This window comes from Ammospiza caudacuta, chromosome 32 (genome assembly GCF_027887145.1).
Source record: "Ammospiza caudacuta isolate bAmmCau1 chromosome 32, bAmmCau1.pri, whole genome shotgun sequence".
In the NCBI taxonomy this organism is placed as follows: Eukaryota; Metazoa; Chordata; class Aves; order Passeriformes; family Passerellidae; genus Ammospiza; species Ammospiza caudacuta.
Genome location: NC_080624.1, coordinates 2351883 through 2473778, shown reverse-complemented (window position 1 = coordinate 2473778; position 121896 = coordinate 2351883). Strand labels below are relative to the sequence as shown.

The 121896-nt window shown below is 49.9% G+C and overlaps 2 protein-coding genes and 1 pseudogene across 2 annotated transcripts; 1 reads left to right on the top strand and 2 right to left on the bottom strand.

Annotated features, from left to right (window-relative positions):
- Window positions 1–1085: 1085 nt before the first annotated feature.
- On the bottom strand, window positions 1086–4981 carry LOC131569960 (zinc finger protein 239-like). Its single transcript, XM_058822289.1, has 4 exons — window positions 4954–4981; window positions 1997–2075; window positions 1315–1843; window positions 1086–1224 (listed from the first exon to the last, which is right to left on the bottom strand). The coding sequence occupies exons 1-4, from the start codon at window positions 4966–4968 to the stop codon at window positions 1086–1088; spliced, it is 762 nt and encodes a 253-aa protein (XP_058678272.1). The 5' UTR covers window positions 4969–4981.
- Window positions 4982–20219: 15238 nt separating this feature from the next.
- Window positions 20220–110212, top strand: LOC131569959 (zinc finger protein 883-like). Its single transcript, XM_058822288.1, has 2 exons — window positions 20220–21309; window positions 109200–110212. Exons 1-2 carry the CDS (start codon window positions 20220–20222, stop codon window positions 110012–110014), a joined length of 1905 nt encoding a protein of 634 aa, XP_058678271.1. The 3' UTR covers window positions 110015–110212.
- Window positions 82530–101863, bottom strand: LOC131570112 (zinc finger protein 271-like; annotated as a pseudogene).
- Window positions 110213–121896: the final 11684 nt, after the last annotated feature.

The window sequence follows — 121896 nt, the reverse complement described above, 5'->3', positions numbered from 1 at the left end:
TTTATTTGAATAAGTCAAAGGACTCCTCTGTCTCCTTTCTGGACATAAATCTCTGATGTTTGTGGATTAATTTTCCTAACACAACGAACACAGGATGAGGACAGCTGTACAGATCTGCCAACCACTGTCTGAAGGCACTGTGGACTGGGCCCAAAACTGAAGATGATGATAAAAAAAGGACTAAAACCACAAGCCAGGAATACTAATGCTCTAAAATGGCAGATCCAAGGACGAGATATGCTAAGGAGTTCTTGGAACATGTAAACTAGCTTGGGGAAATGTTTACTATGGATAAGGGTCTATAAATATACAAAAGGTTGGTGTAAGGGAAAAGGTATTTAAGGGGCATCCCCAGCTGAGTGCCAAGATGCACCTGGCTGGAATTACCTTTGCTCTATGGTCCTTGTTTCCTATTGCCCTTTATGAAATTTTTAAATTTTTCACAGGAGACTGAAGGTGTTTTTCACACCCCACACCCCCTGCCTGCTGATACATCTTGCCAGCCCAGCCTGGTGCTCCCCAAGTCCTGCTGGGGCACCTGGATCATCCAACCCACCCCTGTGGGTTTGTGCAGCAGAGCCTCTGTCAATGCTGTAGTTGTTTTTCTTTGTTTGCTTTACTATACACACCACTAAAGAACTGTTATTCCTATTCCCATATCTTTGCCTGAGAGCCCTTAATTTCATGATTCTAATTCAGAGGGAGGGGGTTTACATTTTCCATTCCAAGGAGGGCTCCTGCCTTCCTTAGCAGACACCTTAGCAGACACCTGTCTTTCAAACCACGACAAGGTAAAAAATCAGCTCTTCCCAAGGAGTTTCCAATACGGAGCTGAGACCCAATGGATGTTCCTGCCCCAGCATTGAGTCAGGTGCCTACAGGGATCCAGGATGATGTGGAGACCACCAGCCAGGCGTCTTCCCAACTTGGATAATTGGGAATGTGGATCACCAGGGCTTTTCCAACTTGGATTATTGGGAATGTGGGACACCAGGGCTCTCTGCAGCGAGGGTTCTCTGATGGGGGATGGAGTTGGAGCAGTGCATGAAGCTCCTCCTGCAGCTGGGGCACTTGCAGGGCTTCCCTTAGCGGTGCCTCCACTGGTGTTGATTCAAGACTGAGCTGGTCCTGAACCTCTTCCCACACTCCGGGCACTCGTAGGGCCGCTCCCCGGTGTGGATGCGCCGGTGCCTGGTGAGGTGGGAGTTGTGCTTGAAGCCCTTCCTGCAGATGGGGCAGCGGAAGGGCCTCTCCTCAGTGTGAATCCGCTGGTGGGTGAGGAGAAGGGAGCTGGTCGGAAACAATTTCCCACACTCACAACACTCGTAGGGCCTCTCCCCTGTGTGGATCTTCTGGTGGGAGGTCAGGTGGGAGCTCCGGAGGAAGTTCTGGCCACACTCCCAACACTCGTAGGGCCGCTCCCCGGTGTGGATGCGATGGTGGATGGTGAGCTGGGGGCTGTCTCTGAAGCCCTTCCCACACTCAGGACACTCGTAGGGCTTCTCCCCAGTGTGGATCATCTGGTGGCGGAGCAGGCGGGACCTCCAGCTGAAGCTCTTCCCACACTCCAGGCACTTGTGGGGCTTCTCCCCATCATCGAGCTGCTCATGGAGCATCAGCTCTGAGCTCTGGCTGAAGCTCTGTCCACCTTCCTGGCTCAGGCTGGCTCTTTCCTCCGCAGAGCACCCTGGGCTGGGTTTGCAGCCCTTCCTCCTGGGGGATCTCTGGGGCTTTTCCTTCCCATCGGATTCCTGCACTGGGGAGTCACTCAAAACAGCCTCTTCCATGAGGTTCTGCTGCCCTGGAGATTTGTCCTCCCTGCTGTCCATGCTCAGCTCCTGCTCTGGGGGAGGAAGGACAAGGACAGGATGGGATTTGCCTCCATGCCACAGGCAAGGGCAAGGAGATCCCCCCAGGGCTGTGCTGCAGCCGGGGCCATGCTGGGCTGGGAGATGGAGCAGCACAGAGGGGAAAGGGGCACTGACTTCCTCCTCACCTGCCTCAGTGTCCCGGGGCATCTTCCTCTTTCTTGCAGCCTCCTCCTCCATCCAGCCAAGGGTTGAGAATGGGAAATCCTGGTTTGCAGGGAAAACAGGGGATGAGCACACAGAGTTTCAAGGTCCTTCTGCCCAAGTCCATCTCTAGAAGTCACCAGGCATAAAAACATCGCAAACACCAAGATTTAGCACTGAAATTGACTCCCAGGTGTTCTGTCTCTGTAGTCTCTCCGCTTTGGCGTTTGGGTGTTCCCCTTATCCCAGCTGCTTGGGGGCACACTTGCATTGGGGGGTCTCCCATCTACCCAGTCCCTGCCGTCCCCAATCTGCTGGGAGTCGCAGGAATCCAAAAAACAACAATTCCTCCCTTTTCCATCACTCCATCATCTGGGATGATTAGAGTTTTGGGCTCCTGGGGTCCCTACTCCCCTTCATTCTCTGCTTTGGGCTGCAGGGGATCCAAGGAGTCCCCCCTGCCAGAGACTGGTTTGTACTGGGGGAACTAGGAACGACTGAGAATAACTGTGAGCATGCTGAGGGACACTGGGATATACCAGGAGTGTCTGTTAACCATACTCAGGTGACTGGAACCACACTGGGAACAGGTGGGACCATGCTGGTGAGAACTGGAACCTCATTCTGGGGGCAACTGGGAGCAAGTGGGAGTGACTGGGTGTACGCTGGGAGTAACTGGGCATGACTGGGACCACGCTGACAGGAACTGGGCATGACTGGGACCACGCTGACAGGGACTGGGATCATCTATGGATTGGCTGGCACTATACTAGGGACAACTGGGGTCACACTGGGAGGAACAGGGAGTGACTGGAACCGTGCTGGGGGCTACTGGGATCCTACTGGGATGACAGGAGGAGAAGCTGGCCAATGCTGGGAGTCACTGGCATCATACTGGATCATACTGGCAGCCACTGGGACTGCACTGAGGGTGACTGGGAGTGGCTGTGAGCAACTGGCCTCAGGCTGGAAGCAACTCAGGGCAACTGGGAGGGACTGGGAACATGCTGGGAGTAACTGGGATACACTGGGAGAGACTGAAACCACACTGGGGGTAAATGGGAGCAACTGGAACCACACTGGATGATCATGGGAGCAGCTGTGGCCATGCAGGGATCATACTGGGATCCTATGGGAAATGGCTGGGATCATACTGGGAGTGACTGGGAAGGTGCTGGCTCCAACTGGAACCATACTGGAAGCGACTGGGAGCAACTGGGCCCACACTGGGAGTGCCAGGGAGTCACTCTGAGCATGACTGCAATAATACTGGGAGTATCTGGGACTGACTGGGGTCATACTGGGGGTAACTGGAACCATGCTGGGAGTGACTACTGATCCTGCTGGGGTCATCCTGGGAGCCACTGGGATCACACTTCAGGCAACTGCCAGAAACTGGGATCATGCTGGTGGCCACTGGGAGGAACTGGGAAAGACTGAGATCATTCTGAGCTAACTAGAACTGTACTAGGCCAACTGGGATATCCTGGGAGTGTCTGTGACCATACCGGGGGGACTGGAAGCACACTGGGAACAGCTGGGACCATGCTGGGGGCAACTGGGAGTGAGTGGAACGATGCTGAGAGGGACTGGGACTACTCTAGGGACAACTGGGATCATACTGGGAGGAACTGGGAACAATTTGAATTATGTTGGAGGCAACAGGGATCATACTGGGATGACAGTGGCAGTAGCTGGGTCCATGCTGGGTGAGACTGGGATCACACTGAGGGTGGCTGGAATCATACTGGGATTGACTGGGAGTGGCTGTCAGCAACTGCAGTCATGCTGAAAGCAAGTGGGGGGAAGTGGGAGTGACTGGGATCATACTCGGTGTGACTGGGATCATATCAGGAGTGACTGGGATCATACTGGGTGTGACTGGGATCATACTGGGACTGACTGGGATTATACCTGGAGTAGCTACAATCGGACTGGGACTGTAGGGGGTGTGATTGGTCCCTGTCTGGGGGGTGCTGGGAGCTGCCAGGCGCATGCTGGGAGCCGACTGCGCAGCCACTGGGAGGAACTGGGAGCAACTGGGAATGGCAGGATGCAGCTGCAGCAGAGGCAGCTCCCTGGTGGCCCCGTGCCGGTGCCGCTCGTGATGCCGGCTCTGGCTGTGCCGAGATCCCGCTGGAAGGGGATCCCAGCCAGGGACTCCACGGACACCAACTGGGGGAACCCCGGGCCGGGAAAGGGCAGGGAACGCAGGGACAGGAGAACTGGGGGGACACCGAGATTTGGGGGCTGGGGGCCACAGGGGAACCAACGGGGGAACCAAAGGGAGAGCTGGGAGAGCAGGGAATGGGATTTGGGGGTTCCAGGACTGAAAAAAGGGGAGGCTGCGGTGGACAGAGCGGGGACGGGCTAGGCTAAGGGAGTTCCTGCACGCAGGAAAGGGAGCTCCAAGGGTCCCCAGTGTTCCCCACTCCCAGCAAAAGTTGGGAAAAGCCAGGATGGCTGGGAATAGAGGCCCCGGGTGTCCTCGGTGTGGAGGAGATGAGGGGCTGGGGTCTGGGAAAGGCAGGAATAGGGGTCAAGGGGGTCTCTGGGGGAAGGAAAAGGGGGCTCTGGGGGCTGGGAGAGGCGGGATGGCCGGGAAGGGGGTGCAGGGTGGATCCCATGCCCGGGAATGGGAGTGCGGGGGGATCCCGGTGCCCAGGAATGGGGGTTCAGGGGCCCCCCGGTGCTCCAGGATGGGCGATCAGAGAGTCCCGGTGCCAGGGGTCCCCCCTCAGTTCTCGCCGCAATCTCGGGGCCCCAGGAGCGCCCCCAGCCCCAGCGCTGGAGCCATCGCGCTGCTCCTCCTCACTCCCAGTGTGATCCCAGTACGGTCCCAGTAGAACTCAGTCACCCGGGAGCTGCTCCCAGGATGATCCCAGTACAGCCCAGTCACTCCCACTGCTGCCATCCCCCCCACCCCTCTCTCCGTTCCGACCTGGCCCGGCTCCATACCCGCTCCTCCCGCCGGCTGCGAGGGCTCCGGGACCGGGGGAGGAGGAGAAGGGAGAGAGGAAGAGGCGGAGCGGCAGCAGGAAGCTGTGGGAGCACACGACGGCGAGCATCGAGCGGCTCCGGCGCTGCCTGAACTCCGGACCCCGGGAGCATCGCCCCCCATCCCGCAGGTGCCCGGGGAGGTTCCCCCCTGTCCTACCTGCTGGGGTAACGCTTCGACTGAGGGTCCCCCTTCTCCTCGGTGCCCGCCCTCCCCAGGCTGCTGGCAGTCCCAGCAATGCCAAAAGCTCCCCACTCTTGGCTCTCCCCATTTCAGGATGCCGGGGCTCTTTGGGCTCCCAGGCTCCGTCTCCCCTCATTTTCTGCTCGGGGCTGCAGCGGCACCAAGGAGTCCCCCCTGCCCCTCTCCAGGCTCTTGAGGCTCCCGCCAATGGCGGCGCTCCCCCCTCTCTGGGCTCCCCACTTTGGGCTCCTGGGGCACACAGGGCTCTGCTCCTCCAGGCTGTCTGTGCCGGCAGCCGCCACCGGCACCCCCGATGTCCCCCCGAGGGGCCTTTTCCGCTCAGCCTTGGACTGCTTCATTCTCCAAACATCCCCCAAAATAACCCAACTGGGAGTGGCTGGGAACATGCTGGGGGGAACTGGGCTACACTGGGAGATACTGGGAGGGACTGTAAAAAAAGTGAGGGTGAAAGAGAGCAACTGGAACCATGTGGAGCACAACTGGTTCATACTGGCAGGGACTGGGAGCACACTGGGCTCATCTTGGAATCACACTAGGAGGGACTGGACTAATACTGGGAGGATCTGAGAGTGACTGGGAACACACCCTGCCCATCCTCCCTCATACTGGGCCTGACGGGGAGCAAATGGCATCATACTGGGACTGACTGGGTTGATCTAGAAAGCAACTGGAACCATGCTGGAGGCAGCTGGGACCATACTGGGAGAAATTGGAAGCAACTGGGACCACACTGGGAGGGCTGGCATGTGACTGAGATCAAACTGGAGCCTACTGGGATCATATTGAGGTTGAAAGGTAGTGACTGGGATCACAATTTAGGCTACTGGGAGCAGCTGGGAGTATGCATGGAGCAAATGGCATCATACTGGGACTGACTGGATTGATCTAGGAAGCAACTGGAACCATGCTGGAGGCAGCCGGGACCATACTGGGAGAAATTGGAAGCAACTGGGATTATACTGGGACCACACTGGGAGGGCTGGCATGTGACTGGGATCAAACTGGAGCTTACTGGGATCATACTGGGGTCAAAGTGAGTGACTGAGATCACACTTCGGGCTACTGGGAGCAACTGAAAGAAACTGGGATGATGCTGCAAGCAAACTGGAGGAACTGGGAAGGACTGGATGCATGCTGGAGGCAACTGGGATATACTGGGCATGACTGGGGGGACCATACTGGAAGAACTGACACCTTACTGGGGCCACTGGCAGTGTCTGGAAATGACTACAGACATGCTGGGGGCAACTGGGATATACTGGGATTGTCTGTAACCATACTGGGGGGACTGGAACCACACTGGGAACAGCTGGGACCATGCTGGGGAGAACTGGGACCACATTGGGGGCGACTGGGAGTGAGTGGGACCATGCTGGGAGGGACTGGGACTAGAGCAGAGGGAACTGGTTTCAACTGGGACCATACTGGGAGTGTCTGTAACCATAGGGGAGTGATGGAAACACACTGGGAACAGCTGGGCCCATGCTGGGAGCAACTGGGATCACACTGGGGGCACTGGCATCAGACTGGGAATGACTGGGAGCAACTAGGATTAGACTGCAGGTGACTGGAATCCATACTGGAGTGGCTACACTCATACTGGGATTATACTGGGCATGAATGGAACCTGACTGGGGGTTACTGGGAGCTACTGGGCCCATGTTGGGAGGAAAATGGGCATATATTGGGAGAAACTGTGATCGGCTGGAAGGTTCTGGAACCATGCTGAGAAGACTGAGACTATAACTGGGGCAACTGGGAGTTACTGGGAAAGACTGGGATCATTCTGAGGTAACTAGAACCTTACTGGGGTAACTGGGATGTACTGGGAATGCCTGTAACCATACTGGGGCGACTGGAACCACACTGGGAACAGCTGGGGTCTTGCTGGGGACAACTCGGACCACGCTTGGGGCAACTGGGCATGACTGAGACCCTGTTGGGAGGGACTGGGACTAATCTCAGGTTAACTGGCATCATAATGGGAGGAACTGGGAACAACTGGAACTCTGTTGGGGGCAAATGGGATGAAACTTGAATCAGAGTGAGAGCAGCAAGGTCCATGCTGGGTTAGACTGGGATCACACTGACAGAGACTGGAATTGTGCTGGGATTGACTTGGAGTGGCTGTGAGCAACTGGAATTGTGCTGAAAGCAACTGGTAGAAAGTGGGAGTGACTGGGAGCATGCGGGGGGTGACTGGGATATACTGGGAGAGACAGAGAGTCACTGGGATCACACTGGAGGCTCCTGGGGTCATGCTGGCATTGACAGGGGGCAACTGGGATCACACTGGGGGCACTGGTATCAGACTGGCAGTGACTGGGATCATACTGGGCGTGGCTACAATCATACTGGGATTAGAGTGGGTGTGATTGGACCCTGACTGGGGGTTACTGGGAGCTACCAGGCTCATGCTGGGAGCCAACTGGGTCTCCCAGCAGCCTGGGGAGGGCGGGGACCGAGTGGACGGGGCACCCCCAGTCCAAGTGTGACCCCAGCAGCTGGGACAAGGGGGAACCTCCCCGGGCACCTGCGGGATGGGGGGCGATGCTCCCGGGGTCCGGAGTTCAGGCAGCGCCGGAGCCGCTCGATTCCGCCTGCGCTCTGCTCCCGCCGCTTCCTTCTGCCGCTCCGCTTCTTCCTCCCTCCCTCCTCCTCCTCTTCCTCCCCCGGTCCCGGAGCCCTCGCAGCCGGCGGGAGGAGCGGGTATGGAGCCGGGCCAGGTCGGAACGGAGAGAGGGGTGGGGGGGATGGCAGCAGTGGGAGTGACTGGGCTGTACTGGGATCATCCTGGGAGCAGCTCCCGGGTGACTGAGTTCTACTGGGACCGTACTGGGATCACACTGGGAGTGAGGAGGAGCAGCGCGATGGCTCCAGCGCTGGGGCTGGGGGCGCTTCTGGGGCCTGGGGGAGCGGCGAGAACTGAGGGGGACCCCTGGCACCGGGACTCTCTGATCGCCCATCCTGGAGCACCGGGGGGCCCCTGAACCCCCATTCCTGGGCACTGGGATCCGCCCTGCACCCCCTTATCTGGCATGAACAACCCCCGAACCCCCATTCCCGGGCATGGGATCCACCCTGCACCCCCTTCCCGGCCATCCCGCCTCTCCCAGCCCCGAGAGCCCCCTTTTCCTTCCCCCAGGGACCCCCTGGACCCCAATTCCTGCCTTTCCCATTCCCCACCCACTCCTCCATACAGCGGTCACTCGAGATCCCTATTCCCAGCCATCCTGGCTTTTCCCACCTTTTGCTGGGAATGGGGAACATTGGGGACACCGTTGATGTCCGTGGGGTCCCTGGCTGGGATCCCCTTCCAGTGGGATCACGGCACAGCCAGAGCCGGCATCACGAGCGGCACCGGCACAGGGCCACCAGGGAGCTGCCGCTGCTGCAGCTGCATCCTGCCATTCCCAGTTGCTCCCAGTTCCTCCCAGTGGCTGCGCAGTCGGCTCCCAGCATGCGCCTGGCAGCTCCCAGCACCCCCCAGACAGGGACCAATCACACCCCCTGCAATCCCAGTCCAATTGTAGCTACTCCAGGTATGATCCCAGTCAGTCCCAGTATGATCCCAGTCACTTGCAGTGTAACTCCAGTCACTCCCAGTATGATCCTGGTCACTTTTAGTGTAACTCAAATCGCTCGCAGTCACTACAACTCTGATGCCAGTGGCCCCCAGTGTGATCCAAGTTACTTCCTGTCAATGCCAGCATGACCCCAGGAGCCTCCAATATAATCCCAGTGATTCCCAGTCTCTCCCACTCTATCCCAGCCACCCCTAGGTTGCTCCCAGTGACTCCAAATTCTTTCCAGTTGCTCACAGCCACTCCCAGTCAATCCCAGTATGATTCCAGTCACCCTCAGTGTGATCTCAGTCTCACCCAGTATGGATCCAGCTGCTGTCACTGTCATCCCAGTATGGTCCCAGTTGTCTCTAGAATAGTCCCAGTCCCTCTCAGCATGGTCCCACTCACTCCCAGTTGCCCCCAGCATGGTCCCAGTTGTTCCTAGTGTGTTTCCAGTCCCCCCAGTGTGGTCACAGACACCCCCAGCATATTCCAGTGTGCCTAGTACAGTTCTAGTTAGCTCAGAATGATCTCAGTCTTTCCCAGTTCCTCCCAGTTGCCTCCAGCATGATCCCAGTTTCTGGCAGTTGCCCAAAGTGTGATCCCAGTGGCTCCCAGGATGACCCCAGCAGGATCAGTAGTCACTCCCAGCATGGTTCCAGTTACCCCCAGTATGACCCCAGTCAGTCCCAGATACTCCCAGTATTATTGCAGTCATGCTCAGAGTGACTCCCTGGCACTCCCAGTGTGGGCCCAGTTGCTCCCAGTCGCTTTCAGTATGGTTCCAGTTGGAGCCAGCACCTTCCCAGTCACTCCCAGTATGATCCCAGCCATTTCCCATAGGATCCCAGTATGACCCCAGCATGACCCCAGCATGGGCACACTGCTCCCATGATCATCCAGTGTGGTTCCAGTTGCTCCCATTTACCCCCAGTGTGGTTTCAGTCTCTCCCAGTGTATCCCAGTTACTCCCAGCATGTTCCCAGTCCCTCCCAGTTGCCCTGAGTTGCTTCCAGCCTGAGGCCAGTTGCTCACAGCCACTCCCAGTCACCCTCAGTGCAGTCCCAGTGGCTGCCAGTATGATCCAGTATGATGCCAGTGACTCCCAGCATTGGCCAGCTTCTCCTCCTGTCATCCCAGTAGGATCCCAGTAGCCCCCAGCCCAGTTCCAGTCAATCTCTGTTCCTCTCAGTGTGACCCCAGTTGTCCCTAGTATAGTGCCAGCCAATCCATAGATGATCCCAGTTCCTGTCAGCGTGGTCCCAGTCATGCCCAGTTACTCCCAGCGTACACCCAGTCACTCCCACTTGCTCCCAGTTGCCCCCAGAATGAGGTTCCAGTTCTCACCAGCATGGTCCCACCTGTTCCCAGTGTGGTTCCAGTCACCTGAGTATGGTTAACAGACACTCCTGGTATATCCCAGTGTCCCTCAGCATGCTCACAGTTATTCTCAGTCGTTCCTAGTTCCCCCAGTACAAACCAGTCCCTGGCAGGGGGGACTCCTTGGAGAGCCATAAGGGATAGAAGAGGAGAAGGAGGTGGGCTGAGGGAGGAGGAGAAGGAGGGATGGAAGAGGAGGAGTGGGAGGAAGAGGAAGAGGAGGGACAAAGGCAGATCGAGGAAAGTAGAAGGAAGTCCCAGCCCTGAAGCCCTCCCTCAGCCTGGACTGAGTCCCAGTGTGAGCTGCAGAGAAAGGGGGGATTCTTCTCCTCTGCCCCACTCAGGTGAGTCCCCACCTGCAGAGCTGCCCCAGCCCTGGGGGCCAGCACAGGAATGACCTGGAGCTGGTGGAACCAGTCCAGAGGTGTCGACGGAAGGAGACCCAGACATCCGTTGATCATCATAGGCCCAATTTTATTGATCAGTACGGCGGGTTAAATACAGTTAATAATAAGCTTCATACATATTGCAAAAGTTGAGGTCAGGATTGGTCAGCTTACATATCAGCATCTACGCCTACTTCTACATTCCTATGGTTCTACTTTTGATACTTTTCACATATTCTCAGGATATATTCAGGAATATCTCTACTCCCTTTCCTCATGTTGCAGCAAGGTCACTGCTGACCTTTCCTTTTAGCTTGCTGACTGCTGGCTTTTCTCTTTCAGCTTAACCAGCGGCATTATTTCAGCGTGGCCTTTCTCAGCTAACCAATTATTAATAATACTCTCCACATTTCCCCCGTTTTCTTCTTGCGCAAGGAGATTAGTTTGCCATGTTTTTGCTATTGTACGGCTAACCATGTTTTGAATACAGTTAAAGATACAAGGCAAAATAAGCAAAAACAGTAAGATTACACCCAGCAGGCCTATAGCATAGATCACAAGGTTCCTCAGCCACGGTCCAAGTCCTAAGCCTTTAAGCCATTCGTCAATTCCTAAACCGTCTTCTTCCTTAAGTTTGTGAAGTCCCTGTTGCAATTCTTTTATCTTAGAGTGAATGGACACCGAATGATCAGACAGATTCATGCAACACATTCCCTCAAACTCTTCACATCCATGCCCTTGTGCTAAGAGCAAAAAATCTACAGCAGCTCTATTCTGCAAAACAGCATGGTTAACACTTTGCACATCTGCAGTTAACATGTCTAGAATTTGTGATGTCTTGTTCAGCTCATCCCTTGCCCAGCATCCTAATTGTTTTGCTAAATTCATGGCTTTATTGGCAGATCCTCCTGGCAAGATAGTTGAAACCACCACCTGTTTGAATGTGCCCCAAAACCGTGGATCTCCTATCTTGCTGCAGTCTAAGTCATGTATGCTACGTTTTTTCCTGTTTGAATTTTGACTCAGCTGCATTAGCAAGGACACATTAGGGTGAAACAGTGACAATTTTCCCAAATAACAGGGTCCACCCTGTGGTTTAGCTGGTATGCCATTCCACACCCTGTCTCCACAAATCAAAAATATTCCTGTGGGTAATTTCATTGGTGCTGTGATATTTGTGCCATTACATTGATTGTAATGCTGTGGAGAGAATTCACTCACATTCAGGGATGAATCTAGGGTGGCCCATGTTTCTTTAGGTTGGTTTAAATTCTGAGCACCCAAAAGTCTGAAGCTAAACCATCCACCAGCTGTAGTGTTAGATACGCTGGCATTTGTACTTCCAAAAAGATCCAGTTCCTCAGGAGGAGAATGCAAAGAGGTGTTAAGTGATTGGATTAGTAAGCATTGACGATAGCCATCACTCTGACCTGCAGTATACCCTTGTTGCACTGGCAATGTGATGTTTGACATGTTAGACATACATAAGGTTTGGTTGTTTATCAAACTGCAAAATTCTCCAGGAGACCACACCGGAAGTCCCACCAGGCATGTTCGAAATGGGTTAGTGACTCCTCCAAGACTAAGACAAAGTGATGATTGGTTAGTTTGATTAGCAAGTGTCACCCATAAATTTTCCCTTGGTTGACTAAAGTGTGTTATTCCTACTGCTTCACTTGCTACAGCATTGAGCAGTATAACAAGAACAAACCTCATTTTTCTTTCTGCTTGCTTTGCTTCTCCCTTTCTTCCTTCTGCTTGCGTTGTTTTTCCTTTCTTCGCTGTCTTTTCCCTGGTTTGTTAGATTGTCTATTGTAGGGCTGAGTTAATTTTTGAATGTACTGATCTAATTCTAAATCAGCATCCTTGCTCACAAGTATAGCATGAGATAAGTTTAAAGGCAAATCAGCTTTACAGCGAGCTGCTATGATGCGTGAAGCCTTAGTAATTTCAAATACTCTAAGGTTTTCCTGCAACTTCCACCTAAGATATGCTATAATCACTTGTTCTGCACTCTCAAAAAGCTGTAATCCTGTCCGTCCTGGCAGGCCAGTACTTTGTTCAAGAGCTCTAACCCAGAAATAATTTCGAATCCACTTTCCAGAACAAGATTTACACCATAAATAATCTACTGACCTCTGTGAATACCAATAAACCTGATTAAAATCTGCACAATGCAAAGCTACCCATGCATAGCATTTATCATTATCCCTTTTGCAAACATAACAAGGAAGTGAATATAAGTAAGGACCAGTATGAAATTGTGGTTCTTCAATCCAAAGCAACCAATTCAATGGTGGTGATCGCAAAGCCTCTTCTGCCTTTTTACTGTATGAGGCTAACAGCTCAAGGTCTCTCTTTAACACAAGACGTATCTTATTTCGTAATCGTAGTTCTTGTTCGTTATCCTCCTCAACAACTATATCTTCCCGAGGGTCCCACAACTGTAAAAGTGTTCTAATCATAGAAAATTAATTAGCAATCACTGATAACCTTATTCAAATGAGACCCTTCCCCTTTTGCCTTCTTTTTCTTATCTGTCTTTAATCTTGCTGCTCCTGATTTCACTGGTCCTGCCACTTGCAAACTCAATTTTTGCAACTTGTCAATGCAGCAATCTAATGCTCTATCAGGATCCCCTTTGAAGGGTCCTACAATTGAATGCTGTGCTAAAGGCACTAATTTCCTACACCTTATAGAAACTATACGTGATTTACTTTGAACCTTAATTCTATTTACAATACATTGTAGTTCCCATCGATAATAAGCAAGAATTTTCTGTTCAGGAGACTCATAAAGATTTAAAGCTATATATGCATTTTGCCCTGTTTGTCTCCTTAATTCATCTTGCCAACTTTTACCCCACGTGTGCTCTTGTTCACAAGTATGACACCACAAATCCCACAATAGTGATTGTTCTATCCAAAAAGTTCTTTCACAACCCCCACAACGTAGAGCTATCCAGGCAGCACAATGTGGATTGTGACAGTCAAGGCAATGTAGTTTCGCTGGATTCGTTAAATGAAAAGTTGATAATGAGTCAATAAAACCAATCAGCTCCTGGGCTGTCCGATAGTGACGTGTCAGTGTTCTGTCCAACGCTTCCGAGTACCCCTTCAATTGTAACAGTAGTGGTTGTAGGACTAGAAGCAGTTTCTTCCCCAGTCGCTCCCTGTCCTCCTCCGTGAGGCGATCCACCAGAGGCTGCATCAAAAACAGGTTTAGTCCACTTAGCAGGCACCCACAAAGGCCCTGTAGGTGAGGAAACACAAAGATACCCCCGACCCCAATATAATACTTTTGCAGGCTTTTCCCATAATCCTGTACTCGGGTTCTTATACTTAACCCAGACCTCTGTTTCCTTAGTATTTTCCTGACCTGACCTCGGATGATGTTTCATTGCAAGGGGGGTATCATCTTCCCCAAAAATGCATAAATGGTTAATCACATACAAAACCTTAGACAAACATGCCTGTGGATCTGCCAAATCTTGATGTTTTTCAATATACTGCTTAAGGGTACCGTTTGCTCTTTCCACTATTGCCTGTCCAGTAGGAGAGTGTGGAATACCTGTCACGTGCTTAACAGACCACTGATTCAAAAATTTCCGAACCCTAGCACTTACATAAGCTGGACCATTATCGGTTTTAATACTCTTTGGAACTCCCATAACAGCGAAACAACTTAACAGGTGTCTGATAACATGTGTAGCTTTCTCTCCTGCCTGAGCCGTAGCCCATATGTAATGACTATATGTATCTATGGTGACGTGCACATGCTTGACTTTACCAAATCTGGCTATGTGTGTAACATCCATTTGCCATTTCTCATTTATTTCTAAACCTCGAGGATTTACCCCGATGCCTAGACCTATCCCACCATTATGATAACTACATGTTGGACATGCTCTGACAATAGCCTTGGCTTCTGACAAACTCAGCTCAAAGTGTTTTGCTAAACCTCTTGCATTTTGATGATATCTACTATGTGCTTCTCTGGCCAATGTGTGCTTGTCAATAGGACAAGAATTATCAATGGGTAGGGTAACCAATTTATCTGCACGTTCATTCCCTTCTCCTAAACCTTCAGACCATTTATGACTCCTAATATGAATCACAGAATATGCTGCATTTCTTTCTCGTAAAGCCTTCCTTAACTGTATCAGTAACTCATACAATCGTTTATTATTCACTTCCTTAATTGCTGCTTCCTCTATTCGTTTGGCTACTCCTGCAACATACATAGAGTCTGTGACCACATTTAAAGGCTCCTGTAAGTTGGATACCGCCCATACTACTGCTAACAATTCCAAAGTTTGTAAGCTATCTGCAGGGTCTGCTGTGAGGAGTTGATGCTTCCATTGTCCCTTTTCTTGCCAGGTAACAGCAGCACGCCTTGATTTCTTTCCTGCATCTGTAAAAGCTGTAATAGCTCCTTCTATGGGGCGTTCTTCTCTCAAAGGTCGAGTAATCCAGTTCCATTCTGTCATCCATTGCAAAACTCTAGGCACTAATTTACTAGTCTCTACTTTAGCAGGTGACATCAATAATGCTTCTTGTAAATTCTTTGAATTAATCAAGTACCAGTCCAAGGTTTCTTTTTCCATAGGCAATCTAATAGTAGCAGGTTCTCTACCATCCACTTCAAGAATTCTGAGACGCCCCTTTTTGATTAATGCAGCCAATTGTTCAATTTTTGAAGATATTGTTTTCTTATGCTGTAGTGGTGATGATAACCATTCCAACACCCGTATCTCCCCCGTTTTCTTCTGCAACTGAGAGAGGGCACCAAGCAAGTGGCAAGGGCTATTCCAGATAGTAAGGTCAATGGGGTGGTCGAGTTGTCGACGAGACACATACCCTTGCTGTACACAGTTACTAATTTGCTGCAAGGCAAGATGATGCTCCTTTGTCAGGTGTACAGGAGTAGTAGGGTCCACGCCTCTCAACAAAGGCCGTAGGGCTTCTAGTAAATGATTTGGTATTCCCACAATAGGCTTCAGCCACTGTAAGTCTCCCAGCAACTTCTGTGCATCATGTAAAGTTTTAATGTCCAATTGTAATTCCAATTTTTGTGGTATTACTATTTGATCCATCAGAGTCCATCCCAAATATTTCCAGGGCTTTGTGGATAAACGTAGGTGTCCCTTTTGTATATTGTTCCTGTACCAATTCATGGGCATGCATAAGACTCTCCCCTTTTAATGGCCATTGCTTAACCACCACCGGTGTATCTGTTTTCCAGGTGAGTGGAATGGGGAAAGTCCAAGCAATGGCAATTACCCCAAAGGGTGCTGATTAGTTAACACCACTCCCAATTGTGTTAAAATGTCCCTTCCAATTAAACAAGAAACTGTAGGAGGCAGTTGAACAATTGAAAACACAGCAGATATTTGTTGATTCTCAATACACACAGACAAAGACGGCGACCTGCTTGCCAGTGTAAATCCTCCCACTCCTGTGAGCATGTTTGATGAGGGAAATAGAGGCCAGTGTTGTGGCCATGCTTCTGGACAAATGATGCTAGTATCTGCTCCTGTATCCAATAATCCATAAAGGGTAATGCTTTGATGCCCATAAGTAATTCCAACCTTTTGCTTTGGTCTATTTTGTAAATCCACAGTTAAAAGTGTAACACCAGTAGAGCCAAAACCTTTTTCATCCCGTGTTTGTCCAGTAAATGATTGTATTCCTGATGTCATTTGTGACAGTGGTACCAATTGTGCAATGCGTTGTCCTTTTGTAATTTTAATCGGAGGATAAAGGGTGTAAGCCATGATTTGTATTTCCCCAGTAAAGTCTGCATCGATAACACCAGGCAAAACAAATAATCCCAACATAGTTGTAGAAGAACGTCCCAGCAATAATGCTCCACATGTTTGTCCATTTAATATAAGAGGGCCCTTTACTCCAGTGGGTATCCTCTCAGGCCGGTTCGTCCTTAGTGTGACGTCTACTGATGCTGATAAGTCCAAGCCGAGGCTCCCTGTTGTTGCGGGTTGCAGACAGGAGGTAGCAGCGATGTTACGGCAGCAGCTGGTGTCTCCGATGACACGGCGGCAACTTGCGTCTGTCCCTCATTGCCGCATCGGTAACACTTGATGAATGGTCTCGAGCCTCCTTACGTGACCACCAGTGAGCCGCTTCGGAGAGGAGCAAGAGCAGCTAACACCTGATTTTGAGTAGACTATGCTTTTGCAACCCTAATCCTAATTCCTTTTTAAGGCTTCTACTATAAATGCCTGTGAAGCTGTTGGCATTAATGCCATTCACTCTAATGCTTCCTCAATAGCCCAATTTGCCCCTAAAGCAGCTAACACTCTTTGGGTTGCTGGATTACTATTTTGCAAGGCACACTACTTCAATAGGGCCCTGCAACACCAGCCCGATCTATAGCAGTAGCTGCTCTATCGATAAAATTTCCAAATGATTCTTCTCTACCTTGTTTAATGCCCATATAAACCGGTAACCCTCCTGGCTCTTTAACCATGTCAATTGCAGCACTCACTAACCACATAGACTCCCTAAGTTTATCTTCTCCCGTTATCATCTGTGCCTCTGTACGTAAAAATGCCTCTAAGCCCATCATCTCCTTTACTGTTACTCCATGTAATGGGTCATGTGCATTAAACAACAACTGCTGATGCTGAGTAAATATCAACCGAACTATTCCTCTTAAATCATTAGGACATAAAACCTGAGTATTAAAAAGATAATCTAGCATTTGCTTAACAGGTTCACTTTTTACTCCAAACTGACTAACCGTAGAACATAGCTGAGTTAACAGCTTCCAATCTAAGGGAGTATATTCTGCTATATTATGCGTAAGGTTCCCCTGTGCATCATAGTGTGGTGTGTATGTAACTGGGCATGCAAGACTAGAAGCTATTTCCACCGCCTCACCATCCCCCATTTGCATTACTTCTTTCGCCAAAGCAGCCCAAGCTTCCCTCCTCTGTTTAGCCATCTCCCCCCATGGATCACGGTGTGCCCCTGGGATGGGATCTGGCTCTTTAAGGGTGCTATGCTGCTGGCGCTTCGGTGCAGACACCGAGTTTTCGCACGGGGAAGGCAGTGAAGCAGAGGCTGGCTCACGCGGGGGAAGTGACCCCCCCGCTAGAGCTGACAGTGAAACCGGAGCCGGCTCATTGAGGGGAAGCGGCGGAGGCAAAGCTGGCGGCGGAGGCGAAGCTGGCTTGCTCCCACTCCCACCGTCCGACCCGCCCGAAGCCGGTGGCGGAGGCAAAGCTGGTTTGCTCTTACCCCCACCATCCGACTCGCCCGAAGCCGGTAGCGGAGGCAAAGCTGGTTTGCTCTTACCCCCACCATCCGACTCGCCCTCCCCCTCAGACAGGAAAGGTGCAGACGGTTCCACTGCGCCTATAGGAAAATCTTCCACACTACTTTCCTGGGGACCCTTAGGCATAAGTATCTTAGTTACAGAAGGTGCCAGGGGATCATCCTCACGACCATACCCTATATTCCTCTTATGAGCTTCTGTTGCCCTTTCTGCTGCCTTTCTCTCAGAGACCTGCTGCAGTAACGTGTTATACACCACCCGCCATAACTTCCCGAATTTCTTTGCTGACTTATCATCATCCAACACTGTATCCCACAATATTTCCCCAAACTTCTTCCACTCTGCTAGCTCATGAACTGTATGAGGGTTAGAAAAAATACCCTTAGCATGGCCATAGGCTAATAACCCTGGTAACTCCTTTTTTAAATCTATCCCTTTTATCCCACGCCGCTCTAAATAGGCGGTAAATAAATCATATGCCGCTTGCCTATCCATACCTATTAATCAGCGCGCGCTGTTGCAGCTCTCCAGGCTCCGGCGGCACGTATTGGCTTAAGTCCACCGTTGTGAACCTTAAGGGTGCTTCAAATTCCGGCACCGTCCCTGCTGCCGGGACCCAAACCCAACTTCCCGACCGTGGCGTAATCCCTTTTTCTTTTAATCGAGAAAAAGGGCAGAGATTCGGTTATGCCCGCATTCTCCACCATTTGTCGACGGAAGGAGACCCAGACATCCGTTGATCATCATAGGCCCAATTTTATTGATCAGTACAGCGGGTTAAATACAGTTAATAATAAGCTTCATACATATTGCAAAAGTTGAGCTCAGGATTGGTCAGCTTACATATCAGCATCTACGCCTACTTCTACATTCCTATGGTTCTACTTTTGATACTTTCTACGTATTCTCAGGATATATTCAGGAATATCTCTACTCCCTTTCCTCATGTTGCAGCAAGGTCACTGCTGACCTTTCCTTTTAGCTTGCTGACTGCTGGCTTTTCTCTTTCAGCTTAACCAGCGGCATTATTTCAGCGTGGCCTTTCTCAGCTAACCAATTATTAATAATACTCTCCACACAGAGGAGGCACCAGAGATGCTCCAAGAGCTGGAGTCCCTCTGATCTGGAGCTAGGCTGGGAGAGCTGGGGGTGCTCACCTGGAGAAGAGAAGGATCCAGGGAGAGCTGAGATGTCCTGCAGCTCCCTCTGTGCTCTCAGGCAGGGAGAAGCAGGCTCTGGATTCAGCCCTGGAGCAGGGCAGGTGTTGGGGGTGTGACATGGAGCTGCTCTCCTGTGGGATATCCCCTCCAGGTTGCAAGCTCCTTGGTGGAGGAGTGAATCCAGGAATGTGGCTGTGGTAGTCCTTCCTTGTGGCTTGCCCCCAGCCCTGCTGTTCCCTTGGCCACTCCTGTGGGAAACAGTGCAGGTTTAGGTGCCTCAGCACCACCAAACCCTCCCTGAATTCGCAGCCCCCACCCATGAGATGGTTACTGGGGAGTGGGAGCTCGGCCCAGATATCCTGGGGGGTCTCTGCATTGGGTTTTTTTGGGGGATGTTTGGAGAATGAAGCAGTTCAAGGCTGAGTGGGAAAGCCCCTTGGGGGGACATCAGGGGTGGCAGTGGCGGCTGCCAGCAGAGGCAGCCTGGAGGAGTAGAGCCCTGTGTCCCCCAGGAGCCCAAAGTGGGGAGCCCAGAGAGGGGGGAGCGCCGCCATTGGCGGGAGCCTCAAGAGCCTGGAGAGGGGCAGGGGGGACTCCTTGGAGCCGCTGCAGCCCCGAGCAGAAAATGAGGGGAGAAGGGAGCCCAGGAGCCCAAGAGCCCCGGCATCCCGAAATGGGGAGAGCCAAGAGTGGGGAGCTTTTGGCCTTGCTGGGACTGCCAGCAGCCTGGGCAGGGTGGGCACCAAGGAGAATGGGGACCCTCAATCCAAGTGTGACCCCAACCGCTGGGACGGGGGGAACCCCTGAAGAGCAGAGGGGAGGGACCAGGGACGGGGAACTCCTGGGAGGCCTTTTCAGGGCTGAATCTTGGTGTTTGGGAAGTTTTTCTGGAGCCCCGGTGTCCAGTGACTTGTAGAGATGGACTTGGGCAGAGGGACCTTCAAACTCAATGTGCTCATCCCTTGTTTTCACCAAACCAGGATTTCCCATTCCCGACCTCTGACAGGCTGTCAAGAAAGAGGAAGATGCCCCAAGACACTGAGGCGGGTGAGGAGGAAGTCAGTGCCCCTTTCCCCTCTGTGCTGCTCCATCTCCCAGCCCAGCACAGCCCCGGCTGCAGCACAGCCCTGGGGGGATCTCCTTGCCCTTGCCTGTGGCACGGAGGCAAATCCCATCCTGTCCTTGTCCTTCCTCCCCCAGAGCAGGAGCTGAGCATGGAGAGCAGGGAGGACAAATGCCCGCGGCAGAACCTGGTGGAAGAGGCTGTTTTGAGCGGCTCCACGGCGCAGGAATCCAATGGGGAGGAAAAGCCCTGGAGATGCCGCACGAGGAGGGGCTGCAAACGCAGCTGGCTGGGATCTGAGGGGGAAAGAGCCAGCCTGGGCCGGGAAGGCAGGCAGAAATCGAGCCAGAGCTCGGACCTGTTGCTCCATGATGGGGAGAAGCCCCACACGTGCGTTGAATGTGGGATGAGCTTCAGGTGGCGGTCCAGCCTGAATCGCCACAAGAGGACCCACAGTGGAGAGAGGCCCCACGTGTGTGGGGAATGTGGAAAGACCTTTAAACTCAGGTCCTACCTGAGCAGCCACCAGATGATCCACACTGGGGAACAGCCCTACGAGTGTGGGGAGTGTGGAAAGAGGTTCAGATCCAGCTCTGACCGGATCCGCCACCAAATGATTCACACTGGGGAACGGCCCTACAAGTGTGGGCAATGTGGGAAGAGCTTCATGACGAGCTTCAGTCTGATCCAGCACCAGGTGATCCACACTGGGGAACAAGCCTATGTGTGTGGGGAATGTGGGAAGAGATTCAATTGGAGCTCTGGCCTGATCAGGCACCAGAGGACCCACACTGGGGAAAGGCCCTACGAGTGTGATCAATGCAGGAAGAGGTTTCCGACCAGCTCCAATCTTCTCCTGCACCAGCGCACGCACACAGAGGAGAGGCCGTTCCGCTGCCCCGACTGCGGGCAGGGCTTCAGGCAGAACATCAGTCTTGTCAGGCACCGACGCATCCACACTGGGGAGAGACCACACGAGTGTGAGGAATGTGGGAAGAGCTTCAGCCGGAGCTCCCACTTGATCAGGCACCAGAGGACCCACACTGGGGAACGGCCCCATGAGTGTGGGGAGTGTGGGAAGAGCTTCACCTTGCGCTCTAGCCTGATCTGTCACCAGCGCATACACACTGGGGAGCGGCCCTACAAGTGTGAGGAGTGTGGGAAGGACTTCACCCAGCACTCTAACCTGATCTACCACCAGCGCAGCCACACTGGTGAGAGGCCCTACGAGTGTCCCAAGTGTGGGAAGAGCTTCTCACAGCGCTCTAACTTGAACCAACACCAACGGAGGCACCGGTAAGGGAAGCCCTGCGAGTGCCCCGAGTGCGGGAAGAGCTTTGTGTGCTGCTCCAGCTCCATCCCCCACTGGAGGAGGCACTTTGGGCATAGCCCTGGTCACTCACATTCCCTGTGATACATGTTGGGAATCTACCTGTGGTAGATAGGGTCAGGCACTTGGAAAATCTCTCGATGTCACGGAAAGCAGCAGGATTCCTCTCCCCCTAATGCCTAGTGATAAGGGATCACCCAAGAATGTAGTTCCCCCTAACACTAATAACTTTTGACTCCTTATTAACCAATTACAGTAAGGCAAGACCCCCTGACGTAGAGAAAAAACTTTCCCAGTATAAAACCCGACGAGATGGGACAATAAAAGTCTTGAACCGTCCACCATACTGGTGTCTGCGTGTGTTCTTGGCCCGAGTGACCCTGGAGAGTTTGGGTCGCTGTGCTGTTTCCTCAGAACCAGGTCGCCTTGCCTTGCATCAGAAGGCAACAAGTGGTGCCAAAACCCGGGATCGAACCAGTGCCCGGGGAACAGGGATCGCCTGGACAGAGGACGGCGGCTGTTGCGGCGGGTCCGACTACAGTGGAGGGGACGCCCTCGAATCATGGAAGCTATAGTAAAGGTCGTAAGTGAGGCTCATGAGCAATGGGGAATTAAAGGTGAGCTCAGGAATTCTAATCTTGCTATTGCAAGGCTCCTAGAGCTCGGGACGATCGAACGTCCGGTAAATATATTATATTGGGAAGCGCGGGAGAAGTGCACTGCCGCCTCAGCAGAGGACTCTAAGTCCGCAGGCAGTGGTAAAAACCTCCAAGCGTGGGGGAAAGTAGAAGAGGCCCTACACAAGACGTTAGAAGAACAGGGGACGCGGAAAGCTGTGTGTACACTGCTGAAGTGAGGGGAGAACGACCATCCTATAATGCATCGAACTCCAATTTATTGATTGATCAGTCACTTTAAATAACAGTGTTAATTAACTTCATGCATATTCCAAAATCCAGGTTTACGATAGGCTAACAGAGAAAACTCTAACCACTCCTTTTGTTTTACAATACCGTTGATTGTTTACACAAAACAAAACCAGTGTTCCCACTGTGATATGAAAGGTTCCCAAAACTTCCACATCTGTTCCCAGGGTGCCATCTTTTCCCAGAGAGGGTGTTTCACTTGTTATGGGAAGACTGTCTGAGAACCTTATTGTTTATAGAGTGATGCCTGAGAGAGTCTAATTGTTTATAGTAATCAGGCTGGGAACTGCTTTTGGAACTGCTTCGCAACTACCTTTTACTTTTCTCTCAATTGCAAGGCTTCATGGCCTTTTTCTTTAAGCCATGCTTGAACTAAACTCCCGACATTTCCCCCGTCTTTTTCTTTAAAAGAAAGGAGGTTAGTTTGCCACATTTTCTCTATCATCCTACTAACCATCTTTTGGATACAGCTACAGAAACAAGGTGAGATAAGTAAAAGCAATAAGAGTACACCTAATATCCCTATAGCATATTTTACAAGGTTTCTTAGCCATGGTCCCAATCCTAAACTTTTAAGCCACTCATCAATTCCCAATCCTTCTTCTTTTTTAAGGCTATTAAGCCCTAGCCGTAGCTCTTTTAACTTAGCATGAATAGATACAGAATGATCAGATAAGTTCATGCAACACATCCCATCAAACTCTTCACACCCATGGCCTTGAGCACACACCATGGCCTTCATAAGAAATCTATGGCAGCTCTATTTTGTAAAACAGCGTGATTAACACTTTGTACATCTGAAGTTAGCATATCTAATATCTGTGAAGTTTTATTTAATTCACCCTTAGCCCAACACCCTATTTGTTTTGCTAGAGTCATTGCTTTGCTTGCAGCACCCCATGGTACGAAAGCTGAAACCATCACTTGTTTAAATTTACTCCAGAACCATGGATCTCCTATTTGACTACAGTCTAAATTATGTAAGCTACGCTTTTGCCTGTTTATCTTATGACTTAATTGCATTAACAGATATATATATATCTGGAATAGTGATAACTTGCCTAAATAACAAGGTCCACCCTGAGGTTGGGCTGGTATTCCATTCCAGGCTCTATCTCCACAAATTAGAAATATTCCTGTAGGTAATTTCTTAGGTGTCATGATATTAGAGCCTTTACATTGATTATAAAGCTGTTTGGACACTATGTCTGGGCTTAGAGATGAATCTAGAGTAGCCCATGTTTGTTTATGCTGACTCATCTTTTGAGAATTAGAGTAATCAAAGCTGAACCATCCACTGTTGGAAGTGCTGGTCATACTAGCATTTGCACTTCCAAAAAGCTCCAACTCCTCAGGTGGAGAATGCAAAGGAGTATTAAGTGATTGAATTAGCAGACATTGGCGGTAGCCATCACTCTGACTGGCAGTATACCCTTTTTAGTGCAGGCAATTTAATATTTACCATATTGTGCATACATAAGGCACGATTATTAATAAGACTGCAGAATTCTTGAGGAGACCATACTGGCAATGCTGAGACAAAGCGACGACTGATTATTCTGTCTAGCAAGTGTTATTCATACATTATCTCTAGGTTGATTAAAATGTGTTACCCTTAATTCTTCAGCTACTACTACACCTAGCAATATAACAAAAGTAAACCTCATTTTTCTGTTTTTACTTTGACCTTCTTTTTCTTATCAGTTTTTAACCTTACTGTTCCCGATACCTGAAGACCACACCTTTGTAACCTTCTAATGCAGATATCTAATGCTTGATTGGGATCTCCTTTTATAGGCCCTACAACAGAAAACTGGTTAAAGGCACCAGTTTTCTACACCTTACAGAGGTTATATATGATGCACTTTGAGCTTTAACCCTTTTCAAAATACACTGTACCTCCCACCGATAATAAGCCAAGATTTTCTGCTCATGTGATTCATAAAGATCTAAAGCTGAGGCAGTGTTTAGTCCTGTTTCATTTTGCAGTGCCCACTCCCAATTATGTTCTCAGGTATGTCTATAATTACAGGTGTTACACCATAAATGAAAAAGTGACAACTGATCCAACCAAAAGGTCTCATCACAACCTCCACAACACAGTGCAACCCAAGCAGCACAATTTGGGCTGTGACATTCAAGGCAGCTCTCTTTTGCCGGTCCTTTTATATGGAAAGATGATAATGATTCAATAATGTCAATCAGTTCCCTGGTCGTCCGGCAACGGCGTTTTATCCCAAAGGGTTAAAACCACCCCCAGCTAAGCCACAATGTCCGGCCTTATCAGGCATTGCACGGTAGGTGGTAATTGGACTAAGAAAAGAAAGCTTTTAGCTGTTTTCATTCATGTGAACCTGGAGAGGAGGCAAAGAACGGCAAGTCTGAAAACGATCCTTTCTGTCCTTGAGATTTTCACATCCACCTCTTCCCTGGGCCTCCCAGAAAAGTTCAAAATCAGTTTTACAGTCTGTAATCCCTTAGTCATTTGGCTGAAATGGCATCAGCTGGGCGATTCTCAGTCCTTTGTTGATTTGGAGTGGTGAGAAAGTAGTATGCACTTGAAGCACTTAAAATATTTAACTTAGCAGACTTATTTTCAAATTAACAGAACTTAATTGGCTTCAAAATTCTATGGGCTAACTGTGCAACACTCTTTGCAACATAAGAATAGGCAATTCTAATAATTTTCAGCTAGCAAGGTTTCTCTGATGTTCACAACAACACTTTGAACACAAGTCATAAAACAAACACCTATCCTAAAAGCATAAATCTATCTAACATCACTTAAACTTAATAGCACTTATACTTAAAACACTTAAACTTAAAATATTTAAACTTAATAGAACTTAACATTACTTAAACTTATCTTTACTTAAACTTAATAGAATTTTAAATCAACAGAACTTACATGTAAAATCTCTTAATTCTAACAAAACTTAACTATACCAAAATTTAACTGATTTTAAATAACAGACTTATTTGTAAATAATGTAAGATCAAACTTAACAGAATCTAACTTATCTTAAACCTAATATGATTTAACCTTAACAGACCTCGAACTTAACAGAAAGTAAACTTAACAAACTTAACCTTAATAGTATTTAGCATTTACTATAACTTAAACTACTTAATAACAGATAAAACTTACTATAGACATAAAATATAGCATTTACTATAACTTGCTTACAGGCCTGATTCTAAAATATTAAGCTAAAATAACTTTGTTCACGTGTTTGCTATAGCATTTCTATATCAAAAAGCACACTCACAACATCTCACTCATACAATCAGTCTAACATATCTTAAAATTTTTAAACTTTTCAAAATATAATTCTAGAGTCTGATGTTCCACTGACTGAGCCATCTGGGCTTCTGATGTTAAAGTGTCTGCCAATACAGGCGACTTCAAGACAGCACAACCAATGCCGAGCCAAACCGGCCGAAATTTGACCCATGCATACAGTACGCTGATTCCTGTTTCAGTCTCTGCCAGGAGGAACAAAAGTGCCTTTAACTTTCCTTGTTTACCATCACTTGTTTCTTAATTTCAACAGGGATCTTTTCCTTTTGTTGACAAAAGTGTGGAGAGATTTATTAATAATTGGTTAGCTGAGAAAGGCCACGCTGAAATAATGCCGCTGGTTAAGCTGAAAGAGAAAAGCCAGCAGTCAGCAAGCTAAAAGGAAAGGTCAGCAGTGACCTTGCTGCAACATGAGGAAAGGGAGTAGAGATATTCCTGAATATATCCTGAGAATATGTGAAAAGTATCAAAAGTAGAACCATAGGAATGTAGAAGTAGGCGTAGATGCTGATATGTAAGCTGACCAATCCTGAGCTCAACTTTTGCAATATGTATGAAGCTTATTATTAACTGTATTTAACCCGCCGTACTGATCAATAAAATTGGGCCTATGATGATCAACGGATGTCTGGGTCTCTTTCCTTCGACAAATGGTGGAGAATGCGGGCATAACCGAATCTCTACCCTTTTTCTCGGATTAAAAGAAAAAGGGATTACGCCACGGTCGGGAAGTTGGGTTTGGGTCCCGGCAGCAGGGACGGTGCCGGAATTTGAAGCACCCTTAAGGTTCACAACGGTGGACTTAAGCCAATACGTGCCGCCGGAGCCTGGAGAGCTGCAACAGCGCTGATTAATAGGTATGGATAGGCAAGCGGCATATGATTTATTTACCGCCTATTTAGAGCGGCGTGGGATAAAGGGGATAGATTTAAAAAAGGAGTTACCAGGGTTATTAGCCTATGGCCATGCTAAGGGTATTTTTTCTAACCCTCATACAGTTCATGAGCTAGCAGAGTGGAAGAAGTTTGGGGAAATATTGTGGGATACAGTGTTGGATGATGATAAGTCAGCAAAGAAATTCGGGAAGTTATGGCGGGTGGTGTATAACACGTTACTGCAGCAGGTCTCTGAGAGAAAGGCAGCAGAAAGGGCAACAGAAGCTCATAAGAGGAATATAGGGTATGGTCGTGAGGATGATCCCCTGGCACCTTCTGTAACTAAGATACTTATGCCTAAGGGTCCCCAGGAAAGTAGTGTGGAAGATTTTCCTATAGGCGCAGTGGAACCGTCTGCACCTTTCCTGTCTGAGGGGGAGGGCGAGTCGGATGGTGGGGGTAATAGCAAACCAGCTTTGCCTCCGCTACCGGCTTTGGGCGGGTCGGATGGTGGGGGTGTGAGCAAGCCAGCTTTGCCTCCGCTACCGGCTTCGGGCGGGTCGGACGGTGGGAGTGGGAGCAAGCCAGCTTCGCCTCCGCCGTCAGCCTTGCCTCCGCCGCTTCCCCTCAATGAGCCTGCTCCGATTACAGCTTCGGCGGGGGGGCTGCATACCCCGCGCGAGCCGGCTCCAGCGGGAGGGCTGATTGCCCCCCGCGGGCCGTCTCAGCTTGAGCCGGCTCCGGTTTCACTGTCAGCTCCAGCGGGGGGGCTGCTTCCCCTGCTTCCCCCGCGCGAGCCAGCCTCTGCTTCACTGCCTTCCCCGTGCGAAAACTCGGTGTCTGCACCGAAGCGCCAGCAGCATAGCACCCTTAAAGAGCCAGATGCCATCCCAGGGGCACACCGTGATCCATGGGGGGAGATGGCTAAACAGAGGAGGGAAGCTTGGGCTGCTTTGGCGAAAGAAGTAATGCAAATGGGGGATGGTGAGGCGGTGGAAATAGCTTCTAGTCTTGCATGCCCAGTTACATACACACCACACTATGATGCACAGGGGAACCTTACGCATAATATAGCAGAATATACTCCCTTAGATTGGAAGCTGTTAACTCAGCTATGTTCTACGGTTAGTCAGTTTGGAGTAAAAAGTGAACCTGTTAAGCAAATGCTAGATTATCTTTTTAATACTCAGGTTTTATGTCCTAATGATTTAAGAGGAATAGTTCGGTTGATATTTACTCAGCATCAGCAGTTACTATTTAACGCCCATTGGCAAGCGTTGGTGAATGAATCGGTTGCTGTACAACGAGCCCAGGGAGACCCACTACAGGGGGTGACAGTAAAGGAGCTGATGGGCTTAGAGGCATTTTTACGTACAGAGGCACAGATGATATCGGGAGAAGATAAACTTAGGGAGTCTATGTGGTTAGTGAGTGCTGCAATTGAGATGGTTAAAGAGCCAGGAGGGTTACCGGTTTATATGGGCATTAAACAAGGTAGAGAAGAATCATTTGGAAATTTTATCGATAGAGCAGCTACTGCTATAGATCGGGCTGGTGTTGCAGGGCCCTATTGAAGTAGTGTGCCTTGCAAAATAGCAATCCAGCAACCCAAAGAGTGCTAGCTACTTTAGGGGCAAATTGGGCTATTGAGGAAGCATTAGAGTGAATGGCATTAATGCCAACAGCTTCACAGGCATTTATAGTAGAAGCCTTAAAGGAATTAGGATTAGGGTTGCAAAAGCATAGTCTACTCAAAATCAGGTGTTAGCTGCTCTTGCTCCTCTCCGAAGCGGCTCACTGGTGGTCACGTAAGGAGGCTCGAGACCATTCATCAAGTGTTACCGATGCGGCAATGAGGGACAGACGCAAGTTGCCGCCGTGTCATCGGAGACACCAGCTGCTGCCATAACATCGCTGCTACCTCCTGCCTGCAACCCGCAACAACAGGGAGCCTCGGCTTGGACTTAGCAGCAGCAGTAGACGTCACACTAATGACGAATCGGCCTGAGAGGATACCCACTGGAGTAAAGGGCCCTCTTATATTAAATGGACAAACATGTGGAGCATTATTGCTGGAACGTTCTTCTACAACTATGTTGGGATTATTTGTTTTGCCTGGTGTTATCGATGCAGACTTTACTGGGGAAATACAAATCATGGCTTACACCCTTTATCCTCCGATTAAAATTACAAAAGGACAACGCATTGCACAATTGGTACCACTGTCACAAATGACATCAGGAATACAATCATTTACTGGACAAACACGGGATGAAAAAGGTTTTGGCTCTACTGGTGTTACACTTTTAACTGTGGATTTACAAAATAGACCAAAGCAAAAGGTTGGAATTACTTATGGGCATCAAAGCATTACCCTTTATGGATTATTGGATACAGGAGCAGATACTAGCATCATTTCTCCAGAAGCATGGCCACAACACTGGCCTCTATTTCCCTCATCAAACATGCTCACAGGAGTGGGAGGATTTACACTGGCAAGCAGGTCGCCGTCTTTGTCTGTGTGTATTGAGAATCAACAAATATCTGCTGTGTTTTCAATTGTTCAACTGCCTCCTACAGTTTCTTGTTTAATTGGAAGGGACATTTTAACACAATTGGGAGTGGTGTTAACTAATCAACACCCTTTGGGGTAATTGCCATTGCTTGGACTTTCCCCATTCCACTCACCTGGAAAACAGATACACCGGTGGTGGTTAAGCAATGGCCATTAAAAGGGGAGAGTCTTATGCATGCCCATGAATGGTACAGGAACAATATACAAAAGGGCACCTACGACTATCTACAAGCCCTTGGAATACACCTATTTTTGTAATCAAAAAGAAATCAGGGAAATATCGTTTGATACACGATTTGAGGGCTGTGAATGACCAAATGGAACCAATGGGAGCTTTACAGCCTGGTCTTCCAAATCCAGCTATGATTCCAGAACACTGGCCACTTTTAATTATTGACCTAAAGGATTGTTTTTTCACTATTGGCCTACATCCTGATGACATGAAGAGATTTGCTTTCACTTTACCAGCAATAAATCGTGGAGAACCGGATAAAAGATTTGAATGGATGTCTCTTCCGCAGGGCATGCGCAACTCTCCCACTTTATGTCAGCTTTATGTTGATGCTGCATTACAGCCACTACGTCGCAAATGGCCAGCAACTATAATATATCATTACATGGACGATATTTTGTTTGCACAGCAACAGCCATTCTCCTCTTTACAGATTGAAACCATTAAAAATACTCTTGCTGCATATTCACTTGTTATTGCTACAGAGAAAATTCAGGCTACAAAGCCCTGGAAATATTTGGGATGGACTCTGATGGATCAAATAGTAATACCACAAAAATTGGAATTACAATTGGACATTAAAACTTTACATGATGCACAGAAGTTGCTGGGAGACTTACAGTGGCTGAAGCCTATTGTGGGAATACCAAATCATTTACTAGAAGCCCTACGGCCTTTGTTGAGAGGCGTGGACCCTACTACTCCTGTACACCTGACAAAGGAGCATCATCTTGCTTTGCAGCAAATTAGTAACTGTGTACAGCAAGGGTATGTGTCTCGTCGACAACTCGACCACTCCATTGACCTTACTATCTGGAATAGCCCTTGCCACTTGCTTGGTGCTCTCTCTCAGTTGCAAAAGAAAACGGGGGAGATACGGGTGTTGGAATGGTTATCACCACCACTACAGCATAAGAAAACAATATCTTCAAAAATTGAACAATTGGCTGCATTAATCAAAAAGGGGCGTCTCAGAATTCTTGAAGTGGATGGTAGAGAACCTGCTACTATTAGATTGCCTATGGAAAAAGAAACCTTGGACTGGTACTTGATTAATTCAAAGAATTTACAAGAAGCATTATTGATGTCACCTGCTAAAGTAGAGACTAGTAAATTAGTGCCTAGAGTTTTGCAATGGATGACAGAATGGAACTGGATTACTCGACCTTTGAGAGAAGAACGCCCCATAGAAGGAGCTATTACAGCTTTTACAGATGCAGGAAAGAAATCAAGGCGTGCTGCTGTTACCTGGCAAGAAAAGGGACAATGGAAGCATCAACTCCTCACAGCAGACCCTGCAGATAGCTTACAAACTTTGGAATTGTTAGCAGTAGTATGGGCGGTATCCAACTTACAGGAGCCTTTAAATGTGGTCACAGACTCTATGTATGTTGCAGGAGTAGCCAAACGAATAGAGGAAGCAGCAATTAAGGAAGTGAATAATAAACGATTGTATGAGTTACTGATACAGTTAAGGAAGGCTTTACGAGAAAGAAATGCAGCATATTCTGTGATTCATATTAGGAGTCATAAATGGTCTGAAGGTTTAGGAGAAGGGAATGAACGTGCAGATAAATTGGTTACCCTACCCATTGATAATTCTTGTCCTATTGACAAGCACACATTGGCCAGAGAAGCACATAGTAGATATCATCAAAATGCAAGAGGTTTAGCAAAACACTTTGAGCTGAGTTTGTCAGAAGCCAAGGCCATTGTCAGAGCATGTCCAACATGTAGTTATCATAATGGTGGGATAGGTCTAGGCATCGGGGTAAATCCTCGAGGTTTAGAAATAAATGAGAAATGGCAAATGGATGTTACACACATAGCCAGATTTGGTAAAGTCAAGCATGTGCACGTCACCATAGATACATATAGTCATTACATATGGGCTACGGCTCAGGCAGGAGAGAAAGCTACACATGTTATCAGACACCTGTTAAGTTGTTTCGCTGTTATGGGAGTTCCAAAGAGTATTAAAACCGATAATGGTCCAGCTTATGTAAGTGCTAGGGTTCGGAAATTTTTGAATCAGTGGTCTGTTAAGCACGTGACAGGTATTCCACACTCTCCTACTGGACAGGCAATAGTGGAAAGAGCAAACGGTACCCTTAAGCAGTATATTGAAAAACATCAAGATTTGGCAGATCCACAGGCATGTTTGTCTAAGGTTTTGTATGTGATTAACCATTTATGCATTTTTGGGGAAGATGATACCCCCCCTGCAATGAAACATCATCCGAGGTCAGGTCAGGAAAATACTAAGGAAACAGAGGTCTGGGTTAAGTATAAGAACCCGAGTACAGGATTATGGGAAAAGCCTGCAAAAGTATTATATTGGGGTCGGGGGTATCTTTGTGTTTCCTCACCTACAGGGCCTTTGTGGGTGCCTGCTAAGTGGACTAAACCTGTTTTTGATGCAGCCTCTGGTGGATCGCCTCACGGAGGAGGACAGGGAGCGACTGGGGAAGAAACTGTTTCTAGTCCTACAACCACTACTGATACAATTGAAGGGGTACTCGGAAGCGTTGGACAGAGCACTGACACGTCACTATCGGACAGCCCAGGAGCTGATTGGTTTTATTGACTCATTATCAACTTTTCATTTAATGAATCCAGCGAAACTACATTGTCTTGACTGTTACAATCCACATTGTGCTGCCTGGATAGCTCTACGTTGTGGGGGTTGTGAAAGAACTTTTTGGATAGAACAATCACTATTGTGGGATTTGTGGTGTCATACTTGTGAACAAGAGCACACGTGGGGTAAAAGTTGGCAAGATGAATTAAGGAGACAAACAGGGCAAAATGCATATATAGCTTTAAATCTTTATGAGTCTCCTGAACAGAAAATTCTTGCTTATTATCGATGGGAACTACAATGTATTGTAAATAGAATTAAGGTTCAAAGTAAATCACGTATAGTTTCTATAAGGTGTAGGAAATTAGTGCCTTTAGCACAGCATTCAATTGTAGGACCCTTCAAAGGGGATCCTGATAGAGCATTAGATTGCTGCATTGACAAATTGCAAAAATTGAGTTTGCAAGTGGCAGGACCAGTGAAATCAGGAGCAGCAAGATTAAAGACAGATAAGAAAAAGAGGGCAAAAGGGGAAGGGTCTCATTTGAATAAGGGTATCAGTGATTGCTAATTAATTTTCTATGATTAGAACACTTCTACAGTTGTGGGACCCTCGGGAAGATATAGTTGTTGAGGAGGATAACGAACAAGAACTACGATTACGAAATAAGATACGACTTGTGTTAAAGAGAGACCTTGAGCTGTTAGCCTCATACAGCAAAAAGGCAGAAGAGGCTTTGCGATCACCACCATTGAATTGGTTGCTTTGGATTGAAGAACCACAATTTCATACTGGTCCTTACTTATATTCACTTCCTTGTTATGTTTGCAAAAGGGATAATGATAAATGCTATGCATGGGTAGCTTTGCATTGTGCAGATTTTAATCAGGTTTATTGGTATTCACAGAGGTCAGTAGATTATTTATGGTGTAAACCTTGTTCTGGAAAGTGGATTCGAAATTATTTCTGGGTTAGAGCTCTTGAACAAAGTACTGGCCTGCCAGGACGGACAGGATTACAGCTTTTTGAGAGCACAGAACAAGTGATTATAGCATATCTTAGGTGGAAGTTGCAGGAAAACCTTAGAGTATTTGAAATTACTAAAGCCTCACGCATCATAGCAGCTCGCTGTAAAGCTGATTTGCCTTCAAACTTATCTCATGCTATACTTGTGAGCAAGGATGCTGATTTAGAATTAGATCAGTATATTCAAAAATTAACTCAGCCTTACAATAGACAATCTAACAAACCAGGGAAAAGACAGCGAAGAAAGGAAAAACAACGCAAGCAGAAGGAAGAAAGGGAGAAGCAAAGCAAGCAGAAAGAAAAATGAGGTTTGTTCTTGTTATACTGCTCAATGCTGTAGCAAGTGAAGCAGTAGGAATAACACACTTTAGTCAACCAAGGGAAAATTTATGGGTGACACTTGCTAATCAAACTAACCAATCATCACTTTGTCTTAGTCTTGGAGGAGTCACTAACCCATTTCGAACATGCCTGGTGGGACTTCCGGTGTGGTCTCCTGGAGAATTTTGCAGTTTGATAAACAACCAAACCTTATGTATGTCTAACATGTCAAACATCACATTGCCAGTGCAACAAGGGTATACTGCAGGTCAGAGTGATGGCTATCGTCAATGCTTACTAATCCAATCACTTAACACCTCTTTGCATTCTCCTCCTGAGGAACTGGATCTTTTTGGAAGTACAAATGCCAGCGTATCTAACACTACAGCTGGTGGATGGTTTAGCTTCAGACTTTTGGGTGCTCAGAATTTAAACCAACCTAAAGAAACATGGGCCACCCTAGATTCATCCCTGAATGTGAGTGAATTCTCTCCACAGCATTACAATCAATATAACGGCACAAATATCACAGCACCAATGAAATTACCCACAGGAATATTTTTGATTTGTGGAGACAGGGCATGGAATGGCATACCAGCTAAACCACAGGGTGGACCCTGTTATTTGGGAAAATTGTCACTGTTTCACCCTAATGTGTCCTTGCTAATGCAGCTGAGTCAAAATTCAAACAGGAAAAAACGTAGCATACATGACTTAGACTGCAGCAAGATAGGAGATCCACGGTTTTGGGGCACATTCAAACAGGTGGTGGTTTCAACTATCTTGCCAGGAGGATCTGCCAATAAAGCCATGAATTTAGCAAAACAATTAGGATGCTGGGCAAGGGATGAGCTGAACAAGACATCACAAATTCTAGACATGTTAACTGCAGATGTGCAAAGTGTTAACCATGCTGTTTTGCAGAATAGAGCTGCTGTAGATTTTTTGCTCTTAGCACAAGGGCATGGATGTGAAGAGTTTGAGGGAATGTGTTGCATGAATCTGTCTGATCATTCGGTGTCCATTCACACTAAGATAAAAGAATTGCAACAGGGACTTCACAAACTTAAGGAAGAAGACGGTTTAGGAATTGACGAATGGCTTAAAGGCTTAGGACTTGGACCGTGGCTGAGGAACCTTGTGATCTATGCTATAGGCCTGCTGGGTGTAATCTTACTGTTTTTGCTTATTTTGCCTTGTATCTTTAACTGTATTCAAAACATGGTTAGCCGTACAATAGCAAAAACATGGCAAACTAATCTCCTTGCGCAAGAAGAAAACGGGGGAAATGTGGAGAGTATTATTAATAATTGGTTAGCTGAGAAAGGCCACGCTGAAATAATGCCGCTGGTTAAGCTGAAAGAGAAAAGCCAGCAGTCAGCAAGCTAAAAGGAAAGGTCAGCAGTGACCTTGCTGCAACATGAGGAAAGGGAGTAGAGATATTCCTGAATATATCCTGAGAATATGTGAAAAGTATCAAAAGTAGAACCATAGGAATGTAGAAGTAGGCGTAGATGCTGATATGTAAGCTGACCAATCCTGAGCTCAACTTTTGCAATATGTATGAAGCTTATTATTAACTGTATTTAACCCGCCGTACTGATCAATAAAATTGGGCCTATGATGATCAACGGATGTCTGGGTCTCCTTCCTTCGACACAAAAGTTACATCCATTAGGCTGTTAGGTCCTAAACTGAAGCTTTTGCCGGCTGTGGGGGGAGGGAGAAACGCTCCTGCTGCAAAAAGCGCTCCATTCCCACGACGCGTATGTCGGAGCGGGCGAAAACCCCCCCCTGCGCTGGGCTCTTTGTTTACTCGCCGGCAGGCTGACTCCGCTGCAGGCACCGCTGCACCCGTGGTGGCTCCCCCCGCGGCGGCTTCGCTCTCCCCCCGCGGCGGCTTCGCTCTCTCCCGGGGCGGCGCGGCTCGGCTCCTGCGTGGCGGCTCCGCTCTCCCCGCCGCTGCAGCGCAGCATTTTAGGCGGTCGCTCACCGCGGCTGCTCCCCATGGCGGAGCGCCCGTGCCGAGTTCTGAGTAGCAAAGACTCGGAAGCGCCACAAGCTGCGGCCGCTGTCTTGCACTCAGAGAGATAGTAAAATACTGCACCATATATCACTCGCCATTGCCCGCTTAGCTTCTTGGCAGTTTTACCACTCTCTAAAGCAGCCTCTGACAATAAATCACCGAATTCACGCAATTCCGTTAACTCGTAAACTGTGTGGGGATTCACAAAGATTCCCCGTTCCAGACCATAAGCCTTGCAATTCCTTCCTTAAGTCTATTCCCTTAATTTGCCTTTTTTGCAAAAACGTAATAAAAAGTTCATATGCGGCTTGCCTTTCCATACCTCTTTTTAAGTGCGCACTTTCACCTAGCAGCGTTTTCCCAGACTTCGGCCGCACGTATCGGCTGGACCCATCTAATATGGTCGCCAGGGCACGGCGCGTATCGGCGGGTTTTTTTTTCCTCCGCTTTGATTTCGCGCTTATTTGCCGCTCCCGCTGCTTCGGAGCCCGAACCAGTCCTCACTTCCCGTGGTGTTCGCAATCCCCGTGGTGTTCGCGATCATCGTGGTGTCCGCGATCATCGTGGTGTCCGCTATCACATCCGGGTGTCACCATTTTGTTGAAGTGAGGGGAGAACGACCATCCTATAATGCATCGAACTCCAATTTATTGATTGATCAGTCACTTTAAATAACAGTGTTAATTAACTTCATGCATATTCCAAAATCCAGGTTTACGATAGGCTAACAGAGAAAACTCTAACCACTCCTTTTGTTTTACAATACCGTTGATTGTTTACACAAAACAAAACCAGTGTTCCCACTGTGATATGAAAGGTTCCCAAAACTTCCACATCTGTTCCCAGGGTGCCATCTTTTCCCAGAGAGGGTGTTTCACTTGTTATGGGAAGACTGTCTGAGAACCTTATTGTTTATAGAGTGATGCCTGAGAGAGTCTAATTGTTTATAGTAATCAGGCTGGGAACTGCTTTTGGAACTGCTTCGCAACTACCTTTTACTTTTCTCTCAATTGCAAGGCTTCATGGCCTTTTTCTTTAAGCCATGCTTGAACTAAACTCCCGACAGTACACGTTTATTAGCTACACCAAAGCTGGGGGTGGGGGCCGCGACACAAACCGCCTCTGAGAGCGATCGGATTGAAGGCGGGAACATGCAGGGGCCGGGCACGTTCCACCCCTTCCCAAGCCCGAGCCCAGACCCCCCAGAACACCCAGGGGACCCCCCGACCCTCCCACAGAGCCCGCCGGGTCCCGGCCCCCCCGCAGAGCCATCCAAAAAATCCGCGGTTTCTCTATCCGTCCCTTCCCCGCTGGTCGCCGATCCGGTGCAGGAGGCAGAGCAGCGTGCGCGATGCTGCTGGCAGGGACTTGCGGAGAAGGTGCGGAACGCCACTGGATTGTCGGACCCTGCCGGGATCGGTAAAAACTCGCCCCCGCCATGTGTGTTTAATGGCGCCGAACCGCATGGCGAGGGCGGAAGAGAAGAGGGGGAAAAGGGCGGAAACACAGTCAGCCCGCTTAACATCGCATGCGCGGGTGAGCGGGGAGGGGGGGCGGTCCCTGCGGTAGAGTGCAAAATCAATCAGAGCGCTCTATTCAAATTAGGTCCTTATAGGGCAAGGACCTCCCCCAGCAGGAGGCGGGGGGACCTCAGGGGGAGGGAGCGGCACCACCCCCGAAGGGAGGAGCGAGGTCGAAGGCGAACAAAAAGGCACAGAGCGCCGGAAGTGTACCGGCAGTCAGCTTCCGGCTTAGAGTCAAGTAACAGCTGCTCAGACAGCTCGGAAGAGCCAACCGAGTCCAGCTGGGACTCGGAAACCGAGAGAGCAGAATTAATGCAGTTTCAAGCGAAACCGAATAAAGCTTTAAACAATATCGGGAAACAATTGCAACACAAACTCACCGATTAGGGAAAAATAAAAGCAGCCTGTGGGGACCGGGCACCGGCAGCCTCCATGCATGCTTTCCCGGTGGGGGTTGCCAGAGCGCGGGGGAACCAACAAAGGGCATATACCCCAGTTAACCCAAAAGAAGCCAAAGCAATTTCAGAAAAAGGGGTCAACTCAGCTGTAGTACCCACTCTTGAGGATGACCTTTCTAGCAATAACGATCTGCTCACTTTTGATATTACACAAATAAGCTGCATGCTTTTTGATGGGGCGGGGCAGATTGTATCTAAGCAGGAGTGGCAGGACGACTGCGTTAGCCCAGGCTTCTGGGGAAGGGCAGCAACTCAGCGAGCTGTCCCCAGCTGGCACAGCTTTCCCTGGCAGCACCCGCACTCCAAGCATGCCCGAAAGGGATCTGTAGGAGCTGCGGGAAGACGCCTCGCTAGGGACTGTAGATCCCGGCCCCGGGGAAACGGGGAGGGAGGGGGCGTGCGGGCCGTTCTCAGCCTCCTCCGGCTGCGAATGCGAGACGGCCCATCTATGCCATCCCCTAGTGGGGCAGGGGACCCTCATACCCCATGCCCCGACAGGGAGCAGTCAATTTCGCATCCCCGCCATCAGCACAATGGCAGAGCTAAGCAGCACCCTCAGTACCCTCGCGCCCCCCACCGCCGCAAGCTGCGCCGGTGTCACAGGGCCAGCGGGGGATGCCTCAGAGCGGGATCCCTGGGTGGCCCTGGCCGTGAGAATAGGGAAGGAGCCCCTGATGGTGTGGGGGACATGCCGCCTTTATGGCAGTCAGGATCCCCGCGTTGTAGGGCTCCAGTTTTGGATGGACACGGGATCAGACTGCACGATTTTTCCCCAAGCACATTGGCCCGGACATTGGCAATTCACAGAAGTCCCTCCAATGAACGGAGTGGGAGGGCAGTCCTGAGCGTGGAAAAGCACCCAGCTGGTGGCTTTACACTTCGCACAAAAAAGGGACCAGGAGTGTCAACACCAGCAACAGCCCTAATGCTGGAAGAAGCACTCTCCTCGCAACAGGGCACCGTGTCAGTCATTCACATCAACAGCCACGACCCAGTCAAAGGCTACTTCCAAATCAGCAACGACAAAGCAGACGCCGCAGCGAAAGGCGTCTGGACATTGCAGGAAGCCCAGAAAAAAGCCCAGATCGAGGAGCAGAGAAAGGCATAGCTGGAGGATGAGAGGGACCACGAGAGAGATGTGGATGAGGAGCTGCAGCAGGGGAAGCAGAAGCTGCCGCAGCAAGCGACCAGGAGGAGCAGGAGTGCCAGAGGAAGCGAGAGCTGATGAGAGCCTGGCAGGGCATTGTGAAACAGATGGAGCAGAATGCAGAGGAGCGGGTATTGAGGGCTGAGGAGCTGTACCAGGAGGGCCAGAGGCAGCTGGAGCAACTGGAGCAGATGAAAAGGGAGGATCGGAAGACCCGGGAGCAGAAAAAGGAGCAGGGGGCTCACAGGTGGTAATTAGAAACGAGCTAGGCGAATGGGAATGGGGCTGGAGGCTGATGCTCACAGGGCGAGGGTACGCAGCTGTCAAAAAGGACGGCAAATTAGGTGGTGTCCACTTAAGTCAATTAAGCTGGACCTCCATAGCGAGCAGAATGAGACTGATGAGAGTTGTGAGTTTCTGTTTACAGGACCTGCTCGTGGGGCGTCCTCGTGATGTGTACATCCCCGTTCCAGAGGAAAGCGACAGACCACCAAGCCGCCAGACAGCGCCCGAGAGACCCACACGGGTGGAACCCAAGTGTCAACGGTGTTTCTGTGGGATTTTGCTGTCGGGGCTTGTTGCCAGAGGGCAAGCCAGCCCAGACCACTACCCCCATCGGCCATTCAGGTGGGTCATGTGACACCTTAGTAGTGACAAGGTGCTCAGAGAAATCACCACACCAAACACCCCATCCTTCGTGCTCCGCATTACCGACCTGTTTCCAGGACAACCAAAGGTAGACCCCCATTCCCCACACGCCACACACATGTACCTATCCTACTGGTGCCCAGCTTCAAACCCTGGGAAAAGCTACTGCAATCACCCAGGGTGGGGATATTGTGGGCACTGGGGCTGCGAAACCATAGTTACAGATGCCAGACCATCGGGGCCTGGGTGGGATCCACAAGAGCCCGACAAATTCTTACAGTTCACCTGGGCACCCACCAGTTGTAAAACACCCCTCTTCCTCCACGGAAACTTTTATTGAAACCACCATAAAATCCCCAAATTTCGAAAATGTACAGGCTACAACATGGCAGTTTTGCAGCCACATCACCCTAGTTGGGCCATAGGCAGAACGTGGACAGTGGTCCTTCAAGGGTCAAAAGAGAGGGTGAATGTGCAAATTATTAGGCTCCAACCGTCGGCACCCCGAGCGGTCGGACCCAACAAAGTGATTAAAAGCGCGCAGAAAGGGAGAAACGCGACCCACCCCAAAGCCTTTCCTACAAGGGTTGCTGATATCCTGACCGGCCATGTAGAAGCTTTTCAGATAGACCGTTTAGCTGAGTCAGATTTAGACCCAATCCTTCGTATGTTAGAAGCTACCTTCCTATCCCTGAACGAAACCTAACCTAACCGAATCCTGCTGGCTTTGTTACGATGTTGAACCTCCCTTTTACAAAGGAGTCGCTTTAAACACTCCTTTCAGTTACTCCACAGCAGATGCACCAAACCAATGTAGATGGGACAACCCCCGCAAAGGAATCACCCTGAGTCAAGTCACAGGCCAGGGCAGATGCTTTGGCAATGCAACCCTAGCTAGGCGGAAAGGCAACGTCTGCACCGAAATTGTCAAACCCAACGGGAAAAACAATAAGTGGGTAGTCCCATCTGCATCTGGGATGTGGGTTTGCCAGTGATCTGGAGTGAGTCCCTGTGTGTTCCTTGCCAAATTCAATGACTCTAACGACTTTTGTGTCCAAGTTCTGATTGTTCCTAGGGTCCTGTACCACGCAGATGAAGAAGTGTATCACCTTTTTGAGGAACCCAGCCGGCTCCACAAAAGAGAAAGAGTAACAGGTATAACTATCGCAATGCTGCTGGGCCTAGGAGCAGCTCGAACGGCCACAGGAGTCTCAGCTTTGGTGACCCAGCACCGAGGACTGTCACAGCTGCAGGCAACAATTGACAAGGACCTGCAGAGGATCGAGAAATCCATCTCCTTTCTAGAGAAGTCAGTCTCCTCACTCTCAGAAGTGGTCTTGCAGAACAGGCGAGGACTAGACCTCCTGTTCATGCAGCAAGGGGAACCTGTGTGCCGCCTTGAAGGAGGAGTGCTGCTTCTATGCAGACCACATGGGAGTCGTGAGAGACTCCATGGCAGAACTCCGGAACAGACTGGCTCAGAGACAGAAAGACAGGGAAGCCCAACAGGGTTGGTTCGAGTCCTGGTTCAATCGATCACCATGGCTAACCACCCTAATTTCTACCCTAATAGGTCCATTGGCAATGCTACTTTTAGCTGTCACCTTCGGACCATGCCTGCTGAACAAGCTAGTCTCATTCATTCAGACCCGCCTAGAACGGGCCAACATCCTGTTCATAGGCCAGCAACAACTGCTGTGAATTCGACCAGGGAACACTGCCAGTCACAAGATTTTCTACCCAGGTTTACCAAACCCCTTTCTTTGTCAACAACCTCATGCCTCATCTCAGTACCTATGTATATGACTACTTCGTTCATTTGTGAAAAAGGGGGGGGAGATGTGGTAGATAGGGTCAGGCGCTCAGAAAATCTTGCGATGTCACAGAAAGCAGCAGGATTCCTTTCCCCCTAACGCCTAGTGATAAGGGATCACCCAAGAATGTAGTCCCCCCTAACATTAATAACTTTCAACTCCTTATTAACCAATTACAGTAAGGCAAGACCCCCTGACGTAGAGAAAAAACTTTCCCAGTATAAAACCCAACGAGACAGGACAATAAATGTCTTGAACCGTCCACCATACTGGTGTCTGCGTGTGTTCTTGGCCCGAGTGACCCTGGAGAGTTTGGGTCACTGTGCCGTTTCCTCAGAACCAGGTCGCCTTGCCTTGCATCAGAAGGCAACACCCACCTAGCTGCTTCTCCTTTTGGTAGGGCCTTAATTTTCTTCTGATTTCATCTTGTGGAAAATGCCAATCACTTGTTTTAAAATTTTAAAAGTTTAATAGTAATGAAATACTTTTAAAAGTCATAATTAAAATTAGAGCTATAAGGATTTGGACAGTGTTAGGACAATAAAGGACAATAAATAGCAAAGAATTACTGACATCTTGAGTGTGTTTTGCTCTCTGCCACACAAAAGCACACCTCTCTAACAAAGGATTAACCCTTAAAAGCAATAGCCTGTTGCATGTTCACATATCTCATACATGATTCAAAAGTTCTTTTCAAACACAGGGTGTTTTCTGGTTATTGTTAACTTCCTCCCTCATCTTGTAAATCAGTGTTTTGGCTCCTCAAATTCTGGTTATTCCTAGTAAGGAGGCAATAATTCTTCTCTTGAGATTTTGCTGTCTTGTTGCTGTTATCTCTGTGCAAAGAATTTCTTGATTATCTTATCCATTTCTTGTGCTAGTTAGAAAAAGTATCTTACATTACATAGTTTCTATTTTAATATTATGTTATAGCCTAAAACTATATTTACCACACTGTTTCAGAATGAGCCATTTGTCGGGCATGAGCCATTTGTCGGGTGCAGGGAAAACTTCGGACCTCAATATGAGATCAGCAAGCTCCGTTTATTGAAGAGAGCATCAGACACTTATACAGCAAGTAATAAGCTCATGAATATTCTGTAATTTACACTGTCCATTGGCTACACCACAACATCAGCTTTTCCCCATTCCTTAGGGGTTACTTCTCTCTTTTCTCACGTCTCTTTCACTATTTGTTATCATACTCCAGCTAGGCCCAAGGACACGCTATCTTGCAGATGCAGGACTTGGAATTAGCCACGGCTTTGTACTTTTCCAATTCTTAGCTACTCTCCCAACACCACACTACTTACAAAGGATTAATGCAGTACTACAAATTAATGGAACATAACTTTCCAACATAACACATGTAGTATTCCTTTTAATTGCAAAGAGCCCATCATATAATGTGCATTTTTCACAATCCTCCCTCTTTCTTTTTATAAATCATTTGGCTTGAGCAATATTCCTTGTTTTCTAGCCTTCATTTTTTTGCTCATTTTTTCACAAATCTATCTCGCTTCTTCGAAGGGGTCTTCTATATTATTTTGTTTCTTTAACACCATAATCCTTTGCGCCATTTTAGATGGACTCAACTCTTGGTCCATGGGCATGGTCACTACTTGCATGCCTTGGACTACACTGGTGATGAGCCGCATGAGACAGGGGATCAAACAAGGAAAAAATACTAGACCAGGCGTAGGGCATAAAAGGAAGAAGCCTAACTTATTCTGAATCATGATTTTAAAGGGTAAAGATATCAGTTGAGGGTTAGAACCAGTTCATATCGAAGTTAGATACACCAGCGATAGGTTAATGATTATTAGATGCTAATTAGCTAAAGCTAATTGTTATATTATGAACTCATTTGTAGAAGGAAGTGGAGCAAGTGAACCATTATAGGAACATATTGAAACCAGTAGAACAATGCCCAGCGCCTGGACTCTGTGTCAATCCATCATGAAGCAGGGGGCCTTGGATCGTGCCAGAGGGTCACAGAGACCTGATGGAGACATTCCTGACTTCATTCCTGTGAACCACTGGCCCAATCTGAGACTACCGAATTGGAGTTCTTCAAGAGAAGAATTGCGCCCACGTAAAAGACTAATGACCTCATTTAATACACAGCAGGGATGGGAGGTGCTGGGGTTGTGCATATGTATTATTTTGGGAAATAAATAGAAGGCAAAAATCCTTGTACTGCACAGTCACACATTTCGGGAACGACCCCCATGCTGCCCACCGGCGTAATAAACATACTGCTTTCTAACTTTGACCAGTTAGAGAGTCTTTGTCCGCGATTTTCAGTTTTAACAATTCACCATGATGCCCCTTGATTCCACAAGGCCCTGCCATTCTATCATGGCCCCTTGGTTCCCTTGGTTCCCAAAATGTCAGAAGAGTCTCCATTGTTCCATGAGGCCCCCAAAGTCATTGTGCTCCCCTTGGATTCACAGGGCCCCACAGAGTAACAATGGACTATTGGCTCTGTGAGGTTCCTCAGTCACAATGGTCTCCTTGGATCCGCAGTATCACCATGGTCCCTTTGTTCCATGAGGTTCTGCAGTGTCACCTTGGTTCTGTGAGGTTCTGCATTGTCACCATGGTCCATTTGTTCCATGAGGTTTAATAAAGCCTTAATTGGCCTTATTATAGAGTAGAGCCTTGGGGCTCAGGATCTCAATCCCCGAGGAGGGACCGGGTGCCCGAAACCAGCTCAGGCCAATGCCGTGGGGCTACCATCTAGCTAGCATGGTGATTTTCAGCTCTATAGTGATTTGCAAGCTCTCAGTATTCAGCTGTGTTTGTTAGGTAGCGGTGCCCCAGGCTTGAGGCTGTAGCAGATGGAGAGAGGAGAAGGAGAAGGCATAAGCTGTTCCACGGAGAGGACTTTATCTGGGGGTCTGTGAAGGGTCTCAGCTCTTCTTCTTCTGAGCTAGTAGGGTACAGTATGCTACTTTTATAGGCTTGGCAAGTATCCAAACTTGACCAATGGTAAGGAGTTAGGGGGACCATAAATGACCAATGGCTAAAGGTTATAATGACATTGCCTTATAAGGGTACAAAGATAGGTTGTGAGTCAGGGGGTCAGGGAGACAGGAGCTTATCTGCTGCTGTGTCAGCATTGTTCAGATTCTCCATGGTGCCTTTGCTAAATCTATGGGGTTTACTACAACTCCACTTTCTGGTTTTATAAAAAAGGCGTTCACTATAGTTCTTTTGAAACAGTGAACAAGGCACGAGAACATAGCTAACACAATAACTACAAGGAGAATCAACAACATTCTCTTAACCAAAGATGCACCCCATCTTGTTAATCCCCATTGCCCGAAAAGTTCATTGATCCAGTCTGGGATTCTTTCTACTTTCAAGTCCTTCACGAGATGTTTCAGTTTCTGGATGTTCGCATGGATGGACTCCAAATGCGAAGAGAGGTTGAAGCAGCACATTCCTTCCAAGTCCTCACAGCCATGTCTGTGGGCAAGCAGCAGGAAGTCGATTGCTGCTCGGTTTTGGAGTGAAGCCTGTCTTGTAGTTTCTTCTTCCTTTAAGAATCACTCAGGGCTGCAGATGTAGCATTAACTTGTTTACTGAGCCAGCACCCAAGGTGGTTGATTTCACTGGGGGCTTTAGCTGCAGCTACCCAGGGTAAAAACAGGGAGACAGCAATCTTTTTTGGTTTGTTCCAATCATATAATTTAGGATCACAATTTTCATCAAATTCAGTGTAGGACCTTTTTTGGCATTTTGATTCACTTTCTTTTGTCCAATTATGTAACAGGGTGATGTTTGGAGTAAGGGTAGAAAGTTTTCCAAGGGTACAGGGACCTCCCTGGAGTCAGGAGGGGATCCCAGCCCATACTCTGTCACCACAGATGAGAAACATTCTCTTGGGTAATGCTTTGGGTTGGAGAGAGGACACAGAAATCACACGAGCCGTGTAATTGCACCAATAATGAGAGTTATAGGCTTTGTTAACTGGTGATACATCTTTTTGATATGTGTTTTTGTTCTGGTCAATTTCTGGCCAATTGTTTTTTGGACGTCTAAAGTAAAATTTGACACAATATGTGACCTTGGAGGACCCCAACAGATCCAATTCTTAGGGTTCCTCTAGAGCATCGGGCAGAATTTTTGTCCACTCGTCCCAAGTATCAGCCCCATTGGGTATCTTACCTGTGGTGCGGAGAACCTCAGAGTTATGGACAGGCCAGTCATCTGCTACAAAGGGAATTCCTACTAGACATGTAGAAAGTGGATTATCAATGCTTCCCATGGACAAGCACATGTTGTCTTGTTTTAGTGTTTTTGCTAAGGTTACCCAAACATTATGGCTGGGCTGAGGGCTAATCCAGCCAAAGGCAGGCAGTACGGTGTAGAGCATCCAGGCAGTGGTGAGGACAGCACCGACGGAGATATTTTTCATCTTTGGGCAGGAATAGGGCTTCTGATAGGGAATATAAGCAGTTATCCTTATGATGAGAGGGATTTCTGCCTTGTTCTTTTCTGTGTTCCCCTCCTCCGCCCCTTTTTCTTTAAATTTCTAAGATACACTACGGGAGGAGGAGTGGGTAGAAGGTTAAGGGGTTTTAAAATGTTAGGAGGAGGGAATAACAGAATTTGGGTTTTTTAATACAAAAAAAATCAGTGTAACAACACCTAGTTCCAAGAACACTTTCATGTTAAGGCTAGCTATGGCCTGATACAGCAGACTGTTATTTAACTTTCTGTTTTGTCTGCTGTCTTATAATGGGGTGGTCTGTTCTTGTATTTGTGGGTATTCAGCAATGTCTTCGTCTCCAGGCAGAGCTGGTTTGGTTTTGAGGTGGTCTTCTGTTTGCCTCAGGAGAGTTCTTGTCCCCATCTGCAGGAGTAGTGTTTGCAGTGCCTAACTATGGTTTTACGTATTTTCCTGGGTACCACCTTGGACCAGATGGTAGTAGCACGCACGCACGCATACCCTCTACTCCAAGTAATCAACTGGTGTGGCCCAGAAATTTGGTGTGTTTCAGGGTCCTTCACGAGCACAGGTGGCTTCCCTGTGAGCTTTGCTTGGGTGGTATTTGCAAAGTGGCAAAGTATTGGTGGATCAGGCTCTGATGCTGTGCAGTTCAGGAAGCTGATGACATAGAGAGCCTTGCAAAGTCTTTCCACTGGAGATGTGATTCTCGTGTCCCTGTTCTGTTGATCAAGGACTCTTTTGAGGGTTTGATGTGCCCTTTCCACAATGGATTGTCCTGTGGGGTTTACAGGTATGCCAGTCTTGTGTGCTATGCCCCATTCATTGAAGAACTCCTTTAACTTGTTGGAGGTATAGGCTAGTGCATTATCTGTTTTAATCTCCTTTGGTACACCCAGGGTGGCAAAAGTGGAGAGGAAGTGTTTTATTGGTGCATGATCTTTTCTCCTGCATGTGATGATGCAAATACTGCTCCTGAGAACGTGTCGACCGAAACATGCATGTACTTTGACCTTCCAAAAGGTGCATAGTGAGTTACATCTGTCTGCCACCGCTGGCAGCTATTCAGACCTCGGGGATTGACTCCCGTACCCATAGATGGTATCTGGTAGTTTTGACAGTTCGGACATGTAGCCACAATAGCTTTTGCCTGATCCTTTGAGAGCTTAAACATTCTCATAAGGAAGGTATATTTTGATAGAAAAACGTGTGTGACAACTTTGTCTGGGCAAAGATGTTAGGAGCATTAGCAGTTTCTGCTGCCATTGCTAATGCATCCGCTTTCCTGTTGCCTTCTGCAACAAAACCTGGGAGGTCCATGTGAGACCTCACATGCATTATATGGTAAGGTTGCTTTCTGTGGGAGAGCAGGTGTATTAATTTAGAGAGCAGTTGGTATAACTTTGGATAGAAACCTCTTTGAGAAGAGCATGTTCTGCTCTCATAGCTATACCAGCAACATAGCTGAATCTGTGACCAGATTGAATGGCTCGTTTTTAAATTTTTCAAAGGCTCTGACAACTGCTGCTAATTCTACAATTTGTGGCGATCCTTCCACTATTTGTACATGAGATTGCCAATCTTGTGTTTGGGGGTGTCTCCAAGTAATCACCGACTTGTGGTAAGACCCTAAGCCATCTGTAAATAGGGTTAGAGCCTTAAGAGGTTTTCTACTTTGGATTTGTTTTGGAACCAAATGGAAAGTTTCATTCTGGTTAAAAAGATCATGTTGTGGGATCTCTGATGAAGTTTGGCCCTTATAACTGTCCAGAGCAAACTGAAGGCTCGCTTTGGTCTTGATCAAATCCTCCAAGTCTTTAAGGGTTATTGGCAAATATATGCATTCAAAATCACAACCTGAAAGAGAGCAAAGGCGAGTCCTAGCCTTTTTTATTAAGTGTGCTATAATCTCCTGGTAGGTGTCAAGTGTCTTTGTAGGCTGGCTACTTGTAAAACCCATTCCAGTATCAACAAAGGATCTCGCAGCTGAGTGTCCCATTGGAAGATCAGTCCATGGAATCGAGGTGCTTTTCCCAGGATGATGAACTGGAAAGGCAGACTGGGCTTCCTGGACTTTGATGATGGCACCTCTGGCTTCCTCTGTGAGAGTGCAGGGAGAGTCCAGTTCCTTGGGTCCACGAAGAAGATTGAACAAGGGAGCAAGGTGCTCTGATGTAATTCCTAGCAGTGGATGTACCCAGTTGATGGATCCGCACAGGCTGTGTAAGTCCCTGAGGGTTTTTGGGTTGTCGTTGATGGCGATCTGCTGAGGTACAATGGTTCTTTCCTGGATCTGGACTCCAAGGTAAGTCCATGGCTCAGTGTACTGGATTTTATCCTCACAAATTTCCATTCCTGCCTTTTCAATGGCTTCAATAGTCTTTTTAACTGTTTTGTCCAAGTAAGCTTTGTCTGAAGCACACACCAGAATGTCATCCATATAGTGATAGATGATAGCGTCTGGAAATGATTTCCAAATGGGAGACAGGATGTGAGACAAGTACCACTGGCAGATACTAGGGCTGTTTTTTAGGCCCTGAGGAAGAAAACGCCAATGACATCTTTTGAGCAGAGCCTCTTTGTTAATAGAGGGAACGGAGAAAGCAAACCATGGAGCATCCTCAGGGTGCAGTAGAATGCTGAAGAAACAGTCCTTAATGTCTATGACAGCAAGTGTCCTGTCTCTAGGCAGCATTGGTGGGGAGGGCAGGCCAGGCTGAAGAGGGCCCATGTCCTCGATGACCTCGTTGATTCTTCGAAGGTCATGGAGAAGCCTCCACTTGTTTGTCCCAGGTTTTGGTAGAACGAATACTGGAGAGTTCCAAGGGCTGTCAGACTCCACTATGTGGCCTTTTTTGAGCTGTTCTTCCACAAGGGCGTTTACGGCGCGCAGCTTGGCTTTCTTTAGGGGCCACTGCTCGGTCCAGATTGGCTCGTGGCTTTTCCAGGTGAGACGGGGTGTTTCTGGCAGTGCGCTCAACTCAGTGGCCCCAGTCAGAAATCCTGAATGGGAATACGTAGGCAAGCAACCCACTGGGATAAAACGTCTCTGCCCCAAAGGGTGATGGGGGCCCTTACCACAAATGGACGGATGGTTGCCAGCTTGCCTTCAGGCCCTTCAATGATGACAGTGTTCTTGCTCCTCATGGATACTGTAGCTCCACCAATCCCGGAAATCGTGCCTGCAACAGGTTGTAGATCCCAGTGTGCTGGCCAATCTGAACAGGCAATGATGGTCTCATCTGCACCGGTGTCCAGCATCCCTGGCAGGTGGGTCTTCTCTCCTTTGCAGGAGAGGCTGCACTCGATGGTAGGCTTGGATGGTCCCATGACTTGTGCCCACATAGCTGTAGGGTTGAGAGGGATCTGTTCCCTGTGATTCTTTGGGAGTAAGAAGGCTTGAGCTATTGGAGTTCCCTTAGAAAGAAAAAATGGTAAGTCTATGCAGTATACCTGCAGGAGGATCTCTTGTCCCAGCTGCACTGTCAGCACTTCCTGAACAATGAAGATTTCCTTTGGAGTATTAAGAGAGTCACCTGTAATTAAAATGTCTGAAGGACTCCCTTTAGGTCCATATTTTCCTGTGGGAACACAGTGAACATTCTTATCATTAAAGTCAATGGACAAAGCAGTTACCAGTTGCCACGGGTACCCCTCTGGGCTGTTCCATGGGTTGGGGCTTCTTCTTTGGGTCTGGAGCAGCCTGGGTTTGTGCGTGATTGGTTCTTGGTGGCCTTTGATTTGTATTCTGCACCTGAAGGTCGAACAGGCAGCTCAAGGAGTTTAAAGGACGCGGCTGATGGCATTGCTGATTTTGGGGTTTTTGATAATAACTACAATGGTATCGGTGGGGTGATGTCTCTGGGCAGTCCTTTATATAATGTCCAAGCTCCCCACAGTGAAAGCATTTAGCTTGTTCTTTAGAGGTTATGACTGCATATGCACCAGAAACTCCTTCAGCAATACCCTTAGCAACTGCTTGGGCCACTGTATTTTCAGTGGACATGTGACGTGTACAGCATTCTAGCATTTTCTCTATAGTAGGGTTTGAATCCGCAGGTAGAGACCTCAAAATGGCCTTACATTTCTCATCTGAGTTGCTGAAAGCAAGCTTACATAAGAGTTCCTTCCTTGCCTCTGCGCTCTCTATCTGTTTTTCCAGAGCATCTCTAAGTCTGTCCACAAATTTTATAAAGCTTTCTTCAATGCTTTGTTTAATGGTAGAAAAATGCATTGTTGGCATTGACCCATCCTACATAAGAAGCAAGGAGGTTTTAGCTGCGATTGTGACATCTTGCAGCGCTTCTTTATTCAGAGTTTCTCTTTGTTCAGCTGGCTTTTATAAGTCTCCTTCGCCGGCCAGCTGTTCTACCATAAAATTAGTCTTAGTAGCATTGACAGTATATGAATCTGATAACGTTTTTAAGTGTTTCTTCCAATGCCTGTGCCATAACAAATATTCTGCCGGGGACAGGAGGCATTGTGAAATATTTTTTACATCGTGGGGAAGCAAGACATGTGCAGAGAACATGGCTTCTAAGAAATTTCTAAAGATATGTGAACTACATCCATATTTTTTGGCTGTGTTTCTCAATTGCATTAGTTCCTTATTTGAAATTGGTTTCCATGTCTTAATATTAGATTCCCCACCGTTCCTGCTTTGCCTGTATTCAACTGGGAAAGCTGTGATTTTCTGCGCTAGGTCCCAGTTCCCTGACTTCGTAGCTTCTATCTTAATAAGATCCCATGGGTCTATGTTAATCGTATCAAAATCAGATTCATTGGAAGAGCTCTCATCGTCTGAGGAAAGCTGTGAGGGATTTGCTACCCCTGAATTCCGTTCTTTTCGTTTTTCAAGGTTTTCAATGACTGGCAAGGAGGCGGCGCTATTGGATCAGGGATAGCAGCACAGCTGGGCCCGGATTGGGTGGGGGGGGTGATGCCACGGGGGGTCTCTGATCTGTTCGGGTGGCAGGAGGGTTGGGCGGGCTGGGGATGCGCGCCTGGGGGGTTTGGGGGTGCACAAGCAGTGCTGCTGGTTTGGGGTACTACAGGTATTGGGAGAGCTGGTGTTACCGCGCATGTGTGAGGCTCGGTGCAGGGGGGCAGGGTGTGGGCATGGCTCGGGAAAGCGCCGGGAGGGGCCGGCCTGCTCTCAGCTGGGGCCGGGAGGGCCGGGGCGGTCTTGGGGGGGGGCGGTCTCGGGGGCGGTGACGGCGGGGAGGGCGGCTGCGGGGGGTAGCAGCGCGGGGTTGGGGGGGACGGCGATAACAGGGCTGGGGGGCATGGCGGGTGCGACGGGGGAAGCGGGGGGCAGGGTGGGGACAGCAGCAGGAGCGGGGGATACGGCGACGAAGGAAGCGGGGGCGGGGAACGGCGGCGCGGGGGTAGGGGGGACCGGGATCGCGGTGACTGGAGGCGGCAAAGGCAGCACGGGGGCGGGGGGAGCGAGGAGGGAGTAGACCGGTGCAGGGGGAGAGGTGGCTGCAGTGGGGATACGGTGGCAGAGGCAGGGAACGGGGCCCCCGGGGCCAGAAGCGGGAAGGAAGCGGAGCCAGGGGGAGGGGGGGCTGCAGTGAGCGCCTCCGGCTCTGAAAGGAAGGGGAGAAAGACTGTAGCCGGTGGGGGAAGTGAACCTCATTCCTGAGAGATCTTATCAGGGTAATCAATGTCTGCTACTGGCTCCGGGAGTTTTTGGGTGTTACATTTTTCAACAGTCTTAGTTATAACATGAAATAAAGGTAAGAAGTTAGTAACAGAAAAGTCCTGTTTGGTTTGAGAAATATAAATAGTGTTTCCAACCCTATCCTAGAAAGAATTTTCATTAATCGTCGTCTTATTAGTTTCAGGAAATTGCGCCACAATCCAAGTTACAAATTTTTTAAGATTCTTTTTTGACAGACTATCTTTAGAAAAAGAGAAATTATTAACAGATAACGTTTCTGCAATGGTTAAATATAACTCTCTTTCAAGTGTGGTTAGTTTTAGGGTGCTTAAACAAGTACCCTTTTTTTCAGACCCTTTCCACAGAAAAATGAGAGAAAAAAAGAAAAATGAAAAAGGTTTTTGAGAGCTCCCAAAAATATGCGCACAACACTTACGTCCTTCGGGGTCAGGGGTCTATGGAAGGGGGTGTGCTGCTCAATTCTCCTCGAACGTTATCTCGTCCAGATGTATGTGTTGAAGGTCGAATTGAGCCTTCTGCACGGAGGATTTTCTAAAATGAAAAGTCCTTGTGCAGAAGGAGCGGCTTCCTGAACAGGCAATAACAGGTGACCCCGAGAAGGCTCTGATGCTCCTGCGACGTTTCGCCCCTGGGGGGGAAGGTCTGACGACATGTTGGGCGGCCGCTTAATGAGCCTTAATTGGTCTTATCCTGGGGCAAGCTATTACAGCTCCAGAGCTCAGCTCCCAGGGGGACTGAGTGCCAGAGGGCAGCTTGCTCTCAGACCAAGGCTGCGGGTCAGCCCCTAGCAAGCAGGGGGATATTCAGCTCTTAGTGATTAGCCAGCTCTTATGATTTCAGCTTTGCTTGCTAGGTAGTTTGCCCTTGGCTTGAGGCTTCAGCAGACGGCGAGAGAGAGGAGAAGGAAAAGATGCCGGATGTTCCATGTTATGAACAAAAATTTTTTCTGTGAGAAAAAAGCTACGACTATTGCTGGGCTGCTGCTTGTGTTATGGTAATTACAGGTCGTTGTTGTTAATGATTGTTTTTGTCTTAGTAAAAGCCCTGGCTGGGGCGAGGTAATGGCCCTTCTCCAAGACAGTAAGGGGTGGGGACCTTCCCGAAAAGTGAGGAGAAGATACCTGGAGGGGGGAGTTATGCAAAGTGACTCCAGGACCAGCATGCTGTGGGGGACTACGGCTCCAAACACATGGAGAAAACCCCAAAATCAAGGAGCCAAATAAGAGTTGAGAGATTGGAGTGATGTCTGGACGTGAGGAGCCGAGTGCTGAGCCTGCAGAGATGCTGAACACCTTCGGAGCCCCTCTCGCCCTGAGCACGGGAGCCGTCCCGAAACCGGGAGTGGGCAGGAAGGAACAGAGAAAATGAACAATGAAGGGATCACCATGCCCTAAAGGCTCCCACAAAAACCTGATTCCCCAGCTCTGCCCCTGGTGGACAGAGCTGCGCATATTCACCTCCTCTGAGTCGCCCTGGGAGAGATGATGGGAGACTGCAGCCCCGCTGAGCTGCCCAATCTTGAGCTGATCACTTTTAATAAAGGCATTAAAAAGGAGAAGAAGTCTCCTGGCCCTGTTTATTTCAGCCAGGGCGCTCGTCCGGAATAGCCACGCCGAGAGAGGACTCAGGACTGGCCATCTTGGACCCTCAGGACAGCTGGCTACCAGGACCAGAGGGATTGGCTCAGGACCAGCGACGCAGAGGAGCACCGGAGCACTGGATTGGTGAGAAATCCGGTGGCGGGAGTGGGAGACAAGCGTGTGTGTGTGTGAATGAGACGAGGGCCGGCAGCTGGACCTTCGAAGTGAGAGCGGACCCCTTAGTACTGCGTTTCCGGCCTTTCGCGAGAAAAGCGGCCAGGAACAGGGGGCGGTGCTTGTAATTAGTGTGAGTGAGTCGTCTCCCAAGGGGGAATAAAGGGCCCTCCCCAACCGGGCGTGCGGAGGGAATATTTGTGTATGAGTGGCACACACCCAAAGTAAGTCCTGACAGAGGGAAGTCAGGCAGATTTGTAAGTCGCGAGAAGGATTCGGGTAGCATTTGTCAGTCCCGAGAAGGATTCGGGTAGTTCACAAGCCCTGCAGGCAAAGTAAGTCCTGACAAAGGAGTCAGGCACAAACCCCAGCAAAGGAGGCTGTGGTTTGCTTTTAAGTCCTGATACGGTGAAACCTAAAAATTGGCAGGTTAGGCGAACTAAAAATCAGGCAGTTGTTTTTCCTGACTGAGGGAGTCAGGCACGACCCGGATTCTTAGGCCGAGGCTTTGTGTGTTCAAGTCCTGATAGATGTAAGACCTGACATAGGGAAAGTTGGGCAATCAAGAGATCGGGCAGTTGTTTCAGTATAAAGTCCTGAGCATCAGGCAGAAATTTGAAGTTCAGTGGAGGAGGCTGAAGCTCCTCAAACAAGTTTTTTTTGAAATTACTGGTCAGTAAAGGCACCTTTAGGATTTTTTTTACTGTTGAGACCTGAAAAATGGGAGGGTGTAATAGTAAAAAGACTGGCAAGAGACTGAGGGATATACGTCCCAGTAGTCCCTTAGGAGAACTGTTAGTAAAATGAGATTCTATAGAGGCCACGGAGGGATTAGATAAAGTGAAAATGATCCATTATTGTGTAGAAGTCTGGCCAGAATTAGAGTTGCAAGGAGGATGGCCTTGGTGTGGGACAAAGGATAAGTGGATGTGCCAACAATTAAATAATTATCTGACAGCTCGAGGAGATACTGATCCTGAGCAATTATTGTATGTAGCTTGCTGGGTAAAGAACGCTGTTGAGGATGAAGGGGTGCGAATTTGTAAGGTACAGAGGAAGAAAGAGGGGAATGAAGGAGTGGATGATGGAACCAGTAAAAGATGGGACCCCCTGGATTATTTGCCTCCTTCTGCCCCTCCACCTTATAATCCTCTTCTTCGAGCACCTCAAATGGCAGGTCTGGTTCTTCCCCCGGCTGCCATCTCATTACCACCTGCTCAAACTCCAACTCCTACCTCTTCAGCATCCCCTATGATAAACCCAGTATCTCCTCCAGTAACCACTCCCTCACAACCCCCTCCAGCTCCTCCAGTTCCTTCTGCATCACCACAAGCGCCTACTCCACCTGCTGCATTCTCCATCCCTTCTCCAGCTCCACTTAATATCCACTCAGGCTCTTCTCCCCCTCCTGTTGCTGTCCCTTTACCTCCTCCTAGTTGGGACACAAATGCCTCCTCGCCCAGTAAACAGCTATCAGCAAATACACCTGCTGATGGGCAGAATGTTAAGGGTAACCCAGATATCCCTCAAAGTAGTTTGGCATCTGTTGCCTTCTGGTATAAGGCAAGGCGACCTGGTTCTGAGGAAATGGCACGGTGACCCACTCTTCAGGGTCGCTCGGGCCAAGAACACATGCTAACACCAATGTGGTGGACGGTCCAAAGGCCTTTATTATCTCATTTCTTGGGGTTTTATAATCTTGGGGGTCTTCTACGTCACAGTGGGTCTGTCTTTACCATCTATGGTTAGTAAGGGATGGAAAGTTACTGGTATTTGGTTAAGGGAGGCTACATTCCTATGTTAATTTCTTATCTATGGGGAACAGAGGGTCTTATCTAAGGGGAACAGAGGGTCCTGCCTTTCCATCACATCGCGAGGTCTTCCGATTGCCTGTCCCTGTCTACCACAGGCATCTGAAGATGGGCCATACTGTAGCACCAGATCCAAGACCTCCAAGGCGGAGAGACTCTTTCTCCTCAGAGAGGTTCCTATGGGAGGAGTAGCGGGAGGTGTTGGCTTTGTGAATGCTCCCCTAACTGCTTCTGAGGTGAGAGGATTCAAGAAAGATTTGGGGCATTTAGTTGAGGACCCAGTGGGCATAGCCAACCAAGTGGATCAATTTCTAGGTCCAAATATCCACACTTGGGGGGAGATGAATTCCATCCTGAGTATATTATTTTCCCCAGAAGAGGTCCAGATGATTAGGGTGGCTGGCATAAGAATTTGGGAGAAAGATAACCATCCAGGACCCCAGGTGCCATCAGGTGAACAGAAATTGCCACTAACGGATCCCAGCTGGAACCCTAACCAGGAGGAGGGGAGGAAGGCCATGAGGGCCATAGGTCTTTGATAATATGGGGGATCAAAGAGTCAGTTCCCAAAGGAACTAACACCCAATTGGCATTTGAGGGTACACAGGAGAAAGATGAAGCTCCTGCTGCCTGGCTTAATCGCCTAAGGCGGAACTTCCAGTTGTACTCTAGAATAGACCCAGACACCCTAGAGGGTCAAATACTACTAAAAGTCAAATTTGTTACCAAATCTTGGCCTGATATAAGGAGAAAATTGGAAAAGATGGAAGATTGGCAAGAGAAGGACATTAATGAGTTATTAAGAGAGGCATTGAAGGTGTATTTAAGGAGGGAGGAAGATAAAGCAAAGGCCAAAGCTAGGATCATGGTTGCTGTAGCTAGAGAAAGTGCAGGGTGGGCGGGTCCACCACCAGGAGGAGGCAAGGATAGGCCAGTACTGTCAGGTGCAAGAGGGATGGAGAGACCTCAAGTCCCTTTGAGAGAACGACATTGCTATTACTATGGAGAGCCAGGACACGTCAGGAGGTTTTGTAGAAAGCTCAGTCTAGATGAGGCAATAGCCAGGGAACAAGATAATTTAGGGAAGATCCTTAGAGGTGACGAGTAGAGGGTCAGGGGCTTTACACTTTAGGGGACCCGATGCAACATCTAAAAGAGCCCTTGGTAAACTTTGAGGTGGGACCCCTTGTGAGAGTCTGTCCTAATTTTCCTTCATCTGCCTCACGATCGTCCTTGGGAGACCATTGAAGAGAAGACCCCCCCCGTCTATATCTGGCTCTGAAGGAGAAAAGTCACACGCCATGGGCCCTGAGACTTGAAAGCTCAGTGTTGTGTTTGCTGTATGCTAAGAAGAGGGCACCATGCCCCGTTTGCAACAATAGCAGCTTTGGAAGCTGTCCCACCTCTCGGCCTGGCTGGACTTCTCCTGAGTTCCAGGTGGTCTCCCACAGAAGACCCTCATCTGTTTTACAACCACCGTGACAGACAGACAGACGGAGATGTGAGAAGCTTTTCCATCAAGGACTGAGACATGAAACTCCTAACAGGCCCCTCTGCTCCTTCCAAGGACTGGGACTGAAACCCCCAGCCTGGGGGAGGTGTGTGGGGGAGGCAAGCTGACCAAAGCGAGATGTTTGCCTGCAGGTTGTGACCACTGGAGCAAGAAAATAATGGCTCTCATTTACTGCTAAGAACGCAGACTACCTGTTACATCTATCAAGCTCATTTACTGCTGGGAACATACACTACCTGTTACATCTGTTCCCTATTGTATCTGTTTCCCCCCCCCCTCACAATTTTCAGTAATAAAAACCTCTGAGTTAGCTAGAGCCTTTGAGATCTCCCCAGCATAGCAGGTGGACCCTTGGCTGGACTGGACCAAAGGACTTCGTCTCTGCGTTGGTAGCTATATCCCCCCTCTCTCTCTCTCTCTCTCTTTCTCTCTCTTTTTCTCTCTCTTAATCCCTCTATTGCATTTTTTGCTGTAGTTATTTCAATAAAACTGCATTTGATTTGATCATCACTGCAAACCCCCTTGTACCGTGTTGGTTTTTGCACTCTGAGATCATTCCTACGAACCATCAGGTCATCTGTCCACTTCGGACGGATCCTGACACCCCTAAATGAAGAATTTGAATTTTTTTGTTGATACAGCAGCAGATAAGTCCTGTCTCAACAAAGTAACATTTGAAGTTAGACAAAAACAGCTAGGTAGAAAAGATACCTAATAGCACCAAAACTGGCCAGTAATACTTAACTTATAATAAATGATGTGAAAGTAAAAGGTACCTTATTGTTGTCTTGTTGTGTGTGTGAGAGTGAGTCACAAAGTCAGCCTCAACTTCCCAGGCAGGTGGGAAGGGGGGGCTGTGGCCAAAGAGTGTGTGTGACCTGCAAATGAGATTAGTGCTTCCCAGATGTGTGAGGGAGCCGTAGCTGTAAGAGCGTGAGTGACACGCAGACAGCCTCACAGGTGAATGTGCACCAGAGGCAACTAGAGTCAGGGCCCTTCCAAGAGGCCCAGGGATACTGAGACCTGTGGGCCAACCCCAGCGTGAGGGGAGCCACAGTGATTATCTAGCAATAATGATCCAGTTTGTGTCTTGAGGGTGTGAAAGAATGTGTGAGAGTGAATATAGACAAATTAGAATAAGGGTAATGTAGATTGTGCATTACAAGTTTTACCACATCTCCTTAGAGGGAACTGTATTGTGTAGAAGAATGCTGTAAAAAAAAAATATAAAAAAATTAAGTGTAAGGGGTTGAAAGAAGTATTTAAGCTGTAAGTGAAAGTAAGAAAGAGAAGCAAGAGATAAATAGATAAGATCTTGAAAAATAGAACAGAAAACCAGTAAATTAAATACACAGAAAAATAGGAGAATGAAAGTACTTCGGGAGTTAAGTTAGCTGAGAAATACAACTCCTTGCAAAATACAGAGTATGTAGAAGTTGATGAGAGAAACATACAAGCTATGGAAAAAGAGAAATTACCAATAACATTAAACAGAGAAACTGAGTTTTGATAAAATCATTAAATAGCAGACCATTAATGCCTGTGTTTGAAAGCCCATTTCAGGTACTCTTCATTACTAATTTGACTGTGCAGACCAAAAGAAAAATGTTGGACTCACATCGCTTTCACCCCCTGGCATTGGACCAGGATTCAACATCAGGTTTTATTTCCCTCTGGCATTCTGGCATTGGACTGGACTGCACCCCATTCTCCCTCTGGCATTGGGCCAGACTCCCAGTTTTTCCCTCTGACATTGGGCCAGAGTCCACCTGTCCACCACCCACCTCCGGGCACTGGATAAGGATTCATCCACATCTCAAGTTAATTCACCTAAGTATACTGTGATTTAAAGTTGACTCTCAGAAAGAAGAGTCCAAAAGACTGAACTGTGTGGGAAAAAATTAGTATCAAGAGTTCTAACATTGCTTAAAATGCTTCAAAACTGTTCTGTGTAAACAGAATGTCGGTAAAAAGTTTAAAACTGTAAATAAGTAATTCTGGTTTAAGTTCCCCAATTTAATTCTAAAGACTCCAGGTTAATCCTCTACAGAACACTCCCCTGGGGGAAACCAAAATTGTTAGGGAATAGACCAAGAGAGGTTTAACCAGAGAAGCAGGTAGAAGGGACTCTAAAGAGCTTGGAAGCTTCTCAGTAAAATTCCCCAAGAGGCAAGGCCGGGTGGGCAGGCTGTGCAAGATGACCCATACCGGACTCTTGGGAAGGGCAGTAATGATGGCTCTGATTGCTGGTGGTGCTCTGGGGAGCTCAGCTGAGCCATGCAGTGAGTGCTACCTACCCCGCTATGAGAAGGAAGTGAGCTCCTTGTTGAGAGTCCACATCAGTTTTAACCCTGATTGTGTTAACCTCTTCCAATTGGTCCTTTATCAGAAAAAAAAGAGAGTGTATTGGATAGCATACAATACTGCCACTTTTAGGCAGCCACTCCTAGGAGAGTGCCCTATAGGGGAAGCCTGGTTGTGCTTTGAATGTGATGCTGCTGAAACAAGCTCAGTAGATCTAGTAAAAAGAAAAGAAATGGTGAAAATGGTAAGAAGAATTGTTTGTAACAAGTATTTAGCAGTAGAGTATTCAGCCACCAGTGGATCCCAAGAGATCCAAACAAATTAGAGTCTGTTGAAAAAAAGAAAAGAGACAAGTGTGATCACCACAAGTGTGATCCCTTTTGGAACACATTTCAGGGGAGCTCTAAACCCCTAGGTTTGATCTCTAATACCACAACACACACCAAATTGTCAGGAGACTGGTCTGGCAGCTGCACCGCTAGAGTGATAAAACCAATTTTCTTCTTATTACCCAAAGAAACTGGATCAAGTTTGGGAGGTCCTATATATAATGATTTGTGAGAAATTAAACTGAACAGGCAAAGTGAAATAGAAATTGAGAAAATCCAAAATTGTAAAAGCCAAGTTCGGATCCCAGTATCTATGTTAAACAAAGTCATCCGGCTCCAAGCAGTATTAAAAATAAAGAATTCAATTATTAGGGACATTTCAAATGAAATAAAAAGATTATCATGTGTAAATAATCAAGATCAAACTCCTACACTTGATCCCAGTGGGTGGGAGAACTTGGAGATTTTCAGAAAAGATGTATGGGAAAAGGTAGTTTTTCTCGCTGTGTGTGTTGTACTTGGAGGATTGCTCCTTTTACTATGCTTATTTATCTGTTTCAGTAAAATAGTATTTGCTGTGCAGACCAACCTGAAGAAACCAAAGAAAGTAACAAAGTTTAGTAACTGTGATTACCAAAGTGCACAAGAAATTCATAGTCGATTCAAAACAAAAAATTGTAAGTTGATGTGAGCTTAAAATTTAAGCTCGATCAAAGAAAAAGAGGGGGGACTGTTATGAACAAAAATTCAGTTGATTTTTTTCTGTGAGAAAAAAGCTACGACTATTGCTGGGCTGCTGCTTGTGTTATGGTAATTATGGGTCATTGTTGTTAATAGTTGGTTTTGTATTAGTAAAAGCCCTGGCTGGGGCAAGGTAATGGCCCTTCTCCAAGACAGTAATGGGTGGGGGCCTTCCCAAACAGTGAGGAGAAGATACCTGGAGAGGGGGGTTATGCAAAGTGACTCCAGGACCAGCATGCTGTGTGGGTCCCCCACTCCGAATGTACTAAAAAACCCCAAAAACAACAAGCCAAATAAGAGTTGAGAGACTGGAGTGATGTCTGGACGTGAGGAGCCGAGTGCTGAGCCTGCAGAGATGCTGAACACCTTCGGAGCCCCTCTCGCCCTGAGCATAGGAGTCGTCCCCGGAGATGAGGGCCTGCTAAGACAGCCAGCAAAATCAACATGGGACAGGATCACCACACCCTAAAGGCTCCCATGAGGACGTGATCCCCAGCTCTGCCCCTGGTGGACAGAGCTGTGCTTATCCTCCTCCTCTGAGTCGCCCTGGGAGACCCGACGGGAGACTGCAGCCCCGCCAAGCTTCCCAATCCTGAGCTGATCACTTTTAATAAAGGCATTAAAAAGGAGAAGAAGTCTCCTGGCCCTGTTTATTTCATTCCACAAATATGGCTTTATTGGAGGGGTCCTTGAAGGGTCTCAGCTCTTCTTCTTGTAAGTTAGTAGGGATACAGTATGCTACTTTTATAGCCTTGGCCTGCTTCCAATCTTGACCAATGGCAAAATGTTAGAGGGACCACAAGTGACCAATAGTAGGGTTAACAAGACATTGCCTTACATAGTTATAGGGACAGGTTATAGGGTCGATGTCCCTGGAGTGAGGAAGCTTCTTTGCTGCTGTGTCAGCATTTCTATTATTCAGATTCTACACGGGGCCCTTGCTAAAGCTGTGGGTTTTACTACACATATTTGATCCCAGTCCATATAATCTCAGTCCAGTTTATCTCAGTCCATGGGATCCCAGTCTATGTTTGATCCCTGTCCAGTTTATCCCAGTCTGAAGGATCCCAGTCCCTAGTTGATCTCAGTCCATAGTTGATCCCAATCCATATTTAATCCCAGTCCATATTTGATCCTACTTCCATATTTGATTGCAGTCCAAAGGATCCCATTCCACATTTGATCCCAGTCCCTATTTGATCCCAGTCCGTATTGCCCTGCACACATCCCAAAAATCTGGAATTCCAGCTCCCAGACAGGAGAACATGTTCCCGCCCTTGAAGGCAAATGGAGCAAAATCTTACAGAGACATTTCCCTACCAGCCTTCAGAACTTCAGCGTCTGGGACTGGGATTTAAAATAATAATTGGGAAATAATAAATAGTATGGGGAGAGTCTGTAGGGACAGAGGGGGCAATGAAATCAGGGCAGGGGTCAATTAAATCAGGGAAGGGGTCATTTAAATCAGGGCAGGGGTCAATTAAATCAGGGAAGGGGTCAATTAAATCAGGGAAGGGTGTTTGGTGGTGCCTGGGTCAATTAAATCAGGGCAGGGGTCAATTAAATCAAGGCAGGGTGAATTAAATCAGGGGAGGGTCTTTGGTGGGTGAGGGGACAATTAAAATAGGCAGAGGTCAATACAATCAGGGATGGGGCCAATTAAATCAGGGGAGGGTTTCTGGTGGTCACTGGGGCAATAAATAAATGGAGGGTATTTGGTGGTCCCTGAGGTAGTTAAATATAGGGAGGGTCTCTGGTGGTGCCTGGGTCAAGGGAGACACTGAGAGAGAAACCGAGCAGGCAAAGAGGGGCAGGAGAGAAAAGGAGACACAAACACAATGAGCTGAGAAGATGGCACTCAGCAAACAAATTGCAACGGACTGAACATGAACAGGAGAGAAATCAGTAAGTCTGAGAAGTTTATTTGCTATCAAATACATCCCACGCACCCAGCCCCATACAATCCCCATCCTACTACTCTAATTAAGATCCCACTTCTCCCAATCTCCTCCCAGCCCTATCTTACTCAGGTGGCTGAGGAATCAAGTGAGTTTGGTATGGCAATGAGTTTTTTTGAGGTGGGATTGAGCCCTTTTGGGGTAAGATTGAGCTGTTTTCAGTGGGATTGGAGTTATTTTGAAGTGACAGATCCATCCATCCATCCCTCTTGGCTTTTGGAGTGCAAAGAGACGGAAGAAAAAAAATTAAGGTGAAACTAAAAGTAGAAATATCCAAGTGTGTTCCCAACATGTATCACAGGGAATGTGAGTGACCAGGGCTGTGCCCAAAGTGCCTCCTCCAGTGGGGGATGGAGCTTGAGCAGTGCACAAAACTCTTCCTGCACTCGGGGCACTCACAGGGCTTCCCTTAGTGGTGCCTCCATTGGTGTTGGGTCAAGTTAGAGCTGCTGGAGAAGCTCTTCCCACACTGAGGACACTCGTAGGGCCTCTCCCCAGTGTGGATGCGCCAGTGGCTGACAAGGGTGCAGTTGTACTTGAATCCCTTCCCACAGTCGAGGCAGCGGAAGGGCCTCTCCTCTGTGCGAATCCGATAGTGCTGGAGGAGATGGGAGCTGGTCAGAAACCTCTTCCTGCATTTATCACACTCGTAGGGCCTCTCCCCTTTGTGGATGTGCTGGTGCTTGGCGAGGGTGGAGTTGTCTTGAATCCCTTGCAACACTCAGGGCATTGGAAGGGCCTCACATCCATGTGACTCTGATAGTGCAGGCGGAGATTGGAGCGGGTCTGAAACCCCTTCCTGCATTATCACACTCGTAGGGCCTCTCCCCAGTGTGGGTCCTCTGGTGCTTCATCAGGCTAGACCTGCGGCTGAAGTGCATCTCACACTGGGAACACTTGTAGGGCTTTTCTGCAGTGTGGGTACTCTGGTATCTGATCAGCCTGCAGCTCCACCTGAAGGTCTTCCCACACTCCAAGCATGTGTGGGGCTTCTCCCCATCATGGAGCTGCTCATGGAGCACCAGCTCTGAGCTCTGGCTCCATCTCCGGCCACCTTCCTGGCCCAGGCTGGCTCTGTCCCCCTCAGATCCCCGCCAGCTGCGTTTGCAGCCCCTCCTCGTGTGGCAGCTCTGCGGCTTTTCCTCCCCGTTGCCTTCCTGCTCTGTGGAGCCGCTCAAAACGGCCTCTGCCACCAGGTTCTGCCGCGGGCATTTGTCCTCCCTGCTCTCCATGCTCAGCTCCTGCTCTGGGGGAGGAAGGACAAGGACAGGATGAGATTTGCCTCCATGCCACAGGCAAGGGCAAGGAGATCTCCCCAGGGCTGTGCTGCAACCGGGGCCATGCTGGGCTGGGAGATGGAGCAGCACAGAGGGGAAAGGGGCACTGACTTCCTCCTCACCTGCCTCAGTGTCCTGGGGCATCTTCCTCTTCCTTGCAGCCTCCCTGGTGTTGGCAATGGGAAATCCTGGTTTGGGGAAAACAAGGGATGAGCACGTTTTTAGGAGTGTCGGGGGCTAGGATGGTCGGGATGGATGGAGACGAGAGATCTCTGAAGCCAGGTCGTGGAACTTGCGGTTTATTGCAAAGGGCCTGGGTGCAGGCCCGAGAGAAGAGAGGGGTAGAGAGGATGAGAGGGTGAGAGAGTAAGAGGGGAAGAGCGTAAGAAAGTAAGGTTCCCGTTACAATACAATAAATCTTCTTCTGGGTTGAATATTCTGTTTCTCACTAACCAATCTAGGACAAGATATCAATCCTATAGCATTTACATACAGCCTGTAAGATTGATTACGTCACCATACTGTGTTACATTTTAAACCGTAAAATGCACTCTTTGGACCCCTTCTGCTGAGCTAGTAGGGTCTGCTCTGACACTTCAATCTGTCTGCAAGCAGGGGGAATTGTTTTATCAAAAGAGGATTACCTTCAGTCGGGCCACACCATTGTTTTCCAGTTGTTCACCAAGGTATCCCAGAGCTTGCTTTCGTTTCAATCTTGCTTCTACTTTCTATATTCTCCAAATCTTTTGCCAGAAAATTGTATTTATAAGGCTTCCCTGTTTCATCTTACCCAACACATGTTGAGTTTGAAGGTGCCTCTGACCAAGTCCCTCTCTACAAGTCACCGGCTATGTGGGCTCCAGAAAAAGATTCAGCCCTGAAAAAGCCTCCCAGGAGTTCCCCGTCCCTGGTCCCTCCCCTTTGGTGTTCGGGGGTTCCCCCCTGTCCCAGCTGCTGGGGTCATGCTTGAATTGGGGGTCCCCCTACTCTTCAGTGTCCGCCCTGTCCAGGCTGCTGGCAGTCCCAGCAATGCCAAAAGCTCCCCCCTCTTCGCTCCCCCCATTTCGGGATGCCGGGGCTCTTTGGGCTCCTGGGCTCCGTCTCCCCTCATTTTCTGCTCGGGGCTGCAGCGGCTCCAAGGAGTCCCCCCTGCCCCTCTCCAGGCTCTTGAGGCTCCTGCCAATGGCGGCGCTCCCCCCTCTCTGGGCTCCCCACTTTGGGCTCCTGGGGCACACAGGGCTTTGCTCCTCCAGGCTGTCTGTGCCGGCAGCCACCACCGGCACCCCTGATGTCCCCCCAAGGGGCCTTTTCCGCTCAGCCTTGGACTGCTTCATTCTCCAAACATCCTCCCGAAAAACCCAATGCAGAGACCCCCCAGGGATATCCGGGTCGGGCTCCCACTCCTGGCTCACCTGCGCGATGGCGGGGGGGGCGATGATCCCACAGGTGGGGGCTACGAATTCAGGCAGGGCTGGAGAGAATGCTTCTGTCAGCTCCGCCTTGATCCACCTTTGTCCCTCCTCTTCCTCTTCCTCTTCCTCTTCCTCTTCCTCTTCCTCTTCCTCTTCCTCTTCCTCTTCCTCTTCCTCCCACTCCTCCTCTCCTATCCCCCCCTTCCGCTACTCCGTGTTACCTCCGCCTCCTTCTCCTCTTCCATCCCTCCCGTTCCATCCCTTCTCCTCGTCCTTTTCCTCCCTAACTGCACCTCCTTCTCCTCCTTCCATCGCTGCTCTCTCTCCGCCTTCATCCCTCCTCTTCCATCTCCCCTGCCCCTCCTCCTCCGCCCTAACCAGCTGTAACCATGAGGGGAAAGGGGGCAGGGAAAGGGCAGAACCATGACGGGAAAGGGGCGGGCTCAGGCCAAGGGCGGCAACTCTGAGGGGACACTCCGGGACCGGCACTCTGCAAACAGAACTGCAACGGACTCAACATGAATGGGAGAGAAATCAGTAGGTCTGAGAGTTTTATTGGCTATTGAATATTGCACACACCCAGCCCCTCACAATCCCCATCTCACCGCTCCCAAATGGGAATCCACTTCTCACCAATCTCCTCCAAAACCCATCTCAGCCTGGTGGCTGTGGAATCGAGTGAGTTTGGTTTGGGACTTGAGTTTTTATCAGGTGGGTGTGAGCACTTTTGGGGTAAGATTGAGCTGTTTTCAGTGGGATTTGAGTGGCTTGGAGGTGACAGGTGTATCGATACGGGCGTTTGTATTGCAAAGACATTGAGTATAGAAAGAAATTAAGGACAAACCAAAATTAGAAGCTGCCAAGTGTGTTCCCAACATGTATCACAGGGAATGTGAGTGACCAGGGCTGTGCCCAAAGTGCCTCCTCCAGTGGGGGATGGAGCTGGAGCAGCACACGAAGCTCTTCCCGCACTCAGGGCACTCACAGGGCTTCCCTTACCGGTGCCTCTGTTGGTGTTGGGTCAAGTCAGAGCTGCTGGAGAAGCTCTTCCCACACTGGAGACACTCGTAGGGCCTCTCCCCAGTGTGGATGCGTCAGTGGGTGACGAGGGTGCATTTGTCCCTGAATCCTTTCCCACAGTCGGGGCATTGGAAGGGTCTCTCCTCTCTGTGAATCCGATAGTGCTGGAGGAGATGGGAACTGGTCTGAAACCTCTTCCCACACTCGGACCACTCGTAGGGCCTCTCCCCACTGTGGATCCTCTGGCACTTGGTCAGGTCAGACCTCCACCTGAAGCTCTGCCCACACTCCCCACACTTGTAGGGCTGTTCCCCAGTGTGGGTGGGTCCTCGATCCAGTGTGGTGCACGATCAGGATGGAGCTGCATGAAGCTCTTCCCACACTGCCCAAATTCCAAAGGAACCCAAATCCCTAGGACCCCAAATTCCCAGGACTCCCACAATTCCCCGCGACCCCAAACTCCAGTGACCCCAAATTCCAGCAACGTCCCCAGACTCCTGTGACTTCTGGTGACGCCAAATTTCCCGTGACTTCTCCAATTCCTCGTGACTTCCCCAAATTCTGCTTTTGGGGTTCCCCCCCAATCCCCCTATTCTCCCCCATTTCGGGGTCCCCTCATTCCCTGTTTTGGGGTCCCCCTTGTCCTGATTTTTAGGGTCCCTCATTCCTGGTTTTGGGGTCCTCCAATCCTCCCAAATTCCCTCCAAATTCTCACAATTTTGGGGTTCCACATTCCCCCATTTTGAGGTCCCCTGATTCTCCTCCTTTCCCTTTTTTGGATCCCCCAATTTCCCCCCATTTTAGGGTCCCCCATCCCCCCCAATTTCCTCCAATTTTGGGGTCCCCTCAATTTACCCTATTCCTGGTTCTTGGGATCCCAAATCCCCTAAAAACTCATTTAGGGGTCCCTATTTCCCCTTTTGGGATCCTCAATCCCTCCAAAAACTCCCCCAATTTTAGGGCGCCCATTCCCATTTTTGGAATCCCAAATCTCGCCTGAACTTCCCCAGTTTTGGGGTCCCCCTGTCCGTTTTTAGGGTCCCCTGTACTCATTTTGGGATCCCCCTGTTCCCGGTTTTTGGGGTCCCCAATCTCCCCAAATTCCCCAAAATTTTGGGGTCCCAGTGCCCATTTTGGGTTCCCTATGACCATTTTTGGGGTCCCTCCGCTCCCGGTTTTTGGGGTCCCAAATCGTCCCAAATTCCCCCAAATTTTGGTGTCCCTGTGCCTATTTTTGGGGTGCCCCGTGTCTGTTTTTGTGGTATCCCTTTTCATTTTTGGGGTTCCTCCATTCCTGGTTTTAGGATCTCAGATCCCCCCAAACTCTCACAATTTTGGGATCCCCGTTCCCAATTTTGGGGATCCCCTTGTTCATTTTTGGGTTCCCCGTGCCCATTTTTGGGGTGTCCTGTGCCCTGCTCCAGTGCCAGCCCCAGCGTGACCCGCCCGGTTCTGCCGGTGGCTGTGAAGATCCCCTGCGCTGTGAACCGAACCGGACCGAACTGGATCAAACCGGACCAAACCGGGAACGGGATCGGGATTTGGGATCAGCATCGGCACAGGGAGCGCTCCGGGAGCTCCGCGATCGCTCTGATGAGTTTTGGTCGCGCCCCCGGGCGGAACTGGGAGGGACTGGGAGAGACCCTGGGACTGGGAGGAACTTGGAGGGATGGAGCGGGAATTGGGAGGGACCTCCTTTACTGGGAGGGAACTGGGAGGGACGGAGGGGGGCGGGAACTCCTCGGTTCACACGGTTCCGGTTCAGCCAACCCAGTCCAGATGTGCATCTCCCCTGTGTGCATCCTCTGGTGAAAGATAAGACTGGAGCTCTGGCAGAAGCATATCCCACACAAGGAACACTTCAAAGGCGTTTCCCCAGTGTGGATCCTCTGGCGCACAATCACGTGGGACCTCCGAATGAAGCCTTGCCCATACTACTCACATTTGTAGTGCCTCCCCCAGTGTGGATCCTCTGGTGCTTGATCAGGTGAGACCTCCTGCTGAAGCTCTTCCCACACTCACCACACTCATAGGGCCTCTCCCCAGTGTGGGTCCTCTAGTGCAGGATCAGGTTGGAGTTCCACCTGAAGCTCTTCCCACACTCCACGCACGTGTGGGGCTTCTCCCCATCATGGAGCTGCTCATGGAGCACCAGCTCCGAACTCTGGCTCCATCTCCGGCCGCCTTCCCGGCCCAGGCTGGCTCTGTCCCCCTCAGATCCCCGCCAGCTGCGTTTGCAGCCCCTCCTCGTGCAGCATCTCCAGGGCTTTTCCTCCCCGTTGCCTTCCTGCTCTGTGGAGCCGCTCAAAACGGCCTCTGCCACCAGGTTCTGCCGCGGGCATTTGTCCTCCCTGCTCTCCATGCTCAGCTCCTGCTCTGGGGGAGGAAGGACAAGGACAGGATGGGATTTGCCTCCGTGCCACAGGCAAGGGCAAGAAGATCCCCCCAGGGCGTCCCGACCAGGATGGTACCGGCAGCCACCGATGTCCCCCCCGAGGGGCCTTTTCCGCTCAGCCTTGAACTGCTTCATTCCCCAAACATCCCCCCAAAAACCCAACTGGAAACAACTGGGAGTGACTGGGAACATGCTGAAGGGAACGGGGCTACACTGGGAGATACTGGGAGGGACTGGAACAAAAGTGAGGGTGAAAGAGAGCAACTGGAACCATGTGGAGCACAACTGATTCATACTGGCAGGGACTGGGAGCACACTGGGCTCATCTTGGAATCACACTGGGACGGACTGGACTAATACTGGGGGGATCTGAGAGTGACTGGGAACACACCCTGCACATCCTCCCCCATACTGGGCCTGGCTGGGAACAACTGGGAGCACACTGGCAGCAAATGGCATCATACTGGGACTGACTGGGCTGATCTAGGAAGCAACTGGAACCATGCTGGAGGCAGCTGGGACCATACTGGGAGAGACTGAAAGCCACTGGGCTTATACTGGGACCACACTGGGAGGGCTGCCATGTGACTGGGATCAAACTGGAGCTTACTGGGATCACATTGGGGTTGAAAGCAAGCCACTGGGATCACACTTTGGGCTACTGGGAGCAACTGAGTGAAACTGGGATGATGCTGCAAGCAAACTGGAGGAACTGGGAAGGACTGGATGCATGCTGGAGGCAACTGGGCATGACTGGGGGACCATACTGGGAGAACTGACACCTTACCGGGGCCACTGGCAGTGTCTGGAAATGACTACAGACATGCTGGGGGAACTGGGATATACTGGGAGTGTCTGTAACCATACTGGTGCGACTGGAATTACACTGGGAACAACTGGGACCATGCTGGGAGCAACTGGGATCACACTGGGATCCCAGTGAGAGCAGCTGAGTCCATCCTAGGTTACACTTGGATCTCATTGAGAGTGACTGGAATGATACTGGGATTGACTGGGAGTGGCTGGTTTTGTGGATTTTGGGTGGTTTGGATTTTGGGGGATTTTACTGCCATTTTGAAAGGGAGTTTTTCTGGGGGTATTTGGGGAGGGGCCTGAGAGGGGATTGGGGGGGGTGAGGGAGGGTGCGGGGGGGTCTGGGGGGGCTTTGGGGAGGGGCCAAGGGGTTTGGGGGGTCTGGGGAGGGGTCCTGGGGCATTGTGGGGGGACCTGGGGGGCGTGGATAGGTCCTAAGAGGGGTCTTGAGGGGGGCAGGGGGGTCGTAGGAAGGGTCTGGGAGGGTTTTGGGGAAGGGTCGTAGGAAGGTCTTGGGAGGGTCTGGAGTGTTGGGATGGTCCTGGGGGGAGTTTGGGGAGGGCTCTGGGGGGTCCTAAGGGTGTCCTGGGAGGGTTTGGGAGGTTTTCGTGAGGGGCTTTGAGGTCTGGAAGGGTTTTGGGAGAGGGTCTGGAGGGTGTTTGTGGGTTTTGGGGAGAGGTCCTGGAGGGATCTGGGGAGGGGCTGGGGGAACCTGAGTTGGGTTTGGGAGGGGTCTGGAGTGTCCTGGCAGGGTCCTGGGTGGGGTCTTGGGAAGGGTCTGGGGGCTCTCAAGGAGTCCTGGAGGAGATTTGGGGGTCCCGGGGGGTCCCAAGCCCACCCTGATCCGTGGTCTGGGAGTTTTGGGGGAAGGGAGCACAGCAGGGGCTCCCTCCCTCCCGGTTTTTGGGGCGTCTCCCATGGCGCCCCCTCCCCAAAGAGCTCTGAGGGCCCCCTGAAGTGGCTCCTGTTCCACTGGCCGGTGCCCCCTGATCCAGGATCCCAACAACACCCCCTCCCCATAATCCCAATTAAGCCCCACAAATCCCCCAAAGATGTCCCCAAAGCCACAAGAAACCCCCAAAAATCCCCCCTAAGACTCAAATAAATCCTTGCAAAACCCAAAAAACCCAGAGAACACCCCCAAATCCCAGAAAAATCTCCAAAAAACCCCAAAAATTTCCTCAAAAAACACAGACCTCTAAAGAATCCCACTAAAGGCCTCCACAATTCCCATAAAACCACCCAAAATCCCCCAGAAACTCCAATAAAATCCACAAAAATTTAAGAGAATCCCAACAAATTGTCACAAAATCCCATCAATGCCCCCCAAAATTAAAAGAAAAAACCAAAAAATTTCAAAAAAATCCCAATCCCACCCAGAAAACACCTCCCAAAGTGCCAATAAAACCCCCCAAAATTCCCCAACTGCCCCCAAACCCAATCATTCTCTCCAAAACCCCAATAATTGCCCCCAAACTCCCCACAAACTCCCCCAGCCCAAAAGCCCCAAATGCCGCAACCCTGCCCAGCCCTCCCTGGTCCCTCCCAGTCCCACCCGGGCCCGTCTGGGACCGCGGCCAAAACTCCCCGGAGCGAACGCGGAGGGCCCGGAGCGAGCCCGGAGCCCATCCTGGGCTTGGCCTCAGCCTCGGCCCCTCGGGGGCATTTTGGGCCACCCTGGGCAGGTTTAGGGAGGGCTCAGATCCCTGGCAGCCATTCCCAGCCTTGCAGGAGGGATTTTAGGCCCCTTTGCCTGATTTCAGGCCGAATCTGGTGGGTTGGAGGAGGGATTTTAGATCCCTTTGGATGATTTGAGGCCCATGTGGGTGAATTTAATGTTGTGTCAGTGATTTTAGGTCCCTTTTTTTTGTGATTTTGGGCCCATTTGAGTAGGTTTTTTGCTTCTTTGGATAATTTTAGATCAAACCAAGTCGTGTAGGATGATTTGTGGTCCTCTTGTGTTGGTTTCAGGCTCATTTGGGAGATTTCAGGCCAAAGCAGGTACTTTCAGGGTGGATTTGAAGCCCATTTTGGAGATTTAAGGCTGATTTTAGGCCATTTTGAGGGAGATGTAAGCCAGTTTGGGCAATTTTAGGCCCCTTTGGTTGGATTTCAGACCTCTTTGGACAATTTTAATCCCACTTGGCCGATTTTAGGCCAAATGTGCTGGCTTTCAGCTGCATTTGTGACGCCTTTGGATGATTTTAAACGAAACCTGGCCCTTTTAGGACTACGCGTCCCCTTGGCCCCACCCCTTCCCCTCACGGTTCCCGCCCTTTCTCCACCTCCTTTCCCCTCACGGTTCGGCTTTCGGGAACGGGACAGGAGGAGGAGGGAGGCTGCAATTTGCTGCCAGCAAGGTCCCAGTTGCTCCCAGTTCCTGCTGCCTTCATCCTGCGTGTTCCCAGTTCTCCCAATAACCCCAGTCACTCCCAGTATGATCCCAGTCTCTCCCAGCAGGGTCCCAGTCACTCTCCCTTGCCCCAAGCGTGTTCCCAGTTCCCCCAGCACATTCCCTGTTGCTCCCAATTTGGTCCCAGTCACCACCCATATGGTCTGAGACACTCCCAGTACATCCCAGTTGCGCTGAACATTGTCATTTCCAGGCACTCCCAGGTGCCTCAGTGTGGTTCACTTGCTCCCAGTTTTATCCCAGTTGCTCCTAGTTTCTCTCATTACGTCCCCAGTTGGCTCCCAGCAGGGTCTGGTAGCTCCCAGTAACCCCCAGTCAGGGTCCAATCACACCCTAATCCCAGTATGATTGTAGCCACTCCCAGTATGATCCCAGTCACTGCCAGTCTGATACCTCTGCCCCCAGTGTGATCCCATTTGCTCCCTGTCAATGCCAGCATGACCCCAGTGGCCTCCAGTGTGATCCCAGTGACTCTCTGTCTCTCCCAGTCACCCCCGGCATGCTCCCAGTCACTCCCACTTCTTCCCTGTTGCTTTCAGCACAATTCCAGTTGCTCACAGCCACTCCCAGTCAATCCCAGTATGATTCCAGTCACCCTCAGTGTGATCCCAGTCTAACCCAGAATGGACCCACCTGCTCTCACTGTGAACCCAACATGATCCCAGTTTGCTGGAATTCATAAAATTAGAGGGTTTTAAAGAAATAGTTAAAAAAGAATAGGCCTCAGACTGAAGGTTTGTTAGCATTGCAAATACAGCAAAAAAGTTTTCTAAGCAGTAGAGCGTACGTGACAAACAACAATAGGCCTCTGTAGAACCAGCTTATAGATAGCAACCAAGTTATTTAATGTATATCTTTAGAAGGTTAGCATGAATAGAGCTCTGTTCTTTGTCTCTTATGAACCAATCTTTGTTTTAACCACCATTATGTGTGTTTTATATGATTGGATAGAATGCTTGTCAATACGTGTTGTTTTATGTGTGATTGGCTGAAATCTAGGCTGAGATAGTTTTATGCTATGCTGTAATGCCACACCTCCTTGGCATTCCCTGTGGATCAGCGAGCTGTTAACATCCTGTCTCCATGTCTAACAATGTCCTGAGACTGATGTGCTGAAATAAAAAAAGCTCATGTTACTAGTCCAGATTGTCCTGTTTTGTCCATAACTAGGCATAGTTGCCGCAGCGAGTTCCTCAGTAAGCGTTGAGCATTTGACATATTTTGACATAGTTGTCCCTAGAATAGTCCCTCCCAGTATGGTCCCACTCACTCCCAGTTGCCCCCAGCATGGTCCCGGCTGTTCCCAGTGTGGTTCCAGTCCCCCCCCCCCGTGCTTACAAACACTCCCAGTTTATCCCAGTTGCCCCAGTAAGGCTCTAGTTACCTGAGAATGATCCCAGTCTTTCCCAATTACTCCCAGTTGCCTCCAGCATGACACCCCAGTTCCCATCAGTTGCCCAAAGTACAGTCCCAGTTGCTCCCAGTATGATCCCAGTTGTGGTCGTAGTCTCCCCAGCATGGTTCCAGTACCTTCCACCGGATCCCACTTGCTCCCAATGTTTCTATGTTTCCCTCCCAACATGGGCCCAAGTAGCTCCCAGTAACCCCCAGTCAGGATCCATTCACACCCATTGCAATCCCAGTGGCTCCAAGGATGATCCCAGCAACTCCCGCTACAAGCCCAGTCACTTTCACTATGATACCAGTTGCTCCCATTCACTCCCAGTATGACCCTAGCCACTCCCAGATCCTCCCAGTGTTATTCCAGTCATGCCCAGTGACTCCCTGTCACTCCCAGTGTGGGCCCAGTTGCTCCCATTCACCTCCAGTATGGTTCCAGTCACGGCCAGCACCTTCCCAGTCACTCCCAGTCTGGTTCCAGTAGGATCCCAGTCACTCTCAGATACTCCCAGTACTCTTCCAGTCTACTCCCAGTATGATCCCAGGCAGTTCCAGTATGATCCCAGTATGACCCCAACATGGTACACCCACTCAGTGCCATGTTCCCTAGCCCAGATGTTGATAAGGCTGTTCTTGAAATGAGTCCCACTGTCTGACTCAATCCTCTCAGGGGTGCCATGTCTCCAAGGGACCTGCTTTTCCAGGCCCAGGATGGTGTTCCAGGCAGTAGCATGAGACACAGGGTAGGTTTCCAACCATCCCGTGGTGGCTTCCACCATGGTCAGCACATAGCGCTTGCTGTGGCATGTCTGGGGCAGTGTGATGGAGTCAATCTGCCAGGCCTTCCCATACTTGTACTTGGACCACCGCCCACCGTACCACAGGGGCTTCACTTGCTTGGCCTGCTTGATGGCAGTACATGTCTCACAGTCATGGATAACCTGAGCAATACTGTCCATGGTTCGATCCACCCCTCAGTCTCGTGCCCACTTACAGCTGGCATCCCTGCCCTGATGGCCTGAGGCATCATGGGCCCATCAAGGTAGGAACAACTCCCGCTTGTGTTGCCAGTCTAAGTCTATCTTTGCTGCCTGACCTACCTGCTCGTTGTTTTGGTGTTCCTCATTAGCCCAAGTCTTGGGGACATCAGGATTTCACTTACAGATTTTCTACCAAGAGGCAATGTCTTTCCACTCATCAGCAACCGCGATTGGTTTCCCCCTACACGGCCAGTTGGACTCGTTCCACCTCTCCAGCCATCCCCACAGAGTATTGGCTACCATTCACAAATCAGTGTAGAGGTAGAGCTTTGGCCATTTCTCTTTCAGCAATGTCCAGGGCCAGCTGAACGGCCTTGAGTTCCACAAGTTGACTTGATCCACCTTCTCCTTCAGTGTCCTCTGCAACCTGTCCTGTGGGGCTCCATACGGCTGCTTTCCAAAGGAGCGTAGTGTGTTTTCCCTGGGGGCAGTTGGATGTATGCGGTGGGTGGCCAGCGTGTGCGTGGCTGCAGCCAGCGCCAGCCAAGCAGTTCATGCTGGGGAGGGTCCCCGGGGGGATCTCTGGGCCAGAGCCTAACAGCCGGCTTAGAACTGGTGCCGACCAGGGGAATCCGACTGTTTAATTAAAACAAAGCATCGTGAAGGCCCTAGGCAGGTGTTGACGCGATGTGATTTCTGCCCAGTGCTCTAAATGTCAAAGTGAAGAAACTCAATGAAGCGCGGGTAAACAGCAGGAGTAACTCTGACTCTCTTAAGAGGGCATAGTTACTAAATGGGCATAGCTGCAGAAGTTGCGCCTCCTCGTGGCCCCACCGGATACCCTTGTGGTAACAGAATTGACTTCTGCTCCAGTGTGAGAGAGGGCAAAAATCTGCCCTCTCTGTTGTTGGACTCGCCACCCAATAATAGTTTCACGAGCTGTTGAAACAAAAAGTTGGCACAGTCATTTTGCAGCTGCCTAAAACCTTGTCCACGGGCTAGTGTTGGACACAACTGGCAGTCTGGGAGAGGGCCATCTGCTAACTACTTCTACCCTCACTCTTTTTGTTGTCTCTTTGACTGACGTGATGGTGCAATCTATTACAGCACCCTGCATGGGGTCGCTGAGGGTGAGAGAGAGACGAGAATCTTTTTTCTTGATCAGAAGGCTGTATTTATTGATATATGATATATAATACATTATAACTATACTAAATAGAATAAAGAGAGAAGTTGCAGAGGCTGCTAGCTAGCTAAGAATAGAAAGAAAGAATCTATAACAAAGTTGTGTCCAGGGACTCTGTCCCTAGCTTGCACTTGTGATTGGCCCTTAATTATAAACATGGGAACATGAACCAATCACCAATCAAAATAGGTGCATCCTATTGCATTCCACAGCAGCTGATAACAATTGTTTACGTTCTCTTCTGAGGCCTCTGCCTTCCAGAAGACGCAGAAATCTGAAAGAAAGGATTTCTGTGAAAAAATGTCTGCAACAGCAATCATTGGCTTTGTGATATGTATTGACTGCCACTCAAACTGACCCACTAGATCTAAGTGTCAAAGATGCCAAGATTCCATCTATATACCCTCTGTGCCCAGGGAAGAGGGATTTAATCTGGTATGTTTGGAGTTTGTTAACTCCACAATTACAAGGGGTTGTGGAATACATCTGGGAGTCGCATGGGAGGGCTTGGCAAAATTCCCTGAACCTTAGGAGATCTCCCCATCGGGTTTGGCTCAAGATGATTCTGAGTGTTCAGACAGAGGCACAGAAGAGCCAAGAACACCTGAGGCTCTTCCCAGGTCCAGTGGTGATGGAGCAACAATAAGAACTCCTGTCATGTCCATCCCTGAGAGAAAGCCATCCTGTCCTTGTTGTGCGACCTGGTTTACTAGGATGTTGGGGCTGACTGACAATCTAAAGAGGGCCCAGGGGCAAAAGAAGGTCACCTTTAGGTCCTCTAAATGTGGTGAACAAAATCTTAACTACCACAGTATTGCCTGTCACGCCCCATGTTGTAAAGGGATGCTCTGTGTGGCTCCAACTGGCAAATGGGTCTGTGAGGTATGCCAATGTGGTTTTGCCACTAAGATTGGCCTGGGACAGCACAAGAGGATAATGCATCCCCTTGTGAGGAATTTGGAATGGATTGTTGTCGCCCATCCCAAAGAGTCATCAGCCAGAGGGGCCCACAAAAGGGTATGGACTGATGAGGAGGAGGGTCTCCTGGTACAATTGGTGGAGAAGTTTGCCAGTAGTCAGAATACTAACCAACTTATTGCAAGGCATATTCCATCTAAAAGGGCAAAGCAGACCAGTGATAAAAGGCGCCTTCTGGGGAGAGATCCTTCCACGAAAGGTCAGGCTGGGCCAGAAGGTGAGATGGTGATTGAACATCGTCCCAGGTCTGCTAAATCACCAAAGGAGGGGCAATTGAAGCTCCAATACCATGAAGCCATTCAAACGGGATTATTGGCTGGCAGATTCACCAGGTATCGGGAGGCCTTCATGAAAGTTTTAGATGGGCAACATCTGCAAGGGATGGTGAACGATGTTTTCAGAGAGTATTGTGGTACCCTGGGTGGGCCTGGCCAGAATATGAAAACAGCCAGGGGTCGGAAAATGCAGACATCCCGTGGTCAGGGTGCATCCAAAGCAACAACAAACTGGATGCAAAAGAGAGCGATTAAGAGAGGGAAATTTCTTCGATTTCAGATGCTGTACAAGTTGCATAGGAGGCGTCTGGCGTGTATTATTCTGGACAGCACAGAAGCCTTGCAATGCCAAATAACACCTGGTGTTATCCATGCACACTTTAAGTGGAGATAGGATACAGCTGTTGAGTTTGGGGGCCTGGTGAACTTTCCTCTGCATGTGGAGGTTGATAACACCGTATTTGTGGCCCTCATTACTGAAAAGGAGATTGAGAAAAACGTGAGTGAGATGTGTAAAACCTCCGCTTCTGGGCCAGATGGGATTACTTTGGGTCTTCTTATTAAAAAGGGCCCTAAGTTTTCCCTGTTGACTGAGATCTTCAGCCTCTGGCTTTTTACTGATACTATGCCAGACGCGCTGTGGGACTGCCGGACAGTCTTGGTACCCAAGTCTTCTGATTTGGATCAACTTGGTGATACCAATAACTGGAGGCCTATTACTATTGGTTCTATGGTGATTAGGCTGTTTTCAAGGATTGCTATGGAGAGTCTGACCAGAGCACGTCCCATTAACCCCCGGCAATGGGGCTTTATTTGCGCATCAGGTTGTGCCGAGAACCCCAAGTTGTTAAAACTTGTGGTTAAGAACTCAAAGCGGGAGCATCAACATCTGGGGGTGGTGTTCATGGACATCACCAAGGCCTTTGACACCGCTGGTCATCAGCATGTACTTGAAGGTCTGATCCAGAGAAGGGTTGATCCCCATGTGCTTCAGCTGGTTAGGGAAACATATTGGAATATCCAAACGTACATTTCCATTGAAAAGGAGAGGAGAGATGCCATTTACATTTGCTGTGGCGTCAAACAAGGTGACCCTATGCCACCTTTGCTGTTCAATCTGGCGATGGACCCCCTTCTATGCAAGCTTGAAAGTGAGGGTCAGGGGTTCCAACATGAAATAACAGCCATGGCGTTTGCAGATGATTTAGTGCTGCTGAGTGATTCCTGGGATGGCATGTGTTGTAATATCAAAATTTTGGAGACCTTCTGTGAAATTACTGGTCTCCAGACTCAGGGGGAAAAATGTCATGGCTTTTGCATCAAGTCAACAAGGGACTCATATACTATCAATGATTGTCTCCCATGGAAGATAAATGGTTCCCCCCTTAAAAAGATTGACCCAGAGAGCTCAGAAAAATATTTTGGCACATGGATTGACCCCTGGACTGGCTTTGCAGACTTGGGTTTATAAGAGAAACTTGTGGACTGGCTCCATCGGATTGGGAGTTCACCCCTCAAATCTCTTCAGAGGGTCAATATACTCAGGACTTATACCTCCAGAGACTGCTATATCTGGCTGACCATACTGAGGTGAACGTGGGCCTTCTCAATTCCCTTGACCTGTTGATTCAAAAGGCAGTCAAGGAATGGCTTCATCTCCCTCCAAGTACATGTGATGCCATCTTGTATTCGAGTTTTGAAGACGGTGATTTAGGCATCATCAAGTTGGCAGTGCTCATTCCAAGTATTCAAGTGCAAAGACTTCATAGATTGGCACAGTCTTTGGATGACGCTCTGGTGGGTTTTCTAAGAGGGGAACAGCTGGAATTGTTATTTGAAAAGTTATGGTTGAGAGCAGGTGGAAAAAGAGAGTCCATCTGTGGATTTTTGGGGTCCAGCTAGCTGCCGGGGGCCCCAAAACTTGGTGGGTGCCGGCAGGCCCCCTCCTCAGCGTCTGTTGCCATGGAGGGATCCAGCCAGGGTCATGCTCACTCACAGGCCTGGATGTTTAAAGCCGACACAGCCAAACAGAGAGGTCGTGGGAGGCTCTGGTGAAATTCCAACAGGCTTTATTTTTGGGAAGTCTGAGGGTGCTGATGGGGGAGGAAAAAGGGGTGCAGCTCTGATGAAGGGTGCTGGAGCCGGGGTGCCGAGCCCCAAACCCAGGCGGGACTTAGGTTTAAGAAGTGGAACGAAGTAGGCGGGCTCAGGGGTGCCCCTTGACCACTAGGACGGGGGTACAGGGATGGTCTTTTGTGGGATGATGTCCTAGGGTGACGTTATGATGCTTGCATCCCCATTCATGTGTTCTGTTTATGTTGGATATTATGTTCTGTGCCTTTAAGACTGGCGCTGAATGGTGAAAGTTTTGTTTGGGTTTTTCTTATCAGCCTGGCGGGACACAGAGGGCTACTTTTGCTTTTTTGCTTTTCGCTTTCTCTTGCTCTTGCTTCTGCTTCGCTTCTGCTTGCTTTTTGCTTCTGCTCATTAGTTAGTTTAGCTAAACAGTTCAAATTTTTCCTGGACTGTTTCTTCTCTCCTTTTCTTTACCACCTTGAACCTGCTCCAGACTGGGACCTGGGAACACCGAGAGTTTGCACCTTGTGGCCTGCAGCAGCTGTCCCAGCGCCGGAGGGACTAATAACAGAGCAACCACCCCCAATAGAGAATTTCTGAATTTGCCATCTTTTTCCAGAGTGGTGTCGTCTGGTATTGTTCATTTTGTGTGCTGGGGGGGTGCTGTGCTTGTTAAATAAACAGGTTCTTTCCACTTCTCTCTGAGGAATTCTTCCCAAACCGGTTGGGGGGAGGGGCTGTGTGGGTTTGCTTACTGGAGGGGCCCCTTTGGAGATTCTCTCCCAAATTTGCCCGAAAACAGGACAAAATTTGGTGCCCAACGTGGGGCTCAAGAGAGAATTGAAAAAACCCTGTTTTGAGTGCATTTTGGTTGCCATTACTCTGTGTTCATATAAAGGAGTTAATAGCCATGCTTTCTGAATTCATAATGTCTATTGGGTTGAGGGCTTGCATGCATTTCTGGTCCCTAGGGATTCTGAGATCTTAATACCTCTATGGTCCCTAGGTTTATTTTCTTATCCAGAAATAGCTTTAGTATTGTCCCTAATATGTAGTTTTTACATCAGAGGGGCAGTGACCAGAATAGCTATCCTTCCAGGCTTGGTGGCAATGATTTGCAAGAAGCTTATAAACATGCTGAGGTCTGCTCCAGGTATGAATGGTTCGTGGATATGGTTATGCACCCAGTTTGTTAGAGGAGGAGCAAGGGATGAGGCTTTTTAGCCTTTGCTTTCCTTCTTCTCCTATGAATCGGTTGCATCACTACTGAAGAATGTTCAGTTTCCCCGGAATGTTAAAGAGATCATCTTTCTGGTATTTAATCTGGTAACCTCCCTCTATACAGCCTGCAGCTTCTCTAGAATGAGGGCTGAGATTTCTAGAGGGGCTGATGAGACCCCTGATCCAGGAATAGACCCAGGCGTGGAAAATCCTGAGTGGTGTGGGAAATGGGAGGATATGGGGCCAAATCCTGAAGGAATTCTCTGACTTTATAGTCTGGGACTTTCCCCATGAACAAATTCAGAACCCAGCTGAGGTGGGGAAATATCTGAAAGAGAAGTACCAGGATGAGCCTAAGGAGAAAAAGATCATTTCAGTGAGCTGGGCCCTGGCATATGCTTATTGCACACTGCTAGATACTCTAGGGCAGCAGACAGAGGCAGGGGGGCAGGGAGATAAATCAGCTATCCCCATCACTCAGGCAGCAGCCAACACCCCAGGCTCGAAGCCAGCAGGCAGACCAGACAGTGAGCCTAAGCCAGCAGCTAAACCCATGGCTGTTGCTACCAGTATTAGAAGTGGGAAATGCACGGACAAGACTAATCAACCAGTGGATGATGATGATGATGCAGGAGAAGGAACCTCAATGCCTGCTGACATAAAATCAGGAGTCAAAGCATCAGGTACAAGATCAGAAGCAAATATTGAGTCCTTTTCCCTGAAGGACCTTCATGGCCTACGGAAGGATTACACTCGACGACCTGATGAATCCGTAATTAGTTGGTTAGTCCGTCTCTGGGATGCTGCAGGCGAGGCTACAATTTAGGATGGCACTGAAGCCAGGCATTTGGGATCCCTGTCACAGGATCCTGTCATTGACCAAGGAATGATGAGGGGGGCTAATCCACACAGCCTCTGGGCACGGGTCTTGGAAAGTGTTGCAAAAGATACCTGTGTGCAGATGATCTTTATATACAACAAACACAATGGAGGACCATAGAGCAAGGGATCCAATGCCTGAGAGAAATGGCAGTGGCAGAGATTATCTTCTCAGATCATGTAGCAACTAGGAACCCAGATTGGTACCATGCACATCTGTGATGTGGCAAAAACTTGTGCGACTTGGGCCACACAAATATCCTTCTGCCTTAGCCATAATGAAGAGGGATGAGAGGAATGAGACTGTGCTTGACATGGCAAGGAAGCTCCGAGCATACACAGATGCTGTACATGGCCCAACACATGCCAGAATTGCAGCGGCAGGAACACATCTGCAGAAATTCGAGGACAAGATAGAGGAGAATCATAAGAAGCTCAGAGAGGAGATTAAAGAAGACCTTCTCCAAATCTCAGCAGTACAGATCAGAGGTTCTGGTATCCAAGGCAGACATTCCCCAGATGGCGAGAGAAGATACACCCCATGAGCTGAGCTGTGGTTCTACCTGTGTGATTGTGGAGAAAACATGAGGAGATGGGATGGAAAATCTACTGCTGCTCTGGCACAATGGGTGTGTGAATTGAAGGAAGACAGGGCTCAGAGAGGGAGTTCTACCAAAAGGAAAGCAGCCCGTAGCCGAACTACTGCCAGGTATGATGATGATGATGATGATGATGACATGTCCGATCCCCTTGAAGGAACATCCAAGACATATGCCCAGGGAAAGAAGGATAACCAGGCTTAGAGGGGCCCTGCCTCTAGCCAGGTAGAGGCCAGGGAAAATCGTGTTTTCTGGGCTGTGTGGATTCGTTGGCCTGGCGCATCGGAACCACAAGAGTACAAAGCTTTGGTTGATATGGGTGCTCAATGTACATTAATCCCATCGAGACATGTGGGGACAGAGTCTGTTTCTATTGCTGGTGTGACAGGGGGATCCCAGGATTTCACTTTGGTGGAAGCTGAGGCGAGCCTGACTGGAAATGAGTGGCAGAAACATCCTATCGTGACTGGCCCAGAGGCTCCATGTATTTTGGGCATAGACTACCTTCGAAGCGGGTATTTCAAAGACCTAAAAGGACTCAGGTGGCCATTTGGGATAGCAGCTGTATTGACAGAGGGCATCCAACAATTGAACACCTTGCCTGGGCTGTCTGAGAATCCATCTGCAGTAGGACTTCTGAAGGGAGAAGAGCAAGAGGTGCCAATTGCCACTTCCACAGTGCATCAACGACAGTATAGGACCACTCGAGATGCTGTGATCCCTGTCCATAAGATGATCCGAGAGCTGGAGAGCCAAGGGGTGGACAGCAAGACCCACTCACCTTCAACAGCCCAATCTGGCCTGTGTGAAAATCTGAAGGAGAATGGAGATTGACTGTGGACTATCGTGCATTGAATGAAGTGACTCCACCACTGAGTCCTGCTGTGCCAGACATATTAGAGCTCCAGTATGAGCTTGGGTCCAAGGCAGCGAAGTGCTTTGCCACTATAGACATTGCCAATGCATTTTTCTCCATTCCTCTGGCAGCAGAATGCAGGCCTCAGTTTGCTTTCACCTGGAGGGGAGTGCAGTACACCTGGAACCGACTGCCCCAGGGGTGGAAGCACAGCCCCACCATCTGCCATGGACTGATCCAGACTGCACTAGAAAGGGGTGAGGCTCCAGAACATCTGCAGTACATGCATGACATGATTGTGTGAGGGAACACAGCTGCGGAAGTGTTTGAGAAAGGAAAGAAAATCATCCAAATCCTCCTGGGAGCTGGTTTCGCCACTAAAAAGAATAAAGTAAAGGGACCAGGTCGTGAGATTCAGTTCCTAGGAGTGAAGTGGCAAGATGGACGGTGTCAGATTCCTATAATGTCTTTAAGAAGATCACAGCAACGTCTCCACCCACCAATAAGAAGGAGACACAAGCTTTCCTAGGCGCCATAGGCTTTTAGAGAATGCACATTCCTGAGTACAGTCAGATCGTGAGCCCTCTCTACCTGGTAAACCGCAAGAAGAACACTTTCCAGTGGGGCCCTGAGCAGCAACAAGCCTTTGCCCAGATCAAGCAGGAGATTGCTCATGCAGTAGCCCTTGGCCCAGTCAGGACAATACCAGAGGTGAAGAACGTGCTCTACTCTGAAGCTGGGAACCATGGCTTGTTCTGGATCCTTTGGCAGAAGGTGCCTGGGGAGACTCGAGGCCGACCACTGGGATTTTGGAATCAAAGATACAGAGGGTCCAAAGCCAACTACACTCCAACAGAGAAGGAAATCTTGGCTGCCTATGAAGGAGTCCAGGCTGCCTCAGAGGTAATAGGCACTGAAGCACAACTCCTCCTGGCACCCCGACTACCGGTGCTGGGGTGGATGTTCAAAGTAAAAGCTCCCTCTACGCACCATGCCACCAGTGCTACATGGAGCAAATGGATTGCTGTTGTCACCCAGCACGCCCATATTGGAAACCCAAATGGGCCTGGGATTCTAGAAATAATTACAAACTGGCCAGAAGGTGAAAACTTTGGTCTCTCTGATGAAAGGGAACAAGAAGTGACACGGGCTGAAGAAGCTCCACCATACAACCAACTGCCAGCAGAAGATACACGATACGCTCTCTTTACTGATGGTTCGTGCCTCATTGTGGGAATGAACCGGAAGGGGAAAGCAGCCCTATGGAGCCCCACATGACAGGTGGCAGAGGCCACTGAAGGAGAAGGTGGATCAAGCCAACTTTGCTGAACTCAAAGCTGTTCAGCTGGCCCTGGACATTGCTGAAAGAGAAATGGCCAAAGCTCTACCTCTACACTGATTCTTGGATGGTAGCCAGTGCTCTGTGGGGATGGCTAGAGAAGTGGAAAGAGGCCAACTGGCAGCATAGAGGAAACCCAGTCTGGGCTGCTGATGAGTGGAAAGACGTTACCAGGGTAGGGAAACTGCCTGTGAAGGTCCGCCATGAAGGTGCCCATGTCCCCAAGAGTAGAGCTAATGAGGAACACCGAAACAACGAGCAGGTAGATCAGGCTGCAAAGATAGGGGTGTCCAAGATAGACCTACATTGGGAACACAAGGGAGAGTTATTCCTAGCTCAAATGGGCCCATGATGCCTCAGGCCATCAGGGCAGAGATGCCACCTATAAGTGGGCACAAGACTGAGGGGTGGATCTAACCATGGACAGTATTGCTCAGGTTATCCATGACTGAGATGTGTGCTGCCATCAAGCAGGCCAAGTGAGTGAAGCCCCTGTGGTACGGTGGGCGGTGGTCCAAGTACGAGTATGGGGAGGCCTGGCAGATTGACTCTATCCCACTGCCCCAGACATGCCACAGCAAGCGCTATGTGCTGACCATGGTGGATGGATGGAGACCTACTCAGTGCATCACAGCACTGCCTGGAACACCATCCTGGGCCTTGAAAAGCAAGTCCTTTGGAGACATGGAACTCCTGAGAGAACTGAGTCAGATAACAGGACGCCTTTCAAGAATGGCCTTATCAACACCTAGGCTGCGGAACATGGCATTGAGTGGGTGTACTGAGACCGGTACTGGGGGTGCTCTGGGACCGAGACTGAGACCAAGGTCAGCACCAGGAACAGGACCACTCCGGATTGCTCCAAGACTGGCACAAGGACCTGTACCTGGATCACTCCAGGACATCCACATTCACATTCGCTCCAAAGCTTTGGCTGCGCCCTCGGGTGGGACTGGGAGCGACTGGGAGGAAGCCCTGGGCAGACTGGGACTGCCTCGATTTGCATTGTCCAGTGCAGCCATCCCAGTCCATATGATCCCAATTTGTATGATCCCAGTCTGTATGGTCCTGATCCACATGGTCCCAGTCCATGCACACCCAGTCTGTGGGATCCCAGTCCACATGATCTCAGTCTGCATGGTCCTGATCCATATGGTCCCAGTCTGTGCAGTCCCACTCCATATGATCCCAGTCTGCATGGTCCTGATCTATATGATCCCAGTCTGTTTGGTCCTGCACGGCACACACCCCAAGGGTCTGGAATTCCAGTTCCCAGCCAGGAAAAATGTTCCTGCCCTTGAAGGCAAAGCTCTTAAGAAGGGGCCAAAAGCCAAGTGGAGCAAGATCCTACAGTGACATTTCACTGCCAGTCTTCAGAACTTCACCCATGGCTGTTGTAGCTCCTGCACTGGGAACTAAATCAGGGCAGGGTCTTTGGTGGCAGCTGCCCTGGCTCAAGGGAGGCACTGAGAGAGAAACAGAGCAGGCAAAGAGAGCCAGGAGAGAACAGGGGACACAAACACAATCAGCTGAGAAGGTGGCACTTTGCAAACAGAACTGCAAGTGACTGAAAATGAACGGGACAGAAATCAGTAACCCTGAAAGGTTTATTTCCTATCAGATACATCCAACACACCCAGCCCCACACAATCCCCATCCCACCGCTCCAAATTGGGATCCCACTTCTCCCAATCTCCTTCCAACCCCATCTCACCCTGGCAGCTGTGAAATCAAGTGAGTCTGCTGTGGGATTGAGTTTTTTTGAGGTGCCAACAAGGCATTTTGAAGTGGGATTGGGACTGTATGAATTAAAATTCAGTTCTTTTCAGTGGGATTCAGTTGTTTTGAGGTGACACTCCTGGCTTTTGGAGTGCAAAGAGATGGAGAATACTGTGCAAAATCCCCCCAGAACACACAAATCCTCCAGAATATTGTCCCCAAACCATCAATTCCCCTTTAAAAAACTCTGAAATTTTGGGACTTTAGACATATTTGATCAATTTATTTCATTTAACCCTGTTTTGGTGGTTTTGAAGAGATGAAGATGAAGCAGAAGAAAATTTAAGCCAAACCACAAGTAGAAGCAGCCCGGTGTGTTCCCAAGATGGATCACAGGGAATGTGAGTGACCAGGGCTGTGCCCAAAGTGCCTCCTCCAGTGGGAGATGGAGCCGGAGCAGCACACAAAGTTCTTCCCACACTGGGGGCACTTGCAAGGCTTCCCTGAGTGGTGCCTCCATTGATGTTGGGTCAAGTTAGAGCTCTGTGAGAAGCTCTTCCCACACTGGGGACACTCGTAGGGCCTCTCCCCAGTGTGGATGCGCCAGTGGGTGACGAGGGTGGAGTTGTGCTTGAATCCCTTCCCGCAATCAGGGCATTGGAAGGGCTTCTCCTCTGAGAGAATCCGATAGTGCAGGAAGAGATTGGAGCTGGTCTGAAACCTCTTCCTGCATTTATCACACTCGTAGGGCCTCTCCCCAGTGTGGATGTGCTGGTGTCTGTTGAGCTGGGAGTTGCGCTGGAATCCCCTCCCACACTTGGGGCATTGGAAGGGCCTCTCTTCTGTGTGAGTCTGATAGTGCCGGAGGAGATTTGAGCTGGTCTGAAACCTCTTCCCACACGCAGAACACTCATAGGGCCTCTCCCTAGTGTGGATCTTTAGGTGCTTGATCAGGTTGCACCTCAGGCTGAAGCTCTGTCCACACACACCCCACACTCATAGTGCCATTCCCCAGTGTGGATCATGAGGTGGTTGGTTAGGCTGGAGTTATGGCTGAAACTCTTCCCACACTCCTTGCATTTGTAGGGTCTCTCCCCCGTGTGGATCCTCTGGTGAACGATCAGGTGAGACCTCCGGCTGAAACTCTTCCCACATTCCCCACACTCGTAGGGCCTCTCCCCAGTGTGGGTCCTCTGGTGCCTGTTCAGCTCAGAGTTCCACCTGAAGCTCTTCCCACACTCCACGCATGTGTGGGGCTTCTCCCCATCATGGAGCTGCTCATGGAGCAACAGCTCCAAGCTCTGGCTCCATCTCTGGCCGCCTTCCTGGCCCAGGCTGGCTCTTTCCCCCTCAGATCCCCGCCAGCTGCGTTTGCAGCCCCATCTCATTTGGCATCTCCAGGGCTTTTCCTCCCCATTTGCTTCCTGTGCCGTGGAGCTGCTCAAAACGGCCTCTGCCACCAGGTTCTGCCGCGGGCATTTGTCCTCCCTGCTCTCCATGCTCAGCTCCTGCTCTGGGGGAGGAAGGACAAGGACAGGATGGGATTTGCCTCTGTGCCACAGGCAAGGGCAAGGAGATCCCCCCAGGGCTGTGCTGCAGCCGGGGCCATGCTGGGCTGGGAGATGGAGCAGCACAGAGGGGAAAGGGGCACTGACTTCCTCCTCACCTGCCTCAGTGTCCTGGGGCATCTTCCTCTTCCTCAAAGCTTCCTTGGGGTCGGCAATGGGAAATCCTGGTTTGGGGAAAACAAGGGATGAGCATGTTGAGTTTGAAGATTCCTCTGCCCAAGTCCATCTCTACAATTCTAGCCACCTGGGCACCAGAAAAACCTCCCAAACACCAAGATTCAGCCCTGAAAAAGCCTCCCAGGAGTTTGCCATCCCTGGTCCCTCCCCTTTGTTGTTAGGGGGTTCCCCCCTGTCCCAGCTACTGCGGTCATGCTTGTATTAGATGTCCGCCTTCCCCTTGGTGCCCACCCTGCCCAGGCTGCTGCCAGTCCCAGCAGCGCCAAAAGCTCCCCCCTCTTCGCTCTCCCCATTTCGGGATGCCAGGCTGTCACGATCCACTGGTACAAGCAGGGCTTGTGATGGTTCCTTTTACCCATCTCAGAGTGCAAAAGATACAGAGCAGGGGGACTTTCAGTATCATCCAGAACAAATGCACCTTTTATTGAGTGCCCACAGCAAATGTGATAAAATTATTAGAAAGGAAGTAAAGGAGAGAGAGAGAGAGAAAGAGTGGGGGAAATAGTTACCAATGGACAGACGAAATCCTCATGGTCTGGCCAATAGATCTGTCTGGTCACGTTGGGAAGAATCTCAAAGTCTTTGCTTAACTCAGGGGTCTTTTATAGTCAAGGGAACAGGTACAGGACAGGGGAGAAAAAGTTGGGAACAAGTCCAGTGTGGTAGATAGGGACAGGCGGTCGGAAGATCACGCCATGTAACGGACAGGCAGGACTCCCTTTTCCCCCTAATCCCTTAAGATAAGGGATCTCTCTAGGAATGTAACTGGGAATGTAGCCCCCCTAACAGTAGTGCCAGTAACTTTCCACCCCACTCCTGGTAACTTTCCACTCCTTACTAACCATAGAAGGTAAAGCAGACCCCTCTGACGTAGAGACACCCCCTTAGACTATAAAACCCCACGAGAAGAGATAATAAACGCCTTTGACTGTCCACCACATTGGTGTCTGCGTGCTTCTCTGGCCTGAGCGACCCTGGAGAGCGGGTCGCCGTGCTGTTCCTCGGAACCAGGTCGCCTTGCCTTATATCAGAAGGCAACAGTCCAGACAGTCCAGTTCCAAACAGGACAAACCAGCCCCAGCAGTGAGCAGGGCCAATTGTTTCAGGACTGGTTGCCATGGGAAACCAGTCTTGGTCCAGCGAACACACCTGCAGGTAGCACTTAGCAGACATACCACTCCAATCAGCCCAGCGCCCCCGGGATAGAATTTTAAGGGTCTCAGTCATTGGGAGTGGGCTTCAATCCCTGTCCTTGTCAGCACTCGTGAGACAGATGAGGATCTTCCGTGGGGGATCAACAAAGTTAAAGCCAGTGGCATCTGGCCCAGACGAGGTAAATTGATGGGCTGTTGTGGTGAGCGGGAATCGTGAATCAGCTGTAAGCGAAGAGAGCAAGCTGCTCATTGCCAGGCCCTGCCCCAAGCAGTGCAGCCTGGGCACAGCAAGCACAGCTGCAAACAATCACTTGGCAGGCATGTACCTCAGCCAGGCCAGGACTGCAGTCAGGGATTTCAGGGTCTGGGTCTCTGTCCTTGTGAGGGTCGAGAGGCAAATGAGGGAAACTTGGGATCGTCCCTTACACGGGGGTGTTTGGGCTCCCGGGCTCCCTTCTCCCCTCATTCTCTGCTCTGGGCTGCAGCGGCTCCAAGGAGTCCCCCCTGCCCCTCTCCAGGCTCTTGAGGCTCCCGCCAATGGCGGCGCTTTCCCCTCTCTGCGCTCCCCACTTTGGGCTCCTGGGGAACACAGGGCTCTGCTCCTCCAGGCTGCCTCTGCCGGCAGCCGCCACCGGCACCCCCCGATGTCCCCCCGAGGGGCCTATTCCGCTCAGCCTTGGACTTCTTCATTCTCCAAACATCCCCCCAAAAACCACACCGACCAACCCCCCCGGGATATCCGGGCCGCGATCCCCCTCCCCGCTCACCTGCGCGATGCGGGGGGCGATGATCCCATGGGGGGGGGCTGCGAATTCAGGCAGGGCTCGAGCGCAGCTCCGTCAGCTCAGCCTTGATCCGCCTTTGTCCCTCCTCTTCCTCCCGCTCCTCCTCTGTCTTATCACCACCTCCTTCTCCTCCTCCATCCCTCCTTCCTCTCCTACTTCCCCCTAACCCCGCCTCCCTCCCTCCTCTTTCTCCTCCCGCTCCTCCTCTTCCATTCCCCCTCCTCCTCCTCCTCTGTCTTATCTCCACCTCCTTCTCCTCTTCCATTCCGCCCTTTCCATCTCCCCTCCTCCTCCTCCTCCCCCCTAACCCCTGCTCCTCCTCTCCCTTCATCCCTGCCTTTCCCTCCCTCCTCCTCCTACCCCCAGCAGCAGCCACACCCTCGGTGCCCCGTTCCGCAACCCTCGCAGCCCGTGGCAGGAGTGGGGATGGAGCCGGGAGAGGTGGGGATGGGCAGCGCGGGGCTCTCAGCTGCTCCCAACCGCTGCGGGCGGGGGGAACCCGGCCCGGGCCAAAGGAGAGGCAAACTGGGGGCTTCACATCCAAACTGGGCCTTGCTGGGGACCCTGCCTGGCCACTGCCAGCCCTTGGGGCTCCTCTCGGCACATCCGCCAGGGGGGAACGCACACAGGGCTGGGGGATCCCAGCAGTGGCAGCACTGCCATGGACTGGGCTGCACTGGGATCGTACTGGGAGTGACTGGGACTGTACTGGCTTTGTACTGACATCACACTGGTATCATGCTGGGACTGTACTGGGTTTGTGTTGATATTATACTGGGATCATACTGGGATCATACTGGGAGTGAGCAGGAGCCTGCGGAGAGCAATTGAGACTATGTTAGGAGGAAAGGAGATAAACTGGGAGTGACTGGGATTATACTGAGGGTGACTGGGAGCAGCTGTGAGCAACTGGCAGGAACTGGGCGTGTCTGGGTGCACGCTGGAGGTGATTGGAAACAACTGGGCTTATACTGGGATGAACTGGGATCATGCTGGAGGTTACAGGGATCATACTGGCAGTGAGTGCCTCTACACTGAGGATGACTGGGAGTGCTTGTGAGCAAAGGGGATCATACTGGAAGGAACTGGAAAGATGCTGGGGGGAACTGGGCTACACTGAGACATACTGGGAGTGACTGGAACAAAAGTGAGGGTGAAAGAGAGCAACTGGAACCATGTGGAGCACAACTGGTTTATTCTGGTAGAGACTGGGAGCACACTGGGCTCATCTTTTGATCGTACTGGGAGGGACTGGACTAAAACTGGGAGTATCTGAGAGTGACTGGGAACACACCCTGCACATCGTCCCCCATACTGAGCCCTACTGGGAGCAACTGGGAGCGCGCTGGGAGCAAGTGGCATCATACTGGGACTGACTGGGTTGATCTAGGAAGCAACTGGAACCATGCTGGAGGCAGATGCGACCATACTGGGAGAAATTGGAAGCAATTGGGATTATACTGGGACCTCGCTGAGAGGGCTGGCATGTGACTGGGATCAAACTGGAGCTTACTGGGATAATATTTGGGTTTAAAGGGAGCGACTGGGATCACACTTTGGGCTACTGGGAGCAACTGAGTGAAACTGGGATGATGCTGCAAGCAAACTGGAGGAACTGGGAAGGACTTGATGCCTGCTGCAGGCAACTGGGCGTGACTGGAGGATCATACTGGGATAACTGACACCTTACTGGGGCCACTGGCAGTGTCTGGAAATGACTACAGACATGCTGGGGACAACTGGAATATACTGGTATTGTCTGTCACCATACTGGGGTAACAGTTATCACATTGGGAACAACGGGGGCCATGCTGGGGAGAACTGGGACTATGCTGGGAGAAACTGGGAGTGAGTGGGACCATGCTGAGAGGAACTGAGATCATATGGGGAGTGACTGGGACTAGAGCAGGGGCAACTGTGTTCAACTGGGACCATACTGGGAGTGTCTGTAACCATAATGGAGTGATGGAAGCACACTGGGAACAGCTGGGCCCATGCTGGGAGCCACTGGGATCACTCTCAGAGTGACTGGAATCATGCTGGCATTGACAGGGAGCAACTGGGATCACACTGGAGGGACTGGAATTGTACCGGGAGTGTCTGGCAGCAACTGGGATTAGACTGCAAGTGACTGGGATCATATCAGGAGTGGTTACAATCATACTGGGATTAGAGTGGGTGTGATTGGACCCTGACTGGGGGTTACTGGAACTACCAGGCCCTGCTGGGAGTCAACTGGGGAGCAACTGGGAGCACCTGGGACATAACTAGGGGCAAGTGAACCACACTGATGTGACTGGGAGTGCCTGGCAATGACGGCCAGAATGTTCAGGGCAACTGGGATATAGTGCGAGGCTCTCAGACCATTTGGGTGTGGGACTGGGAGCAGACTGGGAATGTGCTGGGGGAACTGGGAACACACTGGGGGCAAGTGGGAGTGACTGGGAACCTGCTAGGAGAGACTGGGATCATACTGGGAGTGCCTGGGACTATGCTAGGGCCAACTGGGAGAACTGGGAACACACTGAGTGAAAGTGGGAGGAACTTGGAGCAACTGGGACCATGCTGTGAGAAATTTGCATCATCATAGGGAAGGACTGGGAGGGACTGACCTCGTCTGGGAGTCACTGGGATCCTGCAGGGAGGCAGGGGAAGTGACCAGGATTATACTGGGAGTGCACAGGCCCATATTGGGAATGACCAGGCTCATACTGGGAGTGCCGACGAAACTGGAAGCACATGGAGGGACCAACTGGGCTCATACTGGGAGCAGGCACTGCTGACACTGGGACCTCCCATGTCCCCCTGAGGGGCATCTGGGGACAGGGCTTGGCTGTGGAGCCCTGACAGCTGCAAACCTCCCCCCGAAAAAACCCCAAACCCAGGAACCCCCCCTGGGATATTTGGGCCGCGCTCCCCCTGCCCGGGCACCTGCAAAATGGGGGGCAATGCTCCCGGGGCTGTGATGCCGAATTTTGCCCCAAAAGGCAATAAGCTGCCCAGAGACTGGATTTAAGGCCTATAGGCAGGAGGTATTTATTGGCAACGCGTTGGAGAAATCACTAAATGGATTTCTAAGTTATGTACAGCAAAAGCAGGTTTTTATACAATTTTAAACAAGGATTACATCATTTATTACATGCATATTCATAGGCAGGCAGGAGTATAGGCGGAGTCTTCCGGGAATTCTTGGTCTTCCTTAGTTAAATTTTAAGCTTTTCCTAATTTGGACATCTTCCTGTTATCCTTGGCATGTTTTTTCCATGGCTTGGCTGAAGTTACTGTTGTACTTGGCTTGATTCTAACGGCTTGGCAGGTCACTTTAACTTATTGGCTTCCACTTCTGCTTCTTCAAATATTCTAATTCCAAAGTTTCTTCTGTGAGTGTATTTTAGATTATTTATTAACTTATCTAGATATCTGATCAAAGTTTTTCCTAATAGTGTATTTTAGGTTATTTATTAACTTCTGCGATTCCCTTGATATACTTTTAAGTGTCTTCTAATTCTTTTATTTCTCAGAAACTATTGTTCATTATAATGAATGGCTTCATTCCCCCCTTTTCTTATAACTTAAGAATTCTTTCGTCAAATTCTAATCCTATAGGGCGCTGATATGCTCGTACCATAGCCCAAATCATTTGGGTCCTTTTCATTATGATTCTTAGTCTCCACCACATACAAATATTTGTGATAGTTAATAGTAACAGAACTACAATTATTATTAGCATTGGGTGCACCAGGTAGTTAAAGACCTGTGTAGCTGTTGGGGAGTATCCTATAAAGATATCCCACCAATGATGCTGGCCTACTTGTTCTACTTCGGTCAGGACATTCTTTAGGTCGCTCCTTGATCCGAACCGCGGTGAAGGTAGTCAGCAGCACTTGGAAAGGTCCCTCCTACTTCTCTTGTAGGGGTTTTCGTAAAAGATTCTTAACATACACCCAATCACCGGGATTAAATGGATGCAATTTGCAATCAGGTTGTTTAGGTTGGTGCCCTATCACCACAGTAGCATTCTTATCGAACTGTTTCCCCACCGTAATTACATAATCATAAATGTACTGATTACCGATTTGGTCTATAGCGTCCCCATTTACAACTTGCATAGCATAAGGTCTACCATACAAAATTTCAAATGGGCTTAACTTTTCTTTTGATCTTGGTTTGACTCTCAGCCTAAGCAGAGCAATAGGCAAAGCTTGATACCACTGCAAATTAGTCTCCTGGCATATTTTGGCAATTTGCTGTTTGATGAGATGATTCATCTTTTCCACTTGCCCACTGGCCTGTGGACGGTAAGGCGTGTGTAATTGCCATTTGATTTGTAATGCTTTGCTTATTGCTCTCACCACTTTTGCACAGAAATGTGTACCCCTATCCGAAGAAATGCTTTTCGGTACCCCAAACCGTGGAATAATTTCATTCAACAGTACTTTAGTCACTTCTCTTTCCTTATTTGTCCTACAAGGGAATGCTTCAGGCCACCCAGAAAATGTATCAGTTAATACCAACAAATACCAAAACCCCCCTTTTCTTGGGAGTTCAGAAAAATCAATTTGCCATACTTCACCTGGGAATTTACCTCGATTTATGGCTCCTTGGTGTACCTTGGTTCCCGTATTCGGGTTATTTTTCAGACACCGCTCGCACTGGGATGTAACGTGCTTTACAGTAGTAAATAATTTCGGTCCTGCTATCCTGGCTTGCAAATGTTGGTAAAGCGGATCTAGACCCCAATGGGCCTTTTCATGCTCCGTCTTTACAATCTGCCACATTAGGTTCCCTGGTATTACCAACTGTCCTGTCTCTAATTGTCCCCATCCACTGTCTAACAGTTTACCTTTATTCCTTTGAATCCATCTATGATCTGATTCCTGATAATTTGGTTGGAGGTTTACATCCAGCTCTCCTGGTATTAGAGCTGTTATATTTACCTTTCCGGTCCTTGCAGCAGCTAATTTAGCTTCTGCATCTGCCTTTCTATTCCCAACTTCTGGAGTAGTGTTACCTTTTAGGTGTCCTTTACAATGCATTATGGCCACTTGTGCTGGGAGTTGGACTGCTTCTAGCAATCGTAGAATTTCCTCTGCATGTTTGACTGTTTTCCCTTGAGTAGTTAATAGTCCTCTTTCTTTCCAGATGGCTCCATGAGCGTGCACAACAGAGAAGGCATACTTAGAGTCTGTCCAAATATTTATTCACATGTTCTCTGCCAATTCCAGGGCTCGAGTCAGAGCTATCAATTCTGCCTTCTGGGCTGAGGTCCCTGCAGGCAAAGGGTTTGACTCGATTACCTTTTCTGTGGTAGTTACTGCATAACCAGCCATTCTTATTCCTTGTTTTACGAAGCTGCTACCATCCGAGAACCAGTCGGCTGCATCTTCGAATGGCTCTTCTTTGAGATCTGGGTGACTGGAGTAAACGGCTTCGATCGTTTCCAGGCAATCGTGCTCAATGGGTTCTGCTGAGGTCTTCCCTTCTAGGAATGAAGCTGCGTTCACAACGTTAGTTACCTGAATAGTAACATCATCTGACTCAGCCAAGATAGCTTGATACTTTAGGAATCTGGAAGGTGATAGCCAGTGATTCCCTTTCTGCTCTAACACAGCAGACACAGTGTGAGCCACTAACACAGTCATTTTCTGGCCCAGCGTGAGCTTTCTGGCCTCTTCAATGTTGATTATCACTGCGGCCACTGCTCTCAGACAGCCAGGCCATCCTTTACTCACTTCATCCAACTGTTTGGAGAAGTAGGCCACAGCCCTTTTATGCGGTCCTAACTGTTGTGCTAGGACTCCTAGGGCCATTCCTTGTCGCTCATGAGAAAACAGCCAGAATGATTTTGTCACGTCTGGAAGACCCAAGGCTGGTGCTCTCATGAGTTCCTGTTTCAGTCTCTTATAGGCTCCCTTTGCCTTGGGAGTCCAAACTAGAACACCCTTACTTTCCTTCAGTAAGTCATAGAGTGGTTTGGCGAGTATTCCGTATTGATAGATCCATAGCCGACACCAACCGGTCATCCCCAGGAAGGCGCGCAAATCTCTCACCGTCTCTGGTTTAGGCATTTGGCAGATGGCTTCTTTCCTGGCTGCTCCCAGGGATCACTGTCCTCTGGAAACTTCATATCCCAGATACACCACTCCTTCTTGTACCAGCTGTGCTTTCTGTTGAGAAACTCGATATCCACTTAAACCCAGAAAGTTTAACAGGGAAATAGTCCATTCAATGCATTCTTCTTCTGTTTCTGTTGCTATTAGGAGGTCGTCTACGTATTGCAAAAGAGTACCATCTCCCAGCAGCTTTTCCCACTGTTCTAATTCTTTAGCTAATTGATTCCCAAAAATTGTAGGGCTGTTTTTGTATCCTTGTGGCAACACCGTCCAGGTGAATTGGGTTTTTCTTCCCCTATCTACAGATTCCCATTCAAACGCAAAGATCTTTTGGCTCTCCGGAGCTAAAGGAAGGCAGAAGAATGCATCTTTTAAGTCTAACACTGTGAACCACGTCAAATTATCTTTTAATTTAGTTAAGAGTGTGTTAGGGTTAGCAACTACCGGATGTAGCGTCTTGGTTATCTCATTTACTGCCCTCAGGTCTTGGACTAATCTATATGCTCCATTAGGTTTCTTTACTGGCAGAATTGGGGTGTTAAAATCTGATTCACATTCTATTAATAACCCTAATTCTAAAAACCTTTTGATTATGGGCTCAATTCCCTTTCTATCTTCTAACCTCAGTGGGTATTGTTTCCTAACTACTGGCCTCACTCCAGGTATAAGTTCAATAATGATAGGTGTTGCTTGTTTTGATTTCCCAGGTATATCGGTAGCCCATACTAATGCATATGTTTCACTCAGGATTCGCTCAATATTGTGACTTTTAGGCTTCGGTTCTATACAGCTGATTGTTAGGCTTAGGGCTGTAATCAGTTGCTCTTCACTTACTTGAAATTCCAATTTGTCTTTGTTGAATTTTATTATGGCTCCCAAGTTCTCCAGTAAGTCTCTTCCTAGTAGAGGCTTTGGTGAATTTGGCAAATACAGAAACTGGTGAATTCCCATTTGTTTCCCAATTTTGTATTTGATAGGTTTCAAAAAGTAAGCTTTTTCTGGTTGGCCTGTTGCTCCCACAACTTGTACAAATTCATCACTCTTAGGTACCAATTCTTGATTTAAAACCGAAAATGTTGCTCCTGTATCAATCAAAAAATCCAATTCCTTTTTACCTTCCCCTAGCTCCATTTTAACCAGTGGGTCTGCTAGGGTACGGCCCACTGGTCCTCCTCATTCACTGTCCTGATGTGCGATAGTAGTAGTGTCCATTGATCTTTCTCTTGATTGAGGGCACTCACGTTTCCAGTGTCCCGTTTGGAAGCAATAGGCACACTGGTTTGGCCCTATTCTAGCTGGGTGGGGTTGGAACCTCCCTCCCCCTCTCACTGGGTAGCCTCTATCCCTACCCCTGGTATGAGGTCCCAAATGGTTTGTATTTTGAGCTGCTACTGCTACAGCCACTATTCGAGCTAGCCTCTTATCTTCCTTTTCCTTTTCCTCTATTTCTCTATTATTATATACCTTCCATGCCTCATTCAGCAACGCCTCCAGGTTTTTATTTGCTGGATGTTCAAGCTTTTGTAATTTCTTCCTGATGTCTGGATTACTATGTCCCATCATTAATCCTAACAGGTGTTGTTTCCCTTCTTCCGTTGCTGGGTCCAGGGGTGTGTATTGTCTCATGGCTGCCCTAAGTCTATCCAAAAACTCTGATGGGGTCTCATCCTTTCCCTGCCTGATGTCATATAGCATCGACCAATTGATAGCCTTAGGGATCGCATTACGCAAGCCCATTGCTATCAGTTTTCTATACTGCACCAGCCACCGATAGTGCTCTTCGTTGCCCGGGTCCCATTCTGGTTTACTGCTGGGGAAATTATCTTCTAGCCTCCCTGATAATACTTGAGCATGTTGTTTTCCTGTTTCCAATCCGAGTTCCCTTTCTGTATCTGTCAATTCTGACAGCATCACCTCTATATCTTCCCAATCAATATCTAAATTCTTTGCCATTAATTCAAACCTCTTCGCTACTCCCTCTGGATTCCTCCTGAAGTTCCTTGCCTCATCCCTCCAATTGTTCAGATCACTCGTGGAGAACGGCACCTTTACCCTAGTCCTTTCCCCTACCATTGGCATAAGTTGTCGGAGAGGAGCTATCGTATGGTTGGTTCCCTTCCTCTCTTTGCTTTGCTTCCCTCCGTGCCACAGATCTGGTATAATACAAGTGACTGATCCCCTCCCCGGGATCTTCTTCCTGTGCCTCAATGTCTTCCCTATTCTTTCTCTTCTCTTTTCTCTTTCCCTTTCCCTGTTCTTCATCTTCACCTTCTATTTCTGTTAACTCTTTTCCTACTACTCCCCTAGCATGGTTTACACAGTCCAACTGCCTCTCGCTCTGCATCTGTCGCCTTTCTTCCCGCATCTGCAGGCGCCTATCCTGTTCCGGGCTACTGTCCTCCTCATCTTCTGTTCCCCTTCCATCTCTCTTATCCTCTATCTGAATTACTATATTCAGCTTCTGTGAGTTGTTCTCTGCCTCCCTTTCGCATGTCTCATTGTCATTCTTCTCACTATATTTCAACTTAGAGACGTCACCTCCCAGTGAGTTACTTTTGTCTCCAGTCCTCGGTGTGCTTGTTTCCATTCTACAGGTACCTGATTTCCTTAAACTTCCATTCCTAGGTGTGCTACTATCCCCACATGGACTTAGTTTGGGCAGGCTGCGTGTCTCCCCTTGGCTCTCTGCTCCATGTGGACTGCCTTCTTTCCTCTCAACTTCTAGTCTGGGTGGGCTGTCAGCATCCCTGTAGCTCCCCGACCCCTGTGGACTATCTGGTCCCTGCGGGCTGCTTTCCTTCTTGTCAATCCCCGATTTTAATGGGCTACCCTCCTCCCAACCGTTGTCTAGCTTCTGAGGGCTGTGCCCAAACTTAGATTTCCACCATCGTTCCAGTTCCTTAAATGGGCTAGGATCCCCTTGTTCCTCTTTTGGCCTGGGAAGAGGCCCTTCCCGTCCTGAAGCGAATGGATGGTATTCCCACAGGCTTATTTCGCTCTCCTTTCCACTATCCCTTTTTGTTAACTTAAGACATTGTTGCCCAATGCTACATGCATCACAGCAACGTTCTTTAGGCTTTGACCTTTCTTATCTTTTTCCAGGGCTAGTACTAGGGGGTCCTGAGGTGCTACATTTACCCCGCACTCTTTTTGCCACTCCTGTTTATTTCTTAGGGTAAAGAACATGTCAGCATACATCACTTCGTCCCATTTATTAAGTCGGCGGAGGAAAAGCATCAGTTGTAAAATAGTGTTATAATTAGTTGTTCCCTCCGGCGGCCATTTCTCATTGTCATCTAACTTATACAACGGCCATCACTGTGTACAATATTTAAGGAGTGTCTTTTTACTTATGTTTCCCCCCGGAATCCCTCCCAAGTCCTTCCAGTGCTTTAGGATACATCCTAAGGGGGTTTTCATATTTACGTCCTTACTCTGTTGGCCTCCCATTGCTATTCCCTGTGTCTGCGTTTTCTGTTTAACCGGATCAGCCTCTTTCTCGCAAGTACTGTATGCCAATTTATTTTAACACTTCATACACACAATTTCCAATCGCTTCGTCCGTTTCCGACCTGGCTTCTCGCGAAGAACAGGAAATGCGGAGTGGGACTCCCTCTCGCTTCGCAGCGATGCTGCGTCTCATTCACTCTCACACATACCCACACACCTTTATGAAATAGTTCCTACCTTATGGTCTATATCAGAACAGACTGTTTTACCAGGTAGGGTCACGAGAGGTCGCCTACAGACCGTGAGATACCGGTTTGCCAGATTCATGCAATCGCAAGGCACCATAGACAGTATAACAATTGCAGGGGGTGACAAATTTCTTCCCGGGATTGAGACGTACGTCTATCAACTTATGTGGGATCTCAGCACCTCAGGATGGAGGTGCAGAGAGGCCGAGACCACCCTTGGGGGGCTCGGGAGTCCTGGAATGTTGCCAGAAGTGTCTGGTGGCTGGACTTTGATCTGACCCAGGAGACAACGCCTGTATGAGGACTGGGAGGAATTCACTGGGTGAATGGTGAAGGGATAAGTTAATTAAAGTGTAAAACACAGGGTTTAGGATTTTGGTACAGGGGGGTCTAAAGAAGTAAGATGGAGGAATTGGGGCGTGTCCTGTCCTTCTTCTTCTTCTTCTTGGCCTCCATCTTCTGTGGTGATGGTGGCACTTTGGGATTGGTTATTACTAGAAGTGCACCGGTTAATAAGGGTAGAAGGTATTGGGGAAAAATGATAAATATTGTACACGTAACTTCGGGTATAAAGATAAGTGACCGCCCTGGGGGTTTGTGGAGTGTGCCCATGGCTGACTTGCTGTGCAGACCTCTGTCGGGCTGAAAGAAAATCTTTTAGATAAACAATTAATAAACACCAAGACCGAGACAAGATCAGAAGTCTCTCCTCGTCCTTTGAAGCGCCGGGCTCTTCAAGGCCATCCCTGGGCCTTTCCAGGCCACCTAAACAGCCTAAACAGCCGAGAAACCGAGCAAGTGGCATCCCTGAGCTATCTCCGGTCATAAATCACCAGGACATAAATCAGCAAAGAAAAGAAAAACCTGAAAGTTACAAACTTATTCTCTTCTAAAAGATTACATAGAGAGTGACAAGACGTCTCCTGTAAGATTTTGCAACAGACACATAGAACAGACACAAGAATACCACAAACTGACCGACCTCTCTCCCGGTCTCAAGAGAGCAATCTTAGTACTCGACCCTTAATTCACAGTATTATAACATTAAACACAATGTTAAAACAGTTTCCCACATAATAAGAACAAACCAAAGATACCAAGATAAACGAAAAACAAATATTCCTTCCAGCAGGACTCTAACCTGCATTTCTATTACCGGGCCTCTAACCCAGCCGGGATTCTTTACCAGGGCGTCCCCCGGCTTCCCTTCGAGCGGTCACGTCTGACCCCCGTTTCCCAATAAAGCGCTTTACTGTAAAACCTATAAGCAAAGATAAATACCTCTTAATTTGGAGCAGGAGATGCAGAAAGTTCTTGTCCACGGGTGCGCGTTGGCTGGGGGATGGGGATCTCTTCTGACAGAATTCCGTCAGGGGCCCCGAAGAGGTCCCGGCCCCCCCAGCCAAGGCTTGGAAGGACCCTTTTCTGTCCCATCTGGGTCACCAAAAATGATGCCGAATTTTGCCCCAAAAGGCGATAATAAGCTGCTCAGAGACTGGATTTAAGGCCTATAGGCAGGAGGTATTTATTGGCAACGCGTTGGAGAAATCACTAAATGGATTTCTAAGTTATGTACAGCAAAAGCAGGTTTTTATACAATTTTAAACAAGGATTACATCATTTATTACATGCATATTCATAGGCAGGCAGGAGTATAGGCGGAGTCTTCCGGGAATTCTTGGTCTTCCTTAGTTAAATTTTAAGCTTTTCCTAATTTGGACATCTTCCTGTTATCCTTGGCATGTTTTTTCCATGGCTTGGCTGAAGTTACTGTTGTACTTGGCTTGATTCTAACGGCTTGGCAGGTCACTTTAACTTATTGGCTTCCACTTCTGCTTCTTCAAATATTCTAATTCCAAAGTTTCTTCTGTGAGTGTATTTTAGATTATTTATTAACTTATCTAGATATCTGATCAAAGTTTTTCCTAATAGTGTATTTTAGGTTATTTATTAACTTCTGCAATTCCCTTGATATACTTTTAAGTGTCTTTTAATTCTTTTATTTCTCAGAAACTATTGTTCATTATAATGAATGGCTTCAGCTGTGGCACTTTCAGGGAGCGCCCAGGCCACGAGATTCTCCCTCTCCTCTTGTGCTGCCGCTGCTCGGCCTCTTCCTCCCTCCCTCCTCCTCCGCCCCATTCCGGAAGGCCAAACCGTGAGGGGAAAGGGGACAGGCAAAGGGCAGGAACCGTGAAGGAAAAGCAGCAGGGAAAGGGTTGGAAGCGTGAGGGGAAAGGGGGCAGGGAAAGGGTGGAACCGTGAGGGGAAACGGGGCAGAGAAAGAGCGGAACCGTGAGGGGAAAGGGGCAGGCTCAGGCCAAGGGCAGCAACTGTGAGGGGACACTCTGGGAGGCGGTACTCTGCAACCAGAACTGCAACGGACTGATCATGAACAGGAGAGAAATCAGTAAGTCTAAGAGTTTTATTTGCTGCAAATGCATCCTGTACAGCCAGCCCCACACAATCACTACCCGTGAGGTGCAGCAGCGCACGAAGCTCTTCCCGTACTTGGGGCACTCACAGGGCTTCCCTTACCGGTGCCTTCGTTGGTGTTGGGTCAAGTGAGAGCTGCTGGAGAAGCTCTTCCCACACTGGGGACACTCATGGGGACTCTCCCCAGTGTGGATGCGCCGGTGCTTGACGAGGTTGCAGTTGCGCTGGAATCCCTTTCCACAGTCAGGGCAGCGGAAGGGCCTCTCCTCTGTGTGAATCCGATAGTGCAGGACGAGACTGGAGCTGGTCAGAAACCTCTTCCTGCATTTATCACACTCGTAGAGCCTCTACCCAGTGTAGATGTGCTGGTGAGTGATGAGGGTGGAGTTGCGCTTGAATCCCTTCCCACACTCAGGGCATTGGAAGGGCCTTTCATCTGTGTGAATCTGACAGTGGCGGAGGAGGTGGGAGCTGGACTGAAACCCCTTCCCACATCCCACACTTGGAACATTTGTAGGGCCTCTCCCCAGTGTGGGTTATCTGGTGTGTGATCAGGTGGGAGCTCTGGCTGAAGCTCTTCCCGCACATGGAACACTTGAAAGGCCTTTCCCCAGTGTGGATCCTCTGGTGCTTGATCAGGCTGGAGCTGCAGCTGAAGCTCTTCCCACACTCCCCACATTCATGGGGCCTCTCCCCAGTGTGGATCCTCTGGTGCTTGGTCAGGCTGGACCTCTCTCTGAAGCCCTTCCCACACTCCCCACACTCGTAGGGCCTCTCCCCAGTGTGAATCCTCTGGTGGCTGATCAGGTCAGACCTCCACCTGAAACTCTGTCCGCGCCCCCCACAGTCGTAGGGCCGTTTCCCAGTATGGATCTTCTGGTGCTTGGTCAGGTCAGACCTGCAGCTGAAGCTCTTCCTACACTCCCCACACTCGTAGGGCCGTTCCCCAGTGTGGATCCTCTGGTGGCTGATCAGGTGGGAGCTCTGAATAAAACCCTTCCCACACTCCCCACATTTGTAGGGCCATTCCCTAGTGTGGATTATCTGGTGCCTGATCAGGTAAGAGCTGCAGCTGAAGCTCTTCCCACACTCCCCACACTTGTAGGGCCGTTTCCCAGTGTGGATCCTCTGGTGCTTCACCAGGCTGGAGCTCTCGCTGAAGCTCTTCCCACATTCCCCACACTCGTAAGGCTTCTCACCCGTGTGGGTCCTCTGGTGCAGGATCAGGCTAGAGCTCCACCTGAAGCTCTTCCCACACTCCCCACACTCATAGGGCTTTTCCCCATTGTGGGTTCTCTGGTGCTTCACCAGGCTGGAGCTCTCGCTGAAGCTCTTCCCACATTCCCCACACTCGTAAGGCTTCTCACCCGTGTGGGTCCTCTGGTGCAGGATCAGGTTGGAGTTCCACCTGAAGCTCTTCCCACATTCCCCACACGTGTGGGGCTTCTTCCCATCATGGAGCTTCTCATGGAGCAACAGCTCCGAGCTCTGGCTCCATCTCCTGCCGCCTTCCCGGCCTAGGCTGGCTCTTTCCCCCTCAGATCCCCGCCAGCTGCGTTTGCAGCCCCTCCTCGTGTGGCATCTCCAGGGCTTTTCCTCCCCGTTTGCTTCCTGTGCCGTTGAGCCACTCAAAACAGCCTCTTCCACCAGGTTCTGCTGCGGGCATTTGTCCTCCCTGCTCTCCATGCTCAGCTCCTGCTCTGGGGGAGGAAGGACAAGGACAGGATGGGATTTGCCTCCGTGTCACAGGCAAGGGCAAGGAGATCTCCCCAGGGCGTCCCCGCCAGGACGGTTACCGGCACCCCCCGATGTCCCCCCCGAGGGGCCTTTTCCGCTCAGCCTTGGACTGCTTCATTCTCCAAACACCCCCTCAAAAACCCAACTGGGAGTGGCTGGGAACATGCCAGAGGAACTGGGCTACACTGGGACATACTGGGAGGGACTGTAACAAAAGTGAGGGTGAAAGAGAGCAACTGGAACCATGTGGAGCACAACTGGTTCATACTGGCAGGGACTGGGAGCACACTGGGCTTTTCTTTTGATCATACTGGGAAGGACTGGACTAATACTGGGAGGATCTAAGAGCAACTGAAAATACACCCTGCACATCATCTCCCATACTGGGCCTGACTGGGAGCAACTGGGAGCATGCTGGGAGCAAATGGCATCATACTGCGACTGACTGGGTTGATCTAGAAAGCAACTGGAACCATGCTGGGGGCAGCTGGGACCATACTGGGAGAAATTGGAAGCAACTGGGACCACACTGGGAGGGCTGGCATGTGACTGGAATCAAACTGGAGCTTACTGGGATCATACTGGGGTAAAAGTGAGTGACTGGGATCACATTTTGGGCTACTGGGAGCAACTGAGAGAAACTGGGATGATGCTGCAAGCAAACTGGAGGAACTGGGAAGGACTGGATGCATGCTGGAGGCAACTGGGATATACTGGGCATGACTGGGGGACCATACTGGAAGAACTGACACCTTACTGGGGCCACTGGCAGTGTCTGGAAATGACTACAGACATGCTGGGGGAACTGGGATATACTGGAAGTGTCTGTAACCATACTGGTGTGACTGGAATTACACTGGGAACAGCTGGGACCATGCTGGGGAGAACTGGGACCACATTGGGGGCAACTGGGAGTGAGTGGGACCATGCTGGGAGGGACAGGGATCATATGGGGAGTAACTGGGACTAGAGCAGAGGCAACTGGTTTCAACTGGGACCACACTGGGAGTGTTTGTAACCATAGGGGAGTGATGGAAGCACACTGGGAACAGCTGGGTCCATGCTGGGAGCAACTGGGATCACACTGGGGGCACTGGCATCAGACTGGGAGTGACTGGGAGCAACTGGGATTAGACTGCAGGTGACTGGAATCATACTGGGAGTGGCTACACTCATACTGGGATTATACTGGGCATGAATGGAACCTGACTGGGGGTTACTGGGAGCTACTGGGCCCATGTTGGGAGGAAAATTGGCATATATTGGGAGAAACTGTGATCGGCTGGAAGGTTCTGGAACCATGCTGAGAAGACTGAGACTATAACTGGGGCAACTGGGAGTTACTGGGAAAGACTGGGATCATTCTGAGGTAACTAGAACCTTACTGGAGTAATTGGGATGTACTGGGAATGCCTGTAACCATACTGGGGCGACTGGAACCACACTGGGAACAGCTGGGGTCTTGCTGGGGACAACTCGGACCACGCTTGGGGCAACTGGGCATGACTGAGACCCTGTTGGGAGGGACTGGGACTAATCTCAGGTTAACTGGCATCATAATGGGAGGAACTGGGAGCAACTGGAACTCTGTTGGGGGCAAATGGGATCAAACTTGAATCAGAGTGAGAGCTGCAGGGTCCATGCTGGGTTAGACTGGGATCACACTGACAGCGACTGGAATCATGCTGGGATTGACTGGGAGTGGCTGTGAGCAACTGAAATTGTGCTGAAAGCAACTGGTAGAAAGTGGGAGAGACTGGGAGCATGCGGGGGGTGACTGGGATATACTGGGAGAGACAGAGAGTCACTGGGATCACACTGGGGGCACTGGTATCAGACTGGCAGTGACTGGGATCATACTGGGAGTGGCTACAATCATACTGGGATTAGAGTGGGTGTGATTGGACCCTGACTGAGGGTTACTGGGAGCTACCAGGATCATGCTGGGAGCCAACTGGGTCTCCCAGCAGCCTGGCGGGGGGCGGGCAACGAGTGGACGGGGCACCCCCAGTCCAAGTGTGACCCCAGCAGCTGGGACAGGGGGGAACCTCCCCGGGCACCTGCGGGATGGGGGGCGATGCTCCCGGGGTCCGGAGTTCAGGCAGCGCCGGAGCCGCTCGATTCCGCCTGCGCTCTGCTCCCGCCGCTTCCTGCTGCCGCTCCGCCTCTTCCTCCCTCCCTCCTCCTCCTCTTCCTCCCCCGGTCCCGGAGCCCTCGCAGCCGGCGGGAGGAGCGGGTATGGAGCCGGGCCAGGTCGGAACGGAGAGAGGGGTGGGGGGGATGGCAGCAGTGGGAGTGACTGGGCTGTACTGGGATCATCCTGGGAGCAGCTCCCGGGTGACTGAGTTCTACTGGGACCGTACTGGGATCACACTGGGAGTGAGGAGGAGCAGCGCGATGGCTCCAGCGCTGGGGCTGGGGGCGCTCCTGGGGCCCCGAGGTTGCGGCGAGAACTGAGGGGGGACCCCTGGCACCGGGACTCTCTGATCGCCCATCCTGGAGCACCGGGGGGCCCCTGAACCCCCACTCCTGGGCACCGGGATCCCCCCGCACTCCCATTCCCGGGCATGGGATCCACCCTGCACCCCCTTCCCGGCCATCCCGCCTCTCCCAGCCCCCAGAGCCCCCTTTTCCTTCCCCCAGAGACCCCCTTGACCCCTATTCCTGCCTTTCCCATTCCCCAGCCCCTCCTCCACACCGAGGACACTCGAGACCCCTCTTCCCAGCCATCCTGGCTTTTCCCAACTTTTGCTGGGAGTGGGGAACACTGGGGACCCTTGGAGCTCCCTTTCCTGCGTGCAGGAACCCCCTTAGCCCAGCCCGTCCCCGCTCTGTCCACCGCAGCCTCCCCTTTTCTCAGTCCTGGTACCCCCAAACCCCGTTCCCTGCTCTCGCAGCTCTCCCTTTGGTTCTCCCTGTGGCCCCCAGCCCCCAAATCTCGGTGTCCCCCCAGTTCTCCTGTCCCTGCGTTCCCTGCCCTTTCCCGGCCCGGGGTTCCCCCAGCTGGTGTCCATGGGGTCCCTGGCTGGGATCCCCTTCCAGCGGGATCTCGGCACAGCCAGAGCCGGCATCACGAGCGGCACCGGCACGGGGCCACCGGGGAGCTGCCTCTGCTGCAGCTGCATCCTGCCATTCCCAGTTGCTCCCAGTTCCTCCCAGTGGCTGCGCAGTCGGCTCCCAGCATGCGCCTGGCAGCTCCCAGCACCCCCCAGACAGGGACCAATCACACCCCCTGCAATCCCAGTCCGATTGTAGCTACTCCCAGTATGATCCCAGTCAGTCCTAGTATGATCCCGGTCACTCCCAGTATGATCCCGATCACTTGCAGTGTAACTCGAGTCACTCCCAGTATGATCCTGGTCACTTTTAGTGTAACTCAAATCGCTCGCAGTCACTACAACTCTGATGCCAGTGGCCCCCAGTGTGATCCCAGTTGCTCCCTGTCAATGCCAGCATGACCCCAGGAGCCTCCAATATAATCCCAGTGATTCCCAGTCTCTCGCACTCTATCCCAGCCACCCCCAGGTTGCTCCCAGTCACTCCCACTTCTTTCCAGTTGCTCACAGCCACTCCCAGTCAATCCCAGTATGATTCCAATCACCCTCAGTGTGATCTCAGTCTCACCCAGTATGGATCCAGCTGCTGTCACTGTCATCCCAGTATGGTCCCAGTTGTCCCTAGAATAGTCCCAGGCCCTCTCAGCATGGTCCCAATCACTCCCAGTTGCCCCCAGCATGGTCCCAGCTGTTCCCAGTGTTTCCAGTCCCCCCAGTATGGTCACAGACACTCCCAGCATATTCCAGTGTGCCTACTACAGTTCTAGTTAGCTCAGAATGATCCCAGTCTTTCCCAGTTCCTCCCAGTTGCCTCCAGCATGATCCCAGTTTCTGGCAGTTGCCCGAAGTGTGATCCCAGTGGCTCCCAGCATGACCCCAGCAGGATCAGTAGTCACTCCCAGTATGACCTGAGTCAGTCCCAGATACTCCCAGTATTATTGCAGTCATGCACAGAGTGACTCCCTGTCATTCCCAGTGTGGGCCCAGTTGCTCCCAATCACTCCCAGCATGGTTCCAGTCACTTCTAGGATGATCCCAGTCATTCCCAGTATGATGCCAGTGGCCTCCATTATGATCCCAGTTGCTCCCTGTCAATGCCAGCATGACCCCAGGAGCCTCCAATATGATCCCGGTGACTCCCAGTCTCCCCCAGTATATCCCAGTCAGCCCCAGCATGCTTCCAGTCACTCCCAGTTTCCCCTGGCTGCTTTCAGCACAATTCCAGTTGCTCACAGCCACTCCCAGTCAATCCCAGTATGGTTCCAGTCACCCCCAGTATGACCCCAGTCAGTCCCAGATACTCCCAGTATTATTGCAGTCATGCTCAGAGTGACTCCCTGGCACTCCCAGTGTGGGCCCAGTTGCTCCCAGTCACTTCCAGTATGGTTCTAATCAGAGCCAGCACCTTCCCAGTCACTCCCAGTATGATCCCAGCCATTTCCCATAGGATCCCAGTATGACCCCAGCATGGGCACACTGCTCCCATGATCATCCAATGTGGTTCCAGTTGCTCCCATTTACCCCCAGGGTGGTTTCAGTCCCTCCCAGTGTATCCCAGTTGCTCCCAGCATGTTCCCCGTCCCTCCCAGTTGCCCTGAGTTGCTTCCAGCCTGAGGCCAGTTGCTCACAGCCACTCCCAGTCACCCTCAGTGCAGTTCCCAGTTGCTGCCAGTATGACCCAGTATGATGCCAGTCACTCCCAGCATTGGCCAGCTTCTTCTACTGAGGTCCCAGTAGGATCCCAGTAGCTCCCAGTCAATCTCTGTTCCTCTCAGTGTGATCCCAGTTGTCCCTAGTATAGTGCCAACCAATCCATAGATGATCCCAGTCCCTGCCAGCATGGTCCCAGTCATGCCCAGTTGTCCCCAGTGTACACCCAGTCACTCCCACTCACTCCCAAGTACCCCAGCATGGGGTCCCAGTTCTCCCCAGCATGGTCCCACCTGTTCCCAATGTGGTTCCAGTCACCTGAGTATGGTTAACAGACACTCCCAGTATATCCCAGTGTCCTTCAGCATGCTCACAGGCATTCCCAGTCATTCCCAGTTCCCCCAGTGCAGCCCAGTCCCTGGCAGTGCTGCCACTGCTGGGATCCCCCAGCCCTGTGTGCGTTATCCCCTGGCGGATGTGCCGAGAGGAGCCCCAAGGGCTGGCAGTGGCCAGGCAGGGTCCCCAGCAAGGCCCAGTTTGGATGTGCAGCCCCCAGTTTGCCCAGTTTGCCTCTCCTTTGGCCCGGGCCGGGTTCCCCCCGCCCGCAGTGTCTAGAGTAGCCGAGAGCCCCGCGCTGCCCATCCCGACCTGTCCTGGCTCCATCCCCGCTCCTGGCACGGGCTGCGAGGGCTGCGGGAACGGGGCACCGAGGGTGTGGCTGCTGCTGGGGGAGGAGGAGGAGGGAGGGAAGGGCAGGGATGGAGGGGGAGGAGGAGGCGGGGTTAGGGGGGAGGAGGAGAGAGGGAAGGGGAAGGATGAAGGGGGAGAGCCAGAAGGGATAGAAGAGGAGAAGGAGGTGAGCTGAGGGAGAAGGAGGAGAAGGAGGGATGGAAGAGGAGGAGTGGGAGGAAAGAAGGGACAAAGGCAGATCCAGGAAAGCAGAGGGAAGCCCTTGTCCTTAAACCGCCCCTGAGCGTGGACTGCATCCCAGTGTGGGCAGCAGAGAAGGGGGGGATTCTTCTCCTCTGCCCCACTCAGGTGGGTCCCCACCTGCAGAGCTGCCCCAGCCCTGGGGGCCAGCACAGGAATGACCTGGAGCTGGTGGAACCAGTCCAGAGGAGGCACCAGAGATGCTCCAAGAGCTGGAGCCCCTCTGATCTGAAGCTAGGCTGGGAGAGCTGGGGGTGCTCACCTGGAGAAGAGAAGGATCCAGGGAGAGCTGAGATGTCCTGCAGCTCCCTCTGTGCTCTCAGCCAGGCAGAAGCAGGCTCTGGAGTCAGCCCTGGAGCAGGGCAGGTGTTGGGGGTGTGATATGGAGCTGCTCTCCTGTGGGATATCCCCTCCAGGTTGCAAGCTCCTCAGTGGAGGAGTGAATCCAGGAATGTGGCTGTGGTTGTCCTTTCTTGTGGCTTGCCCCCAGCCCTGCTGTTCCCTTGGCCACTCCTGTGGGAAACAGTGCAGGTTTAGGTGCCTCAGCACCACCAAACCCTCCCTGAATTCGCAGCCCCCACCCATGAGATGGTTACTGGGGAGGGAGAGCTCGGCCCAGATATCCTGGAGGGGGTCCCTGCAATGGGTTTTTTTGGGGGATGTTTGGAGAATGAAGAAGTCCAAGGCTAAGCGGAAAAGGCCCCTTGGGGGGACATCGGGGGTGCCGGTGGTGGCTGCTGGCAGAGGCAGCCTGGAGGACCAGAGCCCTGTGTCCCTCAGGAGCCCAAAGTGGGGAGCCCAGAGAGGGGAAAGCGCCGCCATTGGCGGGAGCCTCAAGAGCCTGGAGAGGGGCAGGGGGGACTCCTTGGAGCCGCTGCAGCCCCGAGCAGAGAATGAGGGGAGAAGGGAGCCCAGGAGCCCAAAGAGCCCCAGCATCCCGAAATGGGGAGAGCGAAGAGGGGGGAGCTTTTGGCATTGCTGGGACTGCCAGCAGCCTGGACAGGGCAGGCACCGAGGAGAAGGGGGACCCCCAATCCAAGTGTGATCCCAGCTGGTGGGACAGGGGGGATTCCCCGAACACCAAAGGGTCGGGGAACTCCTGTGGGGCTTTTTCAGGGCTGAGTCTTGGTGTTTGGGAGGTTTTTCTGGAGCCCAGGTGTCCGATGGCTTGAACAGATGGACTTGGGCAGAGGGACCTTCAAACTCAACGTGCTCATCCCTTGTTTTCCCCAAACCAGGATTTCCCATTCCTGACCCCTGGCAGGCTGTCAGGAAGAGGAAGATGACCAGGGACACTGAGGCAGGTGAGGAGGAAGTCAGTGCCCCTTTCCCCTCTGTGCTGCTCCATCTCCCAGCCCAGCACGGCCCCGGCTGCAGCACAGCCCTGGGGGGATCTCCTTGCCCTTGCCTGTGGCACGGAGGCAAATCCCATCCTGTCCTTGTCCTTCCTCCCCCAGAGCAGGAGCTGAGCATGGAGAGCAGGGAGGACAAATGCCCGCGGCAGAACCTGGTGAGAGAGGCTGTTTTGAGCGGCTCCATGGCGCAGGAAGCCAATGGGGAGGAAAAGCCCTGGAGATGCCGCACGAGGAGGGGCTGCAAACGCAGCTGGCGGGGATCTGAGGGGGAAAGAGCCAGCCTGGGCCAGGAAGGCGGCCAGAGATGGAGCCAGAGCTCAGAGCTGTTGCTCCATGAGAAGCTCCATGATGGGGAGAAGCCCCACACGTGCGTGGAGTGTGGGAAGAGCTTCAGGTGGAACTGCCACCCGATCGTGCGCCAGAGGACACACACTGGAGAGAAGGCCTATGAATGTGATAAATGCAGGAAGAGGTTTCAGACCAGCTCTGATCTCCTCAAGCACCAGTGCACACACACAGAGGAGAGGCCCTTGCGCTGCCCTGACTGCGGGCAGGGCTTCAGTCACAACTCCAGTCTCGTCAGGCACCGATGCATCCACACTGGGGAGAGACCCCATGAGTGTGAGGAATGTGGGAAGAGCTTCAGCCGGAGCTTGCACTTGATCAGGCACCAGAGGACCCACACTGGGGAACGGCCCTACAAATGTGGGGAGTGTGGGAAGAGCTTCAGGGACAGCTCCAACCTGGTCCAGCACCAGCACATCCACACTGGGGAACGGCCCTACGAATGTGGGGAATGTGGGAAGAGCTTCAGCCAGAGCTCCCACCTGATCCGCCACCAAAAGATCCACACTGGGGAACAGCCCTACGAGTGTGATAAATGCAGGAAGAGGTTTCAGACCAGCTCCCATCTCCTCCGGCACTATCGGATTCACTCAGAGGAGAGGCCCTTCCAATGCCCTGACTGCGGGAAGGGATTCAAGCACAACTCCACCCTCATCACCCACCGGCGCATCCACACTGGAGAAAGGCCCTATGAGTGTCCCCAGTGTGGGAAGAGCTTCTCCAGCAGCTCTGACTTGACCCGACACCAACGGAGGCACCACTAAGGGAAGCCCTGTGTGTGCCTCAAGTGCAGGAAGAGCTTCATCATGTGTGCTGCTCCAGCTCCATCCCCCACTGGAGGAGGCACTTTGGGCACAGCCCTGGTCACTCACATTCCCTGTGATCCATGTTGGGAACACACCTGGCTGCTTCTCCTTTTGGTTTGACCTTAATTTTCTTCTGCTTCATCTTCATCCCTCAAAAACAGGCAAACCTGCGTTAAATGAAATAAATTTATCAAAGATGTGTAAAGTTCCACAATTTCAGAGGTTTTTAAAGGGGAATTGATGGTTAGGAGACAATATTCTGGAGGATTTGTGTGGTCCCAGTTCCAAAATGCTCCTGGTGCCGGTCCCAGTGTCAGGCTTGGTCCCAATCTTGGTCCCAGTGCCAGTTCTTGTACTGGTGCTGGTCTGGGTCTCGGTCCTAGTCCTGGTGCCGGTCCTGTAGTGCTTTCAATCCCAGTTCCAGTGTTGGTCTCAGTCTTGCTGCTGGTGCCCATTCTGCTGCTGGGTTTGGTCTCAGTCCTGGAGAATTTAGGTCCATTTGGGTGATTTTAGGCCAAACTGGGAAGGTTTAGGGTGGGCTTCAGATCCCTTGGAGTGATTTCAAGCCTTTTAGGATGGATCTTGGGCCCTTTCGGCTGATTTTAGGCCAAATCTGTTGGGTTTGAGGGTGGATTTTAGATCTCTTTGAATGTTATAAGCCCAGTTGAGTGGGGTTTGGGCCTGTTTGAGTGATTTTAGGATAAACTGGGCAGGTTTAAGATGGATTTTAGATGCCTTTGGCTGATTTTAGGCCTCTTTGGGTAATTTTACGTTGAACCAAGCCTTTTAACAGTGATTTTAGGTCCCTTTGTTTTATAGATGGCTAATGATATGATTGGCTCTCTCAATTAAGGGATGAATGCTGCATGAATATTAAGAGAAGCTTTACTGATGTGTGATTATGTTATTGCAGTCTGTTGTTTAGATGTCCTCTGTTCTCCCCACAGTCCCCTTTCCCCTCCATTGTTACCATCAGACAGCCTGAGCCATCCAGGACAGGTGGAAAGAAGGTGTCCTGGTTGAGGGCAAATTTGGTAGAGAATTTCCAAAGGAGGGCCCCTCCAGAAAACAAACTCACACAGCCCCTCCTCCTAACCGGTTTGGTAAGAATCCCTCAGAGAGAAGTGGAAAGAACCTGTTTATTGAACAGGCACAGCAACCCCAGCACACAAAATGAACAATACCGGGTGACACCACTCTGAAAAAGATGACAAATTCAGAAAGTCTCTCTTGGGGGTGATCATTCTGTTCTCAGTCCCTCCGGCACTGGGGCATCTGCTGCAGACCATAAGGTGCAAACTCTCGGTGTTCCCAGATCCCAGTCTGGAGCAGGTTTAAGGAAGTCCAAAAAAAAAGAAAGGAGAAACAGTCCAGGAAGAAATTTGGACTGCTTAGCTAAACTAACTAATGAGCAGAAGCAAAAGCAAAGCAGGAACGAGAGCAGAACAAAAAGCCAAGTAAAAAGCAAAAGCAGCACCATGTTCTGCCCTGTCTCTGTGTCCCGCCAGCCATGGGAGAGTGGCTGATAAGAAACCAAAACAAAACTTTCACTCTTCAGAGCCAGTCTCAGAGGCACAGAACATAACATCCAGCATAAACAGAACGCATGAATGGGGGTACAAGCACCATAACGTCACCCTAGGACAAGCTGTCAGCTCCAGCTGCAGGCAGGCCTGAAGACCCTTTGGTTTTGGTTAGAGTGCATTATATGCTTTTCTTTGCTGAACATCTTAATACAGTAGAACCAATCTATACCCTTACTTTTACCCATAGCCTATCAAACTCCTATAATTACCATAATCATGTTTCTATTCTCCAATCACTAAAAGTCAGTACATTACAGTTTAAGCTAGAAGTTGTTTTTCAGTTTTCTTGCAGTGGAAAATTCTTTTTTCTACTTGCAACTTTGCTGACTTGTTTGCCTGTGCTATCTTCCTGCTTGGTAAAAACATCTTCTGTTTGGGGTGGGTTATCCTTTGCTCTAAGCCATAAAAACCCCTTGTAAGTAACACACCCTTTGCCTTCTTAGTTATCCAGTAAGACTGGCTCAGCAATTATTTTCTTCTGTATCAAAACTTGCTTCCATCTCTATTCCTTCATCAGACTCCACATTTAAAAATCGTTCTGCCAAGCATACATATCTGTGAGACTTTCTTGTCAAACTTTCATCCTTCCCAACATCTCCCCCATTCTGATGAACAAAAAAGATGCTGGAAACTGTCTTATTTATCATTCTCTGCACACATTGAAGTGCATAGGGTACCACTACCATAATTGCAATTATCACCACTAACACAATCAAGCCTAACTTACAAAGTTCCTTCAGCCAAGGTCCAAAGCTCCAACCATCAAACAAACTGTCTAACCAAGATGGATCATCTGTTGTAATTTGGTCAGCTAAGTCTTTTAAGTTTTGAAGCTGTTTATGAATTGAAGCAGAATGATCAGAAAAATTCATACAACACAATCCTTCAAAATCTTCATAGCCATGCCCATGTGCTAGTAAAAGAAAGTCAATAGCAGCTCTATTTTGTAAAGTGGCATGTCTGTTTTCCTCCTCATCTGTCAGCAAATCACTAATTATGCTAGAGGTGGCATTTACTTCTTTACTGAGCCAACACCCTAATTTGTTTAACTGTTTCAATGCAATTGCAAAACTTAACTGAGGCAAAATAAATGCTTGTAACAATTGATTTTCCAGAGTTCCAGGAGTGAAACTCACCATCGCAGTTGCTGTCATAATGATGCCCTCAGGAAGATCTTATTTTTCTGTTTTTCTTTTTAATTGCTTTTTTGACACTGGGAGCAATTGTTGTAAGTTGTCCCAAGGCACAAGGGCCACCATCTGTTTTTGAGGGAATACCTTGCCAAGCCCTGTCTCCAGAGATGAGCCAGATTCCTCTAGGGAATTGAATTGGAAGTTTGTTAAAACGATCTGTATGAGGTTCATCATATCTAAGAAGCTTAGTTTGATTACACTAATAAGTCATATTGCTATAAACTGGGTGATAAGGAGTAATATTTAAATGTGGCCCGTTTTTTCCTACAAAATGAAACTAATAACAAGTATCCATAGTTAGTGAGCCTAACATTTCTAATTCTTGAAGGTCAGATTTATCAACTTTAAAATTATCAATATAGGTTTGGTGTCTCAGGCTGGGAGTTGGGGAAATGTGATGATCATCATATGGCCAATATTTCTCAAAAGTAACATTATCAAAACCCTCTGGGAAAGGAACTCCAACTAAACAAGTTGAAAAAGGTTTATCAGGGCTGCTGTTAGATAAGCAAATGGTGTCAGAGCCTGCGGACTTGGCTAAAGAAACCCAAACATTTGGTTTTGGTTGAGTTACAGGTAAAGCTTCACTGCAAAGATAAAAACAAGAAGTTAAAAGTAGCATGCACCAGCGCAAGTAATAATACAACTCCATTCTTTTCTTGATCCGTTTCTGGCAATTTTCTCTGGGTGGTTCTGTGTAGTTCACGTTTGGGTGCCCGTCTCTCGGCTCACACTCTCAGGGTCACTGGCTGGTGCAGAAGCAGCCACAGGCTTTGATGGGTGGTACGGTTTCACGTTTTTGCTGGAATCCACTTGAGTCCTGTATCTGTAGAAACACACGCAAAACCCTTGCCCCGTGTAATAAGCTCAAATGGTCCCTCTATTTTTCCTGATTCTAGATTTTTAATTAAAACTGGGGGGTGTTCCTTCAGTTTTGTTTTTTTTATTGTTCTTGAAATGTCTGTAAATGGGGGGATCAGGCTCTTCTGCAGAGCTATTCAAAAAGTTATAAACATCCAAAGCCCTATTCAACCTCCTCTGAGGTGTATCCTACCCCCCCCCTTTTTTGTTGATCTAAAATGTGTTTTAGAGTTTGATGTGTTCTTTCCATCATTCACCTGACCTGTGGGAGCGTAGGGAATACCAAATGTATGGTGAACACCCTAGTAATTTAAAAATGTGGCCAATTCTTGGCATACGGAGGACCATTATCACTTTTAATTTCTTGAGGTACACCTAGTGAGGAAAATGCTTGTGAAAAATGCTGGCAAACATGCTTAGCTGTTTCTCCTGTATGTACAGACGCAAAAACTGCTTTTGAAAATGTATCACTAGAGACATGGATATTTTTAAATTTCCCAAAAGAAGGGTACTTTGTGATATCTGTTTGCCACTTCTGCAAACTTTCCAACCCCCTTGGGTTGGTTGCTCCTGCAGAAGGGATAGGTTGAAGTAGCTGGCAGTCAGGGCAAGCCTGTACAATGGCTTGTGCTTGCTCTAGGGAGATGTGAATATCTCGTCTGAGCACCTGTGTGTTTTGGTGAACAAAGGCATGACTCAATTTAGCCGGTTCAACAGGGTCAGGCAAGGGAGCTGCAGGAAGCACAGGGGTGCAATCTTTACTGTCTCCTGCAGCTCCCTCATCACACGCTGCAGATGCCAGTGCATCAGCTCATGCATTCCCTTCTGCCATAAATCCTGGGAGACCAGAGTGAGCTCCAATGTGAGCGGCAAAGTAAAGATTAGTCCTGTGTAACAAAATTTGATAAAGATAGGTAAGCCAAAGACACAAGTTGTCATTGCTAACATCTTTTAAAGCAGACCCTTCAATTCTTTTAACAATGTTAGCAACATATGCAGAATCAGTGACTAAGTTAAAAGGTTCTGGGAAGAGCTGCAATGCTCTTACAACTGCAGCCAATTCAACAATCTGAGGAGAACCTTCAACCTTTTGAATGTCTTGTTCCCAGGATTTAGTGTTTTTATTTTGCCAGGTAACTACTGCCTTGTGTGTTTTTCCTGACCCATCAGTGAAGAGAGTAACAGCATCTAAAGGTTCTTCACTGATAAGGGGTTTCTCTTTGTAGCATAATTTAGCTTTGATCAGTTTGTGTGCTGGATAATGAATAGAGCAAACACCTGGAAAATCTAACAAGGCATACAGTAAATCTGCTGACTTTTTCATGGCCCAATCAAAATAGGATTTAATCATAGGTAAAGAGATGATTTTAAATTCACAACCTACTATGGCAAAAAGCCTTGCCCTGCCCATAATGACAATTTGAGAAATCATTTCTAAAATCTAACAAGGCATACAGTAAATCTGCTGACTTTTTCATGGCCCAATCAAAATAGGATTTAATCATAGGTAAAGAGATGATTTTAAATTCACAACCTACTATGGCAAAAAGCCTTGCCCTGCCCATAATGACAATTTGAGAAATCATTTCTAAAGGTGTGAAGATTGTCTTTGGTGCTCTGTAAGAAAGAAAAACCCATTCAATTATTAACAAAGGATAATTTTGAGAGGAGTCCCATTGGAAGATGAGGCCATGCAGTCTCAGCATTTCTCCTAGAACTGCAAGGAAAAAAGGTTTATCTGGAGCATAACAATGTGCTTGTCTATTTTGCAGAGCATCAGTAATTTTCTCCAAAGCTTTGCTAGCTTCAGGAGTAGGAGATCTGGGGGATGATTTTTTGGCTCTTTCAGCGTTTATTGTTGCCGGTGGCGACCTGCCCAGTGATGAGATGCAGGTCCCGATGGTTTAACGGAGTCAACTTCTGATTTCCCTGCACCTTGGCGACGGAGCCCGCACCGGCCCCGCCGTGCAGGTCGGAGCCCAGCGGGGCCGGAGCCGGGTCTGGGGCTGCGGAGCCGGCGGTGCCAGGGACGGGCACGGGGCAGGCTGGGCTGGCAGTGCCTGTCCCGGGTGCAGGTACAAGGGCAGCGGGATGCAGGATTCGGGATCCGGCTCTGGGCAGGAGCAGCAGCAGTTTCTGTTCTCTTCCCCCTGTTCTTCCCCCCTCTCTGGCGGCTGGAGAGGCCGAGGCTGCGACTGCAAGGGTTCAGGTGCAATGGGGACGGGCAAGGGGCGCGGGGCGGGAGATTCGCGACAAAAATTTCCTCAAGGACTCGGCAAGCGGGGAGAAGTTCCGCTGCTGTTTTGTCATGCCGAGAGATAGCATTATACAATTTAACCCCCACAGAGTCCCAAAGGTCTCTGGTATAGACGGCTTCAGAGTCAGCATTTGGGATATGAGTTCTAGTCCATTTTAAAAGCTTTTTTAGCTCTTGCTTAGGCAAGGTTTTTGGACTTGATGCCATTAAAGATTTTAAATGCTGATACACATCTCTCCGCGCAACAGACTTATTGTGCCCCATTATTCCCGGTGCTCACCTGCTGCCCAGCTATGCAGCAGGCACTGTACACAGAGGCTCCGATCCAGGTACTGTCCAGCAGCAACTCCTGTCTGGGCCACGGTCACCCTCATTCCAGTGCCTGATCCTTGTGGCTGCTTCCTACTGAGTTCACTGGGAGGTCTCTTACTGTCAATAAGTCCAAGTTTGCCAACTGAAACATGGGTGCCACTGTAAGAGCCTGAATGAGAGATGTGGGACTCCAGGTGTCTCTACAAAATGCAGTTTATTGTATCCAAGATGTTAGAGCAGTCCAGGGTCATGAGTGACAGAGCCTGTGCCTACAGCTGTCAGCTCCAGCTGCGCACAAGCCTGCAGACCCTTTAGCTTTGGTTACAGTGCATTATATACTCTTCTTTGCTGAGCATCTTAACACAGGAGAACCAATCTATAGCTTTACTTTTACCTATAGCCTATCATAACTCCTATAATTGCCATATTGATGTTACTATTCTCCAATCACTAAAAGTCAGTACATCACAGTTTAAGCTAGAAGTTGTTTTTCAGTTTTCTTGCAGTGGAAAATTCTAAGACCTTTTTTCTATTTTGCTACACGTCTTGTTTGCCTGTGCTATCTTTCTGCTTGGTAAAAACATCTTCTTGTTTGACGTGTGTTTATCCTTTGCTCTAACCCAAAAAAACCCTTCCAACAACACTCCCTTTGCCTCCTTGGTTATCCAGTAAGACTGGCCCAGCAATTCTTTTCTTCTATATCAAAACTTGCTTCCATCTCTATTCCTTCATCAGACTCCACATTTAAAAATCGTTCTGCCAAGCTCACACATCTGTGAGACTTTCTTGTCAAACTTTCATCCTTCCCAACAGAAGGTAATGACTTGTGAGGCCTTTCTTTGTTTGAATGAGCCCTGGGGTGTATTTGCTGTTCTGAGTCCAGGATCCTTAGATGCTGAGAGGAGAAAGCAGCAGTGCCTCAAGAAATCCAGGTGAGAAGAGAAACCCAAAGCGTGGTGGAGCACTGGGAGATGCCACTGAAAGCCCTTTCTGCGGGAGCCTCCCCAGGGGATGATTGGAGCTGTGGCTGCAGCAGGCAGAGGCACTGGGCAGGAGGCTCTGGTGCTGAGCAAATCCTTGGTTTGAGGGAGCAGAAGGGCCAAGGCCTGATCCTGGTCCCTGGATGGGAGATCCTGTCCCTCCCAGAGCCCAGGGCTCTCCTTGAAGGCAGCCTGGGCTGTGCTGGGCAGTGCCCAGGGAAGGAGAGTTTTGGGTTTTTGTGATTGAAATGACCTCTGAAGTATTGCAGTTTTTTTTTTCTCATCCTTGCAACTGAAGAAGAAGTCGAGATTCGTCAGTTCTGCTTTTTAAGGTGGTTTATTTTTCTTATCTGTTACATTTTTTCTTTGACCTGCTGAGATCTGTCCAGCAGGTCAGGTTGTGGCACAGTCCCTGCCCTTGGGGTGGTGTTAACTTTTTATATACTATCAACAATGTGTACTTTATTTACAATCATTTTCCAATACTTATCACTTATGTTAGACAGTCTGTCTCTAAACTGTGGTAGATGATAGGGACAGGCGATCGGAAGATCACGCGTTGTGACGGAAAGCGCAGGACTCCTTTTTCCATAATCCCTTAAGATAAGACATCACTCTAGGAATGTAACCAGGAATGCAGCCCCCCTAACGATAGTAGTGCTAGTAACTTTCCACTCCTGGTAACTTTCCACTCCTTACTAACCATAGATGGTACTGCAGACCCCTCTGACATAGAGAGACCCCTTAGACTATAAAACCCCACGAGATGAGATAATAAAGGTCTTTGACCGTCCACCACATTGGTGTCTGTGTGCTTCTCTGGCCCGAGCGACCCTGGAGAGTTTTGGGTCGCCGTGCTGCTCCTCGAAACTAGGTCGCCTTGCCTTATATCAGAAGGCAACAACTGGTGCCGACACCCGGGAAGAAGCTCGGGGAATGGGAATTCGCCTGGACAGAGGACAGCGGCTGCAGCGGCAGGACTGACTGTGGTGGGGGGGATGCCCCCACTACAGTGTGTGGACCCGTGTGGACCATGGAAGCCACAGCGAAGGTCGTAAGTCAGGCTCATGAGCAATGGGGAATTAAAGGTGAGCTCAGGAATTTTAATCTTGCTATTGCAAGGCTCCTAGAGCTGGGGACGATCGAACGTCCAGTAGATATATTATATTTGGAAGTGTGGGAGAAATGCACTGCTGCCTTAGCAGAGGACACTAAGTCCTCAGGCAGTGGTAAAAGCCTCAAAGCGTGGGGGAAAGTAGAAGAGGCCCTACGCAAGGCGTTAGAAGAACAGGAGACGTGGAAAGCCACGCGTACATGTTTATTAGCTACACCAAAGCTGAGGATGGGGGCTGCGACGCAAACCGCCTCTGAGAGCGATCTGATTGAAAGCGGGAATACGCGGGGGCCAGGCGCGTTCCACCTCTCCCCGAGCCCGAGCCCAGACCCCCCGGAGCCCCCAGGGGACCCCCCGGAACACCCAGGGGACCCTCCGACCCTCCCGCGGAGCCCACCAGGTCCTGGCCCCCCAACGGAACCTTCCAAGAAGTCCGCGGTTTCTCTACCCGTCCCTCCCCTGCCGGTCGCCAATCTGACGCAGGAGGCAGAGCAGCGCGCGTGGTCCTTTTGGGGGGAACTCACGGAAGAAGCCCGAGATGCCGAGAAAACGGCTAGCACGGACACGCGGGCGGTGGCCCCGCCGCGCACGGCAAAACATGGCGCCGGCGACCCAGGGGAGGGGCGGGGTGTGCGAGTCCATGGCGGGGAAACCCTGGACGTGCGAGTAGTCACAGATGCGCATGCGCGGGAGACCAGCACAGAGCGCATGCTCGGTCTAGAGCCACAGGTCCCCGCAAGCGCGCATGCGCAGGGGAGCGACAAAGGGCACATATTCGATCAAGAGCCGCGCCCAACGCTACTACCATATAAGGGAGAGATCCCTCCCTCCGGGAGGCAGGGCAAGCCCAGGGGGCGGGAGCGGCACCACCCCCGAAGGGAGGAGCAGGGTCGAAGCTGCACAATACGGCACGGAGCGCCGGAAATGTACCGGCAATCAACTTCCGGCTTAGAGTTAAGTAACAGCTGCTCAGACAGCTCAGAAGAGCCAAGTGAGCCCGGCTCGGACTCGGAACCCGAGAGAGCAGAGTTAATGCGGTTTCAAGCGAAACCAAATAAAGCTTTAAGCAATATCGGGAAACAATCACAACACAAACTCACCAATTGGGGAAAAATAAAAATAGCTTGTGCTGACTGGGCACCAGCAGCCACGATACACGCTTTCCCGGTGAGGGTCACTGGAGCGCAGGGAAACCAACAAAGGGCATATACCCCAGTTAACCCAAAAGATGTGCAAGCGATTGTCAATGCGATTTCAGAAAAGGGATCAACTCAGCTGTAGTATCCACTCTTGTGGATGGCCTTTTTAGCAATGATGATCTGCTCACTTTTGATATTACACAAAGAAGCCGCATGCTTTTTGATGGGGCGGGGCTCATTGTATTTAAGCAGGAGTGGCAGGACGACTGCGTTAGCCCAGGCTTCTGGGGAAGGGCAGCAACTCAGCGAGCTGTCCCCAGCTGGCACAGCTTTCCCTGGCAGCACCCCCACTCCAAGCACGCCCGAGAGGGATCTGTTGGAGCTGAGGGAAGACACCTCGCTAGGGACTGTAGATCCCGGCCCCGGGGACACGGGAGAGGGAAGAGCCAGCAGGGCCATACTCAGCCTCCTCCGGCTGCGAATGCGAGATGGCCCATCTATGCCAACCCCCAGTGGGGCAGGGGACCCCCGTACCCCATGCCCCCACAGGGAGCAGTCAGTTTCGCACCCCCGCCAGCAGTACTTGCACACCCCCCACCACCACAAGCCGAACGGGTACAACAGGACAAGCAGGGGACACCCCAGAGTGGGACCCCTGGGTGGCCCTGGCCATGAAAATAGGGAAGGAGCCCCTGATGGTGTGGGGGACATGCCGGCTTTATGGCAGTCAAGATGCACACGTCATAGGGCTTCAGTTTTGGGCGGACACAGGATCAGACTGCACGATTTTTCCCCAAGCACATTGGCCCAGACACTGGCAATTCAAAGAAGTCCCTCCAGTGAACGGAGTGGGAGGGCAGTCCCGGGCATGGAAAAGCACCCAGGTGGTGGCTATAACACTTCACCTCCTGAAAAGAAAGCACCCCTGGGAACCCAAGGAGCTGACGCTGCAAGCAACGAGCTCCCTCAACTTCATCGAAAGCCAGATGTCCACTGGCACACTTGCCAGGTGGAACCCAGCCATGCCGCTGGACCTATACGTCCACTTTACACCGAAGGGGGGAGTGGGAGCACTGGCCCAAGGACCTTCCAAAAAGACCCAACCAATCCAATGGGTGGTCCTCAGAAGACCTGCTCATGCATTTTCCCCAGGAATCGAATGCATTGCTAACCTCATCATGAAAGGCAGGAAACTGGCCTTGAAACACCTAGGGACAGAGCCAACAAGCATCCACCTTCCTTTCCGCAAGCAACCGACCACGGAGTCAGCCACAATATCGGAGCACCAAGCCCTTGCTCTCACCGGCTTCAGAGGAGAAATCTCCTATTCTTCCAGACCACCCTGGACTCAGCTGCTGACCGTAGTCGACATGGACATACCGCCAAAGGTCATGGACCGACCACAGCCAGGACCAACGGTCTTCACAGACGCTTCCTCCACGACCTCAACTGCAACAGCAGTTTGGCAGGCAGGAGAACAATGGCATTACGTCAAAGCATGTCACCCCACACTGTCAGTGCAACAACTGGAGGCAGCAGCAGTCGTCTTGGCGTGCGGACTCTTCCAAGACGAACACCTCAACATTGTAACGGACTCTATATTCGTGGCAAGACTCTGCCTAGCCATGGCAGGACCAGGCGTGTCAACATCTGCAGCAGCCCTAATGCTGGAAGAAGCACTCTCCTCGCGATAGGGCACCGTGTCAGTCATCCACATCAACAGCCATGACCCAGCCAAAGGTTATTTCCAGACCGGCAACGACAAAGTTGACGCTGCAGCAAAAGACGTCTGGACGTTGCAGGAAGCTCGTCAACTGCACGAGTCACTCCACATTGGAGCCAAAGCACTGGCGAAGAGATGCGAAATCTCGACGGCAGACGCAAAACATGTGGTAGCCATTTGCCCTCATTGCCAAAAGTCACCCCTATGGACCTGTGGGGTCAACCCAAGAGGTCTCAAGCCTTCAGAGATCTGGCAGTCGGACTTCACCTGGTGTCAACTGCTGAAGCCCCGAGCATGGCTTGCAGTGACAGTAGACACTTATAGCGGAACGACCATAGCCACACAGCACCCCAAAACTAACTCCAAGGCCACAATTCAGCACTGACTGACAGCCATGGCTTGGCTTGGTATCCCCAAGCAGGTCAAAACTGACAACGGTTCCAATTTCACCTCCAAAACAGTGCAAGAATTCGCCTCAAAATGGGGCATCACATTAGTGCAAGGTATCCCATATAACAGTACCGGGCAGGCCATAGTTGAGAGAGCAAATCAGACCCTGAAAACCAAGCTAGAAGTGTTGACGAAAGCAGAGGGCTTTGCCAATTACATTCCCCCAGGAGATCAGGTGCATATGCTGGCAACCGCTTTGCTAGCACTGAATCAATTCCCTAGGGG

Excerpts from the sequence above, each read along its gene's own strand:
- LOC131569960 (XM_058822289.1), bottom strand. Across the intron at positions 1,844-1,996 it reads GCCCCGGGACACTGAGGCAG|AGCAGGAGCTGAGCATGGAC; the intron begins GTGAGGAGGAAG and ends TTCCTCCCCCAG. Across the intron at positions 1,225-1,314 it reads AGGCCCTACGAGTGTTGTGA|GAAGGGCTTCAAGCACAACT; the intron begins GTGTGGGAAATT and ends CCCCATCTGCAG.
- LOC131569959 (XM_058822288.1), top strand. The coding sequence starts at position 20,220 with ATGGAGAGCAGGGAGGACAAATGCCCGCGGCAGAACCTGGTGGAAGAG. Across the intron at positions 21,310-109,199 it reads GCCCTACGAGTGTCCCAAGT|GCGGCCAGAGATGGAGCCAG; the intron begins GTGGGAAGAGCT and ends TGGGCCAGGAAG.